Source organism: Vipera berus (assembly GCF_964194415.1).
Source record: "Vipera berus genome assembly, chromosome: 12".
Classification (NCBI taxonomy): domain Eukaryota; kingdom Metazoa; phylum Chordata; class Lepidosauria; order Squamata; family Viperidae; genus Vipera; species Vipera berus.
In genome coordinates, this window is record NC_138215.1 from 12813553 (window position 1) to 12946746 (window position 133194).

Genomic DNA, 133194 nt, shown 5'->3' on the forward strand with positions numbered 1-133194 from the left:
CTTACACCTTTTTGCCCTAGGTGGGGGAAGGATGACACCGCCCAGGCCCTACTCAAATGCTAAGCAGTTTGGATAAAGTTGCACATATTGGATTTAAATGCAGCCCAAGTTGTTAAGTACAGATTACGCTAGAGAAAGCTTGAGAGAGAGTTCTAGTATCGAAAGAGCATTTGTGCTACGTGATGTGATAGAATCATCATAATTGCTCTCATTAAAACTCGGAAGAGAAGAGAGCATAGCAATAGATCAGAAGGGCTGAAGAATTCAAGTAGATCTGCAGGGATCTGTAATCAGTGTGCTCTCAAAACTTCGCCATTGCTGTGAGCATCTTGGCGTGAAGAGGAGTTATATTTAGTGCTTTCATCCTGGGAAGGTGGCTCCTGAAGGTGTGCTTTCTTGCACCAGGTCCTTGCTTGGTCCAACGCTTAGAGGGCCTGGGGGCCACCTCATCCCCAAGCCCTCATGTCGGTCAGTCATCCAGATGTTGTTCCTCCCACGTGGATGTTGGGATGGCACTGTAAGGGTCCATGATCACTTTGGCACAGCGGATAATCATGACAATGAGAAAAAGGCAGAGGAAGACAATGCACGCCAAGGTTAGTCCTTTATCCACATCGATGAAGGCTGGTTCAGGCGTTGCTCCTTCCATTGTTTGTGTCTCTCCACATCAGGGTTAATTCCTGCTGCTACCATGATTTTTTTTACCTGCAGGAAGTGACAATATTGAACAAATAAGATTTTCATCTCGGTTTCAATTTGCTCTTCTCTTAACGTCGATGCATTTTTATGTCTGTAAGCTGCCCAGAGTTAGCTTGTAGTAAGGTGGGAGGCCAATAAATTTTATAAATAAATAAATAATCATCCATGCACCATCTTTAGAATTCTTCCCCACCCACCCCCTTAGAATGCAAGTTTAAGGAATTCTGCACTGATCTCTTTCTCTCTCCCAGTATTAACATTGGAGACCCCAATTTACTTCATTAAATTTCATCAGATTGATGGATATCAATGACAGGTCCTTTTTTTTAATGGTGGCTTGATATATCTATAATCATTTCATCTAATATGAAATTAAAGTAGCTCCTGTTTCATTCAGCATTTTTTAAAATGTTTTTAGTGGCCCAGTTCCTATATCCTGTTTTTAAAATCTACGCGGTTTTCCCCAAAGGGAGGATATGAAATAATAATAAATGTGTGCCAAACTGTTTTTTGAATTAGGTAGACATAACTGATCAAAATGACTTGTGCAGTTCATTATTCTGATTTTAATAGACGTTGCTATCTTGATGTTCAGGATAAATAATGCACTGTTTTATTGCTCTTTTATTGAGACCAGATTCTGGAAACCTTACCAGAAGGCAACAGGTTTGGCACATATTTATTAGAAGCAATTATCTTCTATCTTTCCATGACCAGAATAGCACGAAGTCAAACGGCAATAAAATAAGAACAACAATACACCACAATGAAACCATTGTGGGTAGGGAAAAAAACACGCAATATAACAATAGCACTTAGACTTATATACCACTTCATAGTGCTTTACAGCATTCTCTAAGTGGTTTACAAAGTCAGCATATTGCCCCCAACAATCTGAGTCCCTGGAAACCAGAGAGGCAGCAAAAAGATTGTGTAACAAAAAAAGGACAATTATAGACTCCTTGATCCCTCTGTTGCTAAATAAATGCAACAACATTCTACCCAATTCATGACTTTTGATCAGAAATTCTCTTCTTTGAAAGAAATTTCAAAAGCACATTTTCTTTCACGTAATTGGAAGAGTACAGATAGATCAAAAGGTAAGAACTTCTTTCTGCAGGGGATGAGGATTTTTTTTAATATGTCACTGCTGTCGCATTAATTATTTTCACACACCATCCCTAGGCTTCTGATTATGCTCACACACAGAGAAGGCTCTGATTCAGTGGCCAGAATGTAACACTCTCTGCAAAGGATTCCAGTTCATTTCCTGCATATCTAAACAGGGCTTAACCCCCCCCCCCCCAAAAAAAAAATCTTAGAAATCTCCTGTAAATCAGTATTATTAATGCAGAATTAGCTGGACTGAAAAAGTGGCCCATTGTAAGTCAGGTTTGATGGGTCCTTGGTGATCTCCAACCTTGGTTGTTTTCTTGCAGATGTTTCATTACCCAACAAGGTAACATCATCCATGCTAGCTTCACTAGCACCTAGATTGGATAATGAAACGTCTGCAAGAAAACAACCCAGCCCAGAGAGCACCAAGGACCCCTCATTCCAGCTCCGAGCTACAAATATTTCCTTGGTAAGTCAGCTTTCCATGGTTGCAAATATTTCAAAGATGCTAACAATGTACAAAACAATATCCAAAAAAACTATCATTGCGAACATTCTAGCTCTGAAGTAGCAACTACAAAGAATATTATAAATAACTACTATTGAAGCAGAGCTTAAGTACTTAAATTCCAATGGAGCAGACACGATCCAAAATATAGAATAGAATAGAACAGGAGCTGGAAGGGACCTTGGAGGTCTTCTAGTCCAGCCCCCTGCTCGGGCAGGAGAACCTATAACATTTCAGACCAGTGACTGTCTAGTCTCTTCTTTAAAATCTCCAGGGATGGAGCGCCCACGATTTCTGAAAAAGATTGAGATTTTTTTCTCTTAATGATAGGAAAAGGCATCTTGATTACATTGCGAGGGCAGTTGAGGAAATCAGATTTGGAAAGGCTGTTACAGATCAAGTCAAATGTTAGAAAAGCTGTTGTGATCCGGGATGTTTCTTATGAGACTTACCCTGGATTTTGGCTTTGTTGCTCAATTCCTGGAATATGGCAGCTTCACCAAGGTTCAGGAAAACTGATTCTTAGGAAAAGGTATAGCATCATGGAGATTCCCTGGACGTTGCTTTCTTTTCATTGCCCTTTAAATATGTGTTCCTGCAATGACACCATTTTATGTCAAATCTTTTGCAAAGATACTAACCAGATTCGCACATAGTTGCTAAGGACTGGCATCGTTAACCATGGTTTACTAAATTAAAAAAAAAACCACCCCAAATCTAATGGGTTGTTTTCACACAGCCTGCTACGCCCCATTTCTCCTTCAAAGAAATGGAGGTTTTGATTCAGATTTTTAAGAAGCATCCCTGCTGCATTTCCCACAGTGCAAATTCAAGCTCACCCTCTCCAAAGTGGAGAGACTCTGCCTCTTCATTGCAGGCAATTTCTTTGTTGCATTGTGCACTGGCACATCTCATCCAAGTTTTAATGTCTCTCGAGTTTTATAAGAGTTGCTTCATTACCAGCCAGCCTTTCAATTTTACACCCGTGAAACCGATTCTAATTTCCGTTTCAGGTCCATTAACCATCCCAACTGCTATTTAATCATCTTGCAGTAGCTGTGAATACCCAACTTTGATTTAAAAAACAAAAAAAACAAAAAAAACAAATACATCTCTTGTTTTTCTGATTATGAAGTGATAAAAAAAGCAGCCAAATGACTTCAAATACCCAGACAACACCCCTTAAAAATGAATTGTCCTTTTTCAGAAAAAAGAAACGGGTCTCTTTATTAAGCAGTAGGGAATCCTTTCATTTGACTGCAGCTCTTTTTATATATTTCCCCCCCCCCTTTGCCATAGTTCTCTGAGTCAGTTCCTTTTCTTAATTACGTAATATGGAAAGCCACATCAATTTTTATACCTCATTTAATTCATGACAGGTCTCTTGCTGCAAGACATCAGAGTTTCCCTGAATGTAAAATAGTATAGAAGAGTTTCAAAGTAGACTTTTACAAATCAGTAGCCTGCAAAAGGACCTCTTAGCATAAATGGGCCATTTGTGATTATCCGGAAATATGTGGTAAGATTTGATGACGGGTCAAAATTATCAAAGCTGGGGGAATTTTTTTTCCTCCAAAAATATAGTAATTGAACCCTCCATTTTCCTCTTTCCTTCCTATCTAATAAATATGCATTCTTGCACATAACTATTTCTTAGTGCATTTTTGTTTTAAAAACATGCACTGCAAAATTGGCATATAATTACTCTCTGTCTCTTTCTGTGAGGTAAGGTATTAAACTAAATTTAAAATACAAAATGCATTCCATCAAACTGGAATTATCTCTGTGGCATAGGGTGCAGGATTACACCGCTTCTTTCCAAAGCATCTCCCCTACCACATAAAAATAATCCTATAGATATTTGTACCTGAAGCCACGCTGAGAACGGGTAGAGGAAAGTTGGGGTTGCAGCTTTCAGAGCAACTGATATAGCTGATCAGACCGTTCTGAAGATTAATTTATTTATCAAATAATAATAATAATAATAATAATAATAATAATAATAATAATAATAATAATAATAATAATAATAATAATAATAATAATAATAATAATAATAAAGTTGGAAGGGACCTTGGAAGTCATCTAGTCCAACCCCCTGCTCAGGCAGGAAACCTTATACCATTTCAGGCAAATGGCTGTCCAGTCTCTTCTTAAAAACCTCCAGTTTTGGAGCATTCACCGTTTCTGGAGGCAGGTTGTTCCACTGGTTAATTGTTCTAACTGTCAGGAAGTTTCTCCTTAGTTCTAGGTTGCTTCTCTCCTTGATTAGTTTCCATCCGTTGCTTCTTGTCCTGCCTTCAGGTGCTTTGGAGAATAGCTTGACTCCCTCTTCTTTGGGGCAGCCCCTGAGATACTGGAACACTGCTATCATGTCACCCCTCACCCTTCTCTTCATTAAACTACACATACCCAATTCCAGCAACCGTTCCCTATATGTTTTAGCCTGCAGCCCCCTAATCATCTTTGTTGCTCTTCTCTGTACTCTTTCTAGAGTCTCGACATCTTTTTTACATCGTGGTGACCAAAACTGGATGCAGTATTCCAGGTGTAGCCTTACCAAAGCATTGTAAAGTGGTATTAGTACTTCACTTGATCTTGATTCTATCCCTCTGTTAATGCAGCCTAGCACTGTGTTGGCTTTTTTGGCAGCTGCAGCACACTGCTGGCTCATATTGAAGTGATTGTCTACTAAGACTCCGAGATCCCTCTCCCAGTTACTACTATTGAGCAAGGTACCACCTATACTATACCTATGCAAATATAAGATCCGCTCATCTCCCCCACAGAGGAACTCTGTACACTGGGCTTGTTTTGCAGAAGATATAAAGAAATGGGGAAATTGCTTCAGAGGGTTAGAGTATGGCTCCCTCCTGTCCTTTCATTGTCCCTCTCCTCTCTTCTCCTTTTCCCTTCCCTTCCCTCTTCTCCCCTTTCCCACTTATATCCATCCCTTGCAAATTCTTTGTTTTAAGCCTAACATGCTAAATCAGGTTGAGGTTGACAGTTAATGAAATTAAACGTAGCCAAGGCGTTCCGTGTGCCTTTGGCGTCTAGTCATGCCGGCCACATGACCATGGAGACGTCCTCGGACAAGCGCTGGCTCTTCGGCTTTGAAACGGAGATGAGCACCAGCCCCTAGAGTCGGAAACGACTAGCACGCACGTGCGGGGGAACCTTTACCTTTACTAATGTCACTGGAGAAGAGCCTAATGCTGGGAAAGATGGAGGGCAAGAGAAGAAGGGGATGACAGAGAATGAGGTGGCTGGATGGAGTCACTGAAGCAGGAGGCGTGAGCTTAAATGGACTCCAGAAGATGGTAGAGGACAGGAAGGCCTGGAGGAATGTGGTCCATGGGGTCGTGATGGGTCGGACATGACTTCGCAACTAACAACACCAATGTCTGTTCATTAGGTTTAAATTAATGAGTGAATGCTTTTAAAACAACAAGCCAGGAAACCTTGCAGTTCCATCTTAATGTCACAACTGAGTCAATGCGTCTCAGTGGTGTGAGAAATAAACAGTGGACTCCAGATTTCAAATTTGCACATTTTGGGCAGGGCTGTGGCCAAGTATTCAGAAAACTCATCTTAAAAAATTCTCCTTTGGCCAGAGCTGGTGCACGGGGCTGTCACTCTGTGACCTGTCAAAATGATTCATTTCAATTATACATTCATATCCGCATATCACGATCAATCCAATGCTTGAATTTCAATAACCCTGAAGATAGTTCATAAAATATTTTCCACTTACTATGATTCAAAAACCATTCAAGCATCAAGCTGGGCAGCCCATAATTTAAATCCAGAGCATGACCCCTGTTGCCAAGATTACCCTTTTCTCCTCCTGAGATAGTTTCTATACTCTGTACAACAGGGGTCCCCAACCCCCAGTCCGTGGACCAGTACTGGGCTGCAGCATGCCAGCAACCGGTCCGTAAAGGTAAAGGTAAAGGTAAAGGTTCCCCCGCACATGTGTGCTAGTCGTTTCCGACTCTAGGGGCCGGTGCTCATCTCCGTTTCAAAGCCGAAGAGCCAGCACTTGTCCGAGGACGTCCCCGTGGTCATGTGGCCGGCATGACTAGATGCCAAAGGCGCACAGAACGCTGTTACCATCCCACCGTGGTGGTCCCTATTTTTCTACTTGCCTTTTTACGTGCTTTCGAACTGCTAGGTTGGCAGAAGCTGGGACGAGTAACAGGCACTCACTCTGTTATGCGGCACTCGGGATTCGACCCGCCAAACTGCCGACCTTCTGATCGACAAGCTCAGCGTCCTAACCCACTGAGCCACCGCGTCCCTTCAACCGGTCCGTACAAACAAGCAAAGCTCCATCCGTGGGATGCAGGCAGCATACAAAACCACGCACTCTCTGGTCTGCGAAAAAACCTCTCTCCATGGAATCGGTCCCTGGTGCCCAAAAGGTTGGGGACCTCTGCTGTATAATACAGGCAGTCCTCAACTTAGGACCACAATTGAGCTTAAAATTTATGTTGCTAAGTGAGACATTGAGTTTTGCCCAATTTTGCAACCTTTCTTGCCACCGTTTGATCGTGCGACTGTGGGGATGCCACAACAGTGTGAAAAACAGTCATAAGTCACTTTTTTCAGTGATGTAACTTTGAACGGTCACTAAATGAGCTCTTGTAAGCCGAGGACTACCTGTATGGAAATATGGGCAATAACTCAAGTCCATTGAGATCCTCCAGCTTCAGTAATTTTGGCCCCTTTCCACTTGTAAGTATGGAACTGCCCATCAACCTTGCTCAATTATTCAACCAGTGTAGCTTTATGGTCAACTGCATCTTGGGCTATGCTGAATATATGAGGCCAGCTGACGTTAATTTGAAGGGGTGCATCCTCTTCCAACGATGCAATGAACAGGAATTTGGGCAAACCTTGGGAGACACTGGAGAACAGGAGGGCTTGGCATGCTGCGGCCCATGCGTTCGCGAAGAGTCTAACACAACTTAGACACTGAACGACAGCACCCTCTTCCCTGGTTTAATTCTCTTGGAAAAGTCTACTAATTGGTGAAATGTGTGGGGCCATGTGCATATATGTTCATTTGCGGCATCCAGGCTTAATGTAGCGGAAGGCCAAGTGGAAAGCTCCAGCTGACAGCTTACGTTTCTTCTCCAAATCACTTTCTGGGGAGCTAGCCAATGTCCTAAGCCATTCTAACACACCACCCATTGGAATGAATCGCTGGAAACTCCCCTGGAATTTTTCCCAAACTATAAATCAGGTTGATTGTCTTTATTAGGCTTTTAATGTCAGCTGGTGGTGAAATAACAATCCCTGATTTTCCTTCTCAACTAGTGTAGCGGGAATGCCGCCACCCACCGCCTGAATTAAAGTTCCATTCAGAAGTTCCTGCATGAGAATTTGATTGCATATAATACGGGGTGGGGGGAGGTGGGGTACGCATGAGGGAAGCAAAACTCTAACCACTTGGATGTGATTTTTCACATGCGTCGTTGAGGGATTTGGGACAGAGTTCCAAGTTTTCAAGAAATCTAGTGAGGTCAGGCAGCCTCCAGTGTTGTGTATGGGTTTGGGGGACAACATAGCAACAGCGCTACTTATACCACCAGGTGGCATTGTACCGGGACTGATGTGGATTGGGCTATGTCTCGGCGGGAATACCAGGTTCAAATGGATTGGCCAGGTGGATACGTGGCCAAGTAAATATACGGACTCAGGTAACCCCAAATCCTCAGTACAGTTCTACCATCAATAAAGAGCTGCTATGCTGTAGTCATCGGTCTGGCGTCATTCCATGCGGTCTAGAACCCACTACACAATATCCAGTGTTACTAGATTGTCTGAATTCTTGCATGTACTAGAACAGTTCCCAAAGATACAATAGTAGCTATGCTAGGCAGATATTTGAAGAGTTGAAAGTCAGAAATGGAGAGTTATACAGTGGTACCTCAATACTCATCGTTAATTGGGTTCCAGGGAGAATGGTGAGTACCAAAAATGATGAGTGCTAAACAATTTTTCTCCATAAAGAATAATGTAGTGAGTCACAAAGCAGCTGACGCCGACCAGTTCTAGCTTGTGTGTCGAGTGCTAAACAAATGATGAGTACTGGGACAAAATTTTCCCATCGAAATGTATTGAGCACCAAATTCAATGAGTTTCAAAGCAACTGAGTACCAAGGTGCCACTGTAGTAGCTACATATTCCTTATTGGAAAAAAGCAGGCTGGCAAATATGAAATATCTGGTTGATTTGCAATTGCTCAGAATCCAATAGGAGGGAATCGCTTAGGAGAAAAGTCAAGTTTTTTCATCTTAATATCCTGGAATATAATAAATGCCATGCGCATAGATTAGGGTCTTGCTCAAATTATCCTCTGGCAACAGCGAACAAAGTAGGCTGGTATTTTGGTCAGATTTTTCTGCTGAGATAGTCCTATAACGTTTCTCCTTTATGCAGTCTCAGACAAGAAAGCTTACCGAGGCTTATATTAAAGCAGTGTTTTTATGCTGGCTGGGGAATTTGGGAATTGAAGTCTACACATCTTAAATTTGCCAAGTTTGAGTGTCTGGCTGTGAGTTATAGCACGGTGATCTATATACTAACTAGAGAATGGTAAAAGGGCCCTGGCTTTGGCATTTGTGGGAAACCATGGTTGGCATTTACAGTATTAATAGCAGTAACAGAGTATCTTTTGAACTTGACCATAAAAGAAAAATAGGTGAGTTTGGAACAACTGAAAGGAAAGTGGAAACAATATCAAAGCATTGGACCCAAATGAATAGAACTTTTAATAACCCTGGGCTGCAAACCTCAACATGACCACTAGATGTCAGAAAAGAGCTACAAAACTGCCTGGGTTTTTTTGGCTGACATCTGTGGTCAAGGGGAGTTTTTCTACAGATAGAATATTTGTAGCTCAAGGTTGAACTGTGGTGTCCTTGGTGCTCTCTGAGCTTGGTTGTTTTCCTGCAGAGGTTTCATTACCCAACTAGGTAACTTCATCAGTACTAGAAAAGAGTGGGGCTTGCTCTCATTTTATAAACTAGACATAGTATATAAGCGTACATTTTATATACTAGTGGAAGCAACAGTTCCCCAATCAATTCTGCTTGCCAGGTTTTTTACAGATAAATATATAGATAAATAAATAAATAACTTCAAACTTCTTCTCTTGATGGACCTTTAAAACTTGGGACCAGAGCATCTGATAAAATTTACCAAACGGAAACCTATCAACTATTCTGTCTAATCATCAAAACCCTAAATCATAAGATTTGGGGGTTTTTCTGTTTCACACTACACAGAGAGAAATTAAAGGTATTCAGATAAAAAAAACCTTCATTAAGATTTATGTATTTGGGGAGGTAGCAACTTTATTTTTTTACTTGGTATATTTGTACCCTCCGACTGTTTCTAGGAATAAACTATGCAGACTGGCTGAGTCAAGGTTAATGAGTTTTTAATGCCAAAACACCCCTGGTAATCCAGCCAGCCACTCTATCCGCCTGAGTGGTTTCTAACAGTGCTACTGTTTTTCAAGGTGAACTATGAAGCCCCTTTCTTAAAAAGCCAAGTTGACTGGGCACCGTGGCATCCAAATAAACTTGCACAAGTCTTTGCAAGCAAGGCTGAAAAGTTGGCTTCTTTTGCGTTCTGTGGTGCGTGTGAATACTTTCATTAAATATGAAGTTAAACAAGCTAAAAAGACAAGGGGAGAATTTTGAGGTCCAAAAGGGTAGGTGATGCTATGGGAAAGGAAATCCTAGGTATAAGTAATGAAAGTGGAAAGTCTCATAAAACTGTGTATGTGGATTCTGAGCTATTTTAGTTTTTATTACTAGGCAAAACCATTTTCCTGATTCATAGGAACATTGCTATTTATGGGACATGAGTTACTCTTCTGTAGTGGATGAAGAAAAGTCATGTGGATAGGGAGATTATTTATTATAGCAACATGTGAGAAGATGCAATGCATATATTTGGTAGGGATAATAATTTTGCACACAGTTTTATATTTTTCCAGTTTTACAACTTATATCTGCAATTCCACTATTTATCAACATGATTGCAGCATTTATAATTTCACACATACACAACATACACATGTATTCTGTTTTTGGATGCTAACATCTGCAACACTTGTTTCTGTTCCTTTGTTCAAAACTCCCTGTTTTTCCTCAGATGGATATCTAAATAAATCCTGCCACCTTCTCTTCCTTCAGTTGCATCCCCAATCATTATATCGCTTTTATTTTTAATTCCATTCATTTTAGTGGAAGCTTCATGCTCTCTTTATCCAGTTCCAAAGCAATTTTTAAAAAACATCTCCAGCAGCATTTTATCTGCTGGTTTTGATCGCTACTCTTCCTTGTTAATGTTATCTTCCTAATATTAATACTTTTTTTCAGGTGGGGATACTTAACACTGAGTGTTTCCCACAGAGTTTTGATATAATTTGTTTTGTTATCCCTCCCCCCCTTTCTTCTCTGTCAATCATTTGTATGGAGATTATTGCTTTTTGGCTGGTGGAATTGAAGCAGTATGCTTCAATACCTCACATAGGTATTCTTATTTTTTTTTTCTCTTTTCCTTGAATGCCTCCTGTGGAAGTTTTTATCAGAAAATTCCAGCCTCTTATCACCTTGGTTTGGAGTGAACAAATTAAAGAGAAATTAAAACTTTGAGACTGCAAGTAGATGCAATGCAATGCTTTGCAAGCTGCAAATAACTGCCTTAAGCTTGATTTTTTTTTTCTGGGGCATTTTTAATGGAAGAACTATTTATAAGCTCCCAAGTGCGTTTCATAAACTTGAGAGAATCAGTCAAAAAAAGGAAAGCAATTAAACCGGAACATAACCTCTTTCCTCTTTGTCAAGGTTATTGGGACATGCAATGAGTCGGGACCATTCTGGGTTCCATGCGTCTTCCGGCATCTTTGTCTGAGCTAATGTTTTTGCTCTGTAGTTTGTCAGAGCACATGTCAACACCATCTATCCTTCACTCGTGGCAAAAGGGTTTTGGTTAGTTTTACAAGCATATTTATGTTGGTAAGCTAGTCACACACAGAGGTGAAAGCAAGGTGTGCCTGCTTATGCAATGGCACTTTTGGTTATTTACTTTTTACTTTAACTACAAGAGTTAAGAGTTTGGATCAGGACTTAGACTGTACTTACACTTTGAACTTTATAACTGCCATACAAGTGTATGTACTGACTCCCTTATCATTCAGCCCTTGCTCTGATGATGTCAACAGCTTGTTGACGAAAGCTCAGCAATAAAGAAGAATTTTCTCTTATATCCCGGAGTTCATCGTTTTTATTTTTACTAACTTCAAATGTCTACACCTGGGATTCCAGTTTATATACGTTACTTATTTGTTCTCATCAGTCGACTCAGCCTTCCATCCTTCCGAGGTAGGTAAAATGAGGAGCCAGATTGTTGGGGGCAATAAGCTGACTTTGTAATAATGCCGCTTGGGGGGGGTGAAAGCCCTAATAAGCAGGCATATACATAGAATGAAGGCTACTGCTAAGCTTGTAAGCCGCCCTGAGTCTTCGGAGAAGGGCGGGATATAAATGGAATTAAAAAATAAAATAAATCAGTCAGCCATACACTTCTGAGATTCAAACCTGGGCTGATTGCACCTTAGGCAATTGTTCTAACCTTTAGGCCACTGGCTCTTTCTCACTTTGTTAGCTGAGAAGCAAGGGAGATATGTGTTAAATGTTTGTTAAGTATTTAGATTACCTTGCTAGGCCCCAAACAAGGGACCAAACAGGTTCAAATCTCAGAAGGGTATGGCTGACTGATGAGAACAAATAAGTTTGAAATGCATATCAGTGTCCCTTTAATTCTTTTTTAGCAATCCAAAAAATTTACACAAATATGAGCTGTCACTGCTGTGACTACTGCCTGTTGATGGCCTTGGGTCACGCTGAAACAGGAAATAAGATTAGTCCCATGTTTGGTCATTCGGGTTTTTCCCCACGTACCTCCAATTCTACGTGGGAAAAAACCCCGAATGACCAAAGATATATATATATACAGGAAAGAAAGAGTTAATTAGCAAGGCATATTCAAAAAGACTTGACAAATATTTAACATATATATATACACACACACGCATTGGCACAAATTTGCATGTGTGCAGACAGATAGATAAGTAGTGACTATCTCTACAGCAGATTCCCTTGTGAGTATTTCTTGCCAATTGATCTGTTATGGTCAGCTGCCTGGTGTTTACAAGCTTCAAGTTCAGGATGTTCTCCCATTTTCTCTGGAATCATCTGTTGGGCTCTTTGACTTGTGCCTGGGAAATCATTTTTAATTTAAGATTCCACCCTCTCCTCAGAGAAGGAGGTGGCAGCAATGGCATGGGACCAAGACATAAATGCTCCCTTGTTTCCTTTTGCAAGATTTTATTTTATTTTATTTTATTTAAAAAGTCAATATCCAATGATAAAGCAACCTCTTGATTGGAATCAATCTAAAATGGCTCTAAAGAGCAATGCAAGCTTTGGAGTTTTCCAGGATTCTTAATTAATTGTTGTAAAAAGCAAGGTGTTGGAACAAAGCAAATAAATTGAGAGATGAGTTCTGCCTTTCCAAATCTACCTTGACTTAGGAAATATAGTCTGAAGGAGTTCGTCAGTGGGGTGGGCAATTAAGGTTGGGTTATACTCAGTGGTGGGATTCAAATAGGTGAACAACTGGTTCTCTTTGTGGATGCCGCTTCCGGAAGTCCATTCTGGGCCTGGGCAACAAAAAATTAGCTAACGGTTCTGCCAAAGTGGTGCGAACTGGCTGAATCCCACAACTGGTTATTTATTTTATTTTATTTATTTTTTTTATTTTAATTCCATTTATATCCCGCCCTTCTCCGAAGACTCAGGGCGGCTTACAAGCTTAGCAGTAGCCTTCAAACACAAAAGCACTGTGGCAAATCTCATTTCTGACCAAAGTAAAACATATCAGCTTTTTGTCTTGCAGAGAACAGAAATAAATACCACACGCTCCGTAGCAGCCAAGTGGAAGAGTTACTCTAGGTGGTGCGTTAGATAACGGTCAATGAAGATGACCAGAATAGAATTACCTAGTGGTTAAAAGGATTCAAGCCCAAAATATCAAATGCATTAAGTTGTAAACACCTTCTCGGCTTTTTGTTCCTTTAGGCCATTTTTCCTCCTAGACTTTACTGCAGACTATCCCAATCCAGAAAGTGTTGATGAAGATTCTCAGTCACCCAGGTAAAGTTGACTGAAGGTTGAGTCATAGCAACCGGACTTATGACTCAACCTTCAAACCTTCAAGCAACGGATGGAAACTAACCAAAGAGAGAAGCAACCTAGAACTAAGGAGAAATTTTCGGACAGTTAGAACAATTAATCGATGGAAAGACTTGCCTCCAGAAGTTGTGGGTGCTCCAAAACTGGAGATTTTTAAGAAGAGATTGGACAGCCATTTGTCTGAAAAGGCATAGGATGTCCTTCTTGAGCAGACTAGAAGACCTCCAAGGTCCCTTCCAAATCTGTTATTCTGCTGTTCTCTGAATGCTGCATAAAAAGCGTTGCAGGGAAGACGTCAGGAGAAACTTCTCAAGAAATAACCCTCTTTGCTGGAGGTATTTGAAAAGAGGCTGAAAGATGTTACCTGTCCAGGAGGCTGCAGTTAACACCTAATCCTATAGATCCTGCACTGAGTAGGAAGGTAGACTATACAGTATAGCCACTTTCTGTAGAAATTGTGCAGCAAACCAGACAGTGCCGGGAACTCTATAAGCAGGATATGAGAAGAGTAGCATTTCCTTATGCACATTGTTCAGCAGAGATATTTAGTGTAATTATATAAATAGGTTGCATTTCTCCCATTCTGCAGTTAACCTTGCAAGCTTGTATATTTCTCATCTCAATGAACAGATTGAGGAAGTCCCTATCATAGGTAATCTTCCTCCCCCATTCAAGCTGTCAGCCAAGAAAGGAAATTGGTATTGCAATTTGCTTTCACCATGGAGCTCTACTACACCAACAGAGAAATCAGAATATTGGTAAACATTATACTGTATGACATCTCAGCAACTTAAGCCAAGGGCATATATATAGCAAAGGATAAATAAATATGTGCAGTGCTTCACTATCCCATGATCCTTCTTACGACTTCAGGCTGATTAAATAAAAATGATCATCAAAATCATTAGTGATTTTTTTAATTGGATCTATATAAGAGGTATGATCAACCCTGAATGCTCTTTAGAAGGCCAGATCCTGAAGTTGAAAGTCAAGTACTTTGGCCACCTAATGAGAAGGAAGGACTCACTGGAGAAGAGCCTAATGCTGGGAAAGATTGAGGGCAAGAGAAGAAGGGGACGACAGAGAATGAAGTGGCTAGATGGAGTCACTGAAGCAGGAGGTGTGAGCTTAAATGGACTCCAGAAGATGGTAGAGGACAGGAAGGCCTGGAGGAACATTGTCCATAGGGTCGCGATGGGTCGGACACAACTTTGCAACTAACAACAACAACAAGAGGTATGTTAAAGTCTTGAAGCATTTTATGAGAAGTGACTTAAAAAAAAAGACAAAAATTCTGTTTACTGGATATATCAAGAGGCCTCTTAAAGTTTGAAAACTTTTGGAGGTAAAGAACAAGATTAACATGAAAAAAGCTCCAGGACTATATTTAGAGGGGTCTGATAAAAGTTCAGGGAAGGAATGCAAGGTTGGCTTGCATTATATCTGGTTTCTCTTATTGAATTTTTGATGGGATGAAGGGGGAAATTCCTTCCTCCCTCCCTCCCTCCCTCCCTCCCTTCTGTAGTTGGTATTAGTTTTTATTCCTTAATAAAATGAGAAGAAGCTGGTTTATTGCCCCCCCCTAAACATCCCTTGGCTATGATCTGAGAGTCTTGTGATTTGCAAATGTAAACATGACCCGAACAGCAGCTCAAAAAAGGCAGGGATTCCCTTTGAAGCCGGTTGCAGAGATCTGATAACACTTGTTCACAATCCTATTGCTCTGCCTTTGGTAAAGAGTTCACGGTCAGCCACGTGATTGACGGGGGAGCTGCTCAGAGGTATGTTACAAAGCCCCATTAGGAAACCACACAACCATGCATATTTAACTTAGGTGGTGATGGTGGTAGTGGTAACGATAATGATATTGAAAGACCCTCTACCCTATCTTCCTACTTGCCTAAGCACTGAAAATGACTTAATTCCCGAGGGAGATAATAACAGACTTCAAATTTTGGAAGAACTTTTTCCTGGATGATAAAGAAAACGGCGCTCTTTTGACCCCTGGGAGCAGGACAAGAAGCCATGGATGGAAAGTAATCAAGGAGAGAAGCAACCTAGAACTAAGGAGAAATTTTCTGACAGTTAGAACAATTAATCGGTGGAACAACCTGCCTCCAGAAGCTGTGAATGCTCCAACACGAGGTTTTTAAGAAGAGACTGGACAACCATTTGTCTGAAATGGTATAGGGTTTGCTGCCTAAGTCTCGCTTAGCTTTTCCAGATCTGTCACGGTTGGTTAAGCGCTACCTCTTAGATCAGCATTTTTATTGTCTGTGAACGCTTTGAAATTAGGCTGAGTAGAAGGGAGCTTATCATTTTGTCCTTGCAGTTATACTAAACGTGTGTTTTCCATGCTGAAGGACCAGTTCTGACAAAGCTTTTTTTTTTCCTGCCCAGACACTCCAGATTGACTGAGGAATCTGGAGGGACCAATAAGACTGTCTGTTCTACTCTGATTATTCTTTATATTAAATATTTCCTTTGGCTTCTTCCTGATACTTCAGTGTTTGCTCTGAAATCTAATTTGCATGCTAATTTGTAATATAAGCTACTTTGCAAATTAGGGTTGTCTCTGAAGAAAAGGAAAGAAAGAACGTATCTCACTTGGATTATTTTTTGCAATCGAAGAGAACGTATGTAGCTTGGGGTTAAACTTGCAGAGTCCTTGATGCTTTTTGAGCTTCATGGTTTGCTTCCAGAAGTCTCATTACCAGACTAGGAAACAATATCAGTGCTAGGGAGTATCAGATTTGCTCCCTTTAGCTTGCCCTCTCAGTGTCGTAAGGATGATTGTTTTCTCCTTGGTATTTCCTTGGTTAGGGTATTGTCTTCCGCTTGAGAGTTTGTCATCATTAGCACTGATGAAGTTTTGATTTGATTTTGATTTTATTAGACTTATATACCACCCTTCTCCCGTGGGACTCAGGGCGGTTCAGAAGGTTTTTTTTAAAACAATACAACAAATTACAAAATTAAAAACAATTAAAATGATTACACTAACCTTGAACTAAAAACCCCAATTACAATTAAAATACAATTAAAACCCCGGGTAATACTCTCAGTCCAGGCCAGAAAGCTCGAAGAGCCAGGTCTTCAGGTCCCGGCGGAATGAGCGAAGGTCAGGGGCAGTCCTAAGCTCTACAGGCAGCTGGTTCCAAAGGGCCAGCGCACCCACAGAGAAGTTACCTAGTCAGGTGATGAAATGTCTGCAAGCAAAAGTCTAAGGCAGGGGTAGGCAACCTCGGCTCTTTTATGACTCATGGACTTCAACTCCCAGAATTCCTGAGTCAGCTGACTCAGGAATTCTGGGAGTTGAAGTCCATGAGTCATAAAAGAGCTGAGGTTGCCTACCCCTGGTCTAAGGAGTCATCCTTAGGACATCCAGGTCAATGATTGTCCTAAAAGTGCTTTTCCAAGCCTTTTGGGGGGGGGGAAACACCTTTGGGTCTGCAAGCAAACCACCAAGCTCTCAACTTTTTTCCCAATGATCTTTCATAAAAAAAACAAAACACCTGTACTTTTGTCTTGCCCTCTCAGTAAGTTGTACAAACAAACAATGTTGGTCACTTTGGGGACTCTGTGGGTAGCATTTCTGAAGCCCTCCAGCAAATGCAGTTGAGGCTTCTTTTCTTGGGGGGGGTGGGGGGGTAGTCCCCGAGCTCTATTTTCTTCTTTTTTTTCTCCTTTCGCTGGACCACTGAACGTATGCGACGTTTCAACTTGAGAGAATTAGATTTGGGAAATTACAAGATATCTCTTGAGACATCTCCAAAGGTCACGATTAGCGATCCCATCTGTCCTCTCTCCTTAATTCCTTTCCTTACAGGGGAATGAATAATTGATCATAATGAATTATTCCTCTCAGCAAAGCTACAGTTTTCATTTCGGAAATGGAGAGGGCATCAGGTTTAGTTATTTATTTATTAATTAATCACACTGATGTGGCTGCCCAGAAATGACTCTTGGGGCTTATTCTTTAGAGGAAACTCTTCCATCGGCTAGGGAATGGGTCGGTTGCAGCCCTTAATCCTTCTCCAATGCTTAAGCCTGGCGGTTTATAGATGCTAGAAAAATAGACTAATAAATATAATGATTGAGAAAGGGACACGGCGATAACTGATGCTTATTCTTTGTCTTAATTTAATAATAATAATAATAATAATAATAAAAGTTGGAAGGGGCCTTGGAGGTCATCTAGTCCAACCCCCTGCTCAGGCAGGAAACCCTCTACCATTTCAGACAAATGGTTGTCCAATCTCTTATTAAAAACTTCCAGTGTTGGAGCACTCACAGCATCTGGAGGCAGGTTGTTCCACTGGTTAATTGTTCTAACTGTCAGGAAGTTTCTCCTTAGTTCTAGGTTGCTTCTCTCCTTGACTAGTTTCCATCCGTTGCTTCTTGTCCTGCCTTTGGGCTCTTTGGAGAAGAGCTTGACTCCCTCTTCTTTGGGGCAGCCCCTGAGATATTTGCAACTGAAGAATAGCTAAAACACCTCTAAGACTTTAAGGAAGCGCCAGATGGTTGTAAAATTAGCACAAAAAAATAATAATCTAGTACCAAACCAGGAAAACTTTGGGAGGAAGGACGTACAGTTGACATATCTCACACAGGCATACAACTGTCGTAAGTTAAAACCAAACACACCATATTGCATATTTGGGAATATCATCAACCACCAATCGAGTTGCCTAACTAATAAATAGGTTTGCAGGCATTGAGTTTCTCCATGCCTATGGCTGACAGGTAGACTCTAAGCCTAGGGTTTATCTGAAACAGCCCTAAGCCATGCCTTCTTTGTAACTTTGCCTGATAGCGGCACACGTAGGAAGACTTTACATGCAGTCAGCAGAAACTTTTCTAATTTTTTTTTCCACCGAGAGAAAAATCTTGCCTCCGTAGAAAAACCTCAGGCTATTATAATTATTTCCAAGTCACCTTCAGTTGATCCACAGACACTTCGGAGCAAGCACTGTTTAATCCAATAATATGTCTACCCGTTATAAAAAAAAGGTGCCAGGCTGAGCTGTACAGCTCTAAACAAGTTTGAAAGCATCGCCTCTTTCCAAAAATAAATGGAAAGGTAAAGGGAGCAAGAGAGGAGGAGAAATAGCAGTCTTTGGTGTACGAATCAAAACTACCCCTACAGTTAGCCTCCTGCTCCATGTTCTGATGAGAAAACGTAATATTTCCTGCAGCTGCGACAAATACGAATCGTTCATCACGTCAAGAGATCAATGGCAGTCACGATTTTTTTTTCTTCCCCTGCATTAAATTAGAAGTAGTACACTCAAGTCTGAACCTCTTTTAAAAATGTAAACTTGAAAATGGTGCGGCTTGATTGAATTTGAATCTTAGAGTTTGGGCAGATTAAAAGATTTTTATTAGGGCAATAAACAAAGTTCATTATGATTTGGGAAAACATTTTTTTTAAAAAAAACCAACAACAACAACCCATCCCTGTCTCTGTGAAAATCCACCCTGCACTAAGGAACATTGCTAAAACCAGAGAAAAGAAATACTATCCAGTGAATTATTTCCCAGTCAGACTCGGAGATGGTCAATTCTTCCTGTGCCAAGCCTGTATTTAACATTATGCAAAGGTTCCTCTCCAATTTTGAAGGAACTCATCCTTTGCTCCACTACAAAGTTCAAATCACAGTGCTCCATCCCTCAATCAAACAAAGCCTGGCTGAGCTACTTCTGAACATTCACTCCTGCCCACATGTGCGTGCACACACGCACACACAATTTGTGGAACAAGGGAGACAGAGAGAGCGCGTGTATCCCTACGCAGAATTCTCCTGCAATCCAGCGTTTCAAGTAGATCAGAATTAAATCTGGACTCCTCAGGGAGTCCTTACATAAAACCGAGAATTTCAATCTCCGTCTCCTCATGATTTCTTTCTCGGCTGGACCGCCCTCCCCTCCTCCCCAAAGTCAAAAAGTCTGTGAGGGCAACCTGAGTCCCTGCCACACCGTTGTGCAGCGGAGGGGTTTGCCCGCCTGTCCAAAACCCCACGCGCAGGTGAGCAGTCTTTAGCAGGCAGGAGAAGCAGCCTTCTCTTAAGAAACAAATGGATGGGGTGGGGGGGGGGGAGAGAGAGAGAGAGAGAGAGAGAGAGAGAGAGAGAGAAAACATAAGAGTTACCAACCTATCACAACTTGTTCCTTCCAGCAGTACCAAGACAGCCACCCTCCCTCGCAATGCAGGGTGACACGAGGTGCAGTCTCGGAGCATCCTCTTGCTTAGCGGCTCTGAAATTCCTCCTGGCCTCTTCCTAAACCCTGGAGGACCAATGAGAGATTCGTCTCTGTTTTGACCACCCATCTGAGGGCTGGAAGGGGGGGGGGAAATGGCCTCTGGGTTCCCCCTCACCCCCCCAAACATCTGAGCTTCCCCCAGTTCCTAAATCATTGCAGGGCAGCGTTTCTGCTGCAATATTTGGATGACTTGCTGCATTGGGTTTTTCACTCAGCCTGTGCTTGAGAAGTACACCTGCTTGTTCCAGCCAGAAGGCTCTCCTCCCTTCTTTCCCACAACACAATTTGAGCATCTGCGGCACCCCGAGAATCGCCAGGCTAGTATTGTCCCTGGATCTCTTCTGCCTGCAGCCCCTCCTTTGCCCTAGATGCTGACTCTGGGGTTTGCAAAGGCAAGCCACCCACCAGCAGTGGTTCGAAGAGGCTCCCAGCCCTGCTGAAGGGAGTGGACGAGTCTCTTTTTCCTTGATTTGGCACCTGTCCACGGTTCCTGAACACGGTTCCTGAACCACTAACAAAATCCTTGAGCTTGACTTGAAGTGGCACATTGCTTCCTCCTCGCCTTCCTGTAATCTGCAGGCAGCCATAATGGGAAAAGAGAAGAGTTTATCCCTTTGTAGTAGGAGAAAGGAAGAGAGGCAATCAAAGTGACTTCTTATCAGCCTGGTGGGGTGGGGGTGGGGTGGGGGGTGGGAAGGACATACCAGCATTGAGGAGGAGTCTCAAAAGAATGAAAAGAACAATCTCTACAGAGGCCTCTAGGAGAGAATCTGGGGTGCCCTTGTTTTTTTTAAAAATGCACTGGGACGGGGTCACTCGTATTGTCAAAGACAAAGAGTTGAGACATGTCTTTAAGAGTGAATGCATGTATGTTGACGTTGCAAACCAGTGGAGTCAATTTATATTTACATTAGTTGACAATATTAACTATTAACTTAGAAATCTATTAGATGGGACAGTGGTTGATCAGCTTATTTTACTTCATACAGTTGGGGGTGTGTGGGGGGGATTTACAATCGTTGATCTGCATATTATATGTAATTATAATATTTGCCTGTGAGTGTATGCCCGTACAGGCATATGTACAAACACCCATCTGCAATTAATATGTGTACAAAAAATGCTTGCCTATGTATAACTCTGCATGGGTGCATGTTTGTACATGCACGCATGTACACACAAACGCTGATAAAATTATGTTTAATAGAACTCAGTCTTTATCAAGCAAAATTTTATTTCCTCATCTTAAACATTCGCCATGTATGACATGTTGCCCCAGGAAAAGACCTCATTTTAAAGGTGAGCATAAGCCACAAGCGAAGCTGCAGTCACTGTGGCTTTATGGCTCAGGTATTAGATTGACACCAGGAGACCCTGGATTGCAAGTCAGCCTCTGCTTGGTCTCTGATGGGCAACTATCCCATCAAACTGTTTAAGGTTTAAACTATTATTTAAGGCAGGATTTGGGTTAGTCTAGAGAAAAGAAGGACTAGGGGTAACTATCTAAGGGAACACCTGCTGCCGGCATCATCTTCCCATCGTCCTGTGCGCCCCCACAGGGAGGGCCTTCTCAGGGTACCGCCGGTTAATGAATGCCGGCGGGTTATTCCCAGGGGAAGGGCGTTCTCTGTGGGTGCGCCTGCCCTATGGAACCAACTACCCACAGAACTTAGGACTGCCCCCGACCTTCGCTCATTTCGCCGGGACCTGAAAACTTGGCTCTTTGATCTGTTTGGTCCAGACTGTGGGGTTGTTAATTTAACTGGGTTTTAGATTTACTCTTGGGGCTTGAATTTAATTTAATTGTTTTATTTGTTTTTAATTTTTTGTATTCATGGTTTTAACTGCCCTGTAAACCGCCCTGAGTCCTACGGGAATAGGGCGGTATACAAATCCAATAAAATAAATAAATAAATAAATAAATAAATAAATAAATAAATAAATAAATAAACAAACAAACAAACAGGATAGCAGAATTCCAGTATCTGAGGGGCTGCCACAAAGAAGAGGGGGGTCCACCTACTTTCCAAAGCACCAGAAGGCAAGACAAGAAACAATGGATGGAAACTAATCAAGGAGAGAAGCAACCTAGAATTAAGGAGAAACTTCCTAACAGCAAGGACAATTATCCAGTGGAACAGCTTGCCTCCAGAAATCGTGGGTGCTTCATCACTGGAAGTTTTAAAGAAATGACTGGACAGCCACTTGTCTGAAATAGTATTGGGTCTCCTGCTTGAGCTGCAAGGTCCCTTCCAGATTCTATCCTAATCCTATCCTATCCTATCCTATCCTGTCCTGTCCTGTCCTGTCCTGTCCTGTCCTATTCTATTCTATTCTATTCTATTCTATTCTATTCTATTCTATTCTATTCTATTCTATTCTATTCTATTCTATTCTATTCTATTCTATTCTATTCTATTCTATTCTATTCTATTCTATTCTATTCTAATTCTCCTGTGCCACAATGTGCTCTAACCTGCCTTTTCTTCTTAACATCTGAATTGCAATGCATCTTTAATTGGCAATAATGATCCCTTCCCTAAGGTAACCATAAATCACCATCCAAGGTTGAAGCAGTAGGCTTAGCTGTGGAATAAGCTGGCTTCTCCTCTGTCTGAACTGAAAAGCCCACTGAAATAATGAAGTAGAGCTAATTATTGCCAAATGTTTTGTGTTAGTTTGACTTCTTAGCCCAAATGGTCCAGGTCTGGATTCTAAGACATGCACTTGGCTCCCCATCATTCTTGAATGGGGAAAACTGGTTTGCTGTCTCATTTCTTTCTCACTCTTTCCTCCTTTCTCTGATTCCACTTCAGTTGGTCAAGTATGGGTTAAGAAACACTTCCCAATAATGATAGTAGTTCCAGGGGTTGTGTTTGTGTGTTGCATCATCGTGAAACAGGATTCTCCCAAGGGATGGAAACCATCTCTTCTAGAGTCAAGAGAGATACTACAGCTTTAAGGTGAGAGGTGAGGATCTTGAGGACTTGATGATGGGAGGTACATACTATCCGTCTCCCGTGACCTTGCTGGGAGAAGGTATAGTTTGTAGCTTCTAAAATCCTCCACCTTTACAAATATTATGCAGAAGATGTTGACCGCTTTGTAGTACGAGGGGCCCCTGGTGCTCTCTGTGCTTGGTAGCTTTCTTGCAGACGTTTCATTATCCAACTAGGTAACTTCATCAGTGCTGGAAGGGAGTGGGGTGTGCAGAGAGGAGGAGGAGGAGGAGGAGGAGGAGGAGGACTCTGGGGCCCCTGGTGCTCTCTGTGCTTGGTAGCTTTCTTGCAGACGTTTCATTACCCAAACTAGGTAACTTCATCAGTGCTGGAAGGGAGTGGGGTGTGCAGAGAGGAGGAGGAGGAGGAGGAGGAGGAGGAGGAGGAGGAGGACGACGACTCTGGGTCCCCTGGTGCTCTCTGTGCTTGGTAGCTTTCTTGCAGACGTTTCATTGCCCAAACTAGGTAACCTCATCAGTGCACTGACAATGTTACCTAGTTGGGTAATGAAACGTCTGCAAGAAAACAACCAAGCACAGAGAGCACCAAGGGTTCCTCATTTCAACCTTGAGCTACAAATACAGGTAGTCCTCAACTTACGACTTATGTTGCTCAGCGGGACATTTGTAGAATGACTTTTGCCCCAGTTTACGATCTTTCTTGCCCCCATTTGCTAAATAAATCACTGCAGTTGATAAGTTAGTGACACCGTGGTTAAGTGAACCTGGCTTCCCCATGGAGTTTGCTTGTCAGAAGGTTGCAAAAGGGGATCACGTGACCCCAGAACACTGCGACCGTCATAAATATGAACCAGTTGCCAAGCATCCGAATTTTGACCACAGGAGCATGGGGATGCCACAAAGGTCGTTAATTGAAAAAAACAAACGGTCATAAGCCTCTTTCTCAGTGCTGTTGTAACTTTGAACGGTCGCTTAAATGAATCGTTGTAAGTCAAGGATTACCGATATTCTGCTGCACTGGATTTATAGTCTTTATCAACTGCAAAATTCTCAGTTGAGGACTCCGGATCAGTCAGTATCATGCTGGACTGTGCCGGCTGCATTATCAGCGTGCGGCCCAGAAGGAAATAATCAGGAAATAATGTTTTTATGTTGATGCTAGTTCAAGGTTATCTAAAACGAGCTGAGGGAAATCTCCCTTACAAAAGAGCTTTGTGGCTGTGAGCCTTAGAGATTTTTGCTAGCAATTGATTCAGTTTATAGAGAAACAAAGGAAATGCTGTATATTGTAAGCAGTCTTCTTCTTAAAGCTTGCCCTGATACTTTGTAGCTACTGTTGACCATTGAGTAGCTACTTAGTTTTACGGGGTGTTTGTTGTTTAAAGAAGCAGATACACAGTAGCAGAAAGTGTGGCGCATCTACAAGACTTTCTCACTCTTATTTAATCATGGCAAGATGGAGGGGGAGTCCTCATTTCTTTATCTTTCTAAATTAGCACCCTGGGAGATTGTGTGAATTGAAAACAACACAGGAATCAATCAAATACCTTGCCGAATTTCAATTTCTTACCATTTTATACAGAATAATACACAATAACAGAGTTGGAAGGAGCCTTGGAGGTCTTCTGGTCCAACCTCCTGCTCAGGCAGGAGACCCTAAACCAGGGGTAGGCAACCTCAGCTCTTTTATGACTCATGGACTTCAACTCCCAGAATTCCTGAGTCAACTGGCTCAGGAATTCTGGGAGTTGAAGTCCATGAGTCATAAAAGAGCCGAGGTTGCCTACCCCTGGTTGGCTCAGGAATTCTGGGAGTTGAAGTCCACGAGTCATAAAAGAGCCGAGGTTGCCTACCCCTGGTTGGCTCAGGAATTCTGGGAGTTGAAGTTCACGAGTCATAAAAGAGCCGAGGTTGCCTACCCCTGGCCTATACCATGCCAGACAAGTGGCTGTCCAGTCTCTTCTGAAGAGAAGCCGTTCCATTGGGTCCTGACCGTTAGGAAATTTCTCCTTAGTTCTAGGTTGCTTCTCTCCTTGATTAGTTTCATTCATTGTTTCTTGTCCCGCCTTTGGGCGCTTTGGAGAATAGATTGACCCCCTCTTCTCTGTGGCAAGGAGTTTTGCCTTGATATCTTTCTTTGTTTTTAAATTGGGGTTTCCCCTCTGTTTTCTTTGCTATGAAACTGTCCCTCTGGCATGGTACCAGATTAAGCACTTCAGCTGGGCTGAATCTACCTGCCCATTTCTCAACTGTCTTTGTGTTGCAGTTGGGGTTTTTCCCCACTGAAGGGGGAAAAACAGGGGGAAACCCCAACTTGAAAACAAAGGTGGTTGAGAAATGTTAAGGTAGATTCAGGACACCAGAGAGAGACAGTTCTCTTTCCATGGATCACTTTTCCCCTGTGGAAAAGCTGTTTGATTCTCCCTGAAGCCAACTACATTAGCAATTATTTTGTCCAAGTCTTTTCCTTTCAAGCATCCAGTCTAATCAAAGGCTTCTGATGAATGGGAAGTTGATTTTGGAGGTCTCCACTCAAGAAGAAGCCAGCAAATGTCCAAGACCTGTTTGGACATGGCTAGTGAGATACAATCACAGAGTTGGGGGAGGACCTTGGAGGTCATCTAGTCCAACCCCCTGCTCAGGAAGGAAACCCTATACCATTTCAGACAAATGGCTGTCCAGTCTCTTCTTAAAAACTTCCAGTGTTGGAGCATTCACACCTTCTGGAGGCAGGTTGCTCCACTGATTAATTGTTCTAACTGTCAGGAAATTCCTTCTTACTTCTAAGTTGCTTCTCTTCTCGATGACTTTCCATCCATTGCTTCCTGTCCTGCCCTCAGGTGCTCTGGAGAATAGGTTGGCCCCCTCATCTTTATGGCAACCCTTGACATACTGGAACCCTGCTGAGGAAGGGCCGAAATTGGTTCCCTGCAAGTCCACACCTATTCAAAGGGTAAGGATGAGCTCTGCACTAAGTTTGACATCTTTGCTTTTTTTTTTAAATGCATTGGAGATTCACTTTCCCCGAGTACACACCACACAAGCTGGAGGGAATCCCTGAGTGGTCAGAGAGAGAGAGAGAGAGAGAGAGAGAGATGGAGAGAGAGACCTATTTGAGATTCCGCTTCTTTCTTCCGTGGCGCGCTCCTCCCGTTACCTGGGCCTCGGTCCGCGGCGGTCCAAGAGATGGAGAGCGCGGTCCACCAGTCAGGGCAAAGTGAGGGCAGCCGACTTCACTCGCCCACTGCCCATGTGCAGCCCTTTGGCACATGCTCACTTCGCTGGGGAGGGGGGATGCTGAGCATGAGCAGAAGCGAAATTTGAAAGGAGAAGAAGAAGAGAGAAAAAAAAGGGATTAATCAGATCAGACATCTTGAGCCGCCGCGCGTTAAGAGCTTAGAGCGCGGCGAGCCGGGCGCCCCTGCGCGGACGCCTCCCTTTGTGTGTGGACGCAGGTGGGAAGGCATTTCTCCGCGGGCTTCGTGGCCCGCTCTCCGTCTTCCCGGGCTGCTCGGAGCATCACTGCCTCCCCATCGCCCCCCCTCCCTCCCTTCCTCCCAGCTTGCCTTCCTCTTAATTCTTCCCGAGACAAGATGGCAACGCCGGCGGCTGTTAATCCACCCGGTGAGTAGCTGCGGCTGGTTGCAAGTCCGCAGCGTCTTGCAAACTGGAAAGGGCCGGTGGAATCGGCCAGGACGCCTCCCCATTCCCCTGCCCCCCCCCCACTCTCCCCCCCCCAAGCGGGCTGTCTTTGAAGAAATCTCTCTGGACCCGTCAGCAACCGCTCGCCTCCCCCTTTGTCGTGAGGTCCTGGCTTTCCAAGCTCCATCGGGAATAAGCGGGTCCAGGTGGACTCGGTGGCTTCGTATCGCGCGAGGCGCGTCCCCGGGGTTACTGGACCTCGGCTGCTGAGCGAAGTCAGCGCGTCGCGATCAGCTAACCCCACGGGTTGGTATCGCGCAAGGCGCCCTGATGCAACCGAGAGTCTGGTGGGTCCAGTGGGGGTCGTCGGAGCGTGGCCAGAAGGAGCCTCCCGGGTTCCTATATTCACCCCTAAGGAGCACCTCTACGCCCAGCCTTAAAGGACTAGCGATGGCGCGCAGAGATGGGGGTCCTAGCAAGCCACCTGTTCCCCGAAGGATGGCTTGGCTTCCCTTCGCCTTTGCGATTGACTTCACTTCGCCTGAGGTTGACCGCTATTCTGGAGATGGTTAGAGTTTCTGACGCCCTGTGAGAGGCCAAGTCTGAGTTTGAGGATTTCCTCTTAGGATGAAAAACAATTCTGGTGGGGTTTTTTTTGTTTTTGATGCAAACAGACCAGCAAGACAGGATGTTGGCTTTTTAAAAAAAAAATAAATAAATCTGGGCATAGATGTTAACCCTTGCAGTGGCTGAAGATGGAAGTGTTAGGGATACCCTCAATGTTATAGGAAGGACCAAATTTATCAGCCAGGTTGGCATTATGTATAAAAGTATTTGTGAGTAAGCTGGTCGTGGTCTTTCGGCAGTTTTAAGGAGACTTGTAAATAGTTAGACGTGGCATTTCAACATTGGTAAGCCTTGGAAAAACTGGCCTTTGGGGATTGCATTTTGGAGTGTTCCCCAAAACTTTCCACTGTCTTTTAATGGGAAAAAAAGTTACAGCTTTCTCTTGTCTCTTAGGGAACCAAAGTTAATTCTACTAGGACTTAACTTTAAATTGATCAGCTGTTTGGAAAGAGTGCCCAATCAGCTCTATGTAGCATGGCCAAATGACAAGGAACTAGAGAACTTGCAATTTAAAACATCTCAAAGATGCCAGATTGCTGAGTGCAGCTTTGAACTATAGGTTCGTGCTTCTGAACTTGGGATTTCAGATTTGGAAGAACTTGGATAAGAAAAAAATTACAACTTTATTTTCACTGTTTTATTTTATTTAAATACATTTGCCTGAGATTTCACCAGACACTCAAAGGCACAGAAATGTTAAGAACCTCTTCCTTAAATTCTTGTGTTTAATAAGTTGGGTTTAAAAGAATTTGGCTAGTTTGTAATTTAGAAACTTAGGTTTTTGTTCATTACATGGTGGACAACCAAACCATGTTGGTTTTACTGTTTGTTCTGTTGCATAGATGTAGAACATTGGATCAATTCAGTTAACCCCAGGTAAAGGTTACTTCAAGTTAATTATATTGTTATCACAATCTGCTTTATAAAGAGGCCTGAAAAGCTCTCTTTTTAAAATCCTTATATGATGAGGATTGTGTTTTCGTTGAAGTTGGGAATAGTGCTAGTCTGTATTATATCATAAAATATCACTGTGCATTAAATCACAAGCATCTATGGCTTAGCTGCATACTGTGTAAACAACCCACCGGTATTTGCAGTTCCTTTAATGAACTGCTATTAAACACAACTGCTGTTTAGCACAATGTGAAGGGCTCCATCTCTGCATATAGAACATACGTAGAATAAAAGAATCAGAAGGGACCTTGGAAGTCTTCTATCCAATCTCCTGCTTGAGTAGGAGACCCTATACTATTTTAGACAAATAGTTGTCCAGTCTCTCTCTCTCTTTTTTTTTTTTGAAAACTTCCAGTGATGGAGCACACAGAACTTCAGGAGGCAAGCTGTTTCACTGGTTGACTGCTCTCACCGTTAGGAAATTTCTCCTTAGTTCTAGGTTGCTTCTCTCCTTGGATAGTTTCCATCCATTGTTTCTTCTCTTGCTTTCTGGTGCTTTGGGAAATAGTTTGACCCCCTCTTCTTTGTAGCAGACCCTCAGATATTGGAACGGTGCTATCATCTCTCCCCTACTCCTCCTCTTCACTAGACTAGACATACCCAAACTGTACGTGAACCGGCCCATTGCTTAGCCCAAAGGGTACAGAGTTGTGGGGATGGAATGTGCAGCTGAAGAAGGACTGGGGAGAGGAGGAAGGTCAGCAATGGGACTGTGGCTTCTGGGGGTGGGGCAGGCAGCAAACTTCAGACAGGGGTCCAAAACAAGAGACTACAGAGTCCTGAACTGGATGGTGGGGAGAGGAAAAGGCTCAGGGTAGTGCACCCCAGAATTTCCCAGGATGTATCAGTGAGGTGAGAAGATTATAAGCTTTAGCTGGTGAGATGCTGTCCATTTGGTGCAAGCAAATAAAGCATTGGACTCGACTGGATTTCACTGTGTCACTCTGGGCTTGTGATTGACAGTCGTAGATTGCTGATTGTTGATTGTATATAAACCTTCGCACTTAAACATGCCCAGCATGAGCAAACCTTAACTGTGTGTTTGCCGAACAGGGACATTTCCAACGGTGGCCAGAGACGATCATCCTGATTTCATACTTTTATCTTTTCTTCAGGGCAGCTAACTATTTGTTATAAGTTACAGGTGTTTGAAAGCAGAACTTGGCCGATCCCAATCTTTTCCAGGGTTAGGCATGGCTACCTGCGAATAAACACTGGTGAAATTAACAAGGTCTTCATGCGTTAGTAGTGGCTCAAGGTGGAAAGAAGGTTGAGCTTTAACTGGAAATACTCAGCCAACTACATTGCTTTTAATGAGAAGTAGAACAGTCGTGCATAGAAAACTCTTGCAAAGGGAGAGCAGGAAACAGGATCTCTGTCAAAAGAAATATTGAGATTCTGTTTGGCTGTTTGCTAGCAGGAAACACACTTTGATCCGAGGATGGATCATTCCTTTTCTTTGGCTGAAGTCCCAGAAGAGGCATTGTCCATCTTCCGGAGAAGGCCTAGGCGTGTTTTGAAGCCGGTCCTCCCCAAGAGTTTGTTCTTCTTGCCCTTCACCTATTTCTGGTTTTAGAATTTGAGAGTGTTCCCATGCATTCCTGGAAATTCGCTGTCAAGCCCCATACAATTGGATGAAGTTAAGGGACAAGAATTGTAGCAAAGTGTCTTACGGAACGCAGAGTAACAGAGTTGGCAAGGACCGTGGAGGTCTTCTCTAGACCAACCCCCTGCTTGAGCAGGAAAACGTATGCCATTCCAAACAAATGGCTGTCCACCAGTCTCTCCTTAAAATCCTCCAGTGATGGAGCAACCACGACTTCTGAAGGCAAGCCGTTCTACTGGGTAATTGTTCCCACTGTAAGGGAAATTACTGTTGAATTCTAGGTTGGAGCTTCCTTTGATAAGCATCCATCCATTGTTTCTTGTCCTGCCCTTAGGTACTTTGAAGACTAGGCTAGACTTCTCTGTGAGAGTCCTCAAGTATTGGAAGACTGTAATCATGACACACACACCCCTGGTCTTTCTCATAGTTAGAGTAGACATACCCAATTCTTGCGACCGTTGATGCTAGCATTAATTAGAATGCTAGTATTAGGGTAGAGTCCAAATCTCGGAAACTTGGAGAGGAATTTCCAACCTTCATTTAGTAATGAAGTCACATTTCTCAGAATATTTCAAATAGCGTCTTTCTTCCCAATTGCTTATCCCCTCTGCTAAATTGCCATTGGTGAGATAAGCTACCCTTAGACTCAATTCCTATATTTTAGTTTCTTTAGGTCAAATGTCCTTTCCGTTCACCATTTCGCATCATCTCTCCAACCCGATTTGTTCACTAGTGTTTCCCCACCCCCCTTGGGGAATTGTGAAAGCACCAGTGCAAGCTGCTGTGAAGAATGGCTGTGGAACTTGAGTGTGTCTAGTCTAAAGAAAAGAAGAAATAGGGGAGACATGATAGCAGTATTCCAGTGTCTGAGGGGCTGCCACAAGGCAGAGGGGGCCAGGTTTTTCACCAGAGCACCAGAGGGAAGGATGAGAAGCAGTGGTTGGAAGCTGATCAAAGAGAGAATTAAGGAGAAACTTCCTGACAGTGAGGACAATCAACCAGTGGAACAGCTTGCCTTCAGAAATTGTGGGCACTCCATCACTGGAGATTTTTAAGAAGAGACTGGACAGTCACCTGTCTGAGATGGTATAGGTCCTCCTGCTTGAACAGTGGGCTGGACTAGAAGACCTCCAAGGTCCCTTCCAGCTTCTATTCTATTCTATTCTATTCTATTCTATTCTATTCTATTCTATTCTATTCTATTCTATTCTATTCTATTCTATTCTATTCTATTCTATTCTATTCCTTATTCTATTCCTTATTCTATTCTATTCTATTCTATTCTATTCTATTCTATTCTATTCTATTCTATTCTATTCTATTCTATTCTATTCTATTCTATTCTATTCTATTCTATTCTATTCCTTATTCTATTCTATTCTATTCTATTCTATTCTATTCTATTCTATTCTATTCTATTCTATTCTATTCTATTCTATTCTATTCTATTCTATTCTATTCTATTCTATTCCTTATTCTATTCTATTCCCTATTCTATTCTATTCTATTCTATTCTATTCTATTCTATTCTATTCTATTCTATTCTATTCTATTCCTTATTCTATTCCTTATTCTATTCTATTCCCTATTCTATTCTATTCTATTCTATTCTATTCTATTCTATTCTATTCTATTCTATTCTATTCTATTCTATTCTATTCTATTGCCTATTGCCTATTGCCTATTGCCTATTGCCTATTGCCTATTCTATTCTATTCTATTCTATTCTATTCTATTCTATTCTATTCTATTCTATTCTATTCTATTCTATTCTATTCTATTCTAATCTGTTCTAATTCTAATTCTAATTCTAATTCTAATTCTAATTCTAATTCTAATTCTAATTCTAATTCTAATTCTATTCCACTCCACTCTATCCTCCTACTCTACTCTACTCTACTCTACTCTACTCTACTCTGTTCTACTCTACTCTACTCTACTTTACTCTACTCTACTCTACTCTACTCTACTCTACTCTACTCTACTCTACTCCTATTTAACAGATGGACCTTCATGGAATATCTGGAAGAGAGCAGTTCTAAAGCCCCCTGAGTGAATGGATAAGGTGTGGTGGGTCACAATGAAAAGTTTCCTTTCCTTGCTTCTCTGTTGATTAGTCTTGAAGGGTGATAAAGCTCAAAAATACTCATAGAAGAGAATGTTTGTAGCTCAGGGTTGAACTGTGGTGTCCTTGGTACTCTCTGAGCTTGCAGATGTTTCATTCATCACGAAACCTCTTGCAGATCTTTCATTCATCCTCACTGCTGATGGTGTTACCTAGTTTGATAATGAAACATCTGCAAGAAAACCACCAAGCTCAGAGGGCACCAAGAGCCCCGTAAACTCAAATGTTTGTTATCTTAGTAAAGTAAGGAGATCTGCTTAATAATCTTATGGTTCTGGCTGAAGATAGCATTGCTGTTTTTCTGAAAAAAAGGAAGGAGACATGGACTCTTCTTACTTTCCATCTTCCCTTCCACTGTTTAGCTGCAGAAACCTCTGCAGCATCCTTGATGTTCAAAGGAGATGCTCCCATGGGCAACAGCATTACACCATAATGTTTTTGTCAAGCATTTCCTAAGCATAAGCCAGAAAAGGGGAGCATTTTGTTTCTGGAAGCTTTATCCATTCTATCTATGAACTCTCAATCCAGTTCTGGCTCTAAGGGAGCGTGTGCGTAGGTTGCTTCCAAGTCAAGCAGTGATATAGCTTTTAATTTTAAAACCGTCACCAGGACCACAACTTGTGATGAATGATCACGGTTTCTCTTGACATTTTTGATTTACAGAGGAAGATACAAGAGAGGGTGCTGGGTTGTTGTTTTTTTTTTAAATGATTGCAAGGGAGGCATATATTCAAAGGACTGTTTCAGTTCCAAAGCTTTGGGCAGGTCACGTTTAAAACTGAAGAGGCACTGTGGATCAATGGAATGGAATGGAGGGGAGGAGAGGAGAAGGGAAGGGGAGGGGAGGGGAGAGGAAGTGGTGTGGGTGGGGAGAGGAGAGGGGGTGGGGAGGGGAGGGGTGGGTGGGGAGAGGAGAGGAAGGGGTGGGGTGTGGAAAGGAGAGAAGAGGACACTTTATTTGGCCAAGTGTGATTAGACACAACGAATTTGTCTCTGGTGCAGAAGCTCTCAGTGTACATACAAAGCAACAGAGCCATCATCATGATCATCATCCTATCCAGAAAGGGGGTAGTAAAGAAGATAAGGATAATAATCATGCTGCACCCATACAACATGAGTAAATGCTTTCATTTGAATGGAGTCAGGCTGAGATTGGCACTGCAGTTCAGAGCAGGAGTAGGCAATAGAAAACAGCCATCCCTTGGTTGATCTTCACCACAGTTTCATCTAAGGTTTTCCCAGAGTGGCCGGTATTGACCACTGAAAGTTGACAGTGCTATCCAAGGGTGGATAAATTAGAAATAATAATTTGGTGGCAATTTTAAAATCACCCCAAAACTGGAGAGTTGAGTGGCATGTCATCCTGAGGCTCCTGGTTTGTGTATCTTGAACCAAAGTAGTTTCAGACAGCACGTTCTGTTGGGTTGGTCCTGAAGGACCTTCTTAATTTAAACTCTTGCCATTAATGAGATTTTTCCAGGATAAGAAAGTATCCAGGGCTGGTTTTCTGTTCTTCCATTTTTTGAATCCTCTTGTGTTTCCTCCTCCTCCTCCTCCTCCTCCTCCTCCTCCTCCTCCTCCTCCTCCTCCTCCTCCTCCTCCTCCTCCTCCTCCTCCTCCTCCTCCTCCTCTTCTTCTTCTTCTTCTTCTTCTTCTTCTTCTTCTTCTTCTTCTTCTTCTTCTTCTTCTTCTTCTTCTTCTTCTTCTTCTTCTTCTTCTTCTTCTTCTCTAAACTTTTATTTCTCTTTGCTTTATCTTTCCTCTCTTTGATCTTTTGTTTTCTCCGATCTCCTGTGTCTAGCCAGCCCGTTATTGCTCCTCTATCACAGTCAGGGGACCCACTTGCGAGATATTTTTAAAGCCGCTGCAGAGTGACATTCAGCTCTCATCTGGTTTCTCTGGGACCATTGTTTAAACTGCACTGAATGCTGGGATTGTGAGACGCATTTCAAGTGATCCCAGCTCAGCGGAGAGTGTGATTGAGGGCCTTTTTCTCACCGAGGAGAAGAGAAACGAATGCCCAAACACTAACTGCACTTGCCAACTGGGTTTTTAATGATGCTAAATCACTGCACCATTTTATTTGGCCCTTGGCAAAAGATCCTGGGCTATAATGTGCGTTCTCCAGAAGCCCAAACAAGGTTGTGTGCAGTTGTTTCGAGGTCATTGCTTGTTGCCTTGTTTCTCTCTTCTTGCTTGGGCCAGAAGTGGGGAACTGTATAAATTCACAGATCTGTCAAGGGCTAATTTTTGAAGAACCAGCGTCACTCCTGGGAACTGCACACATTACTCGTACTTATGACCACAAGGGAGCCCAAAAGTTATATTGCTAAGCAAGACATTCGTTAAGCGAGCTTTGCCCCATTTTGCAACTTTTCGTGCCACATTGCTGAAGCGATTTTAATGATTATTTTAATACATTTGTAGAATTTCCAGCTTTGGAGGCACTTTATTTCAGAGTATTGGGTACAAGGGGGGGGAGGGGGGAGGAAGTCCAACAGGGAAGAGCTTGCTATTGACGTCATTGTGTTGCACCTTAATTTCCCCAAAGTGTCCAATTATCAACAGCAGAATGCTCAACCAGATGGAGATTGGATTGGTCCAGCAGAACAATCCTTATATATGCCGATAGTATTATAAATAATGAAAGAATCTGGTTCACGGTCGAATCTGCAAGGCTTTGCAAAATATGAGACCTGACAATATGGATGTGCAAAATTCACAGGAACCTAGCGCGTCCCATTAAACCTGCAGAGAAAGGAAAAGTTCAGGTTCGAGCTTCATTAGCAGATACTTTGAAAGGTTTACTGGGGATCATAGTTCTTCCTTAAGGCTTGATGAATTGGTAAACTACTTAACCGCCTGCTTCCCTTACGTGCTTTTAATTAAAATCTTCTAAGCTGTTTTTTTTTTCTTTCTAACTTGCTGCTCACATTCGACCATCCATTCACTGCTTGGCGTTTCTTCCATCCCAGTTATGAGTTTATCGATTCCAGAAATATCAATACTCAGCAGAACTGACTTCACATTAAAATTATGCTTGTGAAGTGACTGACCTGGAGATAGAGGTGGAACTTGGGAAGGAACTTCAAGACTTTCTAGCCAGTTTGGTGAAATGTATTTTTCAGAGTCATTTTGAGGTGCTGGTCCAAAATACATTTTTATATGGGCTTCAGCGCAGCAGGATGAATCTAGTTCTGCCTGGTTGAACTTTGTGAGTGTGATGCAAAATGGGAGAAGTCTTGTCTCTTTTCAATTAAAGGTTGGTTGACCCTTAAAATGTTGTGAGCTGAAAACAGCACAGAACTTCCATTTTCCAGACAGCCTTGCAATTGCCTGGGTTTCAATGGACAAAATGTAGTATAAGCGTAATCTTCCCTCAACAGAGTCTGAAGCAGTCTGGATCACTGATGTAATTTATATAATTTGCATCAATGCCAGTCATTCTTATAATTACGTAGTCGAGGTTCTTATGGCTTTTGTGTCCCATGATGGCACAGAATGGCTATTGTGTAATATAACTGACATCCATTATGTCAACTGCATAATTACCCAAATGATGGAAAATGACACAGATGGTGAAATGGGAGGTAATAGAGCTGGAAGGGACCATGGAGGTCTTCTAGTCCAGCCCCCCACTTAAGCAGGAGAACCTATACCATTTCAGACAAGTGACTGTCTAGCCTCTTCTTAAAAATCTCCAGTGATGGATACCTCTGTCCCCCCCAGTAGCGTCTCTTAAGCTGAGATATTTACCATGTTCCTAATGGCAGAAGATTTGTTCTCCATCCTGAGAGTTGTAACAAACATTTGGTGCATTGTCTTTTCAGGAAGGGCCAACATTTCTTTATACGTCAGTCAGATCCTTGTGGCCTCTTGTCTGTTATTGTTACTATTATAGTTTTATAGCTCTTAGTCTCCTTGTGGTATCTTGTGTGGTTGACGTGTGTAGAACGTGATGTTCCAGTGAGAAAGATAAGAAAAAGTGTGGTATATACCACAATCAAGCTACATTGATCAATATGTATCTGTGCTCCTAAATTAAATGAGAATAAGACAGAAAGTTAGATGATGCCCTACACCTCATGTCAAGGAAGAGGAGGATGAGAAAGAAAGATTACAAAAAATGAAACAGAACACAATCTCAGTGTTGATTAGCCTCTTGCCTCAAACACTGACTGAGGGATTGGAGACATACAACACATTCATTTTTGCACTATACGCAACTGGATTGCACTATAATGAGTTGTATTAGGCGATCTGGCTTCAAACTATCTGTTAAACTGCCCCCAGCCCAAAAGAACCAAGGTCAAAACCAAACAAGCTTATTAGTGTTTAAGTGAACTATATGATACTTAAGTCTTGTCCACCTAGTTGGGTTGACTAATAAAATAATAAATAATCTTAATGAAGTAATCTTCTCTAAGAGCCCACTGGTTATAGATCAGGATGAAGAAGAATTGTTCAGAGCTGAATCACACAGAATCAAGTTTTACTGGGAGATTCAGGAAACAAATCAAAACAGTGAGACCATGTTCTCTACATGTTTTGGAATCTTTTGGCCTCCTCTTTCTAGATGTGAGGTATAGGGCATTTATACACAACTCTCTTGTGAAATTGCTTATTTGACAAGGGCTCTTTGGGATGCCATTATCCTGGGTTCTTTAGCTGAGTAGGAGTCAGAAGAATACAGCTGCCAGATCTGTCAGTCATCCTGAAGTTTATGCTTTGCTCTTGTTTTACATGTGAAAAGGCTGGTTGGTTGCAGCCTTTTGTTTCAGCATGAGAAACGAGAGTGGTTGGGGAGGAATGGAGAGGTCTCTCTGCTTGGCCATGAAGGTAAGCATTCAGCTGGCCTTTTGGATTTATTTTTTTAATGTGCAGATGTTCCCTTTTAGAATGAAAAGAATCTCTTGTGAGCAAAAACCAGAGTATTTTCCAGGAGATTAGAAGACAGGGCAGTGTAGCTCTAAGTGAATGGCATGGAGAACTTTGCGTACGGGAAATTTCAAGCTGTGGTGTCTCCAGCAAAAACCATCAGGTTCCTGTTAGTGAGAGAGGCTGGTGGTTGGTATGATTTTGTGCCCCAAAGAGCAGGGAGCTGATATGGTGTCAAGGCAGCTTCACACAAAGGTTCAGATATGTTGCCTTTTGGATCACAAAGAAAACGTCGCCCTTTTACTTTTTCTTTGCCATGCACCACACCGAACAGATTTAATTGGCCAATTTAATGCTCCTGTTACTGATCTGACAAGCTGTCATTACTTAGATGGCAGTTGTAATAGGAACTTTTATGACAAATTCTGCCTGGAGTAATAAAGAACAAAGACAACAGCTCCCTGGAAGCAACCTGAGTGGTGTTTTGTTTTCATTAACTGGCTGTGCTCCGTCTGTTCCAGACCCCTACAAAGCATCCTTTAGACCAGCGGTGTCAAACTGGCGGCCCGTGGGCCGGATGCGTCATGCATGGGCCGTGGGCCACCTTGGCTCCACAAAGGCAAAAAAAATGTCGCCATACATCACTATATGTCACGTGACGCAATTGAGTTTGACACCTGAGCCTTACACTCATGCTCCAAAGACAGCAGAGCTGGGGATGGCCAGCTTTTGTGACTGAAGGACACATTTCTGGTTTTGGAGAGATTGTCATGAGCACAATGACTGTCATAATTGACCAGCTTAATGAAGGGACAGATAAGGAGTGGGGCGGGGCAGACATGGTGACTGTCTTCCAATACTTGAAGGGCTGTCACAGAGAAGAGGGGGTTGACTTATTCTCCAACACAGCTGAGGGCAAGACAAGAAGTAATGGGTAGAAGTTCATTCAAGAGCCAACCTAGAACTAGGGAGAAATTTCCTGTCAGAACTATTAATCAATGGAATACCTTTCTTCCTGGATGTGGCTGGTCCATCACTGGAGATTTTGAAAAATAGACTGGACAATCCTTTGACCCGGATGGTATAGGTTTCCTGCCTTGAGCAGGCAGTTGGATTAGGGGACCGGAGGTTAAACATATGAAGAATGGTTACAGGAATTGGGTGTGTCTAGGAGTGACATGATAGCTGTGCTCCAATATCTGAGGGGCTGCCATGAAGAAGAGGGGGGGGACAACCTATTCTTCAAAGCACCTGAAGGCAGGACAAGAAGCAATGGATGGAAACTAATCAAGGAGAGAAGCAACCTAGAACTAAGGAGAAACAACCTGTGGAATGCCTTGCCTCCAGAAATTGTGGGTGCTCCAATACTGGAGGTTTTTAAGAAGAGATTGGACAACCATTTGTCTGAAATGGTAGAGGGTTTCCTACGTGAGCAGGGGGTTGGGCTAGATGACCTCCAAGGTCCCTTCCAGCTCTGTTATTCTGGTTGTTGAGTGAATCATATGGTCAGTGGCTGAAGCATGCCGTTTTACTTACCTGGTGCCCTTCAGTTGTGTTGGACTTCAGCTCTTCAGTTGCATACCATCAAGGTAACATGGTCAGCCCTGAAATCCTGCCAAATGAAAGGCACCAGAGTGGAGAAAGTTGGAGATGGTAACAGAAAGCTTTTATCTCAGGTAGCTCAATTACCTGCCTTCAAATGATCATGGGGTTGGTTATCACCTCACATGAGTCATAGGCCCCTTGCCCTGGTCAATGAGTTGGTGAACTTGTGTATATCAACCTATCATGCATCAAAAACCTCTCTTCCATCCCAATTTCTGCCTTCCTTGCAGACCTCAAATATTTAACCTAGAAAATGTCAATGTTTTCCCCGGTGCACATAAATTGATCAGTATGCAAGATGTTTGTTCCCTGCTGAATCACGGGCTGCTGTTGAGATAAACGGATCTGCGATGACAGTTCTGAGCAGAATACCAATCTAGCGATGCTTCTTCCCGGAGGTTGTTGACATTTCTTATGAGTTCCATTTGAAAGAAGGTGCAGTCCCAAGGAGAAAAAAAAAAGGAGAAAAAAAAAGACGTATTTGTTGGACCACTTCTGGACAGGTGGGAGAGAATAGATCAGGCTGAGAGGAGGGCGTATTGAAGAGTGTTGAGCATTAATGTGAATGGGGTTGAACTGGACCTTTGCAATAATTTATTAATCCAATTCCTTTTAAATTATATCTGAACAAATCTGTCTTTCGGAATCTCAGGCTTTTGTTGTTGTTTGTATCGGTATTGCCACATGAAAGGAAATCGGTTAATGTTATTTTGGGCAGCGTATGTTTTTACGAAAGATTTGTTTTAGCTTTTGATGCCCAATTTCTAAGCTGGCATTGTGATTTTCGGTCTGTCTCCCCCCCCCTCCTTCCTTCTTTTTGCATTTGACGATAAAGCTTCTTTAACTGCATGATGGAGGTTAAGGCAAAGGCCTCTGTATCTGGCATGGCTTAAAATTGTTGTTGTTTTTTAAACCTCCTTTACAAATGTTGAGTATTTTGATTTCTTCTTGACATTCATGTAGAGGGGAGAGGTGTATGGTGGGAACAGCTAACTCATGGAATGCCGATAATGTCATTAATAATGTAATTATTTTTAAAATGGTGCTTTAATGTTCTTGTGTGTTCATTCTTTGAAACATTCGTTGTAAAAACTACTACATTGTATTAGACAAAATGTAAAGATAGTGTAGCATTCTGACACTTGGAATTTTCTTTAATTATTTCTTAGATTTTTGAGGTTACTTGGCTCCAAAAGGATGATGCACAGCTAACAAATTTTTAAAAACTCATAATATAAAACAGAAAATGTTAAGAAAAGCCATTGGCCTAGGATTTCACCAAAGTTATTATTTCCCAGCGAATCTCATTCAGTTCTTTGCTTCCACGCTACCGTCTTTCTTAAGCATTGGAAGGATTGCAGTGGGAATAAAATGTAACTGTTGCATTCAAACCAATTTGGTGGTTTAATTTGGAATTTTTATGACTTCTTTATTATTTTTATTAGAATGCTTGTAAATATTATTAAGACCTAAAACTCAGCAATATCATGGATTTGGAGGGGAAAAAATGGAAGCATGGAATGCTGCTAATATAATAATATAATATATAATAATGGACTGATGGAGGAAAGAGGCACCTGTAAGTTCCAAATGTCCATTAAAAAGCAAATGAAAGTTTGCATATTAGTAAAATGATTTTTTTTGTTCACTTGTATCAGAAGGCTGCTGGATAGAAAGTGGGTAAATCTCAGATTTACTGCAGACCAATCCTTTGAGTCAGTGTTGACTCCTGAACAACTCCTGTAATTTTCTTAGCCAGAGTTTGGAAGTGACTTGCCATTGCCTCCTTCCTAGGGCTGAGAAAGAGTGACTGGCCCAAGGTCACCCAGCTAGGTTTGTGCCTAAGGCAGGACTAGAACTCATCGTCTCCTGGCTTCTACCCTGATACCTTAACCCTTACATTGAACTAGCTCTCTATTGAATCTTAGCAAGTTTAAAGAGTTATACATTTAGGATTTTTCCTGCGCATTCTGCATTCAGCTGCATGGTGATTAATATCTTCGCTCAAGCAACCACTCAATTTTAGAGTAATTGTATTTATAACAGTTCAATATTGCACTGACATTTAGAGGGAAGGATATCTTAAAAACGATCCACTGGAACAACTATTTTATTTATTTATTTATTTTAAAAAAGTGCTTTACCCCTGAAAACAGAAATTGGACTGTGCCGGTCTCCTTTCTTTCATGAGTAGACAATGTGTCTCCTAGATACTTACCTTAGCAGCCATTCTGTAAATAGGGAAGTCTCCCATGGAAAGCATTTTGTGAATGAGCTCACCACAATCTATCAAAATCTCAGCTAGGCCACCAGACCTTCGTTCCATTTGTCTACTCTACCAACAAGCTGATGCTTTATGTTCTGTGTTACAGAAATGGCATCAGACATACCAGGGTCTGTGACACTGCCGGTGGCACCCATGGCCGCTGGTCAAGTAAGAATGGCCGGATCCGTGCCTGCCAGAGGTGGAAAGAGGCGTTCTGGGTAAGTAGGCATCACTTTTTCAAAATAATGTTGAATGGACGGACAAGTTATTTTCAAGATGGAGTCCCCCTCTTCTCTCTCTCTCTCTTTCTCTTCTCTCTCTCTCTCTCTCTCTCTCTCTCTCTCTCTCTCTCTCTCTCTCTCTCTCTCTCTCTCTCTCTCTCTCTCCTTCTTCTTCTTCTCCTCCTCCCTCCCTCTGTCTCATACAAACACACACAAACGCAACACACCCCTATTGAGCCTTGGTGGAGCAGTGGGCTAATGCCTCCTTAAGTAACACCAGCTGCCTGCAATTAGTGCAGGTTCGCGTCCCACCAGGCTCAAGGTTGACTCAGCCTTCCATCCTTCCGAGGTAGGTAAAATGAGGACCCAGATTGTTGGGGGCAATAAGCTGACTTTGTAATAATGCCGCTTGGGGGGTGAATGAAAGCCCTAATAAGCAGGCATATACATAGAATGAAGGCTACTGCTAAGCTTGTAAGCCGCCCTGAGTCTTCGGAGAAGGGCGGGATATAAATGGAATTAAAATTTTAAAAAAAATTAAAATTAAAAAAATTAAACACAGATACATGCTAAATGGCTGCCAGCTTTGCACAAAAACATTTATTTAGGATGGCAAACGAATGAAAGAAAAGGATTTAAGAGGGAGGGATCCTGTTTCATTTTCACTAGCAGCAGCTCTTCTGTTTGAATCTGTCTTCCCTGGTGGATTTTTCTAACACTTGGAAGGAAAATAAGAGGTGGGTATTGCAAGATGGATAAATCATGCACCAATAAATGTTGGAAATGCCAGGACAATGATGGAATGTTTTATCCTGTGTGTGTGTGTGTGTATTTCCAGTCTATTAGAAATAGACCAACCTATTCAGAAATTTCTGAAAATAAAATATGAAGTAAAGCCGTAAATAATATGATCCCAGAGAAGATGAATGAAAGGCATCATAATTTATTAAGAGGGATGCTGACAGTGGCCAGAATCAATCTGATACAACATTGGAGAAGAAAAACTGTGCCGTTGAAGCTTCCATCCCCTCTGAAACGATTTTCGGCCACTAAAGCACAAAAAAGGTTTTCTACTCCTGAATTAATAGTTTCCACCTTGTGTTTTCGACTGAAAGCTGAAGTTAGATGCAGTCATATTTCTTGATGTGTGGATTTTTTTTTCTTTTTCACTTGCGTCAAATAAATAACGCGCGGTGAAATGTCATGGTGGAAGGAACGGTCTTTTTGAAGGACTGCAAGCAAGCCAAACATCCATCTGAATGAAATATTGTGCATGCTAAATGGTTGGGGGGGAATATATTTATAAAAGATGGAAAGCTTTACCTTGCTTGGATTTCAAATTTATATACTGATCTACAGAGGAGTTCAATGCAGATGGAAAAAGATAAGCAGCTTGAATAACCTTAAAGGAAAATTCAAAATCTATACTGCTGTAAGATCTTTTGTTAAAAAGCCATTTGAATGTTTACAAAACAGTTGATCACTTCTGAGGTCTCTGAATCATTCAAGCAAGCAAGATGTTCACAAAATCCAGGGGGAAAAATTGCATTTCCAAGTATTTCTACCCTTTTGTGGAAGAGACAGATCCATTATTAGTAAGTGGACAGTGAATCCTATTCATTTTATTAGCTAGCCAAGTGACCACTGGAGGTCAGTGTTTCTCCACCCATCAGTGACCATCAAAAAAAACCTCAACAAATTAAGATCTGGAAGAACAGCTTAATTTCAATGTCATTCTCCCTGCAGAGATTGCTCAGAAATATGTAATGATGGAATTAGAAAAGGTGGTCATAATTTAACCAAAATTAAAATTTAATTGAGAACATAGCGCACCCTGACTTTTCTCTTACCTCTTAAATGTAGGTTTGGGATGTTAATCTCAGGAGCGCAGTATGTGATGGTCCTTGCAAAGCACCTGTTTTTGAGTAAAGCCTCAAACAATCTTGTCAAACTTCAGAACTCAAAGACAGTGACCCAAAATAGGGCAATATTATGAGGATAGCAGTGATGGTGGTGGTGGGGTTTTGTTTGCAAAGAAAGTTTAAGATGGGAAATAGAAGAGATGGATTTTTTTTTTGACTGGGTGACCAGGAAAGTAATGGGTGAAGAAATTGGGCAGGCTTTGAAGACCATCTGGCTGTAACACACACAAAGCAAGAATAGCCAAATTAACAGATAACCTCACCAGGACACTTGACTTCTGGCTTGCTTTTAAGTGGTCAGCTGGATGGAAAGGAAACCAGTGGAAGTTCAAGGTGACCCACAAGTCTACTTTTGGGCAGCGCTAGGAAAAAAGAATCCATAGCATGGTGGCTCAGTGGGTTAGGACATTGAGCTTGTCGATCAGAAGGTCGGCAGTTTGGCGGGTTGAATCCCGAGTGCCGCGTAGCAGAGTGAGTGCCTGTTACTCGTCCCAGCTTCTGCCAACCTAGCAGTTCGAAAGCACGTAAAAATGCAAGTAGAAAAATAGGGACCACTCCAGTGGGAAGGTAACAGCGTTCCGTGCGCCTTTGGCGTCTAGTCATGTTGGCCACATGACCACGGAGACGTCCTCGGACAAGCGCTGGCTCTTCAGCTTTGAAACGGAGATGAGCACCGGCCCCTAGAGTCGGAAACGACTAGCACGCATGTGCGGGGGAACCTTTACCTTTTACCTATGGCTTTATGGATGTCAGAGCCCAGCTTCCCTCATCCCTGATGTTGACCAGGAAGGCTGAGCCTGATGGGATTTGGAATCCAGAATATTGGAGAACTGCAAGCACCCCATTTTGGTTGTTTTAGATTTGCTCCAGAAAGAGAAGGGACAAGACTGTTCATAAACTCTTAACATAAAGTAAGACCTGAAACTAAAGTAAGCGACGCTAACGAGCAGAGAAAGGCAGAAGGGGGAGGTCCGGTGAGAAATAATGCATAATTCACCTCATCTTTCCTTAATACATGCAGACTCTTCCAGGTATGGAGATATAATTGTAATAATGCTCTTTCTTTCTCCTTCAGAATGGAATTTGACGATGAAGATGGTGAAGGACCCAGCAAATTTTCAAGGTGAGTTTTTTTTAAAGGCTCCATCGAGGAATTTAAATGGATGAGGGGGACACATTCTGTACATTTAATAGTGCTATTGCCACAAGGAAACCCATGTGATCTCAGCAGATTTGCATTAATTTTCATGTGTTTAATATTAAACAGCATGGAACAAAATGTAAAAAAAAACAGGTGTGCCACTTACAACTCTGACAAACTAAATATTTTTGGAGTGGGTCTGTGTAAGCACATGTATATGTGCCTGTACACACACACACACACACACACACACACACACCTATGTATGTGCTGCTTTATTAACCATAGGCATTTTCTTTAGTTGATCAGCCGACTGCACTGATTAGGATTTGAAGAGGAGACATCAGGGAATTTCCGAAAACACGAATAGCAAATTATTTGGGGTACTGGTGTGAACCAATGTACAACAATATTTCTGCGAAGTTACTGGTGGTTGTGCTGGACTTTGAGGGGTCCTTGGTGCTTTCTGAGCTTGCTTGTTTTCTTGCAGACGTTTCATTACCCAAAGTAAGTAACTCATCAGTCTACCTATCTGTAGATGAGCACTGATGATGTTACCTAGTTTGGGTCATGAAACGTCTGCAAGAAAACAGCCAAGCTCAGTGAGCACAACTCATGAGGACCCCATGCATTTCAACCCTGAGCTACAAATATTCTCCTTTATCTGCAACCTATTTCATTCTTAGAGAATTTGTACCCTCAGCTGCAAAGTGGTAGAACTATCCAAATGGAATGGATTGAATGCAAGAATAATTTTCCTATCGGTGAGCAAATCACAATCCTGCGGTATGTTGTGCCTGTCTTGGAAATGAATCAGAAGGACTTCCATCCTTTTGCCTTGCACTGTGACAAACTCCCTAACCTTTTATTACTGCTGCTTTATTGTTCTGTCCTTGTGCAATCTGGGCCAGGAGCTCGGCTTGAAAATAATAACGGAATGACAAAGCAGGATTTACACGCTTGCGTTCCTCCGAGCGCCTTCCCATCTGTTTGACATATTGTAGGTGCGATGAAAACAACCTCTCTGGGTTTTCAAACTCAAGGCTTTGCATTCCTCGTTCCTGGAATCCAAATGCAGCTTTTAAAATCATTTTGAAAGAGGAAGCTTCCCCAGACATTTTGCTCTACTAAATGAGGGTCCGCGAGGCCATTTACCAGGACTGGCTTAGTGACTGGGTTAGTGCAGTGAGACGAAGATAGGAAGTCCCTTCTAACTCATTTATTCTGTGATTCTTTATACTTCAGCACAAAAAGGGTTAACTAAAACAGTGCCTGCAAGTAATTCTCAATTTATGACCATTTAATTATGACCATGGACAGTTTACAATGACACTGAACAAAGCGACTTATGATCTGTCCTTGCCCTTAGGACCATTGCAGCATCCCCATGATCTCTGTGATCAAAATTTGGGCACTTGGTATCTGGCATGTATTTATGATGTTTGCACTGTCCTGGGGTCATTGATTAGAATAGAGCAGAGCAGAGCAGAACAGAACAGAACAGAAGGAGAATAGAATAGAGTAGAATAGAATAGAATAGAATAGAATAGAATAGAATAGAGCAGAGCACAGCAGAATAGAATAGAATAGAAATAGAATAGTAGAGTAGAATAGAATAGATGGAATACAGCAGAGCAGAGCAGAATAGAATAGAATAACAGAGTTGGAAGGGACCTTGGAGGTCTTCTAGTCCAACCCCCTGCTCAGATAGGAAACCCTATACAATTTCTGTCCAGTCTCTTCTTAAAAGCCTCCAGTGATGGAGCACCCACAACTTCTGAAGGGAAACTGTTCCTCTGGTTAATTGTTCTCAGCATCAGGAAATTTCTCCTTAGTTCTAGGTTGCTTCTCTCCTTGATTAGTTTCCATCCATTGCTTTTTTGTCCTGCCTTCAGGTGCTTTGGAGAGTAGCTTGACTCCCTCTTCTTCGTGGCAACCCCTGAGATATTGAAAGACTGCTATCATGTCCCCCCTGGTCCTTCTCTTCATTAAACTAGACCAGGGGTAGGCAACCTTGGCTCTTTTATGACTCCTGGACTTCAACTCCCAGAATTCCTGAGGGAGCATGGCTGGCTCAGGAATTCTGGGAGTTGAAGTCCATGAGTCATAAAAGAGCCAAGGTTGCCTACCCCTGAACTAGTCATACCCAGTTCCAGCAATTATCATTTACAATCTTCCTAGCCAACTTCCCACAAGCGAAGTCAATGAGGGAAGCTGGATTTGCTTAACAACCGCAGGACTCATTTGACTGCAGTGATTCGCCTAACTACCATGGCAAAAATGGTTGTAGAATTGGGCGCAACCCAGTTAGCAACTGCCTGCCTTAGCAACATAAATCCTGGTCCTAATTGGATCGTAGTTTGAGGAATACCTTTACTCAACCTGCTGAGATGTAACGGGTGAACCTTAGTTTACTGTTGTTGAAGCTTGTGTGCCACCTCACTCCCCACAATTCTGGCTGCCTCACAACATCAAAGAAATGAAATAAAATCAGTAGAAGATAAAAAGATAGCAATCGCAACAGACCAGATGGAATGAAGTGGAATGTCTCAATCTCCCTCGCCCAAAGTCTGGGTGAAGAGACAGGTCTTAATGTCTGAGCCAAGACAAATGTTGTGGTTATCTTTTCAATTTTCCTCTCCTTTTCCTGGTACCGCTGCAAGCTTAAAGTACCACAACTTTTAAAATCGCCACCATTTCCCATGCCCTCCAGAGACAGCAAAACTCCAATTAAAGTTCATTCCAGTGAGAGATTCACACCCTGCTCTGTAATTCTAACTAACTCATGACCCATTTCAATTAGGGTGCCTAATCTGTGGCCAGAGGGATGTACGTGGCCGTCTAAAACCTTGGCTTTAGAGTCTCTTCAGCTGCTGCCAAAAGCAGCCTTTTGTTCTTTTAAATTTTATTTCCCATTCAGCGATCAACCAAACACTGCTGCCTAAAGCGAGCAAAAGAAAAGACAGCGAATTGTAATCTTGAATTCATCCAAAGGGGGAAGCGATTGAACACACGGAGAGAGTGGTATTACATTTGTAGTTCATTAATTTTAATAAACTGCAATTTTGTTTTGGTTTTTTTTTTGTCCTTGCCCTACCCAATCTTTGGAATGTAGTCCCTAGAATACTAGTGAAAACCAAGTTTGCCTTTTGGCTTGAAAAACAAACAAACAAACAAAAAAAAATACACATCTCTGCTTTAAATGAGCTGGAGTGCTCCAAGTTAAAATGTAAGAAAGCTGTTCTCAGTTTAAAATAGGGAGAAAGAGCTTTGGGTGTCCTTGATGCTACGATAGAGGAGAGGGCTTTTGAGGTCTAGAAGGCCCAAAGCCAGACAGAAGAGCCCAAGACAGGCAGGCCCATTATTACAACTATGCAGTTATAATGACTTAACTGTCATTCTCACTGAGAAATTGCCTCTTTCAGTCTGTTGGGGTACCCAGAGAAACGGGTTTGCACCTCTGGATTGCTGTACCAATGGCATGAGACTTCAAATTGGCACTTGCTGGTTTTCTGCTCTAATTATGCCTTTTTTATTTTAGTATCTGCAATAAAAATAGCTGATCCGAGAGCTTTGTCCTTCAGTTTTTTGTCTTCTGGCTTTCAAGTTTGAATAATAGTCTGAGTGAAGCCAGACAGGGAAGAATAGATGAACCTTGAGGATTTAGCAATCTCATGCAGAGACACCTAAAGCAAATATAGGAAGCTTGATGCTCTCCAGATGGTTTCTATATTACTTTGCCAACACTTTTGCTATTGGTCATGTTGTTTTAAATTGGTGGGGATTGATGCCCACAATCTTTGGAGGCTACCTTGATGCCTATCTCAACTGGCTGGGAATTTATAAGATGTTTGCCTATCCTTTCAATTATGTTTTTTCCTTTTTATTAACCAGGGTTTGGTTACGTTTTCTTTTTTTTTCTCCTTTGCAGGTATGATGATCAAATCTCTGTTGTTAAGGAAAAATGTGCAAGGTAGGCGTTGGAAAAAAAGGGCAGGGATAATCCTAAGATTTAAAAAGAATACTAAATCCATCCAGCCTTCTGTATTTCAGTCTAAGGAGTTATTTTTTCTCTTTGGGTGGTCAAAGTCATGGTTGATCCAGAAAAGAATGGTGAGATAGGATGTACCATCCGGAAGGAGCAGTCTTGGAAAGATGTTGTAAAATCAAAGCAAAGTGTCCTTGTTACAGAGGCAAGTGCATCCCTTGGAAGTGGATTACTATGAAATGAATAGAAAAGATGGTACATGCCACTAATTTCTTGGACTTGATTCAGATGAAAATTAAATGCAATTCAAACCCAGGATTGGAGATACTCCTTCCCATCCATATAGAAATACTAGGTTGAATTCACACAGCCCACTTAGTCTGATGATTGAAATAACCTTTTTTTTGTGTAGAATCGTAACCCAAACAAATTGACTTGAGTTGGTGGAAAACATTAAACCAGAAAAAATGAACCGTGCTTGTTGTCAGAACCTATTTGATAGGTGTTGACTAGCTTTAGTACGTTGTGTGAATGCAACCCCAAAAGACTGATGGAGCTCCATGGCCATCATCTTTCTGCAGCAGAGCAACTTTCAAAGTGATCTACAGTTTCAAAAGAAGAGACATAACTTCATTTGCTGCAGGAGGTTGTTGTCATATCCCTTTGTTTTAGAGAAGCAGATAGCAGGAATCATCTCAAATCAGTTTAGAAGAACAAAGAGGCGGGCTTGCTGTACAGCAGTGTCCTCTCTCTGTTGCAGTAAAAAAAAACAATTGAAAATAAATTGACTAGTTGGGAAAGAGTATCCAGCAGATTGGCATTGAATTTACACATTGTCCTAAACCAGGGGTAGGCAACCTTAGTCTTTTATGACTCGTAGACTTCAACTCCCAGAATTCTGGGAGTTGAAGTCCACAAGTCATAAAAGAGTCAAGGTTGCCTACCCCTGTCCTAACCCATCATCTTATTGGCAGTGACGCATGACCCCAGCCACTTAATACAAACAGGGCCAGTCATAAATTAATTAGGCTTGGGTGAACAGAAACAGGTTTAGTTAGTTGGGAGGAAGCTGTTGTAGTTGGTGCTGCACAGACTCATTTGGGGAAGGAACTGTGCAACCAGGAGTTGCTGCAGAGAAGCTTGATCTTACCTGCTTAGTATCTTGAAGCAGAAACATTGGAAAAAGACATGATAGAGATCTTCATTGATCAATGGATTTAAGTTTTGGGGAGACTCCATAAAATGTTTTGGGAAGGCTGGTGTTAGTCTTCACTTGAAGGAGAGCTAAAATTATCGCAGCATAGTATCAAAAGTGGTTTTTATTTTGAAAATGCAACTGGATGGATTCTTTTGAGGAAACACAAGACCAGGGGTCTTCAAACTTGGCCCTTTTATGACTTGTGGACTTCAACTCCCAGAATTCCTCAGCCAGGCACGCTGGCTGAGGAATTCTGGGAGTTGAAGTCCACAAGTCATAAAAGGGCCAAGTTTGAAGACCGCTGCCCAAGACGTTTCACTTCCTATCCTGGAAGCTTCTATGGTAGGAAGCAAAACATCTTGTTTTTCCTCAAAAAATAAATAAATCAATCAATCCAGTGGCCTTTTCAAAATAAAAACCAATTTTGATACAGAATCTTCATAGACACATCGTAGCATAGCTTCTTATCTACTGGTTTGGCTGCACCGTCCTCCCTGGCTTTTCTTAGAAGTAGCTCAGTGGTTTCTCGGCTATGGTTGACACGAGAGGCAAAGTATTAGGATGGCTTTATGGTTTGACTTCCTTGCCCTTGAGATATTGCTGAATACTTGGATACAGCGAGAACAGGCAAGTGGTGGTGTGTGGCAAATGGGTCACGGGAAATGCATGGTTGTTTCTCACGTGCATTCACACATTCAGGGGGACGCCATCAGTTTCTCTCATCCACATATACCCCCATCGATGGAACCCGTTTTATAAACTCTGTGTCAGGAATCCCCAGTCTGGGGAGTTGGTGAGTAATTTGGAATTTTAGGAGCATCTCATAGCTGCTGTTGCAAGACATCTGCCTCAGGGAGGTTGTTTTCTACTGCATTCTGCCGTTTCCTAGAATATTCTTTCTAGTCTCCATTTATTGTTCTCTTATCTTTCTTCTTCTTCTCCTCTGGATGTGGTCCTAAATAGAACCTGAGGCGGCACAGCCTGAGGCTATTTCCTAAAAGCCATGCACAGCCTTTGCTGCAGGCTGGAACTTGGCTCCAAGCTATCTTCCTGGGAATAGATCTATCTCCATAAAATCGAATCAGTTAGAACGTGAAGTTTAAGACAGTTACTTTCGGATGGCCTATTGGGGAGCCAAGCCCTTGGTGAAAAGCAGGCAAGTCTTATCTGAAAACAGACAAGTTATCATTGTCTATACTAATCTGTTGCCTCATGCCAACGTTTTTTGAGGGGCAGAACATCACCCCGTTTCCTGCCCCTGGCCACTCTGAATATGTCCAGATCACATTTCTCTGTTCCTTCCCTCCTTATTTCCAATTATCTTCCGTGCTTCAGTGGAGGAAATGGGGAATTGGCTTTAGGCATGCAAATTCTCTGTCTGTTTTAGAAGATGGACGTGTTGAGAGAGAAAACAGATCTATTTAAGCAACCTAGTTCTAGGGGCTGCGTTGAGTGAAGCTACAGGAGAAATGCAGAATATGCAACTAACAATAGAAATGAACTTGCCAAGGATTTTCCCCAGTCCAACCCCCACCCCTTGTAAAAAGTATCCAGATTTACTGCTTGTGCAAATATGCTTGGAAGTTTATATATAGTATGTATGAAGGTAGAATGGGTAATCTTAACTTCGCTCTTGTATAAGTAAATAGTGGAATGAAATGTTAATGAATTGATTCAAACACCCCTTTATGCAAATTGCAGAATTCTATTCATGGAGCAGAATCTGGCTTGCCTAGACTGCCATTGTTACTGTTGTTCTGGTTGGATGGTAACATGGTGCTTCATAAACCACATACAATTTTGCTGAGAAGCTGACTCAATATTCGATTAAGTTTTGTCCAGAAAGTGGGGGATGGTTCCATTTTCCTTGCTCTCCAAGCTTTCCTTCCAATTTTGGAATTTTGCTGTTCCTAATTGCTTGCCTTCCTCAAGATGCAAATTGATCACTCTGGTGCAAAGTCTCCCATGCATGTCAACCCATGCATGAAACTCCCCGGCTTGCCAAGGCCTACCTTTTTCATTTTCAGTGAAGGAGGAAGATCTGCCCGGGACATGAAATCGGAGTGTGGATCTGCTTCCTCCATTGCAACTTCAGGTTTTGTGGGCAGGGGGGTTCCATGTGTGTTCTTATGCCTGTTAAAACCAGGGTTATGTGCCCTTATTTTCTAAGCAAGTGGGGGGGAAACACCAAAAGATGACCTTGGCTGGGAACGTCAGTGCCTCTAGACAAGAAGTGCAAAATATTGTTTCCTACCCAAATGGCAGGATTGGTGGCTGAAAATATCAGGGATTTGGGAGAGCAGAAAATTTGGTAGACTTGATACCTTCAGAGAAAGACCCTCCCCTTTTAGCACCCATGAGGCCCTCTTGATGAACATTGGACACCCACTGTCCAAAGTGGAAGCTGACATTGAAAGTCCACATTCTTTGCAGTGGAATGGGTGAGACTAACTAGGATGGTATAAATATTGGGTGGGGGAAGGGTTGGCCCACCGCTGGGCTGGACGTAAAAATGACCAATCCTCTTTTTTTATTATTTTATCATTGCTTTAATTTTTCTTACCTTGTTTAGCTCTCAGGAAGCACCTGAGAAGCAAAGCCACTTCACCCAACTTTTCTGTTCCTCCCTTAGGCTACTCTTTCTATCCATAAACCAGCATCCGTATAGACCAGGGGTAGGCAACCTCGGCTCTTTTATGACTCATGGACTTCAACTCCCAGAATTCCTGAGTCAGCTATGCTGACTCAGGAATTCTGGGAGTTGAAGTCCATGAGTCATAAAAGAGCCAAGGTTGCCTACCCCTGGTATAGACTGATACCCATTCGCAGCACAGTCTTATGTATGCAGATTGGGAAACAAGAATTGTTGGGTGCAACTGGGTACAGGTGGTCCTCAAGTTACAGCCATCATTTAGTGACTGTTCAAAGTGACAATGGCACAGAAAAAATGACCTATGACCGTTTTTCACACTTACGACCTTCGCAGCATCCCCATGATCATGTGATCAAAATTCAGATGCTTGGCAACTGGTTCATACGTGTGATTGTGGATGTGTCCCAAGGTCATGTGATCCCCTTTTGCAACCTTTTGACAAGCAGAGGCAACGGGGAAGAAGCCGGATTGACTTAACAACCGGGTTAGCAACTTATCAACTGTGGAGACTGACTTAACAACTGTGGCAAGGAAGTTTGCAAAATGGGGCAAAACTCACTAAAGAAAATGTCTCACTTAACAACAGAAATTTGCGGCTGAATTTTGGTTGTAAGTTGAGGACTACTTGTATAAGAGCCATGATGGCAGAGTGGTTAGAAAGCAGTATTGCAGGCTAACTCTTCCGACTGCCAGCAGTTTGATCCTGATTGACTCAGCCTTCCATCCTTCTGAGGTCGGTAAAATGAGGACCCAGATTGTTGGGGGCAATAGGCTGACTCAGTAAACCACTTAGAGAGCACTGCAAAGCACTTTCAAGCGGGATATAAGTCTAAATGCTATTGTCACTTAGTTATAAGTCACTATCTAAGAGCATGGTGGTGCAGTGGTTAGAATTCAGTATTGCAGTTTAACTCTGCCCACTGCCAGGAGTTCGATACTGACCGGCTCAAGGTTGACTCAGCCTTCCATCCTTCCGGGGTTGGTAAATTGAGGGCCCAGAGTGTTGGGGGCAATAGGCTGACTCACTTAGAGAGGGCTGTAATAATAATAATAATAATAATTTTATTTGTATACCGCCCTTCTCCCGAAGGACTCAGGGCGGTGAACAGGGCAATAAATACTAAAATACAAAGATACAAAAGTTAAGAGAAAATTAAACAAAGTATCCAGTGTAAAGCACTGTGAAGTGGTATATAGGTCTAAGTGCTATTGCTATCCCCAGCTAAGCATATCTAGTCTGCTAGCTTACCTAACCCTATGAATCTGAATGAGAGCCACCAACAATGGCTCTCTCTCTCTCTCTCCCCTGGTCCTTGCATTTCAAGCCTTTGGGATGCTCGGGCCTAGTGCCACCCCTTTCGAGCCTACCCTGGATCTGCTGTATTTATTTATTTTATTTATTTTAATTCCATTTATATCCCGCCCTTCTCCGAAGACTCAGGGTGGCTTACAAGCTTAGCAGTAGCCTTCATTCTATGTATATGCCTGCTTATTATTAGGGCTTTCACACACACCACCAGCAGCATTATTACAAAGTCAGCTTAATTGCCCCCAACAATCTGGGTCCTCATTTTACCTACCTCGGAAGGATGGAAGGCAGAGTCAACCTTGAGCCTGGTGGGACTCGAACCTGCACTAATTGCAGGCAGCTGGTGTTACTGAAGGAGGCATTAGCCCACTGCTCCACCAAGGCTCTGTACCGATTTCCAAGCACTGCATCTTTTACCGACAGCATCTCGCTTTCTCTCTCGGTTTTCTCCTTCTCATGTGTGCTTAGGGAGAACCATAGTGAGATCGAGAGACGCAGGAGGAACAAGATGACCCAGTACATCACCGAGCTCTCTGACATGGTGCCCACCTGCAGCGCCTTGGCGCGCAAACCCGACAAGCTGACCATCCTACGCATGGCAGTGTCTCACATGAAGTCCATGAGAGGCACTGGGAACAAATCTACCGATGGAGCATATAAGCCTTCTTTCCTAACCGAGCAGGTGGGTGGCTTCGTAAAAGTCTGGGTAGAGCCGGGGCTGGAGAAACGGGCACATTTTGATATGTTGTCCCGAAGGTGCTTTTTCAGGAGGCAACTGGAGTTTCTTGTTTCTTCTTCGATGACGCTTCGCTTCTCATTCAAGAAGCTTCTTCAGCTCTGACTGGATGGTGGGGAATGGAAGGATTTATATTCCTTGCAGAAAAACTGGTCATTTGCCTACTTTTAGAGAGTCGTTGAGGCCACTTGGAGGTTTTGTCTGTGTCCTCAAGGTCACCTGAGTGATGCAAATGGGTGTGGAGCCTCCTTGGAACCGCTGAAAGGACTGTGTTGTAGTCTACAGCACAGTCCTAAACCTCCGAGTGGCTTAAATGACTCTCTAAAAGAACCCCAAAGGTGCTTTTTCATGAGGCAACTGGACTTTCTTGTTTGTTCTTCGAAGATGTTTCGCTTCTCATCCAAGAAGCTTCTTTAGCTCTGACTGGATGGTGGGGAAATAGAAGGATTTATACTCCTTGCAGACAGCTGCTCATTTGCATTCCTTTTGACCTGTTACAGTGAGGCATTGCAGTGGATTGCAGCTAGTCCTGTAAATTTCTTCCATCGATCGATCGTTAGATCATTCTCCTTCAGTTTGAGGGCACACAGTTCTTCCAAGGGGGAATAGCTTTCTTGATGGGGTTGTTGGGTTTGGGGTTTGAAAGGTGGTGAGTGAATGTCCTGTCTTTCCTAGTACAGTCAGCTTTCTGCACTCATCTGTCAGGCTAACCAGGTAAAGCAGATTAAAACGACAGTGTTGTTGTCTTAAGGACACAAGTCAGGACTATGTTTTACCATATCAGCTGTAGAAACGGAAACTTGCCAGCCTGAATGTGATTCTTCCTCCCTGATCTTGACTGCCAACGAACTAGAGAAGGGGCTTGCCTAAGGTGTTTACTCAAGTTACTTTCTTGGAATCAGCTCAAGCCCCATTTATCTAATCATCGCCTGGATAACGACTCTTCCTCCTTCCTTTGTGCCCTCTTCTTTGCTTCCCACCCTTCCATTCATTCCCAAAGAAGAGTTCAGGACCAGATTGAAAAACAAGGCAACCCTGGGGGCTGCAGAAACCTCTTCTATATCTCTTGTTGGTCTCCCATCTAAGTGCTAGCCAGGTTTCTTCCCTGTTTCTTGTTATTAGCCCACTTAAAGATGGGAGGATGGCTTAAGAAGCCTTTCTTTGCACATAGTGTCCTGTGAGCAGAGTCCTACAAACTTCCACGGTCTGCTCCACAGCTGTCAGCCTCATAGCAACCCAAACCGGTAGCTGCTTTCTGAGATGCTCTTCAAGCCTTTGCCTTATGTTGAGCCTTTGGTTGAACTGGATGGAGCTACAACGTGCGTGTTCTTAGGCTAGCTGAACCCAGGGAAGTGCAAATGTCAGTCCTACCACCAGACACGGCTTCACTTGACTGCTAAGCATCAGCTTTGCTGAAAGCTCCTAGGCACGTGACATGAATGTGGCTAGGTAAGAATTTTTATTGCGAGCTAGGATAGAGTCAGGGACGCGGTGGCTCAGTGGGTTAGGACGCTAAGCTTGTCGATCAGAAGGTCGGCAGTTTGGCGGGTCGAATCCCGAGTGCCGCGTAACAGAGTGAGCGCCTGTTACTCATCCCAGCTTCTGCCAACCTAGCAGTTCGAAAGCACGTAAAAATGCAAGTAGAAAAATAGGGACCACGACGGTGGGAAGGTAACAGCATTCCGTGAGCCTTTGGCATCTAGTCATGCCGGCCACATGACCACGGAGACGTCCTCGGACAAGCGCTGGCTCTTCGGCTTTGAAACGGAGATGAGCACCGGCCCCTAGAGTCGGAAATGACTAGCACGCATGTGTGGGGGAACCTTTACCTTTACCTTTTTAGAATAGAGTCACACTGAATTGTTGATTGCCCTCTGTCAAGAAGTGGGTGCACTTCCCCCTTATAACTGTGGCTTATTGGTTTCCTCCACCTTTCCCATTCTCTTTGCCTTGTGCTTAATGGCCTTGAAGCTAAATAGCTGACATTTCTGTCCTGATGCTTTTCATTGACACTTACTGCCTTTTTGTTATATTTGAGGTGTTGTCTAAAAGTATTTGTGGATAATTAACTTTTGGTTTCGCTGTATACACACACACACTTACATACACACACGCACACACAAAAAATTGTTTGCCGTCCATACAGCATGCTACCTTAGTGTAAAAAGAGATTTGAGTAGTTTATGATTCATTGGGTTGTAGGCATCCAGCCTGTGCCTTAACCTTGATTTGATATTTTATTTTGGCTGGGCATTGTGTGTGTGTGTGTGTGTGTATATATATATATATATATATATATATGTAGGTCTAGAGTCTCGGGTTTCTTCCCGCGTTCCTTTCATCTTCAGAAAGTTGTGGCGACGTTTCGACGAAATCCCATCCGTCATCATCAGGCCGGAGTATTCCTCCTGCTGCTTTCAGGAGCAATGCGTGGTCTGTCTGTTCCTTTCCTTCCAACTGCCGGTGGGGCTGTGTTCCGACTGGGTGGAGGCGTGGCTGCTTTCTGATTGGGTGGGGGTGTCATCCGACTGGGTGGAGGCGTGGTTGTCTTCTGATTGAGTGGAGGCGTGGCTGTCTTGTGATTGGGTGGATGTGTGGTTGTCTTCCGATTGGTTGGAGGCGTGGCTGTCTTCTGATTGGGTGGGGTGTGTTCTGAATGGGTGGGGTTTTTTGTTGTGTCGTAATATCCTGAGTGTTGTGATTTGGTGTCTTGAGGAGTGGGCTGTGTAGTGGCCTCCAGAGCTTTGGCTTGGCTCCGAGTTCGAGGACCCGCCATGCATCTCTGGTATGGGTCAGTCAGGTTCGTGTGTGCGTTCTTCTGCTTGGGTGATAGCACTTTTGCTTGACTTGTTCTGTCTTCTGTGTGGCAGAGTTTTTGTTCTGGGTGTGGATGAGTCTTGCTGGGGCTGGTGGCATTTGGGGTTGTTTGTTGGTTTTTTAAATCCTTGTTTGCTGAAATTCGTTTGTCTATCAATGCTGGTTTCCAAATGGCATGTAGGCGGGAGGTGTCGTCTCGCTTGTTCATACTGTCTGGGTGTTTTTCTATTTCAATGGCTTCTCTGATTATTCTGCTATTGAGATGTTCTATTTTGGCGATTGTTTTTGTACCTTCAAAATTGATGTTGTGTCCCGTAGTGTTTATGTGTTGTACTAGTGAAGATGTTCGATTTTTCTTCTGTACTGAGTTCTTATGTTCTTCTACACGTACCTCTATTCTTCTGTTAGTCTGTCCGATGTATGTTGCTGGACAGGAGGCGCATGGGATTTGGTATATGCCCTGGTTTTCCAGTTCTATTTTGTCTTTGGGATTTCTCAGGATGGTTGATATCTTTCTGTCAGTGTTAAATGCGGTTTTGATGTTATGTTTGCGTAGTACTTTACTGATTTTGTCGGTTGTTCCTTTTATGTAGGGCAAGATGGCTCGTCCGTTGTTCTGTTCTTCTTCTTGGATGTTTTTCTGTTTCGGAGTCCGCTGCTGAATTATATTGGTGATTTTGTTTTTTTGGAACTTGTTTGCTGTCAATATGTCTGTCAGGGTGTGTAGTTCTGTTTGTATATGTGTTTCATCTGCAAGGCGTCTGGTTCTTGTTATTAGTGTTTTGGCTACTGAATTTATTTGTGCTGGGTGATGATGTGATTGCGCATTGAGGTAACGGTTGGTGTGTGTTTTCTTTCGGTAGACTGTGTGTCCTAGAGTTCCGTTTTGTTTTTTGTATATAAGTACATCCAGGAAAGGTAACTGGTTGTTTGTTTCAATCTCCATGGTGAATTTTATTTTGGGATGTAGGCTATTCAGGTGTGTTAGGAAGTTTTCTAGCTCCTTTCTTCCGTGGGGCCAGATCACGAAGGTGTCATCCACATATCTGAGCCACAGTTTTGGTTTGTTTGTAGTCTTTTCTAGAGCGTTAGTTTCAAATTCTTCCATGAAAAGGTTGGCGATAACTGGTGATAGAGGGGATCCCATTGGTGCGCCTTCTATTTGTTTGTATCTCTGGCCTCTGTGTATGAAGTATGTGTTTGATAAGCAGTGTTCTGCTAGTTCTATAATATGGTTTGGTGGTTGGTATTTGCTTCTTATTGTTGATAGAGCTTCTTGGACTGGCACCTGGGTGAATAGTGATACCACATCGAAGCTGACTAGCAAGTCTTTTTGGTCTATCTGTAGATTTTTCACTAATTCTATAAAGTGGTATGAGTTTTGGACATATGAAGTTGCCATTTCTGCTAGAGGTTGTAATTGTTTTGCTAGGTATTTAGCTAAGTTTTGTAGTGGTGAGCCTATAGAACTTACTATGGGTCTTAGTGGGATTCCATCTTTGTGTATTTTGGGGAGGCCATATAGTTTTGGGCATCTGGATGACTTCTCCCTAGGAATGATTGTTTGTTGGATTTCTTGGCTTATAGAAGTTGATTTTATCTTTTTCTTGGTGGTCTTTTCTAGATAGGTTGTGGGATCTGTATATATAGGTTTGTATGTAGTTTCTTTGAGTAAGTTGGACAGTTTCTCTTCATAGTCCGATGTGTCCATTACCACTGTAGCATTGCCTTTATCTGCTGGTAGTATGATTATGCTGTTGTCTTTTCTTAGGTTTTGCAATGCTGCTTGTTCTTCTTTTGTTAGGTTGCTTTTGGGTGGTTTGCTTGTGCACTATTCACCCAGGTGCCAGTCCAAGAAGCTCTATCAACAATAAGAAGCAAATACCAACCACCAAACCATATTATAGAACTAGCAGAACACTGCTTATCAAACACATACTTCATACACAGAGGCCAGAGATACAAACAAATAGAAGGCGCACCAATGGGATCCCCTCTATCACCAGTTATCGCCAACCTTTTCATGGAAGAATTTGAAACTAACGCTCTAGAAAAGACTACAAACAAACCAAAACTGTGGCTCAGATATGTGGATGACACCTTCGTGATCTGGCCCCACGGAAGAAAGGAGCTAGAAAACTTCCTAACACACCTGAATAGCCTACATCCCAAAATAAAATTCACCATGGAGATTGAAACAAACAACCAGTTACCTTTCCTGGATGTACTTATATACAAAAAACAAAACGGAACTCTAGGACACACAGTCTACCGAAAGAAAACACACACCAACCGTTACCTCAATGCGCAATCACATCATCACCCAGCACAAATAAATTCAGTAGCCAAAACACTAATAACAAGAACCAGACGCCTTGCAGATGAAACACATATACAAACAGAACTACACACCCTGACAGACATATTGACAGCAAACAAGTTCCAAAAAAACAAAATCACCAATATAATTCAGCAGCGGACTCCGAAACAGAAAAACATCCAAGAAGAAGAACAGAACAACGGACGAGCCATCTTGCCCTACATAAAAGGAACAACCGACAAAATCAGTAAAGTACTACGCAAACATAACATCAAAACCGCATTTAACACTGACAGAAAGATATCAACCATCCTGAGAAATCCCAAAGACAAAATAGAACTGGAAAACCAGGGCATATACCAAATCCCATGCGCCTCCTGTCCAGCAACATACATCGGACAGACTAACAGAAGAATAGAGGTACGTGTAGAAGAACATAAGAACTCAGTACAGAAGAAAAATCGAACATCTTCACTAGTACAACACATAAACACTACGGGACACAACATCAATTTTGAAGGTACAAAAACAATCGCCAAAATAGAACATCTCAATAGCAGAATAATCAGAGAAGCCATTGAAATAGAAAAACACCCAGACAGTATGAACAAGCGAGACGACACCTCCCGCCTACATGCCATTTGGAAACCAGCATTGATAGACAAACGAATTTCAGCAAACAAGGATTTAAAAAACCAACAAACAACCCCAAATGCCACCAGCCCCAGCAAGACTCATCCACACCCAGAACAAAAACTCTGCCACACAGAAGACAGAACAAGTCAAGCAAAAGTGCTATCACCCAAGCAGAAGAACGCACACACGAACCTGACTGACCCATACCAGAGATGCATGGCGGGTCCTCGAACTCGGAGCCAAGCCAAAGCTCTGGAGGCCACTACACAGCCCACTCCTCAAGACACCAAATCACAACACTCAGGATATTACGACACAACAAAAAACCCCACCCATTCAGAACACACCCCACCCAATCAGAAGACAGCCACGCCTCCAACCAATCGGAAGACAACCACACATCCACCCAATCACAAGACAGCCACGCCTCCACTCAATCAGAAGACAACCACGCCTCCACCCAGTCGGATGACACCCCCACCCAATCAGAAAGCAGCCACGCCTCCACCCAGTCGGAACACAGCCCCACCGGCAGTTGGAAGGAAAGGAACAGACAGACCACGCATTGCTCCTGAAAGCAGCAGGAGGAATACTCCGGCCTGATGATGACGGATGGGATTTCGTCGAAACGTCGCCACAACTTTCTGAAGATGAAAGGAACGCGGGAAGAAACCCGAGACTCTAGACCTACACATACAGACACCCGCGAGAATCTACGAAAACATATATATATATATATATATATTCCAGAGAGTAGGAAAAGACAACATGATGTGAGAGAAGTAAGGATCTGTGTTTGCTAAAGTTGAGAGAAATAAGAAATGGGCAACCAATCATAGTTAATTCAGAACAGGAACACGGTTGTGATTGGGTGGTGTGCGGGGCGAGAAGGTAACTAAAAGAAGAGTTGGCCATTTATGTGCTGTGTGATCCTTCTGTGAACCTCACATCCAAACTTGCCTGCCCTTCCTCCGACTCAAGACTCCAGGAGAAAAAGAATGAAAGTCACTGACCATATCCAGGAAGGTGTGGGGCTCTTGAAGGAACAGCTGGAACACAGTGCAATTGTATTCAAAGCTCTTTAAATGTTTGCAGAGGGTTGTTCTGTGCACACTAGATTGTACAAATGCATTGATCCGTGTAAATTTCTTCTGTAATTAAAGCTCAGAGGCAAAAATGGGGACGTGTCTTTTGGAGAAGGGAACGGTGGTAAGACAGTTCGGGTTTTTTCCCCCCCCAGCCAAAATATGGCATCTATTTTATTTACACAGAATGCTCTGCATGGTATAGCAAGAATGACAGCCAACAAGCATGGCCGTTAATTGCTTAGCAAATGTCAAAAGGTTATCAAAAAGTTACTGAAGAAGCGCAACAAAGACGTGTGACAAAATACAGTGAAAATTACTCAGATGCAGGGACCCATGTAATTTTAAGACATATATTCCAAAATAAAGGGAGAGGAGCGTGCAAGCAAAAATGGTAAGTGTTATAAAATAATAATTATAGCACAAGACGTCCTGTCTACCAAGGGCTTTAGCAGTAGGGAGTCTGCTTTCTGACACGCTTGCCTTCCTTCTCTCAAGGAATTGAAGCACCTTATCCTTGAGGCGGCTGATGGCTTTCTCTTTGTGGTGGCTGCTGAAACGGGCCGAGTGATCTACGTCTCGGACTCGGTGACGCCCGTCCTGAACCAGCCCCAGTCGGAGTGGTTTGGCAGCACCCTCTACGAGCAGGTTCACCCGGATGACGTGGAAAAGCTGAGGGAGCAGCTGTGTACATCTGAAAACTCCATGACGGGTCAGTGGCCTCTTGAACAGCTTCGCTTGTGCGGGACACCCTAACGTGCACTTCCCTGTCCTGAGAGCTCCAGATGTTTTGAGACTACAACTCCCAGAATTCTCAGCGTGTCAGGAATTCTGGAAGCTTTGATTCCTTAGATTAGGGGTCCTCAGCCCCCGGTCTGTGAACCGGTACCGGGCTCTGGCATGCCAGCAACCGATCCGCACAAACAAGCAAAGCCCCATTCGCGAGATGCAGGCACCACACAAAACCACACACCCTCTGGTCTACGGAAAAACCTCTCTCCACGGAACCGGTCCCTGGTGCCCAAAAGGTTGGGGGCCTCTGGCTCCACGTTGAAGAAGCCTATCTTAATGGCTTGAGATCCCATACAGATATCTACTTAGATGCAAGTCATTTGAAGATAGGGAGGTTGATGGTGGTTTGTTCTCCGAGCTTGAGGTTCAGCTTCCAAACGTTTCATCGCCAGGCTAGGTGTCACCCTCAGTGGTACTTTAGTGCTTCAACTAAAGTCCCGCTGAGTATGTCACCTTGTGATGAAATGTTCGGAAGCTAAAAGGCAAGCTCGGAGAACAGGCCACCAGCATCATCCATCGCCCAGGCTACAAATATTCTCTTATCATTTCGAAGAATAAGGAGGCTTAAGATGACACGTCCAAGATCGCAGGCTGTATTTTATTTATGAACTGAAATTAAATTAAATTAAATTTATATGCTGCCCATCTCACTCTCAGTGCCTCAGTACAGATAGATTGATTTGGGTGGGGAAAAAAAGTAATAGCAGGATCGGTGCAGGAAAAAAAAGTAATAGCAGGATCATAGCTTCATTCTGTTAATTAAGTAAGCATAATTGCATCCATGCATCTCCCCTTCCACTTATGTCCCTTATGTTCCTCACAGTTTCTCCTTGTTTTCTTCACAGAAACATTTGCTGTGTCAGCTCTTTTCTGATTTATCCTCTTCCTCTAATGTTTTTTGTGTCCTTTGGGTTGTTGATGGTTTTTCACTGCACCATCTAAAATTTAATCTCCAGCTGTGCTGACACAACAATTTTTCCCCTCTCTCCCAGTGTTAAATAGGTTGTGTTTGGTTATGACAGTTAAAAAAAAACCTGTATAGCTGGTAAGTTTGGAATACACACAAGAGAAGCCTGGGCAATTGGAGGTCTTCTGTGGTTTTGGGTGAAATGCATATCGGTGAGAACAAAGGGAAGCAAGAATTATTTGCCCCGGCGATGCGGTGCTGATCTAGGAAGTTTGTCCCTGTTGTCTCTTCTCTTTTTTCCTTTGAGCCGCTGCCTCGATTTCATTTTGGCCATCGCTTCCCCTGTCCCTTGGCTGGGCTGCTGAGTTTCCATCTACAGTAGTTGTTTGTGAGAGATTGCGGGGGGGGGGGGGGGAGTTTTTGCCTCTGGCTTTCGTGCAGGTTTTTTTTCTTTTTCAGGATTCTCTGTGGTGTTTATGGATCTGATTTCCTTTCCTTTTGGAGCGCTGACCCTGAATGTACTCTTGTTTTTCTGAAGGACTTTCATCTGCTTCTGTTGGCATTTTTTTTTTCTTCTTCTTTTGCATGAAATTTACAAGGGCTCAAAAAGACAACGATAGATTGTTTTTGTTTTCCCCCCTTTGGGTCGTTCTTCCTTTTGCCTCTGTTTCTCTGGCACCATCATTTCCTACCTGACATCCCGCCTGAGATTTCATTTTTCTTATTCTTTCTCTTTCTCTTTCTCTCTCTCTCTCTCTCTCTCTCTCTCTCTCTCTCTCTCTCTCTCTCTCTCTCTCTCATCTCTAGCTATATTTATATCTGTGTCTGTCTGTCTATCATCTATCAATATATCATGTCTATATCTATCTATCTATCTATCTATCTATCTATCTATCTATCTATCTATCTATCTATCCATCCATCCCTTTGGGTCGTTCTTCCTTTTGTCTCTGTTTCTCTGGCACCATCATTTCCTACCTGACATCCCGCTCCTTTCTTTCTGTCTGCCTGAGATTTCATTTTTCTTATTCTTTATCTATCTATCTATCTATCTATCTATCTATCTATCTATCTATCTATCTATCTATCTATCTATCTATCTATCTATCATCTCTAGCTATATTTATATCTGTTTGTGTCTGTCTGTCTGTCATCTATCAATATATCATATCTATCTATCTATCTATCTATTTCTATCTATCTATATCTATCTATCATCTCTAGGTATATTTATATCTGTTTGTCTTTGTCTGTCTGTCTGTCTATCATCTATCAATATATCATATCTATATCTATCTATCTATCTATCTATCTATCTATCTATCTATCATCTCTAGGTATATTTATATCTGTTTGTCTTTGTCTGTCTGTCTGTCTATCATCTATCAATATATCATATCTATATCTATCTATCTATCTATCTATCTATCTATCTATCTATCTATCTATCTATCTATCTATCTATCTATCTATCTATCTATCTATCATCATATCTGTCTGTCACATTTTGGAACCACCCATCTCCTCCACATATCTATCTTATACTCCCCCCTTCCTCTTCCTGACCCTCTTTTGTTTCTGAAGCTCTCAGTTGAGCAGTCTTCTTTATTCTTGACATCCTCTCCATATCTTTCTTTCTGACACTTATTCTAACTTTATGTAGCCTGCCCTCCCCAATCACTCCCCTTTCTCTTCCTGACTTCCTCCTCTCCACCCAAAATATTATCTTGCAGACTTTTTTTTAAAAAAAAACTGCTTTGAATTCATCTACTTAGGGATGAAATGCAGCAAAACAGCTGCTCACTTTCTTTCATCCAGCCCCCAATTCCATCAATGCTTTCACAGGTTTTTGGGAAAAGGCATCAAATCTTCTTTGTTCCAGCCAGTTTTTGTGGCTGGTTTGAGACTCTCTGATCTTAATAACTACTGAAATGTTTTTAATGGATGGTATTTGTTATTTTTTTTTCTCCCATTGGATTGTTTCGCTTTAACCTTGCATGGGTTAGCAAGCTTGGAAGGAGAAGCAGGGAGGACCATAGCAAACGGGCTGTTTTTTCCTCCCAGGAGAGAGTAATGCCTTGACTTTGAATTGGCAAGTCATTTGGCTACCTCCAGGCCCTTTCTGAGTACTGCAAACAGATTTTTGTACAGAATAAAAGGTCAACAGAAGCCTTCAAAGACCTGCACTGCAGGATGTTCAGCTGTTCCCACCTTTCCCCCCCCCACCGCCTTCTTTATGGTTTTTTTTTCCTCCACAAAATGTAGTTTTCTGCAGGCAAGGGGAGATTTAATTGAGTTGATCTGGCATCAAATCCTCTATTAGATTTAGGAATCAAAGGGCTTTTAAAGGATCAGAGTACTTTCTTTTAATCTTCTCTTACATGTCTCCACCCTGCCAAAAATAAAGGTTTCAGCAAAACCTGTCTAAAATAATGATAAGGAAGGATGGAGATATCCATTCTTTTGTTTATTTGTGGTGTGTTCCAGATACTTGCCTAGCAGAGGAGATATCACAATCATTTTTTTAAAAAAAAATCACATGTGGGCTTATGTGTTAGGGTGATTTAAAAATACAGTTGAACAACAACTCACTCAATGAGGATGCATTTTGGATTGCAAGGTCCAACATTCCCAGCCATCAGACCCACAAGCATGATGTGTAGGATAGACATTCTACTCCGAGTACATTTCCAGAGTGCCATCTTGGAGAAAGCTGAGGGTCTTCAAACACCTTCCCAAACCTGATGCCTTCTCCAGATGTTGAGAGTGCAGTTCCCAGAATTATTAAGCAGAATAGACAAAGGGAGAAGGGAATGCCAGTGCATCTAGTCGCCCCATGTTGAATCAGGGTTCCTGACAGCTAGAACAATTAACCAGTGGAACAGCTTGCCTCCAGAAGTTGTGAATGTTCCAACACTGGACGTTTTTAAGAAGAGATTGGACAACCATTTCTCTGAAATGGTATAGGGTTTCCTGCCTGAGCAGGGGGTTGGACTAGAAGACCTCCAAGGTCCCTTCCAACTCTGATTCTATTCTATTCTATTCTATTCTATTCTATTCTATTCTATTCTATTCTATTCTATTCTATTCTATTCTATTCTATTCTATTCTATTCTACTCTACTCTACTCTACTCTAATCTAATCTAATCTAATCTAATCTAATCTACTCTACAAAGACAAACAGATATAAATATACCTAGAGATGATAGATAGATAGATAGATAGATAGATAGATAGATAGATAGATAGATAGATAGATAGATAGATATAGAGATATGACATATTGATAGATGATAGATAGACAGACAGAGACAGATATAAATATACCTAGAGATGATAGATTAGATAGATAGATAGATAGATATAGAGATATGATATATTGATAGATGATAGACAGACAGACAAACAGATATAAATATACCTAGAGATGATAGATAGATAGATAGATAGATAGATAGATAGATAGATAGATAGATAGATAGATAGATAGATAGATAGATATAGAGATATGATATATTGATAGATGATAGTATATCTTTTTTTCAACAGAAATGGCATGTATCAAAGCTTAGAGAATAAATGCGTCTCTTGTTTGATTGCTTAATGGAATCCGAATCCCACTTTACCATAAGCAGAAATCCCCAGGACAACTTGTAATGTTTTTAAAAGCATAAAAATGGGTGTCGCTACTAAGAAGGCCCTGTCTAATTTTCCCACTCGCCATTCCCAGACTGTACATATGATGGGAGGATATCTTAAGGACACAACATATATATAAAAAGGCCAAGAGTGTAATGAGAAAGATACAGCATTATACTAAAGACCATCTGCTTAATATCTTTGTAGATTTTTCCTTTCACGCCCTTACAAAGCAGAACAGCCATGGAAAAGGGGATTCAGCCATGTCACATTCATTTTAACTTGGAAGATGCCAATTTTAATCACTTGTTTTGAGACAAAGAGAAGGAATTCTAATTCCTATTAGGGGATATAACGTTTGTCATTTGGCTTAAATTTTTGAAGGAAAACAATGTGGGTTTATGCGGAGTGGGGTGGGGGTGGAGGAATGAATTCTCCCCTAATCAAGCTTGTGGCTTGCATTGACTCCTCTGAGAAATAGTTGATAGTTTAAAGTTTCAGCAAAACAGATGATCAGGGGGCTGAAACAATCCCTGCTTTTTTTTCTTATTGTGTAACTGAAAAAACATGACTAAGCAGATTCAGTGGGTCTTATTTTGTTTGGCATGTAAACACGATTGCGTTCTCCCATTTGCACTGTGATTTTTGTAAGGAGCCATAACAGGAAATACGCTTACATTATAATGGAAAAAGTGATAGAGCAGGGATCGGCTTATTTTGATTAACTGCCTTTTATTGAATTAAAGAACACAAGTTTTGCAGAGAATCTGTACACACACACACACACACACACACACACACACACACACACAAACAGAGTCTACTGTACCGCTAGAGTCTGAGCCTTGTAAAACAGTAGGGAGTTTGCAGAGATTAAAAACAGGGAAAAACAAGTCTGCCTTTCAGAAGCCATTAGTTCTGCAGATGTTTATAGGTTCAACAGCTGTATGTGGCCCCCGTTAGTTGATGTCCGTTTGCAAGGAATGCTGTTAGCAAACAAAGTCTGCACACCCAGAGAGAATCCAGATGTTGAAGGAGTCAGATTGTCTCTGTGCAATGGAAGATGAATTAATCAGCAAAACAGTGCTCTGGCAATGTGTGACATCAGACCAAAGAGAGGATGCAACAACTTTTAACACACTGAGTCACTTTTGAATAAATAGCCCCAGAGTTAGAAAGATAGAAATTGTTTTGAAAAAAAATGGACTAAGGTATGCTAAGAGCTTTTGTGACTGGGTTCCCTTACACTAAAAGGGCATGGTTTGCTATATAAACTACTATTGGCTCCACACAATTTGCTAAGATTAAAACAAAAATCATTTTGCTTAGCACACAAGAATGCACTAAGATTGTGTGTTTGAAGGCAGGGATAATTCAGAATGGCTGAGATTCTGACCTTTGATTCATAAGCAATTTATCTGTCTTAATGCAGTGGATAAGGAAGGTAACAAACTAGGAAGAGTTGGGCACAGCAAACCAGAAACTAACCAGCAAGAGCTTCCTGGTACTTTTGATTTGCCCTAACGTCTCATAAGTGAAAAGCAACTTCAGATCCTGGCATCCCTCTTCAGTTTGTTGGGACATACAAACTGGGAGTTTTGTTGGGAATAAATGTAACAAAAAGCAAATTTTAACTTTCTTCCACATGAAAAGTTTGACTTTCTTCCTTCAAAACGTATCATATTGCTCTCTTCCCACTCCCTCAAATTAAATTATTTTCTCAAGGCAAAATATTTCCAATTCTTTCAACTCTCTTCAAAAAAAAACTAAATTTCTAATCTCCTGATCATCCTTGCTGTCCTTCTTTGAATTATTCCAGATTGCATCTTTCTTAAAGGATGGGGCTCCAAATGGAATTACTCAAAAGCAAATGTCACGTGCCGGTGAATTCCCCATTCTTCTCCCCGTTTTGCCTTCTGAACATGACCCAAAATGAAGACTATTGTTATTGCCCTTTTATATTTGGCCCTTTCCTCTAGCAGAGCTATCAGCTGAGGGATCCATAAATATCCCTAAATTTTGGTAGTTGCGTTTACATTTTTGTTTTTTGTTTTTATGTCTATGACCCATGCTTTCCATGTAGTAGTAGACTTATATCTCACTCCATAGTGCTTTTACGGCACTCTTTAAGCTATTTACAGAGTCAGCACGTTGCCCCCAACAATTTGGGTCCTCAATTAACCAACCTTGCAAGGATGGAAGGCTTGAGTCAGCCTTGAGCCGGTCAGGATCGAACTCCTGGCAGTGGGCAGAATCAGCCTGCCATACTGCACTTGCAACCACTGTATCACCATGGCTTATTGATATTGTTAGTAATTGCTGAGTAAAGGGAGAGCCAACCTTGCTTCAATAAGAGGAGAGTGGGATGGGTGGTGTCCAAATTGGACATCTAAATGGTGGCCTTGATTTGCAGCTTGACTTTTGTGGTTGACTTTGTTTTGGAATCCCAGAGAAGTTCCAGGAGGGAAATTTAGTCAGCAGAGAAGGAAAGGGGTGGGGGGGAAATTCTTCCTATCTTCGAGCAGACTTTATGTGAAGCAGGTAAAACAAAACCCTGGACTAATCAGAAAGTGGAGAGGTAGACGTTGGAATTTCCGTATCATTTCTGGATAACTTGTCCATTTATGCACTGTAGTGTTTTACTTCTTTACTGCATTTAGACACATTGTAGTTTTGGGTTAAGCACATTCTCAGTCTTTTTTTTTATTAAAGAGTTTTACAAAAACAAAATTTTACAATATATCCCCAAATCCCTCCCACCCCAAACCCACTCACTTCCCCCCCACTTCCCAGAGCTAAGTACAGGATTATAGTTACAATAATCATATTCTAAATAAAAATTATGCATAATATACAATTAACCAAATTCATAATGTGCTTTAACTCCCCTTTAACATAACTACAAACAAAGTACCAATAACAATATCCCACTAAAATCTACTCATAAGCTAAATGGAACTTTTTAGTCCCATATTTGTTCTGAATATAATTTACCGTATATACTTGAGTATAAGCCGACTCGAGTATAAGCCGAGACCCCCAATTTCACCCCCCAAAACTGGAAAAAGTTATTGACTCGAGTATAAGCCGATCCGCCGTTCTGCAAGCCTGAATACACAGGAATACCCTGTGTGGCCGCGGCTCGTCGGCAGGTCTCCGTTCCTCCTGCCGACCTTTGGGGAGGTTTGGGCGCCTCCCCAAACCTCCCCAAACGTCGGCAGGTCTCCGTTCCTCCTGCCGACCTTTGGGGAGGTTTGGGCGCCTCCCCAAACCTCCCCAAACGTCGGCAGGTCTCCGTTCCTCCTGCCGACCTTTGGGGAGGTTTGGGCGCCTCCCCAAACCTCGGCAGGTCTCCGTTCCTCCGCGCAGACCTGCCGACCTTTGGGGAGGTTTGGGCGCCTCCCCAAACGTCCCCAAACCTCGGCAGGTCTCCGTTCCTCCTGCCGACCTTTGGGGAGGTTTGGGCGCCTCCCCAAACCTCGGCAGGTCTCCGTTCCTCCGCGCAGACCTGCCGACCTTTGGGGAGGTTTGGGCGCCTCCCCAAACGTCCCCAAACCTCGGCAGGTCTCCGTTCCTGTTTGGGGAGGTTTGGGCGCCTCCCCAAACCTCCCCAAACCTCGGCAGGTCTCCGTTCCTCCGCGCAGACCTGCCGACCTTTGGGGAGGTTTGGGCGCCTCCCCAAACGTCCCCAAACCTCGGCAGGTCTCCGTTCCTGTTTGGGGAGGTTTGGGCGCCTCCCCAAACCTCCCCAAACCTCGGCAGGTCTCCGTTCCTCCGCGCAGACCTGCCGACCTTTGGGGAGGTTTGGGCGCCTCCCCAAACGTCCCCAAACCTCGGCAGGTCTCCGTTCCTGTTTGGGGAGGTTTGGGCGCCTCCCCAAACCTCCCCAAACCTCGGCAGGTCTCCGTTCCTCCGCGCAGACCTGCCGACCTTTGGGGAGGTTTGGGCGCCTCCCCAAACGTCCCCAAACCTCGGCAGGTCTCCGTTCCTGTTTGGGGAGGTTTGGGCGCCTCCCCAAACCTCCCCAAACCTCGGCAGGTCTCCGTTCCTCCGCGCAGACCTGCCGACCTTTGGGGAGGTTTGGGCGCCTCCCCAAACGTCCCCAAACCTCGGCAGGTCTCCGTTCCTGTTTGGGGAGGTTTGGGCGCCTCCCCAAACCTCCCCAAACCTCGGCAGGTCTCCGTTCCTCCGCGCAGACCTGCCGACCTTTGGGGAGGTTTGGGCGCCTCCCCAAACGTCCCCAAACCTCGGCAGGTCTCCGTTCCTGTTTGGGGAGGTTTGGGCGCCTCCCCAAACCTCCCCAAACCTCGGCAGGTCTCCGTTCCTCCGCGCAGACCTGCCGACCTTTGGGGAGGTTTGGGCGCCTCCCCAAACGTCCCCAAACCTCGGCAGGTCTCCGTTCCTGTTTGGGGAGGTTTGGGCGCCTCCCCAAACCTCCCCAAACCTCGGCAGGTCTCCGTTCCTCCACGCAGACCTGCCGACCTTTGGGGAGGTTTGGGCGCCTCCCCAAACGTCCCCAAACCTCGGCAGGTCTCCGTTCCTGTTTGGGGAGGTTTGGGCGCCTCCCCAAACCTCCCCAAACCTCGGCAGGTCTCCGTTCCTCCGCGCAGACCTGCCGACCTTTGGGGAGGTTTGGGCGCCTCCCCAAACGTCCCCAAACCTCGGCAGGTCTCCGTTCCTGTTTGGGGAGGTTTGGGCGCCTCCCCAAACCTCCCCAAACCTCGGCAGGTCTCCGTTCCTCCGCGCAGACCTGCCGACCTTTGGGGAGGTTTGGGCGCCTCCCCAAACGTCCCCAAACCTCGGCAGGTCTCCGTTCCTGTTTGGGGAGGTTTGGGCGCCTCCCCAAACCTCCCCAAACCTCGGCAGGTCTCCGTTCCTCCGCGCAGACCTGCCGACCTTTGGGGAGGTTTGGGCGCCTCCCCAAACGTCCCCAAACCTCGGCAGGTCTCCGTTCCTGTTTGGGGAGGTTTGGGCGCCTCCCCAAACCTCCCCAAACCTCGGCAGGTCTCCGTTCCTCCGCGCAGACCTGCCGACCTTTGGGGAGGTTTGGGCGCCTCCCCAAACGTCCCCAAACCTCGGCAGGTCTCCGTTCCTGTTTGGGGAGGTTTGGGCGCCTCCCCAAACCTCCCCAAACCTCGGCAGGTCTCCGTTCCTCCGCGCAGACCTGCCGACGTTTGGGGAGGTTTGGGGAGGCGCCCAAACCTCCCCAAAGGTCGGCAGGAAGAACGGAGACCTGCCGAGGTTTGGGGACGTTTGGGGAGGCGCCCAAACCTCCCCAAAGGTCGGCAGGTCTGCGCGGAGGAACGGAGACCTGCCGAGGTTTGGGGAGGTTTGGGGAGGCGCCCAAACCTCCCCAAACAGGAACGGAGACCTGCCGAGGTTTGGGGACGTTTGGGGAGGCGCCCAAACCTCCCCAAAGGTCGGCAGGTCTGCGCGGAGGAACGGAGACCTGCCGAGGTTTGGGGAGGTTTGGGGAGGCGCCCAAACCTCCCCAAACAGGAACGGAGACCTGCCGAGGTTTGGGGACGTTTGGGGAGGCGCCCAAACCTCCCCAAAGGTCGGCAGGTCTGCGCGGAGGAACGGAGACCTGCCGAGGTTTGGGGAGGCGCCCAAACCTCCCCAAACAGGAACGGAGACCTGCCGAGGTTTGGGGAGGCGCCCAAACCTCCCCAAAGGTCGGCAGGAGGAACGGAGACCTGCCGAGGTTTGGGGAGGCGCCCAAACCTCCCCAAAGGTCGGCAGGAGGAACGGAGACCTGGGGAGGTTTGGGGAGGCGCCCAAACCTCCCCAAAGGTCGGCAGGAGGCACGGAGACCTGCCGAGGTTTGGGGAGGCGCCCAAACCTCCCCAAAGGTCGGCAGGAGGAACGGAGACCTGCCGAGGTTTGGGGAGGCGCCCAAACCTCCCCAAAGGTCGGCAGGTCTGCGCGGAGGAACGGAGACCTGCCGAGGTTTGGGGAGGTTTGGGGAGGCGCCCAAACCTCCCCAAACAGGAACGGAGACCTGCCGAGGTTTGGGGACGTTTGGGGAGGCGCCCAAACCTCCCCAAAGGTCGGCAGGTCTGCGCGGAGGAACGGAGACCTGCCGAGGTTTGGGGAGGTTTGGGGAGGCGCCCAAACCTCCCCAAACAGGAACGGAGACCTGCCGAGGTTTGGGGACGTTTGGGGAGGCGCCCAAACCTCCCCAAAGGTCGGCAGGTCTGCGCGGAGGAACGGAGACCTGCCGAGGTTTGGGGAGGCGCCCAAACCTCCCCAAACAGGAACGGAGACCTGCCGAGGTTTGGGGAGGCGCCCAAACCTCCCCAAAGGTCGGCAGGAGGAACGGAGACCTGCCGAGGTTTGGGGAGGCGCCCAAACCTCCCCAAAGGTCGGCAGGAGGAACGGAGACCTGGGGAGGTTTGGGGAGGCGCCCAAACCTCCCCAAAGGTCGGCAGGAGGAACGGAGACCTGGGGAGGTTTGGGGAGGCGCCCAAACCTCCCCAAAGGTCGGCAGGAGGAACGGAGACCTGCCGAGGTTTGGGGAGGCGCCCAAACCTCCCCAAAGGTCGGCAGGAGGAACGGAGACCTGCCGAGGTTTGGGGAGGCGCCCAAACCTCCCCAAAGGTCGGCAGGAGGAACGGAGACCTGCCGAGGTTTGGGGAGGTTTGGGGAGGCGCCCAAACCTCCCCAAAGGTCGGCAGGAGGAACGGAGACCTGCCGACGTTTGGGGAGGTTTGGGGAGGCGCCCAAACCTCCCCAAACGTCGGCAGGTCTGCGCGGAGGAACGGAGACCTGCCGAGGTTTGGGGAGGCGCCCAAACCTCCCCAAACGTCGGCAAGTCTCCGTTCCTCCGCGCCCTGCCTGCCTGCTTCTTTCCGCTGCGGAAAGAAGCAGGCAGGCAAGGCGCGGAGTTTGGGGAGGTGCGCGCGCACCTCCCCAAACCTCCCCAAACTTCGGCAGGTCTCGGACGGCGGTGGCTTGGGAGAGGTGCGGGCGATCCCGGAAGCACCAAAGCCTCGGCCGCGCACAAGTCCTCGGTAAGTTTTTTTTGTTGACTGGAGTATAAGCCGAAGTGGAATTTTTCAGCCCAAAAAGTGGGCTGAAAAATTCGGCTTATACTCAAGTATATACGGTATCCATCTTCTCCAAACTGAAATATAGCACATTCTCAGTCTTAAACCCCGGCAAGATCATTTTGGAAGTAGACACGTTTTCTACATTGGGACCCCCCAAAAAAGTTCCAGGTCAATTATTACAATTTATGGCCATAGGCCAAATAGGACCCATAAGAAAGAAATTAAATGTGAGCCATTATGGGAAGCTGGGAAAAGAATGGAAAACAGAACCAGGATAAACAATCGAGGGACAGCGGGTAATGAGTTAGTGGACCGCTTATGTCAAAAGTGCCAACTGAGCCCAGATGAGATGACACTTGGGAAGAAGGATTTCAGATCCTTCAAAGGGACTTACATACTGCCCATGTACATGTGAGCTTCAGTGTGAGAGAGAGCATAAACAAATAGCCATTCTGTCTAAGACTTGCAAATTCCCTGACTTCTCAATTGTTCATTGCAACTCAAGGGAGAGCTTGATAAAAGAACTTCTGAGGGGTCTTTAGTGCTCTCTGAGCTTGCTTGTTTTCTTGCAGGCATTTCCTTACCCAAACTAGGTAACGTCATCAGTGCTAGAAGGTAAAGGGGTTGGGAAAAGGAGGAGGAGGAGGAGAAGGAGGAGGAGGAGGAGGAGGAGGAGGAGAGCTGTGGGGTCCTTGGTGCTCTCTGAGCTTGCTTGTTTTCTTGCAGGCATTTCCTTACCCAAACTAGGTAACGTCATCAGTGCTAGAAGGTAAAGGGGTTGGGAAAAGGAGGAGGAGGAGGAGGAGGAGAAGGAGGAGGAGGAGGAGGAGGAGGAGGAGGAGGAGGAGGAGGAGGAGGAGGAGAGCTGTGGGGTCCTTGGTGCTCTCTGAGCTTGCTTGTTTTCTTGCAGGCGTTTCCTTACCCAAACTAGGTAACGTCATCAGTGCTAGAAGGTAAAGGGGTTGGGAAAAGGAGGAGGAGGAGGAGAAGGAGGAGGAGGAGGAGGAGGAGGAGGAGGAGGAGGAGAGCTGTGGGGTCCTTGGTGCTCTCTGAGCTTGCTTGTTTTCTTGCAGGCGTTTCCTTACCCAAACTAGGTAACATCATCAGTGCTTGTAAGGAGTGGGCTTTGCCCTCAGTTTATATTCTAGTTCAGAGATCCCCAACCTTTTGGGCACCAGGGACCAGTTACATGTAGAGAGGTTTTCCCACGGACTGGAGAGTGTGTGGTTTTGTGTGCTGCCTGCATCCCGGCCTGCGGATGGGGCTTTGCTTGTTTGTCCAGCCCAGTTGCTGGCATGCCGCGGCCTGGTACTGGTCCATGGAGCGGGCGTTGGGGACCCCTGTTCTAATGGCTTGCCCTGTCAGTGTTGGTGGGGGTGGTCTTAGAGGTACGGCTGGGCTGTTTACTATTGGCTTGTTTGGCAGTTTCTTGATTGGAGTATTGTTTGTTTGATTATTGGGATTGGAGAACGAGTGGGTAACAGGGCAAAACAGCAAGTACCGTGCCGGCATCAGTTCACAGTGACAAAGCCAGCTAAAAAGCATTGCCCCAAGAAATTCTAAAGTCATTTTCAAGCAGCCTGAGAAAAAGAATCTCATTCATGGGGGAAGGGAAACTTTCAGGAACAGTATTAGTTTCGTAATTGGAGAAAACCGTGATCATCGTTTGTGGTTGATGGCCTCTCTCTGCCATGCTTTTATGGAAACCTAGCAGCAAGTTGTTTTTGAAGGTTACTAGAATATTAGTCAGAAGAAGAGGCATGTATTAGTAAGCCTCGTTTCCAGAGAGTTTGGAACCACCTTCTAGTTTATTGTGATTAAAACCGTGTTAACATTAGTTGCTTATGTTTCTGATTAAGCTCTTCATCATACGCTTTTCTGTGTCTTTACCTTGTAGGTTTCTCATTTCTCTGTATTAAAACAAAGGAGAAATAGTTTAGATTCTTCCGGTGTTTTGTTTTTTTATTCCCATTTTCTGTTGTTTTTCCCAAATAGCCTCTGGAATATTTTTCTTGGAGTAGAGTCTCTTTTTTTTGGGTGGGTGGGTGGGGGGAATTGTTGTTATTATCTTATCCAAGTCAAACTGAATTTCTCTTGTAGTAAGGCAACAGCAGGGAACATAAGAACGAGTGCACAGGGGCATTTAAGGATATCAAGATTGACCTCTGTCTTAGTGAGACTCTGACTAGGTTTGTGAAAGTCTTTTGGAGCTGCTTAACTTGGGTTGTTTTTCCCCCCCGAACCGAAAAAAGATGCAGTAAAAACAAGGACATGGATCATAGGTAGACTTTCCCTGAACTGCATTCACACATTGCTGTAACCTAGGAAGCTTTTGTTATAGGTTGTTGAACAAGTCGTAAGAGCCTGGATGGCAGAGAATACGAAGTCAGGTTGGATGGTTTATGCCAGACCTTTGGGGCAGCAGGGACCGGTTCCGCGGAGAGAGGTTTTTCCGTGGACCGGAGAATGTGTGGTTTTGTGTGCTGCCTGCATCCCACGGATGGGGCTTTGCTTGTTTGTGTGGACCAGTTTCTGGCATGCCGCGGCCCAGTATCTGCCCACAGACCGGGGTTTGGAAACCCCTGGTTTATGCTGTATCTGGAATAAAATGCATGATAGCCTAGAGGGTTTTATGTGAACCAGGGCAGAGTACCTGTTACAAAAATTGGAGAATATAGGTAAAAGTATTCCTCCACCCCCCACCAAAGAGAAGTATTTGTGCAACCTATTTCCAAGGTAGCTCATCCAGTTGTCTCTACCAGATCTATGCATTTTGTTTCCTGCCAAAGCTATTGTCCTCCTGGCTATTGATCCTTCTAATTTTGATCTCCTAGAGGAGATCAACCCTGACTGCTCTTTAGAAGGCTAGATCCTGAAGTTGAAACTCAAATACTTTGGCCACCTAATGAGAAGGAAGGACTCACTGGAGAAGAGCTTAATGCTGGGAAAGGTTGAGGGCAATAGAAGAAGGGGACGACAGAGAAAGAGGTGGCTGGATGGAGTCACTGAAGCAGTAGGCGTCAGCTTAAACGGACTCCAGAAGATAGTAGAGGACAGGAAGGCCTGGAGGAACGTTGTCCATTGTCTTTAGGAAGAAATACAGGCAATCCTCAACTTACAACAGTTCATTTAGTAACTGTTTGAAGTTACAACGGCACTGGGAAAAAATAACTTGTGACCATTTTTCACACTTACGACCGTAACAGCATCCCCATGGTCGTCTGATTTACATTTAGATGCTTGACAACTGGTTGTAGTGACCTGGGGTTGCGTGATCCCTTTCTGCAACCTTCTGACCAGCAAAGCCAGAGTCACTTAACAACCCGGTTACTAATTTAAAAACTGCAGCGATTCATTCAAGCGACGTGACAAGACCAAGAGCCTTGGTGGAGCAGTGGGCTAATGCCTCCTTAAGTAACACCAGCTGCCTGCAATTAGTGCAGGTTCGAGTCCCACCAGGCTCAAGGTTGACTCAGCCTTCCATCCTTCCGAGGTAGGTAAAATGAGGACCCAGATTGTTGGGGGCAATAAGCTGACTTTGTAATAATGCCGCTTGGGGTGTGTGTGTGTGAAAGCCCTAATAAGCAGGCATATACATAGGATGAAGGCTATTGCTAAGCACATTGATTTGTGCTTTAAATTGTAAGCCGCCCTGAGTCTTCAGAGAAGGGTGGGATATAAATGGGATTAAAAACAAAAGTCGTAAAAATTGGGCAAAACTCACTTAACAAATTTCTCACGTAGCAACGTAATTTTGGAGCTCGCTTGTGGCCGTAAGCCGAGGACTAACTGTAGTATAAAATCTGAGGATCCAAGAACAGAAGAAAAGAGCCCAGTTTTGAATTTAGGAGGTAGAACCAACTGCTTAGTGAGGATCGCAGAAGCGAGGGAGAGAGAATGAAAAAACGCAGTGAACTTTGGTGCTGGTTTTATTTTACCATTTTGTGGAGAAAGTGATGGGACAGTGATGAATAAAGAAACCTCTTTTTTTGTCACAGGAAGCAATAAGTTGTGGAAGTGACAAAGTTCAAATGATGGCTTTGTTTTCTTAATTTCTTTCTTTTGAATAAGCCAGATCTTGGTATGGTTAGAAACTTGGAGAGAAAAAAAGAATAATTACTGGGGAAAAATATGGAAAAGACATACTTTCCTTTAAACTTGTATGCATTGCTTAATCTTGAGAACTTGGGGACTTCCAGTAGTCCGTTGGTCTGAGTGCTTGTTACTTTGATTTGCAATACTAAAAGAATCTGCATTTTGTGCATAACAAATGCAGCAATGGGGACCCAAATTATTGGAGGGTAGGTCATACATTTGTTTTTCCTACGTTCTCAGTCGCCTCTGAAAAGAAGGTCATTGGATTGCATGATTCAGGAGAAGAACTGGTGTCTGCTGGTCATCTTTCAAGCATCTCCTACAGCATTCCTAAGTGAAGATGTAAGGAGTCAAAAATATGAGTGTGGGCAGTGGCTTCATTAAGGTGTCCCAGGCCAGAAAACGCATCACATGGAACAAATTATGCTTTTTGTAAATGTCTCAGCACTGGGAGCAAAGGAAGAACAGTCACATAGGTTTTCCAGCATGGGGCTTGACTGTTAGCATTAAGCATGAGGGTTTTTCCTTCCTTACTAGATGATTTATGACTGAGGTTTTGAATTCATTGTCTTGTTGCAGCAGGATCCAAATTCTCAAAATATATGCTTGCTTTCATTGAATGCTTTGTTTCTCCTATACACGGTGTGTTTTATGGCTGAGATGGATTGTAAATCCTTCAATTCCAATCAATCTGCTTGGCTTCTATTGGTTTAATGTGGTTTTACTTGCTATGGTACAATTATTTGAATATCTTGGGCAGATAGATAGATAGATAGATAGATAGATAGATAGATAGATAGATAGATAGATAGATAGATAGACAGACAGACAGACAGACAGACAGACAGACAGACAGACAGACAGACAGACAGACAGACAGACAGACAGACAACCTTTATTGTCATTTTTTACTGTGGGTACAATGGCGCATATTATGAAATTTTGTTGCTTGCTCTCAAAGTGTACACATAAATAACACACATTTAAAACATACCATATACAACATACATATAGCCCCTTCCACCCAGAAGGTAACAAGGGAAACAGGCCATGAAGAGGATGTGTGGTGTCCCAGACAATCTTGCAGGCCCTGCTCAAGCAACGCTTCTGTGCCATGTCCTGGATGGGAGGGAGGGAGCTGCCAATGATCTTTTCAGCCCTCCTCACCACTCTCTGCACCGCCTTCCTGTCTGAAGCAGGGATGCTTCCAAACCAGGCGGTGATGCTGTATGACAGGATGCTCTCGATCGTCCCTGTGTAGAAAGTGGTAAGGACAAGGGAAGGAAGATGTGCTTTTTCCATGCGACACAGAAAATGCAGGTGCTGCTATGCCCGCTTCACTGGGGTCTCGCTGTTGAACAACCAAGCCAGCCTACTTGATAACTGCACACCTAGGCATTTGATGCTGGTAATCATCTCCTCAGGTGAATCATTAGATGGTTACCAGCATCAAATGCCTGGGTGTGCAGTTAACAAGTAGGCTGGTGGTTAATGTGGTTTTACTTGCTACGGTACAATTATTTGAATATCTTGAGCTGATAAATTGGTTTAAATCAAAGATCAGCAAAGTATGGCTTTCTAATTCTGCAAATCTAATCTTCTCTTTTCATTGTGGCTGATGGAAATGACAATTCAACAAGATCCGGATGGTTGAGCATTGGTTTCAAAGAGGTTTGAAAAATGGGACAGATGATTTTCCCCCCTAATAAATAAACCAAAATATCATTATGATTGCATAGAAATTGACATAGGTTTAATCTATGCCTACTACAAAAATTGGTATCCTTGTCCTAAGAATCTCGGTGGCAGAAACTCTGACTTGTGTTTAGAATTTGAGTAGCACATTCAGTACTTTCATGCCAGATTCAGCTGTTGGGCGTCTTAATGGGTGTGGAGCTACAGCAAGGCCACTGAAAAACAAAACACTGTTGGTATGTTTCGGTGTGAGTTCAGACATGCAGCAAACTAGCTAATATGAAATAAGTGAAAGGTGTGACTCCATATGCTTGATGCAGCTATTGTAATGGCTTGATTAGTCTACTCTGCTTTCTCTTTCCTCCTTGCTGACAGTATAGTATGAAACTCTTAGCACGCTTTTGAGGTACTGTATCCTTAGGGACGCAGTGGCTCAGTGGGTTAGGATGCTGAGCTTGTGGTTCAGAAGGTCGGCAGTTTGGCGGGTTGAATCCCGAGTGCCACGTAACAGAGTGAGTGCCTATTACTCGTCCCAGCTTCTGCCAACCTAGCAGTTTGAAAGCATGTAAAAAATGCAAGTAGAAAAATAGGGAACACTCCGGTGGGATGGTAACAGCGTTCCATGCACCTTTGGCATCTAGTCATGCCGGCCACATGACCACAGAGACGTCCTCAGACAAGCGCTGGCTCTTCGGCTTTGAAATGGAGATGAGCACCGGCCCCTAGTCGGAAACGACTAGCATGCATGTGCGGGGGAACCTTTACCTTTACCTTTTATCCTTAGCACTGTAAAATGATTTGAAGATAGACTGTGCTGCTCTAAGTCAAACGGCCATCTTGGTGAGCAATCTTTTCCTTCTCTTTTTCTCCTTTGCGCTCTCCCTTCCCACTCTGTAGGGAGGATTTTGGATTTGAAAACCGGCACAGTAAAGAAAGAAGGTCAACAGTCTTCAATGAGAATGTGCATGGGATCCAGGCGTTCCTTCATATGCAGAATGAGGTATGTTATTTCTGCTTTCATCCTTAAGAGAAGACTAGACCCTTCCTCCTAGCCCAGTACCTTAATCATCACACCACACTGGTACTCATCCATCCATCCATCCGTGGAAGAACCTTGGAGGTCTTCTAGTCCAACCCGCTGCTGAAGCAGGAGATCATTTCAGACAAATGGTTGTCCAATCTCTTCTTAAAAACCTGCAGTGTTGGAGCACCCACACAACGTCTGGAGGCAAGTCATTCCACTGGTTAATTGTTCTCACTGTCAGGAAATTCCTCCCTAGTTCTAGGCTGGTTCTCTGCTTGATTAGTTTCCATCCGTTGCTTCTTGTCCTGCCTTCGGGCGCTTTGGAGAATAAGTGCTATAAGTTAACTGTCAGAAAAGAATGATCCCAAATGCAACTAGCAATTTTCAGAAAGTGATGCTTGTTTTCATTAATAACATCCATCAATCTGCAGCTTGTGGGGGTTTTTTTCTTCTTCTTCAATTTATGAAAGAGTCAGTAGCTCACATCCTTTCCTTGGTTGTGTTTACCAGAACTTACTCATCAGATTGACCATGGAATGTGATCCATTGTGTCATCCTACTATATTATTATTCAAATTATTATTTCTGAGACCTAAGATTGGAATGGAAATGTGGCCTTATTTTTGTTTCATAACACACCACATTTTTTATTTATAAGGGGAAAGAACACAAATAAGTAATCGCCCAGCTAATTTCAGGCACATGAACAATTCTTGAGAACATCTTCATTTTTCCAATTTTGAAATACTTTCGTTGTCTGTCTTTAAATACTTTATTTTTAAAAATCCCATCGTATGGCAATAATTAAGCTTGTCTTGGGCCTGTGGTTTATGGTTTAACCATTTTTTGATCTGAAATAAATATTTGGGATTCTTCTAACCATCTTAAGGCTGTCACCAAACGTGGACCATTGTTGACTCCCTTAGTTTGATTTTTTTACCATTTTGTCCAAGGAAGAGCTTATGTAATTGAAATTGCGTTTTATTTTACGATCTTGAATTAGCCTAATCTGTTTGTAATGATACTATAGATCTGGGTTTCCTATGGTCAAAACAGCTGCCTTTTTTGTTTACTGTTCTTGGAGGGGTTTTTTTAAATTCTTTTGGTTTGGTATTTACTTGGATTTATCCATATAACCATGGGATCCAGTGTCAAACCAAGAAAATTGTCTCCTGCCTGAGGTTAATAATCAGTGGAACGACTTGTCTCCAGAAGTTGTGGATGCTCCAACGTTGGAGGTTTTTAAGAAGAGACTGGACAGCTATTTGTCTAAAATGGTATAGGGTTTCCTGCTTGAATAGGGGGTTGGACTAAAAGACCTCCAAAGTCCCTTTCAATTGTGTTATTCTATTCCAGGGGTCTTCAAACTTGGCCCTTTTATGACTTGTGGACTTCAACTCCCAGAATTCCTCAGCCAGGCATGCTGGCTGTGGAATTCTGGGAGCTGAAGTCCACAAGTCACAAAAGGGCCAAGTTTGAAGACCCCTGGAGGTTGGGCTTTTATCTTTGGCTAGTATCTCCCCTCCAGCAATTACATAAAGCTACAACAAAATGACTTCTGGATCAGCCTACGGAGAGAAACAATAAGAGAACAACCCGTTTAAGATGACACTATTAGTTGGTTTTTTTCTTCTTACTTATAAGTTGGATCTCTCTTTGATAACTTTCCATCCATTATTTCTTATCTTGGCCTCAGGTGCTTTGCCAAATAGATTGCCCCACTCTTCTTTGGGACAGCAAAGGAAACACCAACCCAGGTTCTTTGTGACTTCAAGGCAAACACAAAGCAAAGCAAACACCAGCCCCTGGCCTTTAAAAGCCTTCTGTTACAAAGGTTTCTGACTGCAGTTGTGTTACTCTATTGTTTTAGTTTGTTCCCTGCAATCAAGTATGGTTGCTAACGGTCTTATTTCATTTCCAGATGTGGCAATGCTCCATTGGATCATTTACCTCTGAACAGGATAACAACCATGAGGAAAAGATACCGGTTGGTGTTTTATGTTCCTTCTTTGGCATAAACCTTACTTGGTTTTCTGTATCTTTAGGTCAGGGGTCTTCAAACCTGGCCCTTTTATGACTTGTGGACTTCAACTCTCAGAATTCCTCAGCCAGGCATGCTGGCTGTGGAATTCTGGGAGCTGAAGTCCACAAGTCACAAAAGGGCCAAGTTTGAAGACCCCTCCCTGCTTTAGGTCTTTATCCAAGTCAAATGTTGGCGTATTATGCTTGGGTTGACAAGACAAGGCTCATAAGCATCAATTCATATTCTTGTGGCAGAGGCGCTCATGCTTGACACATGGACTCTAAGGAATTCAACAAATGTGCCTGTGGGTTAGTTGAATTTGAACAGACCCATCAAATTTATTAACATAACTCATGGTGTAAAGGAATAACAATAGTGGCACACTTCTAACTTTGCCCTCTTCCAGGAATGCCAGCCCAGCAGGCTTAATTCTAATGGAAGAGGCAAGCTGAGGGATTTTAAATTTTAAAGTATTTTAATTAAATTATACTAAATTATATAAATTAATTTTAAAATTTTAATTTTATTGTTATTATGAATTGTGGGCTTGTACTAATTTAATTCCATTTTATTCTTTTTTGTACTGTTTTAACTGCCCTGTGAACCGCCCTGAGTCCTTCGGGAATAGGGCGGTATATAAATTCAACTAATAAATAAATAAATAATAAATTAAAACATTGGCAAAAGGGTTCAGGTGAGCACAGAACGATTCTTGTGCTTATACCAAAGTTTAGGACCAAACCACAATTATTCCTAGTGTTGGAGCCTAGCATCTGTTTTCTTAAAATATGCTCAAAACAGGATTTATTATTTGTCATGGTTCTTGTTAATTTCACGGGGAATATAATTTTAACAAATACATGTGGTTTGTGCACGTTTCTGCTTAACGACTGTCTGCATGCATTTGCATGTGTGCATGAGTTTAAGTGTGTCTATGTGTCTATAATCTACATTTAAATATATATCTGGGTATATTTAGCTATATCCCAAATAGAGAAGACCAAGAAGATAGTGTTAGAGGGAGGGGAACATAAACATTGCAACAAATTTGGTGGCTGTTCCTTTCAATTGCTTCTTTCCACATATATGCATTTGTAGATTTCGTATCCCACATTTATTTATTTATTTATTTATTTATTTTATTGGATTTGTATACCGCCCTATTCCCGTAGGACTCAGGGCGGTTTACAGGGCAGTTAAAACCATGAATACAAAAAATTAAAAACAATTAAAACAATTAAATTAGATTCAAGCCCCAAGAGTAAATCTAAAACCCAGTTAAATTAACAACCCCACAGTCTGGACCAAACAGATCGAAGAGCCAAGTTTTCAGGTCCCAGCGAAATGAGCGAAGGTCGGGGGCAGTCCTAAGTTCTGTGGGTAGTTGGTTCCATAGGGCAGGCGCACCCACAGAGAACGCCCTTCCCCTGGGAATAACCCGCCGGCATTCATTAATGTTTTGTTCTGCTCAAGGATTTGAGAAATGACATTCATTTATTGGCAAAATATTTTTTTTAAGTGATACCGACTTCCAAATTCTCTGAACACAAGAAATACAAGAAATAAATTGTGGCTTTATACTATATGTGACTCACCCAGCTTCTTCTATAGCCTCTTTCCGTGGCTTCTAATTGACGTAATGGAGCGCCTGAATTTGGACTATGGGCCAAATAGAAAACATCCCTGCTTCAAAGGGAGTCACTTTGACTGAACTATGAAAAGAGGATTCAGAGAGTAATAAATTTGAAGGATTGTCTTGTTTGAAAAACAAACGTGGTTATTTTTTACTCTTTGCTTTCTATTCAGAAACGGCCTGGGCCCAGTGAAAGAAGGAGAGGCACAATATGCTGTGGTCCACTGTACCGGGTATATAAAGGCTTGGCCCCCAGCAGGTAAAATAGACCAGGCAGAATATAAAATCTTCCATATGACTCTCTTTCCTTTGGGTTCCTTCCAGAAGTGAATAGGGGAGGCATGGAAGCTCATCAGTGACCAGAGATTCTTGACCCGAAGCTGGTCTTTCTTTCTTTCTTTCTTTCTTTCTTTCTTTCTTTCTTTCTTTCTTTCTTTCTTTCTTTCTTTCTTTCTTTCTTTCTTTCTTCCTTCCTTCCTCCTTCCTTCCTTCCTTCCTTCCTTCCTTCCTTCCTTCCTTCCTTCCTTCCTTTCTTTCTTTCTTTCTTTCTTTCTTTCTCTTTCTTTCTTTCTTTCTTTCTTTCTTTCTTTCTTTCTTTCTTTCTTTCTTTCTTTCTTTCTTTCTTTCTTTCTTTCTTTCTTTCTTTCTTTCTTTTTGAGAGAGAGAGATCTGATTTTTAAAAAACAAAAAACACCCTATACGTAAGCGCTTGGTTCCAAGCTACCACACCCTCCATTTCTTCCATAAAGCATTTCTGTTTTGAATGAGGTCTTCTGGGATTATTTTCTTTTCTTGGCCCACTGTAATATACTCTAAACATGCTGTAACTCAATATCACGCGTGGGGATATTTACATACGGGAAAATGTGGGAAACAGTTGGAAACCCAAGAGGGGATTGTGTCCAATGTTGTCAAGAGATGGTTTGGCTGACCTTATTTCTTGGACTTGCTGAAGAGCGTCTGAAAGAGCTTTCTGAAAGCTCCTGCTGATGTGAATCAGAACAGGAGTTATCTTGGGTTGTCGACATTTGGATGCATTACTGGCCTAAAGCAGTAGTGGTTTTGTTTCCTTGGGATGCAAATATCACCAAATATCATCCTACTGAAGCTGTATGAGGTTTTTAGTCTGGTTGAATTTACTGTAGAGTTGTAGGTATTACAAAACACACACACACACAAAAAAAAAACACCTGGAATACTGCAGCCAGTTTTGGTCACCCTATCACAAAAAAGATGTAGAGAGTTTGGCAAAAATTGAGAGAAGAGCAACTAAGATGATCCAAGGCCTGGAGACTAAAACATACGAAGAAAGGATGCAGAAGTTGGGTTTGGCTAGTCTAAAGAAAAGAAGAAATGGGGGAGACATGAAAGCAGTATTCCAGTATTTGAGGGGCTGCCACACGTTACGTTATTCTGCAAAGCACCAGAGGGCAGGACCAGAAACAATGGTTGGAAACTGATCAAAGAGAGAAGCAACCTGGAATTAAGGAGAAACTTCCTGACAGTGAGGACAATTAACCAGTGGAAGAGCTTTGCCTCCAGAAATCATGGGTGCTTCATCACTGGAGATTTTTAAGAAGAGACTAGACAGTCACCTGTCTGAGATGGTATAGGTTCTCCTGCTTAAGCGGGGGGCTAGACTAGAAGACCTCCAAGGTCCCTTCCAGCTCTATTCTATTATTATTATTATTATTATTATTATTATTATTATTATTATTATTATTATTATTATTATTATTATTATTATCATCATCATCATCATTATTATCATTATCATCATCATTATCATTATCATATCAACATGTCCCATCCCACTAAAGCTGTGTGAGGTTTTAGTCTGGTTGAATTTACTGTAGAGCTGGAGATATTGCAAATATCGCCCTGTCTCATCCTACTAAAGCTGTATGAGCTTTTACTGTTGTTGAACTTACTGTAGAGCTGTAGGTATTGGTCATGGATCATATACTGTAGTGTGGCTATTTCAGAGCTTTGCAAAGAATAATTATATTGTGTGCAGGGAAGGAAGAGGATTTTGCAGGATCCAGTCTGGGTCTTAGTCTTCTGAGCTTTTGGAGTCATGCTGGAGGTCTTCTATGCCCAAAGCGCTTATTCTATTGATGTGGTGTCTGGTTGTGTGTGGCTTTTTAGATGTTGACTGGAATGTTCATGGCCAGCTATGACCCCCAACCATCAACTTAAAAGCCACATACAACCAGGCACCATATGATATAAATATCACATGCAGAATAGCCGAAAGCACACACACCTCGGAAGATTAAACCTCGGGTCCCAGTGACCAATCCAGGACCCTAATAATAATAATGATAAGTTGGAAGGGACCTTGGAGGTCATCTAGTCCAACCCCCTGCTCAGGCAGGAAACCCTATACCATTTCAGACAAATGGCTGGCCAGTCTCTTCTTAAAAACTTCCAGTGTTGGAGCATTCACCACTTCTGTAGGCAGGTTGTTCCACTGGTTAGTTGTTCTAACTGTCAGGAAGTTTCTCCTTAGTTCTAGGTTGCTTCTCTCCTTGACTAGTTTCCATCCGTTGCTTCTTGTCCTGCTTTCAGGTGCTTTGGAGAATAGCTTGACTCCCTCTTCTTTGGGGCAGTCCGCGAGATATTGGAACACTGCTATCATGTCACCCCTCAACCTTCTCTTCGTTAAACTACACATGCCCAATTCCAGCAACCGTTCCCTATATGTTTTAGCCTCCAGTCCCCCAATCATCTTTGTGGCTCTTCTCTGTACTCTGTACAGATTGGATCCTGCAACGTTGTCCTGGGACATGCCTTCATTTGAAAGAGGATTTTGCTCAGGCTACAGTTTAGAATGAGCCTAATTCTCTTACTTGTGGAGCCACGGCTTATTACAGAACGTAAATATGGTGGGCTAGTGGAAAGCTGTGTGAATCTTTCCAAACGTTGGTTATGTCATAAGTCCTTACAACTGGACTGGCAACCATTTCAAATGCAGAATACTTCTCCCCCCACTATTTATTTATTTATTTATTTATTATTTAAATTTATATACCGCCCTATTCCCGTAGGACTCAGGGCGGTTTACAGGGAAAATTAAAATACATAGTATACAAAATTAAAATCAATTAAAACTATTAATTAAATTACACTACCACCACCTCTCTCTCGTGGCCCAAATACCTTGTATGAAAACCCTGCAATCTCGTGAAAAATTGCCAAACGTTCACAAGAGGTGGCCTAGTTTTCCGTTATCTTAGCAACCTCCTGAGTTGTGAAGGCTTGGAACTGCATTAATTTAATTTTTTTGAAATCCCGGGAACTCTTTTCGAGGGGGCAGGGCAGGGTCCCTAGTCCTTCACTTGCCCTATTGCCAACTGAAGTGGCATGAGGCAAGACCAGGAGACAGCAGGCACGTTCTCAGACCTTTATTTAAGGGAAGCACCGGCTAAAGAACACAGCCAGGCTCCCTGCTATTTATACATAACTTGGACAAGTAACAACCAATAACATTTCGGCGTTCTCCCGCCACGTGGCTGTGGCCAATCAGGCGGCGAGCTTGACAGCCGCGAGCTGTCAACAACGCCGCGCCTCCATTCAGCTGGTAGCAACATTTGACAGCTAAGCGCTACTGCGCATGTGCAGCCTCCGGCAACTTGACAGCTGTCATTGAGCTGCGCCTGCGCGGCCGTCTTCTGACAACTATCATTGTCAGCCGGTCGCTGCGCCTGCGTGTTAGTGGGTGGCAGCCCGTTTGACAGCTGTCAGTGGGCTGCTGCGTTTTTCTCCTCACGGTTGTTTAAGTGGATTTGTGATTGTTTAATACACAACACCAACTCTTAACTTTCCCTTTTAAGAGGTTAATTAAGCCTTAAATTTTAGATCTTCTCTTTGTTTTTGTTTTTTTAAAAACTGCTTGGAGGAGTGAGAAAGCACAGGACATTAGCAATCCAACGTAATCGCCCTATGTTGCTGCATATTCAGATAGTCCTCGACTTACAATGGTCCATTTAGTGACTATTCAAAGTTACAACATTGCTGGAAAAAAAAGTGACCTAGGACCGTTTTTCCCACCCAGGACTGTTGCAGCGTCCCCACAGTCACATGATCAAAATTCCGACGCTTGGCAAGTGACTCATACTGTATTTTTGATGGTTGCAGCGTGTCTCTTGAGGTCACGTGATCCCCTTTTGCAACCTTCTGACAAGCAAAGTCAAGGGGGAAACCAGTTTCACTTAATGACCATTTTACTAATTTAGCAGCTGCAGCGACTCACCTAACAACGGTGGCAAGAAAAGTCATAAAATGGGGGCAAAACTCACCTAACAAATGTTTCCCTTAGCAGGAGAAAATTTGGGTTCATTTGTGATCGTAATTTCTTCATAGAAAAAAAAAGTGGGGGGGATAGAAAAAAAACAACGGAACAGCCATGTTTTTATTTCTTTATTTCTTTTTTTTTTTTTTAGATTCAGAGATGGACAGTACCTAATGGCAAACAGCTGCTTTCTAAAACATTTCCCCATCTTTCAGAAAGAAAGAAACAGCACATTTTTTTTAAAAAAAAACTTATAAGTATTTCAGGCATTTTTGGAAAACAAACCTTTCCATTTTAGTTTGCGTATATTTGTTTTAAGGGTTTCTTCCAGAGGGGTCTGAGTGATGAGCTGCATCAGATATAATAGTAGTGAACATAGTGAAAAAGAACATAAATGGAGCCAAGTCTGTTTCATCTGCTCTTAAACAATGTGCGTATGTGCGTGTGTGTATTTGTTGAATGCGTGCAAGGATATAACGCGCCCTGCATTCTTTTGGCATTTTAGGAGCCTTTGAATGATGGCTTGTACCCTAATTGGCTTCTTCTGGTAGCTGTGTATCCTTCAACGATGGAAAAAATGCAGTGGGGAGGGGGGCGAGTGGATTCTTTTTTGGCAATTTCAGTTGTCTCGTAAGGGTCTTATAAGAAACAAATGCATTTCAACTCCCTTGTGAAAGAATCAACCAAATAATGGGAAGATGGTAAATTCTATTCAGAAGTGTAAGATGATGGTGATGATGATAATGATAATGATGATGATGATGATATTAATGATTCTTTTCTGGCTTAGGGGCTTATTATTTATGCTGGCCTTTCTCAACTGGGTGCCTTCCGGGGATCATGGGAAATCTAGATCTAAATCTAGGAGCTATAATCCCAACAGAAAGAATTCAAGTGATACCCTTACTAAATGAGGATGGAGGTTCGTTCTCTGAGCTTGTGGGTTGGTTTCCATTTTGTTACCAGGCTAGGTAACATCTTCAGTGGAGTTTATGGAATGTCGGTTCTCCGTGTTCTTCTGCTGATAAGGGCTTTGTGTGGTCAGTAGGTCTTGTGATGGGACTTGTCACAAGGCCCTCACCTGATGTGACCCACACCGGACCCATCATGAGGCCCATCCCTTGACCCATTCCCTTTCAGATAAGTTAAATAAGTATTTGCCATTCTCTTCTCTCTCTCTTTAATGTACCTTGTTTATCTGTGATGCAGACCCTCAGTTCCAGCTTAATTGTGGATCTATAACTTTTAGCAAGAGACAGAACCATCTCCTGCAGTCACTTGTATAAACAGGAGACTCAGCAAACAAGAAATATTGTTAACTGGGGGGAAATTGAATTTGTTCAAATTCCTCTACCCTATAATGGAATTATAGCTGTTAAGATCAGGTCCAGAGAAAAAAGCAAATCTCTGGCTTCTGTTTGCTTTGAGAGAGCCTTTGGAACAACCTGTATTGAGCAGTGAAACTGATAACTTAAGATTGACCTCAGAAATTTGCAGAACTTGAAATGATCTTCTAGGTTCTGAATATTTGGCTTGTAGCTGCTGCCACTGAAGCTGTTAGTATAAACTGTGACTGAAAAGGGTTTTTTCCCCTATCCGTATGTGCTGGGGTGTAATTTCTCATGATTTATTTCAAAGACATGGCAAAGGAATGGCCAGTATCCCAGTAGTATAGCACATGCTTTTCATGTAAGATGCCTGACAAATAAGAATTGGAAGCACATTTTGCCTTACATTTTCCACCAGAGTGGAGAATGTGATCTACACTGTGGGCAAGTGGTCAGATTGGGAGTAAACCAGCTTTTAACATTCTTGAGAAACAGTGAGATAGATAGATAGATAGATAGATAGATAGATAGATAGATAGATAGATAGATAGATAGATAGATGATAGATAATAGAAGATAGATAGATAATGGAAGATAGATAGATAGATAGATAGATAGATAGATAGATAGATAGATAGATAGATAGATAGATAGATATGAGATGGGCAGAGTGACAATAGAGAGAGAGACAATAGAGAGAGAGACAAAAGATGGATGGATGGATGGATGGATGGAGATGGATAGATAGACAGATCACTAGAGACAGACAGACAGAGATAGAGACAGACAGATAGATAGACAATAGATAGTGAGAGAGGCAGACAATAGATGGATAGATAAATACAGAGAGAAGGAGAGAGAGAGATAGACAATAAGATAGATAGACAGACAGACAATAGATAGACAGACAATAGAGAGTGAGAGAGACAATAAATGGATTGATAGATAAATACAGACAGACAGACAGACAAATAGATAGATAGATAGATAGATAGATAGATAGATAGATAGATAGATAGATAGATAGATAGATAGATAGATAGATAGATAGATAGAGATAGATAGAGATAGACAGACAGACAGACAGACAGACAGACAGACAGACAGATAGATAGATAGATAGATAGATAGATAGATAGACAGACAGACCTCAGCTCACAATTTTTCATTAAAACAGTACTCGCTTGGATCCAAACTTGGAAACCCTGGAGCTGACCTCTCAGAAACTCAGTATGACTTTATTTCTGTCCTTTCTTTAATGCTAAAAAACAACCCCTGCCTGCCAAACATTCCAAACAGTCCTATGCTCTTTATTATATAGCACCAAACAGATGTCTCCAAATAAAATAAAAAACAGATCTCGTTGTGTCAGATTCATCTGAGTTTACACACTCAGCTGTTCAGCTCTGTTGTTGCAGTTCATAAAAGTTTCAGGGCACAAAGGAGGATTTTTTTTTCTCCACACCAGGGGTTGGGGTGGGGGGGAGTTGTTTTTCGGCTCATTTTGCCTCCTTCCTGAGGTCAGAGTCACCAGGATCATTGTTCCCCCAGTAAATAAATGATGCTAGTTTCACCTTTTTTTCCTCAGAAGGCCATTAATAAGATGCTTTTATTTTCTCTCCTCCATGCTGAGAGGAGGCCGAAAGTTCTTCCTCGTGTAGAAGGAAAGGAAGAGTGGCAAGCCTTTCCAGAAGCATCTCTCGATTACATCAGGCTCCCCAACTGCCTTTTGCGGGAAAAATTACCACATCTTTCAAGGTTGTATAAGTAATTTGGGACATGCGGTGCCTAAATTGGAGAGTGGCTGCTGACTCCCTGCCAAAAACAGCATTGGTGGGGGGAGGGAAATGACGCTGGTTTTTGTAACATTTGCATCTGCTAATGGATAGTTCTAGAGGCATCTTTAGAAATAATTGCTAGGCTTTGAGTAGAAGTGCAAAATATTTCATTATAGCGGATGAAGGCAATGTCCAAATAATCTGTACATCTGCTACTCGGTGTACCATCCAGAGATGAATGGTTGATGGATGATTATAGCATCCTAATCGCCCTTTCCTTTTCCTTCCATATTTCATTTGGATGATGGTCTATGTTCTGTACCAGCCTGCTACCGGCCCTGCAGAAAAGGCAGGGACAACCCCTTTTACAAGAAGGCAAGAGGCTGGAACTAAGCCTACCAAATTTATGGATACAAAAGCAAACAAGACACAAACCATGAAACAGGAGCTATTCAAGCGGTTGCCTTCAGCAAACCAGCCCTCCCACGCATTCCCCTTTTATACAGTTCAGGGCGTGGCTTCTCTCTGCCTCCTTCCGGGGTGCCCCATTGCCTTCCTCTGTTTACTCCTGATTGACTGCCTCCTGCGTCGGGCGTCCTTGAACAGGGCCAGCTGTGGGTCATCTTCATCCATGCTGTCAGGCTCACACAGCTGGGTCTCCGTCGTGACCAGGTGGGAGGGGCCTGGCTGAGGGCTCTCATCAGCAAGCTCTCCAACCCCCTCAGCAAGCTCTTCAACACCCTCCTCCTCTGAGTCATCCGACCCAACTGCCGAACCCACAGGCTGACCCTGAATCACAACAGTCTATGGAGATTCTCAATCGTCCAAGTTAAGGTTGTCCCAAGGGTGCTTTTCCAGTTCTGAAGAAGCTTCTTGGATGAGAAACAAAACAATTTTCAAGGAAAAAAAACACAGTTCAGTTGCTTTTCAAACGGTATCTTTGGGGCAGTCTGGATGACTCTTTATGCAGAGGACATCTTGAAAGCTGCAACATCAGCTAGAGATCTCAACAAAATCCAAGGGGCAGCCACAACCGTGTTTATTGTGACCACCATCTTAGGTTTTTAAAAACTCCTTCCCCGCATGCCTTTTTTTAAAAAAAAAAAAAATTGAAAGAAGAATTTTCATCCTGCAAATTGAATGCAATCACCCAGTGCTTTTATCTTCTGGCACCAAGCTGGAAATAGACCTGTTAGCAGTTTGGTGCTTTGCTTTGCGTTGGTCGACATCCTGGTTTTTTCCTAGTTGACATGACCAAACATTAAAATCAGTTGGGACTGCAGATCAATTGGCTCTCGTGGATTATTTCCATGGGAGTATTGATGCCAATGGGTCCAGTCACTGACTCTAATGTCGGCTACTAGCAGAAGCATGTACCAATAGTCAGTGCTTTTTTTGTAAAAGAAAAAGGTGCCGGAACTCACACATGTCATACAACCTGCCTTGCCTACCCTACAAGGTTCCATTCAAAAAAGGTGCCGGAACTCCGTTCTGAGCGTTCTATGAGAAAAAAAGCCCTGCCAATAGTGATTTAATTTTGGCCAACAATAAGGCCAAGAAGGCGGCTTCTGGACATGGAAGAGAAAGAGCTGACACTAAGAACTGTACGTGGCTCTAGGGCAGGGGTCTTCAAACTCGGCCCTTTTATGACTCATGGACTTCAACTCCCAGAATTCCTCAGCCAGCATGCCTGGCTGAGAAATTCTGGGAGTTGAAGTCCATGAGTCATAAAAGGGCCAAGTTTGAAGACCTCTGCTCTAGGGAATAGAAATGAGATTGTAGTGAAAAACTGGAAGTAGATCGAATAAGGCTGATCTGGATTCATCAGTGATGTACATAACAATAAATTACAAAATTAGGTGCTGGAACATTAGTAGATAAAGTGCCCTGTCTGAATTCTATCCTCGAAGTTTTGTCCATGTATTTTGCTGCCAATTTACGGAGTGTCTTGTGTCCTCCCAAGTACTGCATTAACCCAGCCCACGAATTGCACCAATGAAATGCCCTTTTCCCCATTGCTTCTTGGTATTTAAGTTTACCAGTTTGATTTTATTTAAACAACCGTTTGCCTTTCCCTTCCCCTGCTCCATTTCAATTAAGGGATCTCATATTTCTGAGAAGGAAATGAATTTTTATGCAGTCCATATGATGTTTTTTTTTTCCCTTAATCAGATTTGTTCACTGCATGACAATGGAGGGAAAATATTTGGTAGAAAGGCACGCTGTAGTTTGATGTGCATGCCTGCAGGAATCGAAGTAGGACAAATGTTCCTCTCCAGACTGCAAACTGGTGCACGTCTTGCACAGTTGATACCCACAGTAATCAGAATGTTGATAATACAAAAACTTTTTCTTCCTTCCTTCCTTCCTTCCTTCCTTCCTTTCTTTCTTTCTTTCTTTCTTTCTTTCTTTCTTTCTTTCTTTCTTTCTCTTCCTTCCTTCCTTCCTTCCTTCCTTCCTTCCTTCCTTCCTTCCTTCCTTCCTTCCTTCCTTCCTTCCTTATTTTTCTCCTTCCTTCCCTCCCTCCCTCCCTCCCTCTTTCTTTCTTTCTTTCTTTCTTTCTTTCTTTCTTTCTTTCTTTCTTTCTCTCTCTCTCTCTCTCTCTCTCTCTCTCTCTCTCTCTCTCTCTCTCTCTCTCTCTCTCTTCCCTCCCCTTCCCTTCTTTCCCCCTTCCCCTTCCTCTCTTTCCCCCTTTCCGCCTTCCCCTCTTTCCCCTTTCCTCTTTCCCCTCTTTTCCCCTTTTCCCCTTTTCCCTTTTTTCCCTTCTCTTCTCTTCCCTTTCCTTGTAATTAATGCCATCTCATTCCTTTATCTAATTAATTTATTTTTATATCTGGCCTTCTAGATGCCATTTAAAGAAACAAATTAACCACAGAATATAGGTTGCTTTACCACCCTTTGGCAGGCATCTTCAGCTTTATAAAGCTTTCCCGAGGCTCTAATTACATTTTAGCAATATAAATGTAATAAAAGCCAAAAACTCAGCAATAATTCCATTTCCGAAAATCTCATATTTTATTGAATATTATTGTGTGGTTATGTCAAAGTAAAACTAACTCTGAGGTTCCCACACCAATTCATAGATTTAAACAATAGTTTTCCGAGTCAAATCCCTCAACGTCTTATGTAATCCATATCAACAAGTCCACTTTGTTATGGGAACCATCTGTGTTTAAATCCACATCTGTTCTGGTGTCCTTGACAAGGCTTCAGGCTCCCACGATCTGCAGCTGAATCAAAGAAGTTTTGCTCCTCCATCTACCTACTTGAGAGTAACACATACACACACATAGTCTTTATCTAAAGGCAAATTGTAATGCATACATGCATGCTAGTTGCCAAGCACCCAAAGTTAGACCATGTGACTGTGGGGATGAGGGTCATAAGTGTGAGAAATGGTCATAAGTCAAGCTTTTTCAGTGCAGTTGTAGCTTTGAATGGTCATTAAACAAATGTAAGTCAAGGAGTACCTGTACACAACAAACGCATGCACAACACAGCACTGGTCTGAATTGTTATTCGTACAGAAAATGTTGAGATCTTTTCGATTCTGTTGCTTTGAAAACATGAGCTTCCAAGATCCAACCTGAGTGGTCACCAGGACCAGAGGTTTAGTCTTCTGAGCTTTCCGACTTGTGCTGGAGCCCATCCTCAGGGAACTTCTCTCAACCGGAATATGTGCTTTGGGCTATTCTATGCATAGAATTTACGTGGTGTCTTACTATTGGTTGATTGGGTTGTTGATGGCTGGCTATTAAGTCATTGGCTATTGTTTCCTTGGGCTGCCAAGTCTTCGGCTTCTAAGTACCTGATAAGATGGTGGTAAATCAGCTTTCCCATTGACTGACAAGGGGCCCGTTTCCCAGGCTTCAATAATTTCTTTGTCTATTTTTGTACTTGCTCGGCCAACAATCTTAGTTCCTGCGAAATTGAATGTATATCCTTGTTCATTGCAGTGTGAGGTTACCAGTGAGTTTGGGTCTGCTCGTCTGACTGCTCGCCTGCGTTCTTGCAATCTGGTAGAAACTTGAGCTTCCTTTCTCCTTAACCTGACTAATAGGCCAGAATTCCTCTCCCAGTGATTCAGTGCTCCTGCATGATGTAAATCCCAAACACTCAAGGGAATATGCTTTAAATAACTTAACTCACTCAAGGATTTGTAGGAAGCTTCTGGCTCCAAAACTCAATCTGGGAAATCAGATTACTTAAAAGACTTGGAAGGCCAATGGGGAAATTATGCTGATGTACCAATCAAAGGTATTTATGTAGCCCCAAGGCACTAAAAAACAGCATCGTGACATGCCTTGTTTTTTAACATGTTTATAGCATTAAATTCCATTAAAAGGTTGAAAACAAAGTGCAATGAAACTCCCAGTTGTTGTTTTTTTCATGCAGCTGTTTCTTTTCAACATCATACAATATGTTGGTGATTTACAGTAAAAACAACTGCCCAGAGATGGCAAGTCTAATATCTGGATGATCCTATCACTTTTCTATTTTTATTTTTATTTCGCATTTAGAGGACTGTCTGTAAACATTTACTTGATTTAGCATGGGCCAGCAAGGCAGTGTACAAAAACAAACCATGGAAAGCAAATTACGAAGAAATGGATTACAGAACCAAAGTATGTCAGAACCAAAAAAAAAGAGCAGAAATACATTTTTCTATCTCTGTACTGAAAATTATTAACAGCGGGACAGCTTCAATATGTTTCTACTGGTACCAGAAAATTAGCTCAAATAGCGCCATCTTATTTTCCTAGGGGCTGAGTAGCTAAAGAGAACTTTCTCGTCTTTCTGATCCTTCTAACTTTCTTTTTCTTTTTTTAATAAATTGTTGTTTTGGGGAAATAATTTTAGGAATGACCATACCGGAAGAAGATGCCGAGGTGGGACAAGGCAGCAAATATTGCCTGGTGGCTATAGGAAGACTTCAGGTAAGCACACACATACAGACACACACACACACTTTTTTGGTTACAAAAATGCTTGCAGAAGTAAATTCTGTGGCTTATTTATTTTATGAAATCTGCTTGAAATTATTGGACTTCAAATAACAACAATAATCCCAGATGAAATGTAAAAAGACAAGACTCTAGCCCAAGGAGGGGAAGATATATAGAACAGTGCTACCAAATATATCACTGTCCTAATACATGTAAGATCTACACACACCACTGCAAATAATTTGGTGCAATGCACCACTTCTTGATGTCTAAAGGTGTTGTTCTTCCCTCTAGAGAAATCTGTTTTCAGTCAAAGCCCAGGTTCCCCTGATGGCCAAAGTAGAACATCTTCTCTCTGTTGTGTGTCACATTATCTCAGAGATAAGGGACAGGGTTGAAGTCAACGCCGGTTAAAATCAGTGCCCAAAGAAAAACAGTACCTCCATTCTTTTGTAGCACTCGTCTGTCTCACCAACCAGCGGAAAAGCATCTCTTATCAGAAATCTGAAATCTGAAATGTTCTTCTGCTGCAGGCTTTGGAAATTAAATCAAAAGCTTTATGTACGGTACTGCATGTCCCTGTTTTTCCACTTTGATGCACCTTGCAGCAGGGATTCAATACATTAAACTGAGGAAGATTGAGTTACCTGGCGGAGACCCTCCAGCGTTGGTTTTCATGCCTGATTGGAGATGCTGGAAACTCAACCCGGGAGCTTTGAGATGCAAGGCAGGTACTCTGCCTCTGAGCTATGGCCCAGTCCATCAGTAGAAAGAACACAGAACATGGAATAATAGGGTTGAAAGGGACCTTGGAGGTTTTCTAGTCCAACTCCCTGCCTATGTTAGGAGACCCTATACCAGGGGTAGGCAACCTCGGCTCTTTTATGACTCATGGACTTCAACTCCCAGAATTCCTGAGTCACCCCTGGTATAGGGTCTCCTAACATAGGCAGGGAGTTGGACTAGAAAACCTCCAAGGTCCCTTTCAACCCTATTATTCCATGTTCTGTGTTCTTTCTACTGATGGACTGGGCCATAGCTCAGAGGCAGAGTTGACTCGGGAATTCTGGGAGTTGAAGTCCACGAGTCATAAAAGAGCCAAAGTTGCCTATCCCTGCCCTAGACCATTTCAGATAAGCAGCTCCCCAGCTCTTCTTGAAAACCTCCAGTTATGGAGCACCCACAACTTTGGGAGACAATTTCGGGAGGCAAGGAAGCAGCAAGGAAGAGGGCCTTGTCCTGACCCTTGCCTTGTGTTGAGCATTGATCTTTGTTTTGACCAAGACACATCACAGGTTGAGTCCATACACACAGATCAGGGTCAATGGGCAAAAGGAGTGACAGTTTTTCAGTGAATAGGACAACACCCGGGGTCTTATTTGACATAGTGACTAATCAGGTAAGCTGGATACATGAATAAAACTCGTACACTGGTTTTTCCAGAATACTATTAAAGGTAGATCTGCTCATGTAAAATCCTTGAATTGAATTGAATTGAATTGAATTGAATTGAAGTGGCAAAGAGTGATCTTGGCACTGCTGACTTCTTTACGTCTTAAGTACAAAAACTAAACACCACTTAAAAGTAAAGGTAAAGGTTCCCCCGCACATGCGTGCTAGTCATTTCCAACTCTAGGGGCTGGTACTCACCTCCGTTTCAAAGCCAAAGAGCCAGCATGTCTCCGTGGTCATGTGGCCGGCATGACAAGATGCCAAAGGTGCACAGAACGCTGTTACCTTCCCACCGTAGTGGTCCCTATTTTTCTACTTGCATTTTTACATGCTTTCGAACTGCTAGGTTGGCAGAAGCTGGGACGAGTAACAGGCGCTCACTCTGTTATGCGGCACTCGGGATTCAACCCGCCAAACTGCCGACCTTCTGATTGACAAGCTCAGCGTCCTAACCCACTTAGGGGTTGCACAAATGGAGAGAGGAAGAACATAATCTGCTAACAGTGCAGCTGTCTAAATAAGACTGTAGTTCTGAAGGATTATTCACGATATGTAGAGGACCAAAAGCCTTTTGCCCGAGCCATGCTGGGAGGTCAACACCTAGGGAAGTGTCACCACAAAGAAATCAGGAAGATCATACATTATGAACTCTTCTCTTCCCCAGGAAGTACATAGTCCAAGCTGGAAGCCAGAGCCTTTCTCTTTCCTTAGGGTGATAGGTTGATACGGTGTCAGCTCTGGGGGAGAACATTTAAGGGCTAACAATGCTGGAACGTGCTTCTTCGCTTGAGAACTCCCATCTGGTACTGTGGGATAGAGAGAAGAGTTCATATAAGAGCATCTTGTCGAAAGCCCATTTCATCATAATACCCTCTGTACTTGCATAGCTTTCTAGGCTGGCCATGCTCTCATTCACTGCTGCCAAAAAGTTGGGTTGCTACTAGAAAACTCTTCACAATAGGTACTACTTTCTAATCCATTGGTTTATCCCAGTGACCATATTCCTCTGCAGCAGCTTGCTGGAAAATGTTCCTTCCTGCTTGCAGGTGAATTCAGGCAGTTTGGGTCTGATTATCAATGGAATTATTAGCACTGAATGGAGTCCTTGGCATTTTAAATCTTTTGCTTCCAATGTTCTGGCTGTTTTGAGCATTTTTAAGAAGGTTATTTTAGAAACCCAGCCTGGACTTATTATTTAATTTATCCTGGATGCCAGATTTTCCTTTGTCCTATCTGGCTGCTTGAAGAAGTGTTCCCATTTGAGATGGGAAATTACAAGCTCAGATTCATAACCATTCAATCTTCTATGGAATGTTGCATACAGTTATAAACTTTTGTACAGTTTTCTTTCACAGCCACCAGTAAAATCTATTCTTGTAAACTGTATTTTGATGATTCCTCCCATCCCCTGATATTTTTATGGAATAAAGCATGTATGGATTGTTTTTCTCAGGTGACCAGTTCGCCGGTGTGCATGGATATGAATGGAATGTCAGTCCCCACAGAATTCTTATCCAGGCATAGCTCAGATGGAATAATTACCTTTGTGGATCCAAGATGCATCAGTGTTATTGGCTATCAGCCACAGGTCTGTTTGTTCTTTTTTGCCTAAGTCACCAAATTTCAGAGATATAAATATATACTGTATCTCATGTTACCCAGTCTTACCAACTCTTCTCCATACTTAAAGTCTTAAACCACAAATTTCAAATTGAATATAAAAAACTATTGTTGATTCAGTTGTATTATTGTGTGGTAGATCTTTTGAGACTGGGAGCATCTGAAAATAATTATTCTTATCTCTGCTATTGTTTTGTAAGTCACTTCTTAAGACGTATTCATCTGACAGATTTGCAAACCAGTTATTGGGGTCTTGCTTGTTTTTTTTCTATTAAGTAGCTCCAAATTTTATTTTTAAAGTTTTAGTGAATTCATTGCTATTAAACTATTCCTTTGGCAATTTGTAACATTTTGTAACTAACGTGGTTTTCCTCCTTTTATGGTTTGCTTGCCAGGATCTTTTGGGGAAGGACATTTTAGAATTCTGTCATCCAGAAGATCAAAGCCATTTAAGAGAAAGTTTCCAGCAGGTAACATTCTCCTTATTCATAAATACTCTTTGTATTTTTCATCCCAACGTGAAAAGCATGATTATTTAGTCATGCTGACCAGCTGAAAGATAATAACAGTGGTCAAATATGTAATACACTTACTTAGAATGTTAATAAAACTTAATACATGCTCTCTGTCTTCGTGTCGAAGCCTAGAACTATATGTAAGCACAAAATTATATTCTCCAATACACCCCTGAGCTGTTTGTTGCATGCAAAAATTCTGTTACAGATCATAACTTGAATGCTAAGTATCAATACGGTCTTCGGTTTGTTTTGCATGTTAGGACTTCAAGTCTTTCCTAGTTGTAAAAAACGTGCTCAATACACCATCCTGGGGTGTCACCTTTCATCTCTTTTTTAAAAAACAAACAAACAAACAACCACCAAAGCCATTAAAATGCCTTTAACTCCTGCAGGCCAAAGTCAGCGAATGCTGTTCTGCCAATTTCGACTTTCTTAAGCTGTCAAGCCATGCATTTGGAAAAACTCAATTGATGATTTATAAATATCGGATTATTTTTAAACTTTCTTACCACGGCGAGGAATAAACATCCAGCTCACTGAAATTTTTACTCAGCAAATAATTCAAATCAAGCCTAAAGAGCATGTGGAACTAATTCTATGCTGAGCTCCATCTTTTCAGAAAATAAATTGGAATTTGTGTCACTGTAAGACAAATGGATTTTTGATTTATCCAGAGTGCCTTTTGACAAATAGTTTTGGCGGGTTACCAGGCACGCATTCCAGCTGCTTTCCTTGCCATATTTAGCTGCACGTTAGATTGCTGTGGTCCTTGCCTAAAATTCAGCACTTCCTTGTCCCAAAGGTGCTTTTTCAGGAGGCAACTGGACCTCCTTGTTTTACTTTGAAGACATTTCACTTCTCATCCAAGAAGCTTCGTCAGCTCTGACTGGACAGTGGGGACTGGAAGGATTTATATTCATTGCAGACAGAAGATTATAAGTCCTTCCATTTCCTATCACCCAGTCAGAGATGAAGAAGCTTCTTGGATGAGAAGCCAAACCTCTTCAGAGAATAACAAGAAAATCCAGTTGCCTCCTGAAAAAGCACCTTTGGGACAACCACGACCGGGATGACGGAGAATCTCCACAGACATTCACACCTCCTTGCTTTCCTACTCAAAGGCTGAATGTTGAGGGATTAGCTACATGGAGTGTGCAAAAGCTCCTTGAGTTTCCTCCAGCTTACAGTTATCCTTTGTAAAACAACAACAACAACAACATTCTCTAGTGACACAGCACATTTAGGATATTTGCTGTCAAAAGAGGAGATATACACCCGCCGTTCAAATACATACTGCTATAGATGGTGCTTGACTTAACAGCCACAACTCACCCCAACATTTCTGTCGCTAAGTGAGACAGCTGTTAAGTGAATTTTGCCCCGTTTTGTGACCTTTCTTGCCCCAGTTGTTAAAGGAGCCAACTGCAGTTGTCAAGTTAGTAGCACAGTTGTTAAGTGAATTTTTGCTTGTCAGAAGTTCATAAAAGATGACACTGCAACCATCATAAATATGGATGAATTGTCAACAGTTTTGACCACATGATCACAGGGATGCTGCAACGGTTGTAAGTGTGGAAAGTGGTCTTCAGTCACTTTTTTCAGTGCTGTTGCAACTTAGAACAGTCACTAAATGAATGGTTGTAAGTCAAGGTCTAGCTGTATTTGCTGGCAAAATAAGAGGTATACACTTGCTGTTAAAATGAACACCATTATTACATTTCTTGAGTTGTTATCTCTCGTTATTTGGAATTTCAGTTAAGGCATCATAGTAGCATCATCCATAATCACTACCCATCATCTATGATGGTGCCTATTATCCCTAAATGTCTTTGTGTGTGTGTGTGTGGTGGTGGTTAAAAAGAAATGCTAAAGGTCACATACAAAGGCAAAAGCCGTTTAACCTCATCAGGTGAAGATCTGCCAGCTTAAAAAGCTACTTTTCCAAGGTGGGTTTCTCTCGGTACCCTGTAAACCTCCCCTTTGGATTAGACTGTGATCTCCTTTCCCAGTGATTTTTTTCCCAACGATTCTGCAGGTGGTGAAGCTGAAGGGCCAGGTGCTCTCTGTGATGTACCGCTTTCGTACCAAGAACCGGGAATGGATGTTAATCAGGACTAGCAGCTTTACATTTCAGAACCCGTATTCGGATGAGATTGAGTATATCATCTGCACCAACACGAACGTCAAGTATGTCTTTTGAAAGCTAAACAATGCCTTCCTTTCCTGAAAGCAGTTTTATTTTGGAATGAGGGTTGTGTTTCCAAGTTATCTTCTCTCTTTGTATGTTTTGAGCACAAAATTACACAATGGATCCTAGGAACGACCGTGGATTTACACTGGAGTTTCTTCTGGGGCGGAGCGGGGAGGGGGGAATCAAAGCAATCAAAGTAGCAGGTCCAGCCATGCGACCGTGTGAATGCCTCATCCTTTTTAATGAGTGTTGTGTGATGTGGCTGCCTCCTTGACTCTTTTCACCCGTGGAATGAGGGTGAGCTTGTTCAAGCCATTTCAAACATAACATAGCAATGAACCCTGGTTTGTTGTTGGCTGGATTCCCCTGGACCTCTGTGCTTAGAAGTGTGCTGGACCTTTTCCCTTTGTCCCAAGACTAATTTTTTTTTCAAAAGGCAACTGGACTTTTTTGGGGTGTTTTCCTTGAAAACCTTTTGCCTCTCATCCAAGAAGCTTCTTCAGAACTGAAGAAGAAGAAGCAAAAAGTTTTCAAGAAAGTCCAATTGCCTTTTGAAAAAAAATGCCTTTGGGACACCATGACCTGGATGATTGAGAATCTCCGTAGACACCTCCTCCACTTCTTATACCCAATGAATTAGGGAAAAATCTGCCTGTATCATTTCCAAATGTTATCTATTGCTCTGGACCGAAAAAATATTTCAGCCCCCTTTCCCTAGGAAAGCATCTTGTGTATCTCCATCCAGGTCATCTTCCTTACTCTCTAAGTGGTTTACAGAGTCAGCATCTTTCCCCCAATAATCTGGGTCCTCATTTTACCAACCTCGGAAGGATAGAAGGCTGAGTCAACTTTGAACCGGTCAGGATTGAACTTCTGACAGTGGGCAGAGTTAGCCTGCAATACTGCATTCGAACCACCGTGCCACAACATATAAATAGGACCTTATTTTAAATCTTAATTTTATCTGATGGCGATCTCGTAAGCCATAAGGAACAGGTTTTCCTTGGGGTTGCCCCTATACAATAAAAATTTCTTCAAATGGAAATGACTAATCAAAGTCATATATTTCAGCACTTTGAAAGTTGTGGTTTCCTCTTCTCCATTTTTCCTGTTGCTCATTCATTTCACTTTTTTTTTTTCACCAAGTTGAGTTTAAGGACCTGCAGTTAGAACAACATGGACACTTTCCAGAATGCTATTCTAATGTTTTGTTGATATGGTCTGTAGATTATGGAGTTGACTTGGGTCCAAAGAGGAACCAAAACCTGGATAATAAATCAATGTCTATTCTGAATGGTCAGATGGTAGAAGCAGGAGGATCTATTGCTCATAAACAAACTTCTATTCAGCCAGAAGTCCTTAGGCCAGTTTAAAAATAAAAAGTCATTTACTTGGGCCAATAAATTACTTATGTTGACATTGAAGAAGGAATTTTCCCTTTCAAGGTTGCATCTATAGCATTGCACGTGAAAAGAAATGGAATGTTTAAACCTTCTTTGGATTCTGTCATATTTATCCTCAACCGACTTAGCAAAACAAGCTAGGCTTCCTTCCCTAATATGGGGGTAGGCTGCTCTGGGCTAGTGCATTACTGTTACTCTTTTCTAAGGAAGCAATAAATAGTGCGAGAGAGCCCTTTTACCTTGTTTTGGAAAGTTGCGGTACATCTGTAGCATTCTAAATAACAGAAGGAGCTAGAGATAGAGCTTGTGATTGCAGTTTTACAGACTCTTTAAAATGTTTAGAAACAATCTGGGGATGAGTGGATCAGATTGAGAGATCGGAAAGGAAGCTAAGTGCCATTGATGGAATTGAAGTTCAAAATTTATCACACTGGGACAGAGGCTTAAATGTCTAGTGCAGGGGTCAGCAACCTGAAACAGTGAAAGAGCCACTCGGAACCGGTTCCCTCACAAAAGGAAAAACTGGGAGCCGCAAAAAATGTGTGCGCATGTGCGTGCATGTGCAGAACAGGGTTTGACTGAAGAGTGGAGCCAAGGCAAGATATGCACCTACCCTGCATATTTGAATTGATTGGTTGAACTTTTTTAGTCCCACTTTTTTTTTTTTGGACTGCACATGGCAGAGGACTGGGAGCCGCAGGGGATGGCTGAAAGAGCCGCATGCGGCTCCGGAGCCGCGGGTTGCAGACCTGTGGTCTAGTGCATCAGAGAGCCTGCTATAAGGCAATCATGCTCCCTGACGGATAACCCACATTTTTCATTCTCCCCAAAGTCCAAACCAAAGCTATATCAAGGACGTTGTGGGAAAATTAGAATAGCATCCTTCAAGGAATGTCATCAAGAGATGTAGTGCCCTTTGCCATAGACAAGATCTGTAGGAAGCCACAAGTTAATGATCATCTATAATTCGACCTGATTTTACAACAGAGCCCACTTAAATGGTAATTAGGAACAGATTGGAGTTGTAAGGCCTTATTCACTGCGGAATTTCACTTCAGCGCATAGTAAGTCTAGTGACAGTTAAATATTTAGCTAATGAGGTTTTCCAATGAAAAACTGACAGCCAGAGCGGGAGAATAAAGAAAGAAACATTTCTCAAATAGATTATTCCTCTTTTGGCTAACCAGGCCTGTCTCCTCCAACTGCTCCCATCTGCATTAGTCCAAGCCAGCATTTAAAGGCAAACCTTTAAAAACCCTGTAGGTCTTTAAAAGTCAAAAGTTCCCCCGCCCCAAAAAAAGTCAAAATAACTATAGGTTAAAAGATCTGAAAGACCAGATTGTGTAACTATATCATTCCAGAAGTATAGAGGTGTGGGGAAAAAAAGATGATATATATATATATATATATATATGAAGCTCTTTTTTAAAAAAAATCGAGAGCTATAAGCACACTGGTGATTATCATCAGAATTGTGTTTATTTGATACTGACACCTGGCTTGAGGCCATCAGCTTTCCAAATCTGGTTTCTGTGTGGAAAGACAACTAAATACCGGGTTCAAATGTTCACGTTCTTCTCTGCAAAAGTTTGTTTTGGGCACAGCCGTCCAAACTCAGAAGTAAAACATTGGCATTCAACATTTCATTCTTTGTGGAAAAGGAGAATCTAATGTAAAATACAGCCTCTTCCTACATACACACAAGCTTTCCAGCCTCTATTAGTTTTGAAACTGAGCAGATGTTCTGCCTCTTCCCTTTGCGTTTCCTCCCATGACACACACACACACAGCGAGATCATTTCAGTATTTTGGAAGGTTCAAAGTACTAATAGTCAACATTGGGTCAGAAATGCAGCGAAGGTACAATATCAACGGCACATGTGTTTAACGAATTAATTTCCTGCATTTGTTGACACGTTAAAAGCTCCGCCAAAATTCCCGATCAGTCTTCAAGATGTCACTCGTATCAACAGAATGAAAGCTTGGGTGATCTCAGTCACATCCATTGACTGTATTATGTTGATACAGGTGCGTGTGCATTAACTGATTGATTCACTATTTTTTTTTTAAAAAAAAAGATGAAGGAGCAATTTGAACGTATTTAAAAGACAGTCCTGTTAACTGGAAAATGTATGTTAGCATTTTCCTATTATTATTTTTGAAACCCGCAATATCTTGAACATGTAACAAGGAAGTTCTTCCAAATAGCAAGAGCACTTAGACTTATATACACCACTTCCTAGTGCTTTGCAGCCCTCTTTAAGCGGTTTGCAGAGTCAGCCTATTGCCTCCAACAATCTGGATGTTCATTTTGCCAACCTCGGAAGCATGGAAGGCTGAGTCAAACTTGAGCCAGTCAGAATTGAATTCCTGGCAGTGAGCAGAGTTAGCCTGCAATACTGCATTCTCCCCACTGCGCCACCATGACCAAATAATTCTAGGTTTTCCCAGCCCCATGGCAGGCATGATAACTCTGGCTGATAAAAGTTAGACTGTATCATTTTAAACTGGAGGGGGGGTCACTGTAATTCCTCAAGCTTTGGAGGACTGGAGAAGCCACTCATTCAAGAAGCTGATTTTGTGTTTGTGCCTTTTTCAGTCTGATTTGGCTATGTTGTGGGAAACGGAGAAAAAGCCAGACTATGCCATTTTGATCTCCTTGGATATATCAGTGATAAAATATTCTTCAGAGTTGCCTTAGCCCAGGGTCCCCAACCCCCAGGTCCGTGGACTGGTACCGGGCAGTGGCATGCCAGCAACCGGTCCACGCAAACAGGCAAAGCCCCATCTGCGGGATGCAGGCACCACACAAAAGCACGCGCCCTCTGGTCCGTGGAAAAACCTCTCTCCACAGAACCGGTCCCTGGTGCCCAGAAGGTTGGGGACCTCTGCCTTAGCCATTTGATTAACTGATAAGTTATAAATTGAAACTCACCAAATTAATTGTCTGTGATTATATACACACAGAGTGTATCAGCGTTTTTTACAGGATTCAGATTAATGTCTTGCTGTGTTTCCCTCAAAATCTTTGATGCTTGACAAAGTTTCTACCTGCCCTGTATTTGAATGACTTACAGAGGTAGTTTGGATGGATTTCAACTTCTGTTTACTGAATTGGATGTGTCAGTTTCCTTTGAAGTGGCCACAGATGTAACCTCATAGCTTAATTTTTTTTTCTGAAGTTTTACTAATTGGATTGTGATCTGTAGGCTTTCTTTCCTCTGTTCTCATTAAGCTCAGATGAGGCTTTAGAAGACTGACTTGATTGGCATCTTAGGCTTTTGACTGGCAAATGCAGGACAACACAAGTCTTCCTTCATGACAATCTCAGAAGAATTTATGACCTCTGCTCTTCTCGCTTCCTTGCAGGCAGCTTCAGCAGCAACAAGCTGAGTTGGAAGTACACCAGAGAGATGGACTTTCCTCCTATGACTTAACTCAGGTGAGAGCACCTGCTGAATTTAAACAATTGGCTTCTTTAAAATAAGCCATAGCTAAACCAAGCTATTTGCCACCAGGAGATTTGGCAATGGCTTAAAAGGTAAAGGTAAAGGTTCCCCCGCACATGCGTGCTAGTCGTTTCCAACTCTAGGGGCCGGTGCTCATCTCCGGTTCAAAGCCGAAGAGCCAGCACTTGTCCGAGGATGACTCCGTGGTCATGTGGCTGGCATGACTAGACGCCAAAGGCGCACGGAACGCTGTTACCTTCCCACCGTAGTGGTCCCTATTTTTCTACTTGCATTTTTACATGCTTTCGAACTGTTAGGTTGGCAGAAGCTGGGACGAGTAACAGGCACTCACTCTGCTACGCGGCACTCGGGATTCGACCCGCCAAACTGCCGACCTTCTGATCGACAAGCTCAGTGTCCTAACCCACTGAGCCACCACGTCCCCTCAATGGCTTTAAAAGACCAGACTAAATCACCAAAGAGAGGACTTTTAGTGGTTTCCTACAGACTCACCTCCAGTATCATCCAGAGAAGTTTGTCAGCTTGTTTAATATTCATGGTGGTCCAGAATGCTGGACCAGATGACTCCTTTGCCTTCAGGATTTTTTTCTTGCTTTTTTTGTCTGATGTCCTCTTCTGCCTCACTTGTGAGATTTAAGGTGGCATATAACAACAGCATTGGCCACAGTCTCCCTGTGTTTTTCTTCTCCTCCTTCTGTCACTATTACCATCCAAAACTGTCGACAAGAGAACACCTGCAGAGTGTCCTCTGAAAGATTTGTGGAATCTTTCTACCTAGAAGCACCTCCAGAAGAATGAATGTGCAAATGCTTCTGATGTCTGCAACTGTTCACCTGGTGTCCCTCAACCACCCACCACAACCACAGGTCACTTTACCTGGATCCATACCATTCAAGCAACAGCTCATTACTATTGCAAAGTACCAGTGCAGCATGTTCATGGGCCAAGGAATAATAAGAGCAGTACACAAATGTCTACTACAGAAAGCAAATCCGGGGAATAAGGGCTTGCTTCTTACTCAATTGGGTGGAAATTTAGCCATCAAAGAAATTGTGGTTTCTTTCTCTTTGCCTGTTGCAATTAGGTGCCAGTTCCAAGTATACAGTCTAATGTTCACGAGGGAGGAAAAGCAGTGGAAAAGCCAGATACCATCTTCACCCAAGAAAGGGACCCAAGGTTTGCGGAGATGTTTGCCGGCATAACTACTTGTAAGTAAAATAATTTCTCTAAGTTTCATCTTCATTTGAAGTTATGTTATTGTGACTTTGGATTCTCAGTTCACTATGCTGACATCCCATCAAGAGACCAGTGGGAAACACATAATGGGGAAAAGGAGAGATTCAAACCCAAGTTGAACTGTTCTGAGTTAACTCTTTGTCTCTGGATTTGGAAGACAATTGATGATTGTACTTGTAGAGTGTTAGCACTCTCAGAAAATGGCAATGTAGGAAGGTCTCTCCTATTAGTATTAGCAATAGGTTCTCCCATGCTAGGTAGCATATTGGGCTGCAAGGGATCTCCATTTTTTTCAGCTTGGGGCAAATATTTCAGCGTCTTCCCTTGTGATGTTTAAGGTCTTTAAGTCATCCACGGATGTTCTTTGTCCTGTATTTCGAGGGCATCCTCTTGATCGTTTGGCATCGAGGGGGTCCATTGTCATCTTGGGAAATTGATTTATTTGATTAGAGAGCCCTTGTGGTGCAGTAGTCAGAGTGGAGTATTGCAGGCTAATTCTGCCCACTGCTCGTTGTTCAATCCTGACTGGCTCAAGGTTGACTCAGCCTTCCATCCTTCCGAGGTCAGTAAAATGAGAAGCTGGATTGTTAGAGGCGATATGCTGATTCTGTAAACTGCTTAGAGAGGACTATAAAATACTATGAAGGAGTATATAAGTCTAAGTGCCATTGCTATTCTCCATACGGAGTATATGACCTGTATATTGGAGTCTTCTGCATGCACAATGTTATGTAATTTGCAGGAGAAACTCTTTTGGAGCACTTCTTTGTTAGTAACATGATCAAAATAGCATTTTTTTAGGATTCTGTGAAGGCATCTTTGTGGGAAGATATCGAATCTTCTCCAGTTAGGAGAAACTAAAATAGAAAAAGCCGTAGTTACCCCTTACAAAAAGGGGTGAATTCACCCAGCAAACAAGCCAATCTTCAGGAGAGTTTGTAAAGACATGTCTTCTTTGGAAAGGCTAAGTCTTACAGCTGTAGTAGTTGGCTGCCTATTTTTCTATTTTCAACCTATTCTATTCTTAGCAGAGGGTGTAAGAGTTGACTTCTCCCCAGTTCCCAACTCATTGCTAAACATTTAATGGAAAATCCTGGATTTCTTCATAGGGAAAGGGATTGGATTCAAGACAGTCCTTTCAGTTGCATGGTTTCGCTATTCTAAATTGAAGGGAACAAAAAAAAAATAGATACTTGCATCTCTAACAACTGTTGTCAGCTGATAGCTGGGCATGAGTAGCAATTCAATAAATCAATCTAGCTTTTTCCAGGGAGGGGACAGATCATCATCACCCAGCACAAATAAATTCAGTAGCCAAAACACTAATAACAAGAACCAGACGCCTTGCAGATAAAACACATATACAAACAGAACTACACACCCTGACAGACATATTGACAGCAAACAAGTTCCAAAAAAACAAAATCACCAATATGATTCAGCAGGGGACTCCGAAACAGAAAAACATCCAAGAAGAAGAACAGAACAACGGACGAGCCATCTTGCCCTACATAAAAGGAACAACCGACAAAATCAGTAAAGTACTACGCAAACATAACATCAAAACCGCATTTAACACTGACAGAAAGATATCAACCATCCTGAGAAATCCCAAAGACAAAATAGAACTGGAAAACCAGGGCATATACCAAATCCCATGCGCCTCCTGTCCAGCAACATACATCGGACAGACTAACAGAAGAATAGAGGTACGTGTAGAAGAACATAAGAACTCAGTACAGAAGAAAGATCACACATCTTCACTAGTACAACACATAAACACTACGGGACACAACATCAATTTTGAAGGTACAAAAACAATCGCCAAAATAGAACATCTCAATAGCAGAATAATCAGAGAAGCCATTGAAATAGAAAAACACCCAGACAGTATGAACAAGCGAGACGACACCTCCCGCCTACATGACATTTGGAAACCAGCATTGATAGAGAAACGAATTTCAGCAAACAAGGATTTAAAAAACCAACAAACAACCCCAAATGCCACCAGCCCCAGCAAGACTCATCCACACCCAGAACAAAAACTCCCCCACACAGAAGACAGAACAAGTCAAGCAAAAGTGCCATCACCCAAGCAGAAGAACGCACACACGAACCTGACTGACCCATACCAGAGATACATAACAGGTCCTCGAACTCGGAGCCAAACCAAAGCTCTGGAGGCCACTACACAGCCCACTCCTCAGGACACCAAATCACAACACTCAGGATATTACAACACAACAAAAAACCCCACCCATTCAGAACACACCCCACCCAATCAGAAGACAGCCACGCCTCCAACCAATCAGAAGACAACCACGCATCCACCCAATCAGAAGACAGCCACGCCTCCACTCAATCAGAAGACAACCACGCCTCCACCCAATCGGAGGACACCCCCACCCAATCAGAAAGCAGCCACGCCTCCACCCAGTCAGAACACAGCCCCACCGGCAGTTGGAAGGAAAGGAACAGCCAGACCACGCATTGCTCCTGGAAGCAGCAGGAGGAACACTCCGGCCTGATGATGACGGATGGGATTTCGTCGAAACGTCGCCACAACTTTCTGAAGATGAAAGGAACGCGGGAAGAAACCCGAGACTCTAGATCTACACATACAGACACCCGCGAGAATCTACGAAAACAAATATATATATATATATATATATATATATATATATATATATATATATATATATATATATATATATATATATATATATATATATATATATATATATATATATATATATATATATATATATATATATATATATATATATATATATATATATATATATATATATGTAAGGTAAAGGTTCCCCGGTGCTAGTCGTTTCCGACTCTAGGGGCCGGGTCATGTGGCCGGCATGACTAGACGCCAAAGGCGCACGGAATGCTGTTACCTTCCCACCGGAGTGGTCCCTATTTTTCTACTTGCATTTTTACGTGCTTTCGAACTGCTAGGTTGGCAGAAGCTGGGACAAGTAACAGGCGCTCACTCTGTTACGCGGCACTCGGGATTCGACCCGCCAAACTGCTGACCTTCTGATCGACAAGCTCAGCGTCCTAACCCACTGAGCCACCGCGTCCCTGTTATTATTTTTTTTGACATAGGATGCAATTAAAAAGGAATAGAGGCAAACTACTTGTTACTTTTACATATTTTGCATAATGTTGATTTTGGACTGACTTTCTCTGGGCCAGCATGTCCAACTTGCTGGAGTTTGCACAGAAAGACCTATCATACTAGGGACATTCGCTCTGCAGCCGTCAAGCACGTATCTTTGCAGGAGGGAGAAAAAAAAAGAAAGAAAATATCTCCTATTGCTTCAACCATGTGTTTATAAGCAACAGAGCTTGTAAAAATATCTTTAAAAAATACAGTGCATGAAGAACTTTTTATATCTGCATTGACTGCATCTCCCAAGTCAGATATAACTCACGTCTCCTTTATTCCTGGCCAAAAAAATAGAAACAAATATCTAAATATCAGAAATCAGATTTGCTAGATGGCTTTTTGCTTGGCTTTTGCTGTGAGCAGAGACATTCAAATGATGCTGTACAGACTCTCGGTCTAATTTGTCATTGATTTCTCAACATTGTGGCAACGTTTCCACATTTTTCATGTAAGCCTGAATCCAAACTTTGTTTTCTGCTGTTGAGAAGTTCCCATTAAAAAGTCCTCGTGCTCAATTTGAATTTCAGCTTATTTCAGGCGGCAGAAAATTCTGGATAATAGACACATGTTTGTTACTATTTTTAATTCTGTTTTCTGTCTGGAATTATAATGACAGTGATCCCAGATGCTATTTATTTCCAGATGGAATTCCTTTCAGTGTCAAGAGACCTCGATCTACTGCAACTGCCTTTAACCTTGCCCCCTCTGACCATGTTGGGTCGTAGTTCTGAAAATGTTCATCCTGCACAGCCATGCTAGCTAAGCATTATGGGAGTTGTAGTTTGGCACGTTTTGAGGATGCCCCTTTGATGAAGGTGCCTTACGTTGCTCAATAGTGGGAAGAGTTATTGGCAAAAGCAGTTATGCCAAATGTATTATTTTAAAAGAAGTTGGTAACAGAGGGGCTCCTATATTCCAAAAATGGGATATAAATGTTTATTACTTTGGACTGAACTTTCACAAATTCAGCAAAGCTCACCTGATTTGTCTGACTGCACCAAAGCTTTATGAGAATTGAATGAACAAGTGGTAAATCTCATGGCCCTTTCTTCCCCTTCTCTTTTTAAGTGTTTGTTTGCTGGGCATGTGTGCACGTAGTTGCCAAAGGGCATAGTAGCTAAAAAGATTGCCAGCCATAATATATTTATGTCTCCCTGCTTTTTCCCAGAGAAAATGATGCATGTTTCTGTCTATGCACTCCTTTGTTTTATCCACACAATAGTCCTGTAAGGTTAGTCAGCCTAACACTTATGACTTACTCAAGATCACCATCTCATTCTGGACAAGGGAAAACTGAAATTTGACCTTCTTAATCCTAATCTGAAATTCTACTGAACTGCACCTTCGAACACAGCCAGTTTTCTTTAGCAATTGCTAAATCTGGTCAAAATTTTCAAAGTATCCCCACAGTCAATTGTAAATACAATGTCTTTTAGACAGTAGTTGGCAGCATCTTGGGTGGATTTGCAATTGGGTACAATTTTGCCATTGTTCTTCAAGTCATGGCCTAAGGCCAAAATAAATGAGGTTAAACTGAGATGAACTCTGCTTTCTTGGTCAGCAATTAATTTTTGAACCGGCTGTATTCATGATTGGCTCCCACAGAAGCCAGAAGAGAAACCGTTGGATGCCCTTGGCGAACTTTTCTTATTACATAAAAATTAGAGGCAGACTCTGTTTCTGCCTGCACTTAAGCCTTATTTCTGAAACCCTGATTTTGCAACTTGTGGCGAGAGGGTGAGGCACAATTGGAAGCAAAAGTCAAAAGTTTACAATTCTGGCATCAATACTCTGTTCATCAAGAAAAGGTCTTCTCCTCATGTGATCCAACCTAGGAAAGATCAAATGTGCCACAGACTCCATTGTCTCCTTAATGAGAATCTTGTGAGCAGTTAAATGGAGAGGAAGGGCAGATTGTGAAGAAAGAAAACATCCTTTCTTATGGGCTGAAGAGAGCAGCAGTCATCCATACCCATAACCTGTTCACTGAATTAACTAATTTACTGGCTTCGCACAGTATTTTAAAATAAAATCACCATACAGTGAACTTTGGTCAATATGATAAGCCACCAAAAATGAACCATATACTACGCTTAGATATGAGCAGATGCGAAATAAAAACGGTAGAATCCGATCCTAAAGGAATACTTCAACCTAGTTGAATATGTTGAATGCATCTGTAGAATGTTCTTCTGATTTGTGGCAACATCACCTGAGCAATCTCATTCAAACGTAACGTTGCGTATGAGGAATTGTGTCATCCTCCCACAGACATAGTTGGAAGAGAAGAATGTGGCATTTAGTTGGAAGGAAACCTATCCACAAAATTGTTGGCGACGTTGAAACAGCAAATTTGCCACCTTTGTGTTTTGCTGTTAAAGATTAGAAGAGATTCACTAGTGTGAAACAACATTTGTGGGCTACACATGGAATGAGGGCTAGGTACAAGTCAAGCTGGCCACCACAATGGTATGACTGAAGCTAAACCTGGTTTGTATGATTGTTGCCTTGTTCTGAGTCATCTCTTTCTGTTGATTACACTTGCAGCAGATAAAAAAATGATGCCTTCAGCTTCCACAACAGGAAACCAGCAGATCTACTCTCAAGGGAGCCCATTTCAACCAGGCCATTCTGGGAAATCTTTCAGGTACTGTGATTTATGACAGAAGGAATAAAGGCAGAGAATCAACACTTGGCAAACATTGAGAAAGTATTCATCAATTGAATCTTTTGACGTCAGTGTTACTAGGGGTAAAGTAGAACTCAGAAATAGCCAGATTTAAAATACAGTTATACTAGTAGAAGAGCTGGGTTGTTTTTTTGCAGACATTTCATTATCCAATTAAGTAATATAATCAGTGAGTTAATAGTGTTTACTTCTTGATTGTATTGATCTTGGTGCTAATCTCTACTTATCTGGGTATTCTAGCTCTGTTGATATTACCTAGTTGGGTAATTAATGTCTGCAAGAAAACAACCAAGCTCAAAAAGCTTGTTTGTTGTTGTTGTTTGTCTTCTTCTTCTTCTTCTTCTTCTTCTTCTTCTTCTTCTTCTTCTTCTTCTTCTTCTTCTTCTTCTTCTTCTTCTTCTTCTTCTTCTTCTTCTTCTTCTCCTCCTCCTCCTCCTCCTCCTCCTCCTCCTCCTCCTCCTCCTCCTCCTCCTCTCCACAAACCACACTCCTTTCTAGCATTGATGATAATTACCTAGTTGGCCGGTGAGATATCAGAGAGCACCAAAGACCTCACACACAATTATATCTGGACTGGTCCATGCAGAATGAAGGACTAGAGGTCAAGCAGCCTTCTATCTTCCAAATCCCTTTTCGTCTTCTTTTTTGCAGCTCCTCTGTGGTCCATGTGCCAGGTGTCAATGACATCCAGTCCTCTTCATCGACAGGCCAGAACCTGTCACAGATTTCTCGGCAGTTAAATCAGAGCCAGGTTGCCTGGACAGGAAGTCGCCCTCCATTCCCTGGACAGGTATGGCAACTTAATTTCAAAATGCTGGTTTTAGATCTATTTTTTGGCCAGAGCAATCATGTGTTATGTTTGGGGCTCTATTGTTTTTATCGCAAGAGGCATAATTGAAGGTACAGTGATAAAGACTGCACAACACTTAGGACTTCCTCTCCAAAGGATGCTTTGGAATATCCCCGAGGGAGGACATAATTTCTGTCTCCAACACCTGAAAACAGCATCCCATCAGGTTTGTGTCTGCTGCAAATTTGTTTCCTGTAACTCATGCTGTTCAGTTCCACAAGCCCCTTGAATTATGACAGCCAAGCAATAAAAATGAAAACAAATGATCTAATTAGCCCTGGAAGAAAAAAAAAAGATGCCGATATTGTAATGCACAAGGCTGCCAGGATTAAGCTTGGATCTCTGTTGTATTGCTTCATGTCTTTTTGAGAAATGTCGACAGATATGTCATCTTTTTTGTTTACTCTCTGTTCAGCAAATTCCTTCACAAGCCAGCAAGGCCCAATCTTCGCCCTTTGCAATTGGATCCAGCCATACTTACCCGGCTGACCCAGCTTCCTTCAGCCCCCTGTCCAGTCCAGCTACATCTTCTCCCAGTGGAAATGCCTATTCCAGTCTAGCTAACAGGACAACAGGCTTCGGTAGGTATGGAAGTTGAGCATACTGCATTAGTGCATTAATACATTTGATTCATGGTTATAACTGTTGGCATGTGAGGAGTGAGCGGGGTCTTTATGCAACAACCAATTTCAGAGAGCACAGTTGTGGTTTAGACTGTCAGAATGAATGTCAGGGCACAGGGCATTAAGAATGACAGCCTGATTTACACAGAACAGTTTCTTTACTTTTGCTCACCCACAGAAATAAAATGTTGGATTGCACAGCAATGATGAACATGAGCCACATATGGAAAAGCAAAGACATTACCCTATTGTGTTCCCAGTAGCTACGCATGGTTGTGAAAGTTGGACCCTAAAAATGGGTCGATTCTCACTGGCTCAAGGTTGACTCAGCCTTCCACCCTACCAAGGTCGGTAAAATGAGGACCCAGATTGTTGGGGGCAAGATGCTGACTGTAAACCGCTTGGAGAGGGCTGTAAAAGAACTGTGAAGTGATATATAAGTGCTATTGCTATTGCTATTGCTATCATAGTACTAGCAGTGTATTGAGGCTGTTTGGTGTAGTGGTTAAGGACACCTGTCTAGAAACTGGGAGACTGTGAATTCTAGTCCCACCTTAAGTATGAAGCCTGTTAGCTCTAAGTGGAAGAAGGCAAAGCAATATTCTGAAAATATTGTCTAGAACTTGTTGACTTTAAGATATGAGGGTTTCCACTGCCAAAAATTCTCCATGCTGGCTGGGGAATTTTTAGCGCTGAAGTCCACATATCTTAAAGTTGCCAAGTTTGGAAGAAAAAAAAACGGTCTAGAAGATTTGACTCCGTGGCCCCTATCAAGGGTTATCTTTATTACTCTTGGCAGCTTTCATGACACTGGCTCTTGGAAGCCCTTTTTCTGGAATGAAATACCGTACAGACTTTTCCAAAGGTGATGCTAGCCAAAATACAAGACTTGAACTATCTGTGTGCATAAGGGCATTGTGACTGGGAATCATTGCAAAGGAAATAGACTTAAGAATTTTGATGGCTAATAGCCCAGTATCCTTCCAGGCTGATTCCCTTTCATCTGACAATTTGCTCCCGTTTGCATTTTTTAACAAAATCACTTCAGGAGAAAAAAAAGAAGGGTATTGACCAGGATGTGTCCTCAAGTCAGGAAATCGAAGCATGATCCCCTACCAAGACAGACAGGGTGTGAATGGAAATGCCAGAACAAAAGGTGAAGAGAGAGTACATAAACATCAAAGCATACACATAACTGTGGTTTTCTTTCTTTCTTTCTTTCTTTCTTTCTTTCTTTCTTTCTTTCTTTCTTTCTTTCTTTCTTTCTTTCTCTCTCTCTCTTCTTCCTTCCTTCCTTCCTTCCTTCCTTCCTTCCTTCCTTCCTTTCTTTCTTTCTTTCTTTCTTTCTTTCTTTCTTTTTCTTTTTTTTTAAGTTCTACAGTGAATTGTTCCGGCCTAAGGCAAGGAGAGGAGAAAAAAAAAACTTGCTTTAGCTGTTCCGGATACTGGATCTAATGTCTAGTGTGTGTTTTTTCAGGACACTGGGTCTTCTAAATTCAGAAGTTACCAACAGGATTTCTTTTTTTTTTTAAATCAGCATCAATGAAAGATGTTTAGCTTTGCAAAAACATGCTGACAATTATGCCCTTGCTGGTATTTTTAATATTATAATTACCGGTAATAATTAATATAATAATATAAAAAGTAGGACTTTGGGACTACTTTTAGCAGAAAACTAGAAAAGTTAGTACAAGATTCTAATTCCAATTATAATAAAGGATTATAATGTTCTCCTTCGGGAAGAATGAACATAGTTTGGGGAATAATCCTGGAAAGACTCTTCATTTTTTGGAGGCTTGGGAGCAAAATGTCTCCTTTTGATGCTTGACAGACCTTTTTGTATGCATTCAGATAATGTTTTAAAGAAGGGCTTCTTGCGGTATGTAAGAATATTGTACAAAGTGACAGAAAACAAGGGCTTTTGGAAAGAGGAAAGACTTTGAAGGATGCAGTATTCTGTCACCTGTTATCTTGCAGCTAACAGATTCCATCCCATCTACAGGCATTTTAAGGTTCCCAGTCCTTAATTCACCACCAACAACAAAAATGCAAGAATTATTGTTTTGTTTCACAGAAAGATGTCCTTCTAGCAAAAATCATCACTGTGGTTTTTCTTTCTTTTTTTTTCAGCCGAGAGCAGCCAAAGTAGTGGACAATTTCAAGGACGGCCTTCTGAAGTTTGGTCCCAGTGGCAAAGCCAGCACCATAATCAGCAGAACAGCGAGCAGCATCCCCACCAGCAAACCAGCCAGTCAGAGGTGTTCCAGGTAAGCGAGAACCACCAGAAATGCTTGGGCACCATTGCTCTAACTTTGGGGATACCCATCGAGTCATTGAGTTGGAAGGAGCCGTAGAGATCCTTAAATCCAACTCCTGCTCACTATTGGAATCCAAGTTAAGACATCCATAACATCTACTGGCCCATAGGTTGGACCATAAGAAAGGTTGAGCGCCAAAGAATTGAGGCCTTTGAACTATGGTGCTGGAGAAGACTCCTGCGAGTCCCTTGGACTGCAAGGAGGTCAAACCGGTCAGTCCTAGAGGAGATCAACCCTGACTGCTCTTTAGAAGGCCAGATCCTGAAGTTGAAACTCAAATACTTTGGACACCTAATGCGAAGGAAGGACTCACTGGAGAAGTGCCTAATGCTGGGAAAGATTGAGGGCAAGAGAAGAAGGGGACGACAGAGAAGGAGGTGGCTGGATGGAGTCACTGAAGCAGTAGGCGTGAGCTTAAATGGACTCCAGAAGATGGTAGAGGACAGGAAGGCCTGTAGGAAAGTTGTCCATGGGATCATGATGGGTTGGACATGACTTCGCAACTAACAACAACAACAACATCTGCTCATCCAGTCTCTGCTTAGAGAAATCCAGGAAAGGAGAGCTGCTTAAATCAGTGGTTCTTAAAACATTTCCTCATCTTTCCCCATCTCAAATAATTTTGCTACCCTCACAACACAACCGCATTCTACTATAGTACACCCAGTGTCCTAGCAGTGGCAAATACAAACTGGCTTTCAGTGCACAAATAAGCGATTACAATTTGCTCCCTTACCCTCTTGGAAGTAATTACTTCAGTTTTAAAAACCACTGCCCTACTGCTTCAGAAAAACTACTTTTACCCTTAAGATGTTTTTCCTAATATTCAACTAGTATTCCTGTATCTTAGGAGAACTGGTTTTGTCTTTCTTCTGTGTCGTGCCTATTTAGATATTTAAAAATACTATCCTATTCTCTGAAGCATCTTTTCTCGAGGCTAAACATACCAACTTTTTCAGTCTGTTCTTATGCAATAAGTTTTAACTTGCAGTCCCAGGATCATCACTGTTACTGGTCCCTATCCATTTTAGATTCTCTGACAAATCCTTCTTAACGTGAGGTGCCCAACCAATGTAGGATGAAATTTTGTAGGACAAGAAAATTCTGCTGATGGTGTTACCTACTTTTGGTAACGAAATGTTCAGAAATTATAGTAAAACAAGCTTGGAGAACAAACCACAGCCAAAACTATTTCTTTTTTTTAATGATTTGGAAAAGATTGCTCACCACCTTCCTGATATCCCCAGTTTTAAAGGATCAAGAGCAGCAGGATAATCTGTGTCTCCTTTAGAACTAGCCCATTGCTAGATTTGCAAAACTCAGAAGACTGAGGAGTTAAATTAAAGACATAGCACTTTTCCACATTCCAGAGATTGACAGAAAATGGGCTGAGCAAGAACAGTGGGAAATGTATGCATGTAGTATGTATGTATGTATGTATGTATGTATGTATGTATGTATGTATGTATTTAAATTTATTGGCTGCCAACTCCAGTGGGCAGCATTGAATTCAAAAACAGAAGATCGTGGCTGACTCATAGACAACCTTAAGTAGTGATGGAGCATACCAAGCACAGATATCCTTGCTCTTACTTTTATGCTGGAAGTATTCTCTCGCCAGTTGCTTTTGCAGCTAACTGCTTTGCAACAAAACAAAGTATTGGTTTTCAATTGCAGAAGTTTCAGAACAGTCCTTTTTGCCCCCAGTTGATTTTATATGTGTGTGTGTGTGTGTGTGTGTATGTATATCACGTTTTCTTTTGCTTTTTGTTCTTCTACAGGATATGCTACCTATTCCAGGGGACCCAACACAAGGGACTGGAAATTACAACATAGAAGACTTTGCTGATTTGGGCATGTTTCCACCATTCTCTGAGTAAATTTATCTTGCCAGATAACATGCTCTGGCACAGGGTGGGGGGACACCTGCTGATGTAGCCTGGGCTCTGGTATTTGTTTGTTGGTGTTAACAGTATCATAGAAGCTCTTAACCAAGAAGCCTCCATTCTCTTACTTCAGTAACTTGCTCTCCTCCCCAGGGTTAACCATGCAAGTTCTAATCATTTACATTGTGTTAGTCAGGAAGCGTATAAAGGTTCAATTCGTACAGGTAATTCTCGACTTACGACCTCAAATTGAGACCGGAATTTCTGTTGGTAAGCGAGTCATTTGTTAAGTGAATTTTGCCCCATTTTATGACATTTCTTGCCACAGTTGTTAAGTGAATCACTGCAGCTGGTAGGTTAGTAACTACGGTTGTTAAGTGGATCTGGCTTCCCCCATTGACTTTGCTTGTCAGAAGTTTGCCCCCAACGGTCGTAAGTATGAACCAGTTGCCAAGCATCTGAATTTTGATCACTGGACCACGGAGATGCTTCCACGGTCGTAAGTGTGAAAAACAGTCATAATTCACTTTTTTTAGTGCTGTTGTAACTTTGAGCAGTCACTAAACGAACTGTTGTAAGTCGAGGACTGCCTGTATTTCATTCCCATTTGCAGAGGAGGTCAGGGATGGGTGGGTGAAGGAAAGAAAAAAAAAGAATGGGGAGACACACTGTGGTTTTTCTTTTCCTGAGCTCTTAACATCAGAATGTGAATCGTTGCTAATTTCCCATTTCCACGAAAATTATCTTGCTTAAATATTAGGTCCGCCGCTCCTTCGCTCACTATTTCAAACAAACCCTCCTGATTTCTCTATAACTTTGAACAAAGGACACTTAATGAGTAATGCATAGCAGTCTTGGGTTGGGATGGACTAAAAAAACAAAACAAGACACAGTTCAATCTCCGTAGTTTGCTTCACGGAGGGAAGACACTTAGGTTGCTTGGCATGCATTCGTGGATTTAGTCACTAAAGCCCAACGCTTCAAAAAGAATTTGACTAACAAGCTGGAAAAAAAACCTACCTATAATTCCAAACTAAAATTTTCCTTCATATATATGCTGAGTATATGGTAGCACTGACTATGCATAGCACAAAGGTAGAATTTTTATTGTTGTGGCGTTTTAACCAGATCTCAGCTTACATTGCAACCGGGGCCAAAGTAGGTTGAATGTTTGGCTGCCTTTTTTTTTTTTTGCGATGTCTTGATCTTGTGGGAGCTGAGTATCAGTTAAAATAGTAACACGCAGGAGCAACAACAATGCTAGCCATCCTGGATCACCAATATTGTAGCTTAGATCAAGAATGTCCAAGATGATAAAGTTTATAGGCTAGAGCAGAGGATGGACAGTCTCTCTGTTCTTGGGATCTGCTCTGGATTGGAACTGTAGGATAAAAAGAAAAAAAAAGAAATCAGAAACAAAAACCAAACTTATTGTGCCACATGACCTTATCTTCAGCATGATTGTCTATGCTTCATTGTGCTCCTTGAATACCTATTTCTAAAGGTTGGTAGTAACAAAAAAAACACGTTGCAGTAGTAGGAAAGCATACAATGCAGAAATATATACTGCACACACATACACGCACTAATAGAAAACATACACTGACGTGGCATTGTTTTATTTTTAAATAAAAAGAATAGATCTGTGAAATGTTAACACATTAGTTTTAAATCTGATTTCTTATAGCTGAAGCTCTGGCCAACTGCTTTCCATCAGTTCAATAACTTTTGGTAAAACTGTTTGGACTACAAGGTTGTTAAAGCAATAGCATGTAGGCTTATATACCGCCCCCATAATGCTTTACAGCTCTCTGGATGGTTTACAATGTGAAAGCATTATTTGCATATGGCCCCCAACTATTTGGGTCCTCATTTTACTAACCTCGGAAGGATGGAAGGCTGAATCAACTTTGAGCCCATCAGGATCAAACTCCAGACTGTGGGCAGAATTTGCCTGCCATATTGCATTTTAATCACCAGGGCTCAAATTAGTATGGCTCTTTCAACCATTTTTTTCCAAATTGGCACTAAATTGTAAGCCGCCCTGAGTCTTCGGAGAAGGGCGGGATATAAATGGAAATAAAATAAATAAATAAATAAATAGGATGCATTCCGTATGGGGATTGCAAGGGAGTTAACATGTATCAATGACATTTGAAAGAAATATACAGTGGATATAGTGCATAGAAATTATGTTACTATGAAGTATACCACACTGCAAAATCTACTTGTTCACACTGTTGTTTGGTGTTATGTTTGCAAGGCACCTTGCTTGAATGTGATGTGCTTGTGAAGGATTAACGGAAAGGCTGTGGGATCACTAGATAGCCAGTAAACTGTGAGATTGGGCCACTGATGACGTGGCTCACCCATTTTCTCGAAGAAAGTGTGCATGTGTGTGTTAATGCCTTCATTATTTATCTTACAGTACAGTCATTCTAGGCCAGTTTGAATGTAAGGTTACATTCCTGTAATCTGGTGCTTTCTGGCAAAAATGCTTTGGTCTTTCTAACTCCATGTTAAATCCAACTAAACTTGAATGTGTAGACATTTTTACACCATCTGTATATCTAGTATCATACAAAATCAGTTCTTTGTGTCTGTCTGTCTGTCTGTCTGTCTGTCTGGATTTAAGTTTGTGGTAGAAATTGGGAAGTCTGCAACAAAGGAAACTGTTTGGACAGGGCACATGATAGCATGGAATTTATGAAACAAGCCTAAAGGACAGTTGACCTAGGCTGAGATCTAGTAAGCTCTCCTCTTTGGAAGAGGAGATACATACATTTCACATGGTATGTGGACTTAGAGAACAGATATGAATGATTACACTAGTCCAGTTCATCCAATCTTCCCTCTTCTTTCTGTGAAGAAAGAACAACACTCGTTGAGTCATTGTGGCTTTCTTTACACATGAATTTGCAGAATCCTTGATTGTCCGGAACTTAACACCTTCCAAATGAGTTGTGGTACAGCCTCCTTTATCCCTAGCAGGTATGATGGGATTTATAGGTCTGTGTACCCAGGTTAGAGACAGGCTATTACATATAATCAGTGATAAATGTATTGGTGGAATGTTACAAGTTCAGATGAGTTTATAGATAGCACAATAAGTGTAAGCCATGGATTTGAAAAATAAGTTATTCACTATGCCACAGGTGGCTGAGTTCACACTTATTGCTGAGCCATAAGTCATGGTTTACAAACCAATGCTTGAGTTTACCGATTGCGCTAAGCCTAGTTTGGCATGTGTACTGAGTATTCTTAATGTTCAGTGCCTTAGCTATTCTCAGATGTGACACAGTCCAGCAGATTTGCAGTTGTAGATCCAGTATATCTGGGTGCCATCAGACTGAAGGAACAACTTTTACATTCAACCAGGAATAGTCTTAACTACAGGCAAGAAAAAGTGGCTGGATCCACCGGATCTTGCTAAACCCATGCTGACAAATTCCTGCATTTGCATAACGTGCTGCATCCAAACAAACCACATTGTGACTTCAGGTGAGGCCTGTTTCTCACAACATCCTGAGTTACAGATTATCGATCCCATTTTAACCCACCCCAGCATTTCCTGCAAACGAAGCTAATACGAATAATAATGTCAAGACATAGGATAAGTGAACACGGGTAGCTGGAAACTCTTCTGAGGTCTGACTCTTACATTTGATACTAGAAAATATTTTCAGCCGTAACCCAAGTTGAGTGTAATAAGTAGTTCCAACCTTTGGGCTGGTTGCACAAAGCTCTAAGCCATAATATGGTTTGCTTGTACTTAGCTTAACATGATGTTCTTAATGTGATGTATTTGTTCCCCCCCCCCAAAGACATCATGGGCTTTTTATGACAAACCATAATTTAGAATCTTACTTTCTTAAGATTATAAATTGTGTCTTGTTTTAATCATGGCTTCAGCTTATATCTGAACCCAAATTGAAGGTTATTTCTGTGCTCTGCGCACTTTTTTTTAACATAAAAGTCCCAATTATCTCACTAGTTTATAAGATTCACTCTGCCTTTCCTAACTTCTTCAAACCATAAATTAGTGTTATTAATATTAGTAAATTAGCTCAGTTTGTACATAGCATTAAGCCTTAACTTATGTTTTTTACAATGTTTGAACAACATGGCTTAAAGTAATTGGCAAACCAGGCCAGTGTGATGTTTTGTTTGTTTGCTTTTCAACAAATCTGAGGTTAAAAATCCCGATTTTGTGTTACATGAGAATTCCACCATCGTTTTGGTCATCAGTGCCTATATCCTGTTTGGTTTCTTTTCCTTGCTGGAAAACAAAATATGGAATTACAAGCCAACCTTTTCAAAGTTCTGAGTTCATTTTAGTGCAGCATTAACAATATTGATGGATCTTTCTTTCCCCTAGTTGGTGTGATGTATACATTTTATATGGACTATGCTTCTCTCACCACCCCTCTTTTAAAAGTTTGGCAGACGCGCAGTCTATATAGACTATATAATAGATATAATAGATATTATATAGGCTATCTAATAGATATTTTGTTTAAACTTGGTGAGTTTGTTTGGGAGATAATTAGGAGAAACTGACATCTTAGCTTTTCAAAAAAGTAGAATATTACTAAACACGGATAGACTAGGGCAGGGGTAGGCAACCTCGGCTCTTTTATGACTCATGGACTTCAACTCCCAGAATTCCTGAGCCAGCTTAGCTGGCTCAGGAATTCTGGGAGTTGAAGTCCATGAGTCATAAAAGAGCCAAGGTTGCCTACCCCTGGACTAGGGATACCATTAAGACATTTTGCTATGACTATGGAGGAGGAAATATTTTACATTGATGATGATATTATCCATATAGTTGTGTCCGGCTCTTGGCGATTCAATGGGTCAGGTCTCTACATATCTTCTGATCTTGCGCTGCTTCTTTGAGATCTTCTATGCTCCGGGTGGTGCGAGCTTTGATGGTGATTTTATATTATCCATCTGCGTCTCTAGCTTACCAGTTGCATGGACAAAAGACGTTGGCTATTAGATTCAAGCATCCTCTGGCAATTTCTAATGCAATATTGATCTTAGTTGGGAAGAAAGTAATGCAGAATAATTGAGGCATCTTGTTGGGGTTATTGCTAAATTAATATAAATTGTCATATGAAATAATTTTAATATTGAGTTTACATTAAACCTTTAACCATCCTGTGGTTGATTGGTTGTTTTCTAGCTTGGTACTATGGATTACCTCCATCCATTACTATACTATTTGGTTCAGAATAGAGTTTTAATCTGATAAATTCCTTCAAAATTCTCACTGCCATCCCATTCTTTTCCAGCTTCTGTCCTTCTGATTCTTCCTAGATGGGAGGAGGAAAGAGGGAAATATTTTTGATCTCCACCCACTAGCAATCTTATCTTCTACTGAAATAAATGGTGAAATCATCTGAGTTGATTTCAGTGGAAAAAAGAAATGCTTGAAAATTTCCCATTGAGATCACAGCGTGCTTATTCTTAGCTCTGGATTGTATGTTATTTTATATCAGCCCCCTCCTTAAAAAAATAACTACAGGTATTTTGTTTATTTAAATGACTTTTCTTACCATTGGCGTCAATCTCTGTTGAACTCTTTCATGTCAGTGTGTGGAACTGTGCTGTGGATAAAAATGTCTTTTGTACTTCTGAGTGTTCTGTGTAGCAAAAGCAGTTTTGTTGGTCAATATAATGAATAACTTGCCTTTTAAAATTTCATTAAAATAATAAAACATCATAAGCTACTTACCACGGAATGTAAAGCTGTTGTTGATCCAGTCTATAGGACAATGTGATTCTTTTTTATTGATTTAATGATTATACTTAACAATTTACTTTAAAAAATAATACAGCATTTCACTGTGTCTTTATTTTGCTTATGTTTATATATTCTTTCTCTAAACAAATTTGCAAACTGGCTGACCGCATAAAGTGTTGCAGTACAAAAAGTCAAAATCCTAAAATGGTTGTCAAGCCCAGTGACTGTCTCAAAGAGGACCTGAGCAGGGGTTCGGAGTAGACCTCCAAGGTCCAACTCTATTATTCTGTTAGGGTTCATCTAGAGAACATTCTCAAAGACTGTTGGTACTGAAGATAAACAAACCTTTTTAGATATCGTCACTTGGAAGCCTCTGCTACAAGGAGATACATGAGCATAATTTGCAAGTGGAAATTTTGGAGTGTCTATCTCTGGTAGATCTCAAAGTGGGGAGAAGTAATTCTTTTCTCTAAAGGGATGTGAACAGTGTTGGGATTCAGCTGGCTCGCACCACTTCGGCAGAACCGATAGCTAATTTTTTGTTGCCCAAGCCCAGAACAGAGTTCCGGAAGCAGCATCCACACAGAGAACCGGTTGTTCACCTATTTGAATCCCACCACTGGATGTGCAGTAAAATGAAACGTCATAGGAGTATTATTCTACTAGCCTCAGACTTTCCAACTACGCTAGCCCAAAATGATTATTTTGTTTGAAAAGAAAAAGTGTGGTTATTCTACCCTGGCATTCTTCCAGCTGCATTGGGAGTAAACTTCCAATGTTGGCTGAAAATTGTGAGAGCTGCAATTCCAGCCTAGATTGTGATTTTCTTTGTGACTTCTCAAGATGACCTCATTATCTAAGATCACAAACCTGTGCAGTAGGGCAATCACATTCTCTCTCCCTTCATGATTCATTAAACATCTGAATGATTCATTAAACATGATGTAGTTTTGGAAATTTAATGTGGAGTCTGGAACAAAATCTCTCTTGACAGACTCAGGTAACTTCCATTATCTCCACTTCCTCTTTCAACCACAAGATTGTCAAAACCAGCAGAGGTGTTCTCCATTCCAAGTCTGTGGCTCTCCATATAGTGTTGGACTGCAGCTCCCATTAATAAAGACAATGAGTGATGGAGCTGGAATTTAATATTTGCAGAACTATAGATTTTTTTAAAAAAATCTCTTGCCAAAATGACATTCTTTTTAAAATTCAGCTCCCTGGACTTAGGCAGTTCAATTTCATGTTCAAACAGGTAAGACTAAATATCTAAGGATGTTCAAAAAATATTGATTGAAGGCAAAGCTAAAAAAAAAAAACCAACCTCAGTACTTTCAATAGACCACCTTGCCAGGAACATTTTTTGTGGAATCATCACAGCTGGCCCTCTGCTTTGTTCAACTATGTTTTGTTGTAATAATAATAATAATAATAATAATAATAATAATAATAATAATAATAATAATAATAATAATAATAATAATAATAATAATAATAATAATAATAAACCTTTATTGTCAAAGTACAACATGTGTACATTGAGATTAGCTGAGCCTCCCCCCGTGCTCTCTCCCCCCAACACACAGTGACAACAAACCCTCCATCCCACCACACTATGTGAACCAACTACACCACACACCGGCCTCCCAAGTCAATTCTGCATAAGATTATGTCCCATTTAAAAGCCTAACAGCCCACGGATAAAAGCTATTTTTCAGCCTGTTGGTACGGCTGGCTATATTCCTATATCTCCTACCGGATGGTAGGAGAGTAAAGAGATACCGTCCAGGGTGTGAGTCATTCCTGAGAATCTTCCTCACTCTTCCAAGGCAACGAGCCCTGGCGAGGTCATCCAGTGGTGTCAGGGAACAGCCCACAATGTCTTGTGCTGTGCTCACCACCCTCTGTAATACTTTCCTATCCGCGGCTGTCAGACCAGCATACCAAACCACAATACAGTACGAGAGGACGCTCTCTATAGTAGACCGGTAAAAGAGGGTCATTAGCCCTTGTTCTACCCTGTTCTTCCGCAAGACCCTTGTTGTGTCTGAAAATAGTCAATTTGATTTCCCACAAGGCATCAGACTATTATGTTGGGCCACCAGAATGTCAAACGGGTCTTCTGAATCCAGCTTTCCCCTACTGGGTCGGAACCTCTTTATCTTTACTGATAGAAAGTCACGTGGTTCTTCATATGGATGTGTTGGGAAATTTTCCAGTTCTGACCCAGGTTTTTTTTTCTTCTCCATGGCACTCCTCCCCAAATGATGCCAGTCACCAGATATTCCTTCATGAGAAATTATTTGAACAGTAGCTACGCAGCTGTGTAAATATATTAAGGATTTTTAAAAATACCATTTTTTATTTTCGTTTTTTGACATTGTAAAAGGAAAATCTTGATTTTTCTCTTCCTTTAATCTCCACACTTAGCCTGCCCTGCCAAAAGACCTACAGGGAAATAAAAGATCCAAGCTGGAGAAGAAATAACAATAATAACACAAAAAGTCAACAGAATATGAGACCTTTCCCCCTTCCCGCCCCCCCACTTGGATCTAAATGTACCCTGACATCTGCCTGTTTGGAGACAACCTCCAGTTTTTCTAATTGAGCATTTTCTAAGAATCCTTCCTTCCTTGGCCTTAAGGCTCAGTTAGTTAAAAGTTGTGTAATTCTGACAATCCTTCCCTGAACTGGAGGGACAAACCATGCCTACAAACTACTGGGATGGCTCCAGATGACTCCATGGTGACTTCCTCTGTTCCCAGCATTGATAGGGTGAGTATTTCTGGTAACATAAAAGCAAAACTATTCCAAAAGCAAGGAAAGGCTGGAGTCACACTGTGCTAGCCCAGAAATGTAGCTTGTTGGTTTGGGGATTTGTAGGTTCTGTGAATCTAGTCAAATTGTCATTTAACCAATAAACCATCACTGAGCCAATCCCAGCTTCACGTGATCTGTGAACCACAGTAGGGAGAACATAGGAAAATTCTTGGCTCAATCAGACCACATCTTGTGTCCAAAAGAGACAGATGGGAAGACAAGAACATTTTACAACTTCCAAACTCTTGTCTAACAGCTGGTTCTGAAAGATATACTCTCTGCTACTCGTGGCAATTTATTTAATGTAGACGGTTGCTCACCTCAATATCATGTCTCTGGGAAGCTAACAATAGCTAAAAAAAACTATCACAACAACAACACAAGAGTACAATAAATACAAACCAGCAGCCAAGATAAAAGCTACAGTAATCCCACAGATTGTGCCATACCTCCTGCCTCTGATGCCCAGTGATAGAATCAAGTCTTCAAGGCCTTAGAAAAGCCTACCAAGGTTGGGGCTAGTCTGATCTCTGGGGAATGATAAGCAGGCCTTATGACGGAAAGGGTTATGTTCATGGGTCCTACCAAGAGCAGTGTGCAGCAGCAACCAAAAAAGCTAACACAATCCTGGGTTGTATAAACAGAGGCGTAGAATCAAGATCACATGAAGAATTATTACCGCTGTATAAAACCCTAGGGAGACCACACCTGGAATACTGCAGCCAATTTTGGTCACCTTATCACAAAAAAGATGTTGAGAATTTGGGGAAAAAATTCAGAGAAGAGCAATTAAGATGATCAAAGGCCTGGAGGCTAAAACATACGAAGAACGGCTGCGGGACTTGGGTTTAGCTAGTCTAAAGAAAAGAAGAAATAGGGGAGACATGATAGCAGTGGTCCAGTATCTGAGGGGCTGCCACAAGGCAGAGGGGGCCAGGTTGTTCACTAGAGGGAAGGATGAGAAACAGTGGTTGGAAACTGATCAAGGAGAGAAGCAACCTGGAATTAAGGAGAAACTTCCTGACAGTGAGGACAATCAACCAGTGGAACAACTTGCCTCCAGAAATCGTGGATGCTCCATCACTGGAGATTTTTAAGAAGAGACTGGACATTCACCTGTCTGAGATGGTATAGGTTCTCCTGCTTGAGCGGGGGGCTGGACTAGAAGACCCTCAAGGTCCCTTCCAGCTCTATTCTATTCTAGATGGGAGCTATACTGCCTCTACCGCTCGATCTGATGGCGCAGCTAGCCAGAGACAAGGAGAGATGTCCCTCAAATGTCTGTGGAGATTCTCAATCATTCTAGGTCATGGTTCTCCCAAAGGTGATTTTAAAAAAAACACCAAAAGGCAATTGGACTTTCTTGGTGTTTTCTTTGAAAATATTTTTCTTCTTATCCAGGAAACTTCATTCATTCATTTGTATGGCCACTTGATTGAAGCTATGTGACTCCAGGTGGGTTGCAACAATCAAAAAAGTCCCACAACAGCAGTCAAAGAGAAAGCACGATGCACATTGGGTGAACAATGAAACATCTAACATCCATTGCCCCATTACAGTCTACCCCTCATGTAACCCAATGCTGGGGGAGCGAGCCATGTTTTAAAAGCCTGTTCAGACATAACCATGGTAGATGCCCTATGGATCTCAGTTGGGGCAGGTCCATCAAGAGGGAAAGTTTGTTTTCTGTTCCCAACAGATGACACAGTTTAATGGAGCAGGGTGCTTTAAGTAGTAGTAAGATAGAGGCAGAAGAAGTAGTAGAGGAACTACTAGATAAATACAGATGTTATCATTTGTACCTTTGATAAAATTCTATGAGAAAACAGAATTGCATAATAAATTCCACATCTGAAGGCATCCTAAGGAAAAAAAACACATTTAGAGATGGATATTTCATGTTACTAAGACCCCTATAAACCCTGCATGCAGTTTCTGAACTTTTAAGTGTCAATACAATGGACATAAAATAAAATAAAATAAAATCCCTTGAAAGAAATATGGTTAGGATGCTGATTCTTTGATGAGATTTTTAATTTCCTTTTGTAGGCGTCCACTGGGTCACTCAAATCATGGATATTGGTCAATGAAAAGGTTGGAAAAGCACGAACTGACGAAAAATGGGATTGGCAAGAAGATATTTTTTAAAAAACTGTTTATAAAATCACTGCATACGTATTTGAGTTGAAAGAGTACAATACATCTGGGCGGGAATTTCTGAAACACGGTTACTGTCTCATAGAAAAGGCACAGTAACACAATAATTAAAGCAACATGGATATGGTCACTTCCCAAATACTGAATAAGTAAAAATTATGATTTATAGTTGGTTTTGGCCAGGAAATTTCTCAAGCTAAAGGTTCTTTCGTTTTGTATTCTGGTTCTGCTGAATAAAACTGTCCTCAAGCTTCCTCTTCCCCTCCAATTGCTACACTTATTTTTATAATTTATTGTAGAAAAATTGGGCAGTTGCCTTTGCGAAATAAGGATGTACATACAGTTTGTTTTTAAAAATTGCTATGCTGTATCTGTAAATTCATATGAATTATTTCCGCAGTTCTGAAATAATATTTGCATTTTACCCAATTTTACCTTCCGCCAGAAGAAACAGGAAAAAAATATTTTCAGTATTACTGCACTAATATCTGTATTGAAATAATGTACTATCAAGATTCATAATATTACCAAAAAAAAGTCAAACCAGTAATGGCATGCTCTGTGTACAGAAAAAAAAGAGAAAGAGAAATCTGTTTTATTTTAAAGCAAGCTAAATTGATTATACCATTGATGAAGACTTTTATCACCATATTTTATGACACATATGGATTTTACGGTAAATGTTCTATTCCCCACAATTTTGTTTTCAGAAGATAAAACTCCAGAATTGCCTTTGTGAAATGAGGATGTGCTTACAATTTAACAGAAACATTGCTATACCTTCAGATTTGTGGGAATAATTTTCCAGGTCTGAAAGAATACAGTATTTACATTTTGCTTAATTTTTGTCTTTTCCCAGAACAAATCTGTTTCATTTTAAAACAAGCTAAATTGATTTTACCACTCTTACAATCTTGCAGATGTGACTATAATTGTGTTCCCCACAATTTTGTTTCCAGAATGATGTACCATAAAATAATTGCTAAAGAATATTTGCAACATTTTCCGACAACGAAATTAAAAGGGTTCACACAATGTAGTAAGCACTCTGAATCATCCATTTGGGCTACAGTATGGTTTTGGGCTTAGAGTACGGTTTATGGCTTAGTGTTTTATGCACATTCAACCAACAGTAGAATAAAAGTGAATTTGTCCCTTGACTAGCTCACACATTATCCCAAGCCTGCCCTGCTTTGTCCATGATTAGCAAATAACCCACCATTTCCTAGTTTTACACCAAACAATAGTAATTTTTTAAATCTATACGCTTCCCAACTCTGTGAAACATTACTTAGAGTGTTATATGAACCAGGCCAGTATCTATACTCTGTCAAGCATTTTTTATTAAAATTATAGATACAGGTAAAGGTTCCCCCGCACATGTGTGCTAGTCGTTTCCAACTCTAGGGGCCGGTGCTCATCTCCGTTTCAAAGCCGAAGAGCCAGCGCTTGTCCGAGGACATCTCCATGGTCATGTGGCCGGCATGACTAGACGTCAAAGGCGCACGGAACGCTGTTACCTTCCCACCGTAGTGGTCCCTATTTTTCTACTTGCATTTTTACATGCTTTCGAACTGCTAGGTTGGCAGAAGCTGGGACGAGTAACAGGCGCTCACTCTGTTACGCAGCACTTGGGATTTGACCCGCCAAACTGCCGACCTTCTGATTGACAAGCTCAGCGTCCTAACCCACTGAGCCACCGTGTCCCTATTAAAATTATAGCAATAACTAAAAAAAAATGCTACCTACTCTTCACTCATTCTGCTTAGAGATAAAGATGAAGTTCTCAATTCTCAGTTCATAATAACTGTATTGCCATGGTTGTTGATATTTCTTGCCAACAATACAGAGTGGATTGTTCTTCCCTTATTCCAGCCTTGATATTTTCTGATTGTCTCCATATGAGTATTGGGACAAATATTGTATGGGACTGACAGACAAGCCACTATACTGATATATAAACAGAGAGTAAACCTCAGTCCTTTCCAGCACTAATGATATTACTTAGTTGGGTAAAGAAACGTCTGCAAGAAAACAGCCAAGCTCAGAGAACACCAAGGGCCTTACAATATTAACTAGGTTTAACCCTGATTATATTTACAGGGTCAGTCATGGTTGCATAGGCGCTACCACCTGCTTTGACCATCCATCCATCTGAATCTCTCTCTCTCTTTCAGAATATTATTTTCAAGTTTTCAGTCTAGCCTATAGCCTTGAGATGTATCTGTATGTTGACCAGAGAACTTGCTCTCAAATTTCTAGAAGAAAGAGAGAGAGAGAGAGGAAGTTCTAGTGTTGATATTTCCAACAAGGCAGTGGTTATTCATTCAAGAGTTGATATATGAATAGAAGCTCTTGAGCTGATGATGGGACAGAATAATCATGAGCAACTGCAGGATAAGTTTAAGAAAACAATAAGGGAGGAAATGGCAGGAAACTCACCCCAAGGCTTACGGAATCGTTCAAAGGAAATTCTTCCACTGGGAAAAGGATGGGTGGGGTTAAAAAAAAACACAACCCCCCCTTTTTTTGTATTTGCTCCCATAACCTCTTTTTCCTTAAATGCTGATGTTAGCAGCAAGACAGAGTAATCCTAACGGGATCAGGGTGGTTGCAGAAGTAAAACTGGCAATCTAAAACTGCAATTTACTGATATTTCTTTGCATTCACATTTTTCTTGGCATGAACCAAAGGAACTACTCCATGGATTGTCTCTCCTGTACAAGCCCTACCCTACGGACAAAACTCTTTGTCAGGATGTGGGAGACCAACAGAACTTTATTTTTTAAAATAATAAAAACTTGCAGAATCAGGCTGAGTAATTTCCTTATATTGTGATATCAACCAAAGCTCTTCTTAGCACACTGTTGGCTTAGCTGATTGGCTTGCCTAATTTTGGTGCGTCGATTCTTCTTTTAAGAAAGGTGGTTTTGGTGCCTGCAATACATCCAATTTCCAGGTGGAGGAAAAAATGACAGAATAACATCCTTCCTTACTCTATAAGAAATTTGCAGTATTTCCATTTCAAGGTCTCCAGTGAAAGAACAGAACAAGGAAAGCCATCATCTACTCATAGGGGGGGAAGTGTGTTGAGAATTATGACACTATCATCTATAAAAGAAGCACTGGGGTTTTATTAGTAATATCCTTACAACTGTGTTGTGTTCTTGAAATAGCAGTAACCTTAACTTGAGTAAATGGATTCAGACTTGCAGGATATAAAAATCCAACTAATGTGATCTACCATACTCCACCCCAGTCCAACCAACT

General features: G+C 42.3%; 2 protein-coding genes across 2 annotated transcripts; one reads left to right on the top strand and one right to left on the bottom strand.

Annotated features, from left to right (window-relative positions):
- Nucleotides 1-469: 469 nt before the first annotated feature.
- Nucleotides 470-649, bottom strand: CTXND1 (cortexin domain containing 1; the record flags this gene model as incomplete). The annotated part of the gene is made up of 1 exon (XM_081337156.1): nt 470-649. The coding sequence occupies one exon, from the start codon at nt 647-649 to the stop codon at nt 470-472; it is 180 nt and encodes a 59-aa protein (XP_081193282.1).
- A 25740-nt stretch (nt 650-26389) lies between these two features.
- Nucleotides 26390-119323, top strand: ARNT2 (aryl hydrocarbon receptor nuclear translocator 2). The gene is made up of 19 exons (XM_081337186.1): nt 26390-26446; nt 40632-40743; nt 43744-43791; nt 53426-53639; nt 61050-61267; nt 79634-79732; nt 81678-81743; nt 83586-83671; nt 95673-95749; nt 98664-98798; nt 99226-99300; nt 101384-101535; nt 106312-106384; nt 107497-107620; nt 113380-113479; nt 114173-114311; nt 114787-114952; nt 117125-117261; nt 119094-119323. The coding sequence occupies exons 1-19, from the start codon at nt 26416-26418 to the stop codon at nt 119190-119192; spliced, it is 2151 nt and encodes a 716-aa protein (XP_081193312.1). The 5' UTR covers nt 26390-26415; the 3' UTR covers nt 119193-119323.
- Nucleotides 119324-133194: the final 13871 nt, after the last annotated feature.

What these genes read in the sequence shown, in the direction of transcription:
- ARNT2 (XM_081337186.1), top strand. Translation starts at nt 26,416, where the DNA reads ATGGCAACGCCGGCGGCTGTTAATCCACCCG. An exon ending in GGCGGCTGTTAATCCACCCG is followed by an intron (nt 26,447 to 40,631) that starts GTGAGTAGCTGC and finishes TCTGTGTTACAG; the next exon opens with AAATGGCATCAGACATACCA. An exon ending in TAAGAGAAAGTTTCCAGCAG is followed by an intron (nt 99,301 to 101,383) that starts GTAACATTCTCC and finishes ACGATTCTGCAG; the next exon opens with GTGGTGAAGCTGAAGGGCCA.